General features: G+C 33.6%; 11 protein-coding genes across 17 annotated transcripts; 5 read left to right on the forward strand and 6 right to left on the reverse strand.

Annotated features, from left to right (window-relative positions):
• Window positions 1–574: 574 nt before the first annotated feature.
• LOC134230640 (cell division control protein 42 homolog) lies at window positions 575–1724 on the reverse strand. Its single transcript, XM_062712472.1, has 3 exons — window positions 1584–1724; window positions 1371–1429; window positions 575–1151 (listed from the first exon to the last, which is right to left on the reverse strand). Exons 1-3 carry the CDS (start codon window positions 1708–1710, stop codon window positions 759–761), a joined length of 579 nt encoding a protein of 192 aa, XP_062568456.1. The 5' UTR covers window positions 1711–1724; the 3' UTR covers window positions 575–758.
• Window positions 1725–4369: 2645 nt separating this feature from the next.
• On the forward strand, window positions 4370–18649 carry LOC134230664 (D(2)-like dopamine receptor). Of its 5 annotated transcripts, XR_009984396.1 has the most exons (4): window positions 4416–4504; window positions 9183–9286; window positions 10168–11863; window positions 11928–12219. XR_009984396.1 is itself a non-coding variant. In XM_062712500.1 (3 exons), the coding sequence occupies exon 3, from the start codon at window positions 15816–15818 to the stop codon at window positions 17286–17288; it is 1473 nt and encodes a 490-aa protein (XP_062568484.1). In that variant the 5' UTR covers window positions 4410–4504; window positions 5014–5137; window positions 15784–15815; the 3' UTR covers window positions 17289–18649. The 5 variants fall into 5 exon arrangements, 4 of the variants coding, with proteins under 4 accessions (XP_062568483.1, XP_062568484.1, XP_062568482.1 ...); XM_062712500.1 differs by lacking the exons at window positions 9183–9286; window positions 10168–11863; window positions 11928–12219 and adding exons at window positions 5014–5137; window positions 15784–18649 and having other exon boundaries at window positions 4410–4504; XM_062712498.1 differs by having other exon boundaries at window positions 9807–12219.
• Window positions 18650–22146: 3497 nt separating this feature from the next.
• Window positions 22147–24673, forward strand: LOC134230642 (D(2) dopamine receptor A-like). Its single transcript, XM_062712473.1, has one exon. It carries the CDS (start codon window positions 22235–22237, stop codon window positions 23738–23740), a length of 1506 nt encoding a protein of 501 aa, XP_062568457.1. The 5' UTR covers window positions 22147–22234; the 3' UTR covers window positions 23741–24673.
• Window positions 24674–29342: 4669 nt separating this feature from the next.
• LOC134230675 (D(2)-like dopamine receptor) lies at window positions 29343–30861 on the forward strand. Its single transcript, XM_062712512.1, has one exon. It carries the CDS (start codon window positions 29356–29358, stop codon window positions 30859–30861), a length of 1506 nt encoding a protein of 501 aa, XP_062568496.1. The 5' UTR covers window positions 29343–29355.
• A 3757-nt stretch (window positions 30862–34618) lies between these two features.
• On the reverse strand, window positions 34619–45869 carry LOC134230670 (uncharacterized). The gene is made up of 4 exons (XM_062712507.1): window positions 44989–45869; window positions 38276–38423; window positions 37632–37855; window positions 34619–35277 (listed from the first exon to the last, which is right to left on the reverse strand). The coding sequence occupies exons 1-4, from the start codon at window positions 45623–45625 to the stop codon at window positions 35051–35053; spliced, it is 1236 nt and encodes a 411-aa protein (XP_062568491.1). The 5' UTR covers window positions 45626–45869; the 3' UTR covers window positions 34619–35050.
• A 6502-nt stretch (window positions 45870–52371) lies between these two features.
• On the reverse strand, window positions 52372–66044 carry LOC134230665 (uncharacterized). Its single transcript, XM_062712501.1, has 5 exons — window positions 63105–66044; window positions 62353–62506; window positions 61550–61674; window positions 55205–55493; window positions 52372–53726 (listed from the first exon to the last, which is right to left on the reverse strand). The coding sequence occupies exons 1-5, from the start codon at window positions 65830–65832 to the stop codon at window positions 52655–52657; spliced, it is 4368 nt and encodes a 1455-aa protein (XP_062568485.1). The 5' UTR covers window positions 65833–66044; the 3' UTR covers window positions 52372–52654.
• A 147-nt stretch (window positions 66045–66191) lies between these two features.
• On the forward strand, window positions 66192–82173 carry LOC134230650 (synembryn-A-like). Its single transcript, XM_062712484.1, has 15 exons — window positions 66192–66342; window positions 66684–66731; window positions 69191–69410; window positions 69629–69698; window positions 72084–72159; window positions 72282–72334; window positions 73326–73383; window positions 75500–75594; window positions 77153–77327; window positions 77696–77794; window positions 78015–78079; window positions 78382–78461; window positions 78636–78786; window positions 79888–80007; window positions 80410–82173. The coding sequence occupies exons 1-15, from the start codon at window positions 66262–66264 to the stop codon at window positions 80519–80521; spliced, it is 1503 nt and encodes a 500-aa protein (XP_062568468.1). The 5' UTR covers window positions 66192–66261; the 3' UTR covers window positions 80522–82173.
• Window positions 82174–83612: 1439 nt separating this feature from the next.
• LOC134230667 (polyglutamylase complex subunit TTLL1-like) lies at window positions 83613–95032 on the reverse strand. Of its 2 annotated transcripts, XM_062712503.1 has the most exons (15): window positions 94966–95032; window positions 92867–93035; window positions 92581–92646; window positions 89685–89827; window positions 89344–89448; window positions 88979–89054; window positions 88652–88786; window positions 88425–88533; window positions 88123–88203; window positions 87753–87815; window positions 85327–85367; window positions 85167–85212; window positions 84417–84526; window positions 84138–84191; window positions 83613–84019 (listed from the first exon to the last, which is right to left on the reverse strand). In XM_062712503.1, the coding sequence occupies exons 2-15, from the start codon at window positions 92974–92976 to the stop codon at window positions 83902–83904; spliced, it is 1257 nt and encodes a 418-aa protein (XP_062568487.1). In that variant the 5' UTR covers window positions 92977–93035; window positions 94966–95032; the 3' UTR covers window positions 83613–83901. The 2 variants fall into 2 exon arrangements, with proteins under 2 accessions (XP_062568487.1, XP_062568488.1); XM_062712504.1 differs by lacking the exons at window positions 83613–84019; window positions 84138–84191; window positions 84417–84526 and adding an exon at window positions 84624–84683.
• Window positions 90977–108453, forward strand: LOC134230668 (transmembrane protein 41B-like). Of its 2 annotated transcripts, none has more exons than XM_062712505.1 (7): window positions 90977–91143; window positions 104570–104717; window positions 105247–105375; window positions 105793–105886; window positions 106000–106104; window positions 107295–107433; window positions 107774–108453. In XM_062712505.1, exons 1-7 carry the CDS (start codon window positions 91038–91040, stop codon window positions 107941–107943), a joined length of 891 nt encoding a protein of 296 aa, XP_062568489.1. In that variant the 5' UTR covers window positions 90977–91037; the 3' UTR covers window positions 107944–108453. The 2 variants fall into 2 exon arrangements, with proteins under 2 accessions (XP_062568489.1, XP_062568490.1); XM_062712506.1 differs by lacking the exon at window positions 90977–91143 and adding an exon at window positions 102883–103004 and having other exon boundaries at window positions 107774–108451.
• On the reverse strand, window positions 100070–102673 carry LOC134230666 (S-adenosyl-L-methionine-dependent tRNA 4-demethylwyosine synthase TYW1-like). The gene has a single exon (XM_062712502.1). The coding sequence runs from the start codon at window positions 102557–102559 to the stop codon at window positions 100517–100519; it is 2043 nt and encodes a 680-aa protein (XP_062568486.1). The 5' UTR covers window positions 102560–102673; the 3' UTR covers window positions 100070–100516.
• An 8040-nt stretch (window positions 108454–116493) lies between the features above and the next one.
• On the reverse strand, window positions 116494–119109 carry LOC134230652 (uncharacterized). The gene is made up of 4 exons (XM_062712485.1): window positions 118913–119109; window positions 117706–117868; window positions 117339–117664; window positions 116494–117248 (listed from the first exon to the last, which is right to left on the reverse strand). Exons 1-4 carry the CDS (start codon window positions 119031–119033, stop codon window positions 116515–116517), a joined length of 1344 nt encoding a protein of 447 aa, XP_062568469.1. The 5' UTR covers window positions 119034–119109; the 3' UTR covers window positions 116494–116514.
• Window positions 119110–144179: the final 25070 nt, after the last annotated feature.

Below are 144179 nucleotides of genomic sequence, written 5' to 3' on the forward strand. Positions count from 1 at the left end.
ATAAATGTTTTTTTTTTATCATATTCACATATATATATACAGCAATAAAAAAAAATTTTTCCAAGGAAAAACTAAAGAATGCAGCAAATACATTGAAGATTTCAATTTTACTCACAAGTTTAATTTTACCATTACCCATTACATTAAAGAAAAGAAGAGAGGAGTTTCTAAACAATACCAATCAACACATCCTAAAACTTGGCGTATTTCCCTGTGAAATAAGGGGGACCTATGTCCGAAAAGTCTTCGTGTGAAATTATTGGAAATTTGATATTTAATTTTTTAGTACTTACTTAATATGCTAATTCCAATGCCTCAGCACGTGCAAGAACAGACTGCTCTGGTACAAAATGCTAAAAACTAACGACCTTTAAAAAGCGTAATTTTAAAAATATGCATAAAATTGACTCGAAATGATAATTCAAATTTAAAAATCAACATTTTTTAGATATAGTAAACTTACAGCTTTAAAATGATGGCAGTTTTACAGTACTTTAGAAAGTACAACTTTTTGTTCTTGAGCACAACTTAACATTCATTTTTTTCTTGAGAATAAAGAAAAATGCGTGTTATTACTATATTTTGAAAAATATATCTTCTCTGTAAATATCCATGTCAAAATGTTTCAAGATTCAGAAACAATGGAATTTTTTACCATTAAATAATCTTACAAGGGAAAATTCAAATTCATGAAAAAAAGCGTACAACAGATTCATATTTAAAATAAATTAAGGTTCCTATATCTCCGAATGTCAAACTCAATGTCTACTTGAAAAATACTTCTTCAGAGTTCGGAAGCATCCTTTTCTATTAGAAAGGACGCCGCACATGGCGCATTCAAAAATTTTCCTCGCACAACAGTAGTCCACCGTGTTAACTTCAAAATAGCCCTCTGCTTTTATTTCTGCAGCGAGCCTTTCTCCTTCAGATGTGGATACAATACAAGTACACTTTTTAACGTTCGCATCGTATTTAAGGTCCTTATGAGTGGCCACTAGGAATATGGGAACCTTTTTCCCGACATTCCTTTCTAATTCTGGTATCCAAAGACTTCGAATTCGCTCGAATGACAGCCTATCTATAGCACTGAAACAGAGGATAAATACATCGCTCTTCTTGTAGGAAAACGCACGAAGTCTCGAGTATTCTTGCTATAAAGGCAAAAAAAATTATAGTAAAATAGTGTAACCTTTAATACACAATTATTTATGTAATCTGAATGAGAGAGAGAGAAACAGAGAGAGATTAAATGCCTCCAAGGACACCACCTAATCTTATATAAATTCAAAAAAAAGAAACTCAAAATATAAATTCCATTAAACTTCTTAAGTTGAACGATGAAAAAATGGAAGAATTTAAGAAGTACATACTTGCCCAGCAGTGTCCACGAACTTCACTTTTAATTGCTTTTCTCCCACTTTCATTATTCCTAAAAATGAATTCAAATGAATGCATAACATTTAAAGCATGAATAAAAACCTTAAACAAAGCAGAGGGAAAAAACGAAAAAAGGAACACTTCAGAGATATTGCAAGACAACATTCATAACTCTATTATCGTCCGTCAATTGATAAAGGGTTTACCTTTGAGTGTTGAAAACACGGTTGGGGCATACAAATCTATGATATTTTGACCAAGGAAAGAAGCCAACAGGCGAGATTTGCCCACCATTGCGTCGCCGACAAGACTGCAGGTGATGCGACTTCTCATCTTGCTTAACTAAACATCCAATTCAGTCTACTTCTTATTAAACATTACATTACTAGTATTTAATCCTTTTATATACACATGTTTGATATTTGATTTTATTTGCAAATTATTTGTTCTGTTATTGGCTACATGATATGTTGCATGTTACTTCCATTAACACGTTTTACATAATTATCATGATTAACTCCTGGTAAAAGTTTGTTTTGGACAATTTAATTGGATCTACTGTCTCCAACCACGTAATATACTTTAAACCAACTTTTATTCCCGACGATTTTATTTCGCGATTTACCGGGGGTAAACTAGTTCACGACGATTAATTTCCACGATCAAGTTCTTTTTTAAATCTGTTGTTCAAGGACAAAGCGACTACAAGGACCTGTTCGCAGTTATAAATATTCGCGATTACGCGACTCTCGCAAACTTTTCTCGCACGCGAATAAAAGTTGGTTTACAGTATTTTGTATATACGATTGGTTTTCACTAAAAATATTTTTTCAAATTGCCAACAAATACCTGAGGCATGTAGTCATTCATTTGGCAATTTGAAAATGAATAAGAAGAAGGATATGGAGATAACGAACAGTATTCAATATCAAAGTCCATAAAACAATACAAAATAGGAGCAGAGCAAACACGGACCTCCGATACATCAGAGGTGGGATCAGGTGCAATTGGGGAGTGCGTCCCCTGCTGACCGGTCACACCCGCCGTGTGCTCCTTGTCATGATCGGGAAATAACGGAAAAATCCGTCGTCAATTCAATATATAAATAATGGACTAACAATTAGTATGAAAAAAACGTCAGTCAGCATTTGACTCAATGATAAATTGTATTTGCTGACAAGGTCATTGTATCGACCATAGAACTTACGAAATGAAGACTTTACACCTGCTGATATTCTTGTTTCATCAAATTGCTTGTCAATAATTTACCTCGTTCTAGAAATTGTTCATACGTAGAGCATGCTCTTGCGTATCGAATCAACTGATATATATATATATATATATATATATATATATATATATATATATATATATATATATAGATATATATACTCCGTATGCAGGTGATGAAGGTATATTGCTGCATAAGTAAGGGAAGTTGACGATTGAAAAGTTAAAGTCATCACGTTTATCATGGAGCTTGGTTGTTAGATGACCATTAACGTCCTTTTCAAGTAAAATGTCCAAGTATGAAACAGATGTGTCAGACTCTTTGGTATCTTTTATCTCAAGCACACCAGAATATATCGTATCGACGTAGGAATGGAAATTACCATTGTTAATCGACAATACGTCGTCGATATATCTAAATGTCGAGTTGAAGGCCACAGCAAGTGTTTTCTTCTTTTCACGTATAAGATATAGCACAAATTCTGCTTCATATGAATATAAAAATAGGTCTGCTAATAACGGAGCTCAATTGGTACCCATGGGAATTCCAATAGATTGTTGGAATACCTGGTCTCCTAAAACCACATAGATATTGTCAGTCAGAAACTCAAGCATCTCTTTGATGTCAACTTCAGAGTACTTGTGTGTGCAATCAGTGTTTTAAACATGTGTAACAATTAATCCAACTGTGTTTCCGAGAATGCTGATGGTTCAGTATAAAGAGACTACAATCAAGTCTTAAAAAGTCTCCCATTCCTACATGTTATAGTTTTTCTCTCCGGATAGCTCCGTTTGCCTTAATAATACATAGAGTGACCAGTCGACAGAGAAATCTTACTTATCTTGTGTATTTGATCCCATGTCAAGTGTTTCAAGAGGTCTAGAAACTATCTGGAGTATAATAAATAATAAAAACAATGGTCTCGCAGCTGATATGAAACATGATAAGTAAAATACGTCCTAATGATCATCAAGCTGTATATGCAACAAAGCCATGTAAGCGACCAGAGAGTTTGAGAAATTGTTACTTTTAATTGTGTAAAGCACTGAAACACTACTTAACAATACTAATTTCTCAGTAGCCTGCCATGGTTAAAAAATTGCCCGTACTCAGAACATGCTCTCGCGTATAGAATCAACTTGGAAACATAAACACCATTCGATATTTCACATCACGCGATCTGTAGCGATGTGATCAAAGACTTTTATATAAAACCATAACGCTACAGTTCTGCAGCTAAGTCATGCCATGACATAGTCCCTCTTTATCATAGACATAATTCTAACATAAAATATTTTTAAAAGTTAATTGCACGATTGTGTGGAGGGTCTAATCCAGTAAAAGTGTCAGAGATGTTCCGAACCCCTCAGACAAAAGGCTGGAAATGGCAAATGAAATGATATAAAGGAAAATATGACAATTCCTGTCCTACAATAATATAGTAAAACGTAAGATAATAATTTTATAAACCCTCCCGGCTCCTCACACTAATTTTTTTCTCTAATGTGTTTGGCTATTTACTTGTGATCAACCCTTGCTTTGGAAGCTGGGCACTCCCTCCCCAAGAAAGAATCCAATGAAGAACAGCATGTATCCCCAACTTTAAGGGGAAACAAGAAAGAATAGCAGATAAAGTATAGTAAAGTTTGGGGAAGATACATCTATTTTGGCTAGTAGCAAACGAGAATGATAGGGTGTATACAGTCAAACCATAACAACGACAGCTCAAGTGAAATATTACTCCAAACAATTAAGTACTTAGAGCACTCAAAAAAAAACGTGATAATTTTCACTTCCTTATACTAGATATGTGTCCACTACAAGCACAGAATTATAAAAGATTTTCCGAAAGTTCCGAGCTTTTCCAGACCACAGTCTGTTCTTGAACAAATTTAGGTAGGTTAATCTTTTGATTATTACAAGTATTCATTAAAAATAATTGGATGTAACGTATTTAAATGAAATGATAAATAATCTAATTATATTTTGCAAACACACCTAAGGATTTCACTAAAAGCGTATGAAGGAACAATTTAGTGAAATGAACTGATTTGACTTGTTAGGAAAGTTACCATAAAAGGTGTTAAGTGTTTTATTTTTAGTTTTTGTAATCTTTTTTTTATTATACAAAGAAAGAAAATGAAGCAAGAGTCCTTCTTTTTGTATAACACATAATTTGGTCATTTTGAGCCTATCGCATATTTTGACCTTCTTCATCTTCCAATTTGTACACCATTATACTATGATTAATTGTAAATTTTATTTTTCGTTTGTTTATCACTCTTCAGTACAAGTGTATATAGAGTATTTAACATTTACAGTAATAAAAACATTAAAGAACCGTTAGGCGCTTTATTATGCATTTTAAGGTACATAAGCGATACTTCATGTTTCTGCATTTATAGTACATCAAGAAGAACGTAATGGAATAATTCTATGTGGAGAGGGTTAACCACACTCCAACGCGGAACTATATACGAAAGTCGTAATTAGTATGGATGACACAGGTTTAATAGAAACCACATATCGGTAGAAAACTATATAAACGTCGTTCTAAATATTTACCAAAGACATATGAAATTTCTTTTGTAATCGAAATATTGAAAGACATAATGTATTTTAGTAGGCAATCATTTCTAGGAAAAAGGCGGAATAAATGAAACTGTGTAAGTTCCTATCATATATTAAAGTTCGTTAAATGAAAAAAAAATATACAAACCTTGTTAGTCTGAGGTATATTTTTAATAAGAAGAGTCTAAATATTTACATGTATCCTTATATTTTACCACAATTCCGAATTATTTGCTACCAGGAAAGCCGTTAAGTATTTTATAATGTGCTATCAAAATATAAATACAGTATATAACCTTTCAAAATATGTTAATATCAGCCCTTTCTGCATTCATGAAAGTTCGAGAATTGATTACCATTTTAATAATTTGTCATTTTAAAGTATTTTTTTGCAAAACAAGCTTAAGACCGACGTAAAAAAATACTACTATATTTAAATTTTGACCACAGAATTCCTTGTTACTGGTAGTTGTTGGAAGGTAAAAGTTTGGATAAAGTTTTGACAGTTCACGTGTGTTCACGTGTATGAACTGGTCATCTACCGCGTAATGACGGTAAAGGACTGATTAGCCGTATCAAACATAAATCAACGACCATCAGTTCTTTTCAGTTTTGTTCCCTTTGTTTTATGGCACTAGGATTATGAATACCGGTACCTGACGTAAGTAAACTTTGACTAGTCCGTTAGTCCTGAGCATTATAAGGTTTGCAAATCACTTCCTTAGATTTTTCAGTCTCGGAATAGCATATCACAGTGACAAAAGAAATCAAGAAAACTTGGCTTCTTCGTTACAACAAAATATTCAGAAACAATACGATCAGAATAAGTAATGGACTGGAATTTTTTTTAGTGAAGACTTCATACAGTCATGGATTTCTCTGATTGTTGAGCTCTAATTTTATCTAAATGCGTTTATGTGCACTTTCACATTTTTAATGTTGGCCCGATATATATTACACTGTATCATTCAAATAAGTTTTTATGTTGACTAAAATTTTAAATGAATGCATTCATGTATCGCCAAACAATAAAAAAACAACTCTTAATCACAGTTTATTTTTCATGATTTTGATATTTACCCATAAAAAGACAAAAGTCAAGAGAAACATGTGTTAGAAGCTTTCGATATGATTTAATTTACCGAATTGTGACTATTACAGGATCTTGAACGAAAGGTAATCCAACTTGTTTTTAATTTCACTACAAAGATGTTGATAATTATTTTATCAATACATCTTACTCTTGTAGCGATAACTTGATGTTGTTTGTCTATGAATCATCAAATGAACTTCTTATTCGACTCCACATAAACATGAAGTAATTATGCTAATATTCCGAAATACAGTACAGTATATGAAATACAGTGTGTATGTAGATGGCGAACAGTACTCAAACTCAAAAGTCCATAAAACAATACAAAATTAGAGCAGAACAAACACGGACCTCCAAAATATCAAAGCTGGGATCAGGTGCAGTGGAGGAGTGAGGTACCCCTTGTCGTATAAAGATACCAAAGATGAGGTTCATTATAAAAGCTGATAGGATGTAAAACATGGACGGTCATAGCTGTGATATATTGAAATGTAGCCCCTAAGAATATAATAGAGCAACAAATAGGTTTCTAAGTTTTGTACATAATAAGAAAATAAAGATAAAAATATCTCGAAATTATAATCATCAAAGAATCTTCATCAAGAAAAAGAAAAACAGCTTCCTTAGAATCAAGTAGAATAACTATCAGTTTTAATTGTACTATACGTATTTCACTTGAGGCATGATATATCCGACTCAGACTAATCTTATGGACCTCTGGTTACTCTCTTCCTACTTTAGTTGATGTAGAGGATGTTTGTTTCCCCTCTGCATTGTATATTTTAGAATCTAGATCTAGAAAACGTATCTGAAAATACATCGCCGGATACTCACTCATACATCATACACGAGTGCTTTTGTCTTATATTCATCAACACGGGTGATCAGCAAAAGCGAGAACATCCATGGGTATCTGACGATGTTGGACTTAAATGATAATGATAACATGGTAACATGTTCACATATTGTTGTAACGAGGAAATTCTTATACTATACTACAGTTATATTCAACAGTACTAAGTAAAGAATACAACAATTACTAAGTGCTTACGGTCGACTTTCCTTTATTTTTTTTAAAGCCATGGTCGCATCAAGCAACAATTAAAGAAATGTTTTAGATTCAGAGTGATTAAATGAATGCATGCAGCCGTTTTATTACTAACTGAAGTGTTGTTTTAAATAATACTATACATTTCATTGCACAGAAATCATTTTTCTTCAACATTTTAAATACTTTCTTTAGTCTGAATCATCATAAAAGGTTTAAATTAATGCATCATTATCGTAACAGTACACTGTAACAGCATAATAAAATTCTCAAAAATGCAGCTCGTATTGTTCGATGTGTTTGCCTTTTTCATTCAGTTTGAAATTTCAAATGGTATAAATACCTTAATCTAGTTTATTCGAACAAATCCGAACAAATCCGAACAAACGCAGTTTCAATTAAAAAAAAATGCTTTCATCTAGTGTATTCACGGTTATATCTGATTCGCTCGAAGGAAACTAAAGAATGTTTTAGTCAATTTTTCATTTAGTTAAGAATTGGTCATTATTTCACCAGTAAAATATCCAATTATGAAACAGACGGAAAGAGTATATTTAAGAGGGTTAGGTTGTTGTGGTCATTTTAAGGCTAATGGTGTTCTTTAGAAGAAGAGATCCCTATAAGATATACAAAAATGATCAAATTTTAAAACTTAAAATGTTGAGACAAGTTTTTTTCAATTTTCAAAATTCACAGAAAAGTTACATTTTTCTAAAATCATGTTCTCAGTAATGTTATCTTCAAAACATTTTATCATTTTATCATACTGAAGGACTTATCATTCTATAATCTTTATTTCAAAGTTGACAGTTAAGCATATTTAGTGGAAAATGGGTTTACTAGAGCTATAAAAAATGACTTTTGAACATGAATGGGTCAAGTCTCCATTCTTCGTTAACGCTTAAATGACGGAGACGTAAATGTGAAATCTATTTCATATGTCCAAAAAATGGAATCTGAACCCATTCTATATGAAAATCGATAATTTTTGAAAAAAAATATGTACGCTACAACAAACCCGTTTGTTTAAATCACACTTACAGACGTCGAATATGCATATACTTCGTAGCATAGTGGTTACAGCGGTCGGTCTTGGACCAAACCCTGCGCTATGGAGAGAGTTCGAATCGTGAAGCTTTTTTCTTTTTTGTTTTCACATATCTTAAAAACATGAGTGAAAAATAAATTATTAATAAAATATCAAAACAATGAAATACAGAATTAATTAAAGTTATAGCCGATAGTTACGGTGACGTATTTTATTCTATTGAGTGGTTTTTGTTGTGCTGATATCACTATAGTTCCAACAAATAGAAACACTTGAATCGAACCTGCATGGTCCTCCCGATGATACAGCGAACGTTCCACCACCAGGCTACTTTGATTGGTTATATTATCTGAATAATAAGCACTGCCATATAATTTATTCCATTGCTGTGATTATACCAAGTCTCCTTAGGCATTCGCATAATCGTAAAAAACCTTCATGCAATGCGTAACACAATGCAAAATTAAATAAACATTTTTTCGTGTCAATGACAGGATTTTTACTAGAAATAAACAAATATTTATGTGGTGAGCGGATCATTCCATCGGTTTTAAGTCGTTATAGCCATAATAGTCATGAAAACATTTAATTTGCGAGCACTGATTTACATTCATGGAGAAATATGTAGGTCTACGTTTAATCTTTTCCAGTCTTAAAAAAGGAACTTAAATCATAGCCTTACACTCTAAGCTGTGTCAATCTTTGCCGGTTCTTAAAAATGTATTGAATTTAAAGAGTGTTCACTAAAAGGTTTAGAGATCATAATCGGCTGTACCTTCGTAATACTACCACTATTTCTAACCTTCCTACTCAGAAGAGTCCCGCTGGGTCCTCATTGTGGCTGGAGAGCTAGTGAAGAAAATGTAGTTAATGGTCGACATTTATTTTGTGAACGATTGTACATAAGAGACGGAAATGGTAAGTTTAATCTTTTTTATTTGCATCTTAAGCATGTTGAAAATAAATTATTAAATGAAATATTTACACGATTCTTTTTTAACCGTTTAGATCAAATTCCCTCAGCAAATATGCAAAATACACTTTTTAAAAAAGGAATTTAGGTTCGTGATTTTATTGGCATTTTCGTGGAGACCCTAACGTACCTGAATAAATTTTGAAAATGTTGCTTAAAAACTTCATATGATATATGATAACATTTATCAAAGAATTCAAACAAAAGTTTTAATTATGTATAGACACACTCAATACGAAAGAACATTTCATTCCTATACACACCTATAATCATGTATTTGTAGACAGACAAAGCCATGATGTGTCGATTTAAAACGCATCTACCCAGAATCTAATCCCTATCTTTGTTTGGTTTATATGTATTTTAAAAATCTTTTGTAGGGATTGTTATCTTAACAAACCATTTTTAGCATTTAATCTTCAAGGCATCATTCATATTAATATTATACATGTACATATTCTACAGTAAATTGGAGAAATGTTTACTTGTTTCGGACACATCCCCCCAAAAGAAGCAAAAAGTGAAAAGTTTATTGAACGATATTGCAATATCATATCTAAGTAATGAAACCCAATGAAATCAGGAAAGAGAAAGGTATATTTATTATAAAAGAGTTCAGAATTTTGCAAAACAATACGCACAATTTAAATATGCAAATAGATAAAAAAGTAAAAAAGCCACTCCTGTTTTCAACACATGATCATTCTTTATCAGTTTGGATAAATTTGAGGAAGTTTTCTTGATCATAAAAATCCATTTAAATTACATGTACATGTAAATTTCTAGAACTATCCAGTAGGTAATGCTTTAATAATTTTTTTTTCAGTGACAACAATAGTTAAAATCAAAAAAGGACAGGATGAATAATTTCAGCGAGGTGGTCAATCGACTGAACGATGAAGCGGTGGAGACCCTCATTCCTGCTGTGGTTTTCATCGTCATCCTTATGATCATCGGTATCATCGGAAATCCAGCCATAGTATACTTTTATGGTTACAAACTGAGACCTACTCCATCCTATATGTTTATTGTGGCGTTAGCAGTATTTGATTTCGTGGGATGTGCTGTTTCCATGCCTCTTGAACTCGTGGACATAATTCGGTTCTACACGTTTGAAAGCGCCATCACCTGTAAAATTCTGAGATTTGTGAACTATCTCATGGCAATTTCAAGTGGTTCGATTCTCATCGCCATTGCAGTGGATCGTTATAGAAAAATATGCAAGCCTTTTGATTCCCAGATAACCATCAAAATGGCAAAGATCATCATACCCTGTATTATGTTTGGGTCAGTTTGTGTTTCATGGCCAAGCTTCGTGTTTTATACTGTTGTGCAAGTGAATCTAACAGAAGTTGCCGGTGCAGTGGGTCAAGATTGTACAACAAGGCGAGACGAATCCTACAAACTCTACATTACTTTATACAATGGAATTTTATTTTTGATCTTCATCTTAGCCATTACATCGTTGATAGTTCTATATTGTCTCGTTGGTAAACAAATTTTCAACCTAAGGAGTTTTCGGTTTTATGCACAACGGAAAAGAACACGGTCTACAACGAGACCCCAGAGTGGCACCACGCAATTTACGGAAGAAACGGGAGGATTTGGATCTTTCAAGGATTCAGAATGCTCAGAAATTCCAAGGTTTGATGAAGTCACCTTGCCACCTAGTAGAGCAAGTAGTCGACCGACAACAGCTACAGCGATTGCATTCACGACGGGCAAAGTGGCGCCCTCACCAGAAGACTTTGAACGAGCTGAGTCGAGGCTTTCTAATGGATCAGGACAACCTTCTGTAGGAACCCTTCGTATTTCTAGAAGTCTTCATAACGCTTTAAAATCGGATAAAGTATCTGTTCCACCTCGATCCAATTCTGCTTTGTCAGAACGAACTGGCATACATTCTACTAATAATATCCGGAATGGATCTGCGCGAACTAGCAAATTGTTACGACAAATTCAGGTTCGGGAATCGTCGAGAGTTTCTTTTGTAGAAGACGGAGACAAAAGCATAGCCAGCTCAGTAGAAACTAGAGACGCAGATGGCACTGCAGATATAGACCAGAAGAAAACCAGTGCCCAAAACATTAACACAAAAAAGTACACCATTATCATGTTGTCAATAACTGTCGCCTTTATCATAAGCTTTCTACCATATTTGGCCCTCATGACATGGAGAACATTATCTAAAGAATATGAACCGAACCTGTTTTCCAAATCGGAACTAGTAGCATTTCAAATTTTTATTAGGTCATTTCTGATAAATAGTGCAGTTAATCCACTGATATACGGGTTTCTGAATACAGAGTTTAGGAATTTTGTCATTGCCTGTATTTGTTGTCGTAAATATATTGGTCCACCCCATTCAAGATCTGAAAACAGCGGCCATTCCAGATCATCATGAGCGGTCGCTCAAAGTAAACATAGGCGGAAACTCCCATATAAGCGGCCATTACAGGTTATTATGAGCGGTCACTTAAAGCCACCATATTTGGCGATTCCATTATAGGCGGCCATTCCAGGTCATCATGAGCGGTTACTCAAAGTAAATATAGGCTGCACCTCCACAACAGGCGGTCACTCCAGGTCATCATGAGCGGTTACTCAAAGTAAACATAGGCGGCACCTCCACAACAGGCGGCCATCCCAGATTATCAAGGGCGGAAACTCTAGTTAATCATGAGAAGCAACTCAAGATCCTCATGAGCGACCTTTACAGATCATTATAAGCAACCATTCCAAGTCATAATGTGTGGTCATTTCAGGGCCAGGTCAACAGGAGTGGCCATTAAAGATTATCATAACTTAACTACACACCATTTTCATATAAAATGGGCATCATTAAAATGTATATGTATTTATTAAAATAAATTTTCGACTTTTTCTCTCATTGTTATATCAAAATCATAAAGAAACTGAATAAAAAAACAATTTTAGTTGTGTTTTTACATACACCTTTAATGTGGAAGGGGAAGTAAAGGTGTCCAGATAAAATTTGCAACTTTTCTTACTCTAAAGCTTCAGAAGTACATTTTTTTAATGAATAGCCCTGACTTTGTAGTTTAAAAATCGTAACATGCTAGAAATTCGTCAAAGGGTATTCAATATATATATAAAAAAATTATTCATGTTCATCTGAGTCATATTTCAGAAGTGCGCTGACATCGATAATTATAACGAAAACTGATTAACAGGAGATTACAGTAAGGAAGCACCACGCGACGCGAATTTAATACGATGGGATCAAAATTTTCAATCCTTATTAACAATACTAAATCTCTAACAAAGTGGACAATAAGAGATTTCTGTTTTCATTTAAAAGGAATGGACAAATTGATGTGTTGTAGTATTATTAATGAAATAGATAAACAAGCCCACATCGTGGATCTTTCTTGCAAACGTTTTTGTGAATTAAACATTAAAATTTTAAGAAGGCTTTCAATGGTAGTTAGCTTTGTAATATCTGAATTTTTGCTCCCTTTAATGCAATAACAAATGGATACGACGCATTGTCAATTAATAACGGTTATTTCAATTCTTACGCCATATGATACATCCCCATGAGCTTGAAATAAAAAATATCACACGGTTCGACATATCTGTTTTAAATTAGGATATTTTACGTTAATGGTAATCTAACAATCAAGCTTTATGATGAACGTGATGACCTTAATTTTTCAATTGTAAACTTCCCTTACATATGCAGCAATAAAACTTGATCACCTGCATACGAGAGTTATATCTTTCAGTTGATTCGATAGGCAAGAGCATTCTCTACGTATGAAGCATTACTAAAAACGAGATAAGTTATAGACAAACAAGTGAATCAAGAATATCAACAGTCTCCTTCAAAGCCAACATTTCGAAAGAGTTATTGTCGATATATGACTTTGTCAGCAAATACAATCATTTTATCAAATGCTGGCTGACCTTTTAATACTGATTGTTAGATCATTATTTACACATTGAATTGTCGACGGTTTTTTTCGATCATAACAAGAAGCATGCAGCAGGTATGACCGGTTGGCAGGGGATGCTCACTCCTCTATGGCACCCGATCTTACCTATGAAATTTTAAAGATCAATGTTTGCTCCACTCCTATTTTGTATTGTTTGATGGACTCATGAGCTGGATTATTGTTCCTTATCCCCATATATTTCATCCAAATAAACTGCATATGATGTAGAATAAAGAGTATTGAAAATTTCATTATTTGAAAATATACCGATTTATATTTTTAATGAAGCTACTCAGCTATATCAAATGAATGTCGCCTTTTTAATCGAGATATCAAGATGACGTATAGTATAAAATATTTGGTCAACGTGGTTTTAGGGAGATAGCTAGAAGGGTAAAATTTGGGATTAAGATTATCATTTAATTAAAATGTGATTAAAATTAGCATTTTTAGTTGATCATCGCAAAACATTTTGAAAATATTTCCCATTTTGTTTCGGAAAACATTGCACCCTGTCATGCTTAACAATAAAAAGTCTTAAAAGATTAAAACTGACTGGCTATCCTACCTGCCAGACAATATCAACGCAAATGCTTTGTTTAATTTAAAAATCGACTATTGAAAATCATTGACGGCAATTAAGTTTAAAGATAATTCGAACATTGACAGCAACTAAGTTAAACGATAGTCTAAACGATAGTCTAATCGCCCGTATGGTGAAACTGTCATAGCGTCTGCTCCAAAGTGGCGAAGTACGGAGCTGATCCATAGGTTGCAGGTAAGAAATGGATAGCGGTTATTCAAATGAGACTGTACAAATGAATGAAAAAAATCGCGAGAGGAACATTAAACAATAGAAACAAACGAAGTTAATTTAATCACCAATGTTTTAAGCAGTTTGTTTCATACTTAAAAAAATCTTTTGAATGATTTCAGGAATCATAGATCAGATCATGACGAGAAGCACAAAGCAGGAGTGTCTGGTCGGCAAGCGATCCCACCCCGGGTGTTATAGGTTTGTTGTATTTGCTCTGCTCCTGATTTGTATTATTTGAATGGATGTTTGAGCTTAATCTGCTCGTTACCTCCATGTATTTCATACTTTGCACATTCCAGGAACAAGATTTCAGTAGTGCAACCTTTTAACAGAATAGTTTTCACAGAATTAACTGTTATTTTTATGCCCCTGTTATCGAAGATTCGGGGGTATTTACAAGTATTTTTTGCCTTGAACGTCCGTCTTTCCGTCTGTTTGTCTGCAAAAACTTTAACCTTGTCCATAGCCTTTGGCTGGATGGAGCTATGGCTGTCATATTTCACATGTTGACCTCTTGATTTTAGAGTATGTCCCACATTTCCAAAAAATACAAAACTTTAACCTTGGCCATACGTTTTGAACAGTTTATTCTAGGGCTTACATACTTCATGTGTGTAATCATTGTATAAATATTCTTTACCTTTTGCCCTTGACCTTAGAGTTTGACCCATTTTGTAAAAAAAAAAAAAAACCCAACACTTTAACCTTGTTCATAACTTGTGAACATTTAGTACCAGGACTATCATATTTCACAACGTGTTGAGTAGTTATAAATTTATATATAAAAAAAAGTTTGATCTTGTTAGTACTAGTATCAAACTACAGGTATTAAGATCTCTATGCGACAAGATTTACAAAAAGTATAAAAGTCAGGTAACGTCACTGCATGTAGCAGGAGACAAAATCCTCAACAAGACTAAATTCAACAAAGTACTGGTTATGAGTACGTTGCTCTTATTTATTTTTTTTTACCTGTATTTCAACATTCAAGATCATAAATCAAAGCTACAGTTAACTAAACGTAGAAAATCATGTTCCAAATCTTGTCTAGTCAATAAGTACTGTATGAGCTGTCGACTAAATTTATCCAATCCCTGATATTTTGTTAAAATCATATAAGACGTATTTTTGATATGTTCAGACCAACTAAGGTTAAAAAAAGATCTTTCTAGTTAATTTATTACTTTATACAAAGACAGGCTTTTCCCCTATAAATTACACAATTTAAAATCAATCACGTTTCAAAGATATAAATAATATATGCAACTGCATATCTAAATAACAGACACAGTTTAAAGTCAGTTTAACTATAGAAAAGTGAGGTTATTCAAGTTCAAAATATTTGAAAATTTTACTTTGAACGTGATTAAGTTATATCACATATATTTAGATTCAATCCCGTAATATTTTTTTTAGCTCGGATACAGCGTATATAGCTTTAACAATAATATTTTTGTGTTGGTCAAGGACTGGTCGCCAGGAATAGAATATATTCATTGCGGAGATTCAGAGGTTTAACTGAGGAAGAAGCCGGAAGACGTGCAATTTGTCGCACCTGCAAAATCTTGTTTCGGTCGACAGTGTTGCCTAATAAAAATCTTAAGCTAACTCGTTTTTTAAATGCAATTTACATATCTAAATAAGTAATGATGGGTTCATTTTGTAGGGACTTAACCTGGTCATTCTGACAAGAGGAGGATGGATGATTTTAGTGAGGATGTCAGAAGACTGAACGATCAAGCGGTGCAGACAGTAATTCCCGCTATTATCTTTGTCGCCGTCCTCATGGTCATTGGATTCATTGGAAATCCAGCTATTATCTACTTCTATGGTTACAAATTGAGACCAACTCCATCCTACATGTTTATTGTGGCATTAGCAGTATTTGATTTTATTGCTTGTGTTGTCTCAATGCCCATGGAAATTGTTGATCTTGTTCGATTCTACACTTTTGAAAATGCCACGGCCTGCAAGATTTTACGATTTGTAAATTATTTCATGGCTATATCCAGTGGGCTGATTCTTCTTGCCATTGCAGTGGATCGTTATCGAAAAATTTGCAAGCCTTTTGGATCCCAGTTAAGCTTCAAAATGGCAAAAATTATAATATCATGTGTTCTTTTTGCGTCTTTATGTATTTCTTGGCCCAGCCTTCTGTTTTATACCGTCGTGCCAGTGAATCTTACAGAAATTGAAGGAGCAGTGGGGCAAGATTGTACATCGAGGCGAGACAGCTCTTACAAACTTTACATAGCTATATACAATGGAGTTTTATTTCTGATCTTTATTATTTGCAACACCTCTTTAATCGCTCTGTATTGCAAGGTTGGGAGAAAGATTTTCAAGCTCCGAAGCTTTCACTGGAAAAGAACAAGGTCTACCGCACAACCCCAAAGTAGCAGCATGCAACATACGGAAGTAACAGATGGACTTGGATCTAACAAAAGTTCGAGTTTAGGAAAAAATCCTGATTTAGATGACGATACCTTGCCAAGCAGAAGTAATGGTACAACTTTAAAATTAATGACCAAAAAGGTGCTGTCATCACCAGAGGACACAAAAACCATTTCGTCAAACTCTTTAAATGGAGCAGGTAATTCGTCAAAAGACAACTTAAATGTTTCTGAAACCGTTGATTACCCTTCAAAATTGCAAATACTTTTGGTTCCATCTCGATTCGATCAAACCTCAACAAGTCGTAAAAATGCAGCTGATGAATTGATCCAAACGAACCAATTGTTGGGACAAAATCTACTTCAATCTTCACCAGAGGAGGATGAGTCTAAAATTAAATGTCAAATTAATGAAGCAAAATGCATCAAAATTACACAGCAGTCAAAAATGAATACTCACAGTAATAAGACAAAACAGTACACGATTATCATGCTGTCAATTACCGTTGCTTACGTCATAAGCTTCTTGCCATATTTATGCCTTGTGACGTGGAGAACAGTAGCAAAGGGTTATGAACCGAACCTACTCTCAAAGTCGGAATTAGTGGCATTTCAAATTTTTATGCGATCATTTCTGATAAATAATGCAGTTAATCCATTGATATACGGGTTTCTGAATACTGAATTTAGGAATTTTATATTTGGATGTTTTTGTTGCTGGGCTAGACGTAAAAATAGAGATCACGCAAGCCATCGTCGTAAAAATACTGGTAATTAAAGCTTTAGCTAACCCGAGCTAAATGCTCAAGTGGACTTGCTTGATCATATTTTGTTTGTAATCCGTCTAGCCGTCCGTCTGTAAACTTTTCACATTTTCGACTTCTCCAGAACCACTGGACCAATTTCAACCAAACTTGCCACAAGACATTCTTAAACTGGGTGAAGGGGATTCAAGTTTGATCAATTACAGGGCCACCCCCACAATTTTGGGAAGATAATTAAGAAATAGTGAACATTTGGTGGAATGTTAAAAAAATCTTCTTCTCAAGAACTACTGGGCCAAAAAAGTTAAAACTTATAAGAAATATTTTCTACCTAGTGTAGACTTAAGATCAAAATCATGATCGCCGGGATCACAATCAAATTTTTACATAGGAATATGTATGAAAAAATCTTTAAAAATCGTTTCAAGAACAAATAGGCCTAAGCCATGTCTAGTCGAATTGATAGATGAGATTCCTCTGGTAGTGTAAATTCAAGTGTGTTCAAATAATGTCCCTCTGGAGTAGAGTGTGGTCACAATGGGGAAATAAAATTTTACATAAGAATATATTAATTATTCATATATTTCCAAGTTTGTCCATCACTGATATCAAATTTAAGAGATTTTAAGCTTTGAAATGTCAATGGAAAAGTTATCGTTTTAGTTGTTTTCCTTTTTTAAGCTTTGAAATGTAAATGGAAAAGTGACCTTTTTGGATGTTTTCCTTTTTTAAAGTAGAAAACATTGAGTAAATTAAATCGAATTCTTCTCAATTTATTTGAATTTACAAAATTTTAAATAATTCAGATTAAAAGTTCACCCATATCTTTTGTTTAAATTTCTTAACTGCAATAATAATATAGACAGAAACTTTTAAAAAGAGTTAATATTACAGCCAAGAATCCGCGACGCCTTACACAATAATCACATCTATAAAGTCTTTGTTCCCTTCCTCAAAGACTATTTCAAAACATGAAAAATTTCTTTGTTTTCTGTACTGTTCGTTATCTTCATATGTTTCATTTCTATAAAATCTTGGATTCCTCGTCATAATTGATAGACACTCGACAGAAGATCCTGATAAAGGTGACAAGTGCTTGTTCAGAATGTAAATGTTTCATCTTTTTGCATGAAATACTATTAGTCCATTGAGTTGGTGAAATGTATTAACATGCACATTTATAAATGGAGTCTCCATGCATATGACTTGAATTTGTAATGTTGTAAATTAGTGAACTCTTATGTTATTCATCTTCACGATCAATGCGCTATGTCTCACTACATCTATTTATTGTACGTGATTGTCAGTAACGATGCCATGTAAAATTATGTGTTTTATCATAATGTGGACATTAAATGACACCTTAAAAAACTAGTTTACGAATTATTTGTTAGAAAAACGTGAGGCGTATGTAAATATTGTACAATATACGAAACATTAGAAGAAAGCTATCAATGTGACAGCAAACCGAAAATACATTTGTGTGAATAGTTTTGGCATTTTACTTATCATACTAACAAATGAAATAACGAAAATTATTTAAACTCAAAAGTCCATAAAACTTTACAAATTAGTAGCAGAGTAAGAAGAACCTCTTAAACATTAGAGGTGGGATCAGGTGACATGGTGGAGTGAGCATCTCCTAAAGACCGGTCACGCCTGCCGTGTTTCTATAGTCATGATTTCGAGGGTGACACAGTAAAACAACTCATTGAGAACCCTCATTCGTTCATAGGTCGACATATCCAAGTAAACTGAAGGACTTGATATAAAACTGTAACGGCACTCTGTTGCACTCAGTCTAGATAATGAGTTCGTAAGAACCTATTTGCCTAACTAAATAATAGTTTTCCTCATCATATATTCATTTATTTGAATGTCCCTACCGTGGGTTAAACCAAGAAGTGAATCAAAAACAAATGTAAGACCTTCAGTAAGTAAGTGCTGTGTTTTCTAAATAAACAGACTATTACCAGAGACTCTATTCGGTCGGCTCTATTCGGGCCACTTTCCCCAGATCTGAGCTATTTTCCCTGACTTAATGTCAGTGCTATTGCCAGTCGCCGTGGACGACCACTCAGGAAAATAATACGATAGGCAGACAGCCAAAGCAGCTTCGGCTCTATTCGGGCCACTGATCTGATTCCCTACTTGTCTTTCCTAACACTTAGAACCCTTTATTAACCCTTACTTAATATCAAGCTTCTTCAAACGATCTGCGAACTAGAAAGACACAGAATCGCAACACCCCTAGTTTCTATATACACAGGGTGTTCTAAATGTAAGGAGTGTCAAGTCATTCCATTTTACCAGGACAAATATGGTCAATAAAACCCTTTGATTCAATACGATAGAAACATTGCAAAACATAGAGTTTTCAACATATACAGCTGTAAATGAATGCTTGATTGATTAATTTTTTTTTTACGCCGAGTCGGCAATTATTCAGCCATATTTCAGTGGAAATGCTTCATTGGCTGCAAACGATAGGGGCCGACTTACATCTACATTTTACAATTTATATGTTGTAATATTCCGCTATAACCTGCAAATAAGGTTTATTTCTCCCTACTTAGGCGATACTCCTGAGCAATGCACCGAGTACGATTAAATCGTATACTGACACTGGCTAATTACAAATAAGTTGATGTTACAGGGCTTTAAAAAATTTGATAAAAGTAATCTCACATTCTATGGTATATATAATAATGACCTTCTAAGCAACGAGAACTTATCATAAGGTTTAGAAAGAACATATCGCCAAAAAGGCAATTTTTAAGAAAGTTTTTTAATTATACCAGAAATGAGGATTCTGCTTTTTTTCGATATTTATTTTCACCACAGGAAATGACAGAACACATTAGCATCTCGACGATTATCCATACGTTACAAGGGCATTTATCATAGCAATTGTAGCTTAAAGCAAACAATGGGCATTGGGGGCAGCCGCTTGGTTGCTAGACTGAACCTAAACAATATTGAAAATAATATTCATTTTTTTAAAAGCAGACTATACATGTATAATCCTTGTTAAAATAAACCGACACAAATTTAGAAAATTTTATCTATAAACAGATACTAAGTACACAAAGAAACGTAGGATAACATAAATAAAATTGTGTTTGATGTCCGACTTTTTAAAATTATTACGATAAAAGAGTAAAAGAGGCACTGTGCTATGTGTAAAATAAAATGCACCGTCTTTGGTAAAAAAGAATAAGGGATGAGAAGGAGACAATGAGATAGGGAAAGCCAAAGAAAGAATAAGGAATAATTGAAAGAGGGGAAAACAAGAAAGCGATGGAATCATTTCATTTTTTCATAAATAAATGAAATCATCTATTTGCAGATTTAGTTTAACTTTAATTCACACACCGCGGTCAATCGAATCCAGATTTACTTATATGCGCGTGCTACCGATCGAATACATGTAATCGATATCGCTCATAATCTGATCATGGCTTAAGAATTTTTAATTGGAAAACACATCATAATTTTGTTTTAGAAATTTATTCAACTGTAAATGCTATTTGACAGCGTCTATATCATTTATACAGATGTTCTGCTCTCTTTGGACATCGTTTTTCTCTCTGTCTCTTTAGATAAGTGTCGAAGGATTACAATAAACGACCCAAAATGCTCAGGACATTGTTTCGTGTGACTTTTAAGGATTTTCCGACTCTTATATTAATACCAAGTTAATTTTTATAATAAAAACAGCGCATTTGTCACAAATGGCAAATTCTCGGCAATAGTTTGATTAGAAAATGATCTTTTTCGGAATGAGCATGGTGACCATCAAAACCCAAGTCTTCTGTCTTTGGAGCGTCGTTTATTCAATGTGCATAAAGTCTGTGTGCCTTCTTTTTATTTTATCTAATATGTTTTAAATTTAAAGTAAATATATATATTTTATGGATTTAACAATTATGTTATTGTAAAAGATAACTATTTTTCTTACAGTAAGTTAGTGATCTTTCATATCAAATTATTTAACAAAGGACCGTGGCATATCTCTTCCCCAGCTCGCTTTCACTGGGCAACAGAAGAAACATCATTTTTAATCATCTCCCTTTCTTCACTAGATCAATCCAATTAATGATTAAACGTTGCTATATACTCCTGCAAAGGAATTTCCAACAGAGACATTTAACTTTACAGCCGTACGTTGCTCGAATACGACTGAGTAAACCATATTTTGTCACATGTGATCTACATATTGACGTCATCTTCACATTGTGACGTCACAAACATGGGAAAATATGGTATTTGTGTAATATGTGTATGACTCTTGTGTGCCAAATTTCATTCTGATCTGAATTGTGGTTTTGTAAATATAGAGTTTGCAAACTTTTTGATCACCCCAAGTATGTCTATTAACCTGCTGTGTTTAATTCAGATTTTAATCAATGTGAGTATAGTTAGAGCTTATAGTATTGTTAGAATTCCTAAAACTTAAATTTAGGACGCGAAGGACGAAGATATAACATATGCTCATCTCAACTTCCTTAAATTGACAAAAAGGAAACTAAATTATATATTATGCAGACATAAGTGTTGATACATTATGTAAGAACACAGATTTATAGATATGGGGGAAACTTTACCACTTCTTAAGAATTGTTTATTTTTAATTTATTTTTTTAAAGATGAAAACTCAAGGAAGTGTTCCTTGTAATTGATAAGCTTTGGAAGTTATTTATTTGAAGACACAAATCTCAGTCTGTTTTCAGTAAGATCAGCCGGTGGTTATTCGTTTCATAGTTATAAGATATATTACATAACCACACCTTAATTATTGTTTTACCTTTCATAGTAAACAAATATATATATAAAAATAATTGTTTCCTTGTAAATAGTCAGGATGGGAAATATTTATTTTAAAGACATAAAACTCAAATAGTGTTTTAAAAGAGAGTCTTTTTGACACAGACTGTATAATTGCACCGAATTTTGAGGGATGACTAATATCAGTGTCAGTGAGTATGTCAAAAAACTGAACGATGAAGCGGTGGAGGCACTTATTCCCGCCATTATTTACGTTGTCATCCTCTTGGTCATCGGTGTCGTCGGGAACCCTGTCATTGCATTCTTTTATGGCTTAAAATTGAAACCGACTCCATCTTACATGTTTATTGTAGCTTTAGCCATTTTTGATTTTGTCGTTTGCGTTATTTCCATGCCTCTAGAAATCGTTGATTTAATTCGATTCTACACATTTGAGAGTGCCATAGCCTGCAGACTTTTAAGATTTGTGAACTACTTTATGGCCATATCAAGTGGATCAATTCTCATTGCAATTGCAGTTGATCGCTACCGGAAAATTTGCAAGCCGTTTGATTCCCAAATATCAATGAAAATGGCCCGGATAATAATAGCATGTGTTCTTTTGGGGTCCTTATGTATTTCGTGGCCAAGCTTCGTGTTTTATACCGTTGTGCAAGTGAATCTAACAGAAGTTGCTGGTGCAGTGGGTCAAGATTGTACCACAAGGCGTGACGATTCCTACAAACTCTATATTACTTTATACAATGGTATTTTATTTCTTATGTTCATCATATCCATTACATCGCTGATCGTTCTTTATTGTCTTGTTGGGAAACAAATTTTTAACCTTCGAGACTTCCGGTTTTATGCACAGCGAAAAAGAAAAAATTCTGCACCACCACAAAGTAGCATTACTCAATGTACAGAAGAATCAGGTGGACTTGGTTCCGTTGCAGATTCGAATTCCGCAGAAATTTCCAAGTTTGAAGAAGTCGTCGTGACTCCTAGTGGGGAAAGCAGACGACCTACAACAATCACGGCGATGAAATTCATGTCGAGAAACAAATCAACTAAAATATGTGAAAGCGATGAATCTAATATTTCTGATGGAATAAAACATTTGCCTGATGACAATCGTCCTACTACTTCGTCAGAGAAAATGTCTGTTTCCCCACGATCTAAATTTGCCTTGTCGGAACTCACTAACAGGGATTCTGCAAAAAAGGAATCCATTAGAACTGAAAAATTTATTCAAGTTCGGGAACCTTCTGAAGATTTTTCCAAAGAGGTCGACAGAACAACAAACACACCAAACACATTGGAAACAGGAAACGCAAAGCCCTCTGCAAATTTACACAAGGAGAAAATGAGTGTTCACAGCATCAAAACAAAAAAATACACAATAATCATGTTATCAATTACAATCGCTTTCATCGTAAGCTTTTTACCATACTTGTCCCTTATGACATGGAGAACATTATCAAAAGAATACGAGCCAAACCTGTTCTCGAAATCGGAACTGGTGGCATTTCAAATTTTTATTCGCTCATTCCTGATAAACAGTGCTGTAAATCCTCTGATATATGGTTTTTTGAATACGGAGTTTAGGAGTTTCATCATAGCGTGTTTTTGTTGCAGGAAAAATGCTCTGTCTCGCCCGTCAAGATCCAATAACAGTAGCTATTCAAAAACAAAATAGGTTAAAGTAACTGGAGCCCCTGCAATTTATTTTAAATTATTCACGTTCCTATTAAAGTACATCACATTAGAAACCTATGTAGGTATTTACAGTGTGTATATAGTTTTAAAGAGCAAGGTGTGGTTTCAATACAAATCCTGCCCTGTGATTTTCTTAAAAACGAAATTTAAGTAAAAGATGAAAAGTCATGCTTTCTTAATCATTGAAATTCCATGCAGAAAAATCGTACAAATTATTTTCCTCACATGCATTTATAAATGCTTATTTTGACGTCATAAACATGTGCATTTTCCCGTATTTTCTTAAAAAGTTGCAGAAGACACCAATTTTCAATAGAATTTTCTTTCAGATAAAATTGTCCACAGGCATCGCCCACAAAGATTTTCAGATATGTGATTTTTCATTGATTTTTGCACAACATATCTTAAAATTAAAGTAGACGACGGCTGTGGACACTATTATTTGAAAGAAAATTACCCTTGAAATGAGTCATTTTCAGACCTTTTCTGCTTAAAGTAGAGAAATGCATTAAATTAATTACGTCATATTTCCAGAATGGTACTCCTTTATGTCATATTCTTTTCTGATCTATCACAGTCATAAACTCGATAAATATTTAAGCCAATTTCAAAAACTTTTTGAAAGCATTGAATTTTTAGGGCACGATAAAGCTAAAACCATACCGTCTTCTTTGAACACCTTCACTGGTATATGGTTATACGACGTATCGATATGGGTGAAAAGTCTTGAATTATATACTAGTATACACATATCAATACATTTTAATATACCTTGAATTTTTTATTCTGTTAATCTAAATACATGTGAAATTTCTTCTCATGCATGTTAATTTTTAAATCGTGTTTCGGTGCTGATTTTATATGCTTATGATATTTTTGATAAAACGTACATGTATTGTCAATAAATATTATCCTCGGATACATTTATTTAATTTAAAATTGCCGATACTCTTACAATTATATCCCCCCATACACATACATATCTGATATACGTACTCACTATCTACAAACTATTGTAGCATTTGATACTCACTGCTACTCATCAGCAATAACTAAGTAGCATTATTTCTTCTAAATGTCATTTTTTTCTCTCTGACGGACTTAATATAATCACTATTGATTAAATATCAAAATTTTAGCCTTGGTGGGGGAAGAGTAAGTGGAAGGTAAGAAGAGGGTGGGTTAGGGAGGACAGGGGACGATAAGAAAAAGGTGCGGAAAATAGGGAGGAGGAAGGAGCAAAATAAAGCAAAGGAATGGCAGAAGAGGAGGGTCGGGGTGGGGATAAAAGGAATAATAGGAATGTGAGGGATCCCTCCACTCTTCCATTTGATCCCCTCATGTTGATTCTTTTTACATCATTTTCTTGTGTTTTCTTTAAAAAATTCTTTTGAAGTTTTAAATCCCGCCTTATAAGAAGACTTCAACTATTGTTATTATATTAATTAGATAATAATAATAGTATATTTTAACATAAAGGTGGGAAATAATCGTAATATTTATTGTAATGTTTAGTATTTAGAGTACAATGAATAGCCGTAAAAAGAAAAAACAGCTGTGAATCAGACATGTCATACATAGTCGTGTTTATAATTCTTTTATTATGGGGTATATCGAAAGTGTGTCTGAATGTCAATCGATAAAATTTCATCAGGATATCTAAATGTAGAATAAGAAGCAACAGCAAGATAATTCTTTTCATTTTCATTTCAAATAATTTTGTTAAATGGCTAATAACGGTTTGCTAATAATAAGGCATAGTCAAGATCCATAAGAATTTTAAAAGATAGTAATAAGACCCGGTTTCCAAAGACTACATAAATACTGCCGACGAGGAACACATGTACCTTCTTCTATAATCTAACTCATTACTTATGTGTAGAATCATCATCGCTCTCAGAAAGTAAGTTTGAAGATTAATTTGCCAAGATATAAAGTTTCACTTTTCTCGAAAAGCAGCTGTCTTTCATGACAAAAATATTCAATTCTAAAACATCAGCGGTGGGATCAGATGCCATAGACGAGTGAGCATCCCCTGCCGACCGGTCACATCCGCCGTGTGCTCCTTGTCATGATCGGGAAAATACGGAAAAATCCGTCGTCAATTCAGTGTATAAATAATGGACCGACAATTAGTATAAGAAACGTAGTCAGCATTTGACTCAATGATAAATTGTATTTGCTGACAAGGTCATTGTATCGACCATAGAACTTACCAAATGATTACTTTAAACGAGACTGCTGATATTTTTGTTTCATAAACTTGTTTGTCTTTTATAGTTGACGAATTACTCTCACACTATGACAGTGTACGGCAGCTCTTTTACGATATAAATATTTAGCTTAACATTTAATTCAACTAAAATAACAAAGCACAAATAAGTTGTCCTGGAAGAAAACGACAACCATCGTACCCTCAAATCCAGGCCTTTACATATAAGTGCCCCTAACACCATTACTATGACTACTAGAAAGGTTTTCTTATCCATCAATTCTGCACCCCCTGTAGATGAACAGGTTTAAATGTCCTAGTAAATAAGTCAGCATTTGACTCAATGATAAATTGTATTTGCTGACAAGGTCATTGTATCGACCATAGAACTTACCAAATGATTACTTTAAACGAGACTGCTGTTAGTCTTGTTTCATCAACTTGTTTGTCTTTTATAGTTGACGAATTACTCTCACACTAGGACAGTGTACGGCAGCTCTTTTACGATATAAATATTTAGCTTAACATTTAATTCAACTAAAATAACAAAGCACAAATAAGTTGTCCTGGAAGAAAACGACAACCATCGTACCCTCAAATCCAGGCCTTTACATATAAGTGCCCCTAACACCATTACTATGACTACTAGAAAGGTTTTCTTATCCATTGTCAATTCTGCACCCCCGTAGATGATACAGGTTTAAATGTCCTAGTAAATATTCAACTGTAAAAGTCAGTGCTTCTCGTAAAAGTCCTTTAGAAATTGTTCATACGTAGAGCATGCGCTTGCGTATCTATGTAAACTCCGTATGCAGGTGTACATAAATTGAACTGAATCAGTTCAATTTATGTACACCTGAAGACGGATTATGAGATCCAGAAAGCGCATATATATATATATATATATATATATATATATATATATATATATATATATATATATATATATATATATATATATATAAATATATAGTCTTGTTTAAATAAATAACAAAGCAAATTCCAGGTGGGGGGGGGGGGGGTCCAATCTCCCTAGCCACTCCCTGTCCCTGAAATAACAATCTATTGTGTGATTCCAATTAATTAGTTGATTTTTTCCCTTTTGACTAATTATACATATTTTGTTTCTTGTGTTTATATTACTGTAAATCACTTTTTATTCGCGAAAACTTTATTTTGGCGTAATTACGAGAGACGGTATGCTCGCCAAAATTTCATTCTCGCGTACAACAAAATTCCATAAGATTATATAGAGCAATGACCACAATTCGTGAAAATTTTGTCTCCCTTAAAAAGAGTCAATGACTATCTCGCGAAAATAAGATGTCGCGAAAATTAAGTGATCTACAGTATGTCTGTCTAGTGTCTATTTGGCTGTAGAAACTTTAACCTTGCCCATAAGTTTTAAGTGGGATGGGCTATACACATGGCTTCCACATTTCATAGGTTTATTTCTTGTGACAAGACCTTTTATTTTGACCTCTTGATCACTTGACCTAGGATTTTTACACATTTTTACAAGAAAAATTCCAAACTTTAAATTTGGCCTAAATTTTGATCAGTAGGTGCTAGAGCTTTCATGCTTAACATGTATATTCATTATGAACTGTCAACAGGTATAAATATGTTTGACCTTGACCCTAGAGTTTGAACCACTTAAAAAAACATTTTAACCTTGGCAATTAACTTTTGAACAGGGAGTACTAGGGATTATTTATTTCACATGTGTATTCCTTGTGATAAGACTTTCTTCTGATACCAACAATTTGAACCATTTGACCTTGACCTTTGAGTTTGACATATATTTGAGAAACTTCAACCTTCGCCATAGGCTTCCATACAGGGGCATCAGTGTTTCACAAACACATCTTGTCTTCATTATTATTTGGTGGTGTCTCCATATGAGGGAAAAGTTCCCGAGAGAGATGTATTCACAACAAACAAACAAATTACTAAAAAAATATAAAACATGAATATGTTGGTAATGCATATCTCTGCAAGAAAAAACAGCTTTTCATATACTGTAACCATATTGTAACCCTTTCAAAACACTCATTTGAGTTTTTCTGGTTTCCTTATCATATAACGTCTGTTGTGACGCGTCGTCCATCTGTTTGTCTGAAAACTTTTTACATTTTTAACTTCTCTAGAACCACTGGGCCAATTTTACCCAATTCATATATGTACATTTGTATGTCAGACTGTCCATCTGTCTCAATAAATTTAACCTTGGTCATCACGGTCATATCTACTGAATGAGAAGAGACAAGGCATTCATATTAAACTTATGTACTAGTATTTACCTGTGAGAATGGCATGATTTTTTTTGTGACCTAGAAGTTTGACCTACTAGCAAAAAAGATAAATTGTTATAAATTCATCATTTTGAAAGAGAAAAGTTAGGGCATTCATATCATAATGCATGTACATTATTATTATTACCTGTGATAAGACCTTTCCAAATAAATCATGACTTTTAACTCTGTGACCTTGACCTTGAAGCCTAACCTACTTTTCAAAAATGTTGCATTTGCTTATAACTTTTGATTGAGAAGAGATATGACTCTCACATTTGACATGTACATTAATTACTCATAAGAATTCAAGATGATTCCCAGCATGCGATGCTTTTTTACCCCTTGACGTTGATGCTTTACCTAATTTTCAAAATATTTAACTCTCCTAAAAGATGATTAGGCTTCTGAGTAACATTAAGGAGGAATTCAGAGAATACAGGGCTTTTTGCATAAAGAACGTAATTTTTCCACCCCCATTTTACCCCCCGGGGCAAAATCAAAATTCCGAAAACTTACTGAACATCTACATATCACCACCAACCATCTCCCAAAAGAAGATTAGGCCACTGAGTAAAATGTAAGAGGAGTTCAAGGAAGACGGGGCTTTTTGCATAAAAAACGTCATTTTTTGACCCCCATTTGACCCCCTGGGGCAAAATCAAAATTCCGAAACCTTACTGCACATCTACATGACACCACCAACCGTCTCCCAAAAGATGATTAAGCTACTGTGTAAAATGTAGGAGGAGTTCAGGGAAGAAAAGTGTGACAGACGGACGGACGGACGAACATGAGTAACAACAATATACCCAAACTTTCTTTATAAAGTGCGGGTATAATAATACTCTTTACCAACAGAATCAGTAGAAGGTCTTCCGTTGGAAACGGAAGACCTTAATAATCTTAATCACAAGCTTAAGAATCAGCAGAAGGTCTTCCGTTGGAAACGGAAGAACCTAAATATAATAATCGTTTCCTTGTAAATAGTCAGGATGGGAAATATTAATATTAAAGACATAAAACTCTGATAGTGTTTTAAAACAGTCTTTTTTTCATAGACTGTATAATTGCACCGAATTTTGCAGGATGACTAATATCAGTGCTAGTGAGTATGTCAAAGAACTGAACGATGAGGCGGTGGAGGCGCTTATTCCCGCCATTATTTACGTTGTGATCCTCATGGTCATCGGTGTCGTCGGGAACCCTGTCATTGCATTCTTTTATGGCTTAAAATTGAAACCGACTCCATCTTACATGTTTATTGTGGCTTTAGCCATTTTTGATTTTGTCGTTTGCGTTATTTCCATGCCTCTAGAAATCGTTGATTTAATTCGATTTTACACATTTGAAAGTGCCATAGCTTGCAGACTTTTAAGATTTGTGAACTACTTTATGTCCATATCAAGTGGATCAATTCTCATTGCCATTGCAGTTGATCGCTACCGGAAAATTTGCAAGCCGTTTGATTCCCAAATATCAATGAAAATGGCCCGAATAATAATAGCATGTGTTCTTTTGGGGTCCTTATGTATTTCGTGGCCAAGCTTCGTGTTTTATACTGTTGTGCAATTGAATCTAACAGAAATTGCTGGTGCAGTGGGTCAAGATTGTACCACAAGGCGTGACGATTCCTACAAATTCTATATTACTTTATACAATGGAATTTTATTTCTTATGTTCATCATAGCCATTACATCCCTGATCGTTCTTTATTGTCTCGTTGGGAAACAAATTTTTAACCTTCGAGACTTCCGGTTTTATGCACAGCGAAAAAGAAAAAATTCTGCACCACCGAAAAGTAGCATTACTCAATGTACAGAAGAATCAGTTGGACTTGGTTCCGTTGCAGATTCGAATTCCTCAGAAATTTCCAAGTTTGAAGAAGTCGTCGTGACTCCTAGTGGAGAAAGCAGACGACCTACAACAATCACAGCGATGAAATTCATGTCGAGAAACAAGTCAACTAAAATATGTGAATGCGATGAATCTAATATTTCTGATGGAATAAAACATTTGCCTGAAGACAATCGTCCTACTACTTCGTCAGAGAAAATGCCTATTTCCCCACGATCTAATTTTGCCTTGTCGGAACTCACTAACAGGGATTCTACAAGAAAGGAATCCATTAGAACTGAAAAATTTATTCAAGTTCGGGAACCTTCTGAAGATTTTTCCAAAAAGGTCAACAGGACAACAAACACGCCAAGCACATCGGAAACCGGAAACGCAAAGCCCTCTGCAAATTTACACAAGGAGAAAATGAGTGTTCACAGCATTAAAACAAAGAAGTACACAATAATCATGTTATCAATTACAATCGCTTTCATCGTTAGCTTTTTACCATATTTGTCCCTTATGACATGGAGAACATTATCAAAAGAATTCGAGCCAAACCTGTTCTCGAAATCGGAACTGGTAGCATTTCAAATTTTTATTCGCTCATTCCTGATAAACAGTGCTGTAAATCCTCTGATATATGGTTTTTTGAATACGGAGTTTAGGAGTTTCATCATAGCGTGTTTTTGTTGCAGGAAAAATGCTCTGTCTCGCCCCTCAAGGTCCATTAACAGTAGCTATTCAAGAACAAAATAGATAAAGTAACTGAAGCCTATGCAATTTATTTTAAATTATTCACGTTTCTATTAAAGTATTTCACTTTAAGAACCTATGTAGGCATTGACAGTGTGTATATAGTTTTAAAGAGCAAGGTATAGTTTCAATACGAATCTTGCCCTGTGATTTTCTTGGCAAACGAAATTTGAGTAAAAGATGAAAAGTCATGCTTTCTGAATCATTGAAATTCCATGCAGAAAAATTGTACAAATTATTTTCCTCACATTTATAAATGCTAATTGTGACGTCATAAATATGTGTATTATCCGTATTTTCTTAAAACTTTGCAGAAGACACCAATTTTCAATAGAATTTTCTTTCAGATAAAATTGTCCACAGGCATCGCCCACAAAGTTTTTCAGATATGTGATTTTTCATTGATTTTTGCACAACATATCAAAAAATTAAAGTGGACAATAGCTGTGGACACTATTATTTGAAAGAAAATTACCCTTGAAATGAGTTATTCTCAGGCCTTTTCTGCTTAAAGCAGAGAAATGCATTAAATTAATTACGTCATATTTCCAGAATGGTACTCCTTTATGTCATATTCTTTTCTGATCTATCACAGTCATAAACTCGACAAATATTTGATTCAATTTCAAAAACTTTTTAAAAACATTGAATTTTTAGGGAACGATAAAGCTAAAACCATACCGTCTTCTTTGAACGCCTTCACTGGTATACGGTTATACGACGTATCGATATGGGTGAAAAGTCTTGAATTATATATACACATATCAATACATTTTAATATATCATGAAGTTTTTATTTTGTTAATCTAAGTACGTGTGAAATTTCTTCGCATGCATGTTAATTTTTCAATCGTGTTTCGGTGCTGATTTTATATGCTTATGATATTTTCGATAAAACGTACATGTATTGTCAATAAATATTATCCTCGGATACATTTATTTCATTGAAAATTGCCGATATGCTTACAATCATACCCCCTACACATACATATCTGATATACGTACTCAGTATCTACAAACTATTGTAGCATTTGATACTCACTGATACTCATCAGCAATAACTAGGTAGCATTTTTCTTCTAAATGTCATTTTTCTCTCTGACAGACTTGATATAATACTATTGATTAAATATCAAAATTTTAGCCTTGGTGGGGGAAAGAGTAAGTGGAAGGTAAGCAGAGGGTGGGTTAGGGAGGACAGGGGACGATAGAAAAAGTCCATAAAATAGGGAGGAGGAAGGAGCAAAATAAAGCAAAGGAATGGCAGAAGAGGAGGGTCGTGGTGGGGATAAAAGGGGTAAACAGGAATGTGAGGGATCCCTCCACTCTCCCATTTGATCCCCTTATGTTGATTCTTTTTACATCGTTTTCTTGTGTTTTCTTAAAAAAAAATTCTTTTGAAGTTTTAATCCCGCTTTATAAGAAGACTTCAACTACTGTTATTATATTGATTAGATAATACCGGTATTAATAGTATATTTTAACATAAAGGTGGGAAATAATCGTAATATTTATTGTAAATGTTTAGTATTTAGAGTACAATGACTATCCGTAAAAAAGAGCTGTGAATCAGACATGTCATACACAGTCGTGTTTATTATTCTTTTATTACGGGGTATATCGAAAGTGTGTGTGAATGTTAATAGATAAAATTTCATCAGGATATCTAAAAGTAGAATAAGAATTTTAAAATAATTTTGTTAAATGGCTAAAAGCGGTTTGCTAATAGTAAGGCATAGTCAAGATCCACAGAATTTTAAAAGATAGTAATAAGATCCGGTTTCCAAAGACTACATAAATACTGCCGAAGAGGAACACATGTACCTTCTCCTACAATCTAACTCTTATTACTTATGTGTAGAATCATCATCGCTCTCAGAAAGTAAGTGTGAAGATTAATTTGCCAAGATATAAAGTTTCGCTTTTCTTTGAAAAGCAGCTGTCTTTCATGACAAATATATACAATTCTTTATTTATTTCGGGAAATGTCTGTTTAAAAATTATAAGAAGTCGTGCACGAAGGATTTGGAGATAACGAACAGTATTCAATATCAAAGCCCATAAAACAATACAAAATAGAAGCAGAGCAAACGCGTACCTCTAAAACATCAGATGTGGGATCAGGTGCCATGGAGGAGTGAGCATCCCCTGTCGACCGGTCACACCCGCCCTGTGCTCCTTGTTATGATCGGGAAAATACGGAAAAACCCGTTGTCAATTCAGTGTATAAATAATGGACTAACAATTAGTATGAAAAACGTCAGTCGGCATTTGGCTAAATGATAAATTGTATTTGCTGAAAAGGTCATTGTATCGACCATAGATCTTAGGAAATGATGACTTTAAACGAGACTGCTGAAAGTCTTGTTTCATCAACCTGTTTGTCAATAATTTACCTCGATTTAGGAATTGCTCATACGTAGAGTCATCAATTTTATCATAGTGCTTGGTTGATAGATTATCATTAGTGTCTTTTTCAAGTAAAATATCCAAGTATGAAACAGATGTATCAGACTCTGTGGTATCTTTCATCTCAAGCTGACCAGGATATATCGTATCGACATAGGAATGGAAATGTTCATTGGTAATTGACAATACGTCGTCGATACATCTAAATGTCGAGTTGAAGGCCATAGCAAGTGTTTTCATCTTTTCATGCATAAGATTTTGCACAAATTCTGCTTCGTATGAATACAAAAATAGGTCTGCTAATAGCGGAGAGCAATTGGTACCCATGGGAATTCCAGTAGATTGTTGGAGGACCTGGTCTCAAAAGCCACATAGATATTGTCAATCAGACACTCAAGCATCATTTTGATGTAAACTTCAGAGTACGTGTGTGTGCAATCAGAATGTGTTTTAACAAAATAATTTTGCAAATGACCAATGACGAGGTAAGTACTTAGTATGTTAGGCTACCGATTTTGGCAAAAATTAATCATTTAATATACTCCACTATTTTCAAAATTTTAAAAAATACAATGTATCTTCAAAGTAAAGATAATTTTAGAATACAAAGCACGTGGAGAAAAATATGTATATTAGAAAATCTAAAAGCAGATTTTCCTGAATAAGAAAATACACCTGTTATATATATATATGAATAAATAAATATCTTGATCTAAAAATTACGGGGGAAAGCCTCTTCATTAATAAACATAAACAACACTGGCTAAACATTAAATTATGTATATAAAGGAAATGTCTGGGAGGAATGTCCCAGAAAAAAAGCAACAGATTCTGTTTTGTTTTCCAGATTTTAGAAGTTCTATAAAATTCAACAACATTATCAATATAAATGTACATGTCCGTATTTGTAATCATATTCTTGTCTTCATAGAATTAGCAAAACTAACATTTCATTATACTAATAATCACCTATAGAACCAGAGATATTCGATCACTATTTTCTCTTCAAGTAAGACCATTTTAGCAAAAAAAAAAAAAAAAAAAAAATGCAGACAGTTTAGCTGGTAAGCCTTGATATAGATGCAAAAAATTAAAGTTAAGAAGGATTTGTGAATATGTCGTCTTTTCTTTCTTGGTTTCATATGAGAACTACATGTATAAAAATAATAATAAATTAAATTAAGATGAAAAAAACCTCCAGCAATAAATTACTTTATAACAATTAAAAAGTTAAGGACACACAAATAAAGTATAAATAAAATACCCCATGCTTTATAGCAAGGTTAACGAAAGACTGAGTAATTTACTTAATAAACATTTAAAGCACAATTAGACTCAATCATTGTACATGTTTTACGTTGAATTCATACATCCAATGTCTTTACGTCGCAGCAGTGACTTTTTGATAATCTACTACAAAACATAATTTAATACGAGACAATTTTAAACTGTACTTCATAATGGTAACTTGAAGAAGAGTTGTAATAGTGTAATATTTGATTTCAGTCAGATCGAGGCAGGATACTAGTACTTGTAGTATTAACAACACAATACAGTCATATTCAGATCCCCTGCCCTGGTTGAATTGTAAAGGTTATGTTTAGATGTAGATCAGACGACTTGGTATAAACCTCCTATATTGTTTTCAGAATCTCAGCATACTCTTTTTCACTGATGATCTAGGATATCAAACACAGGAAAAACGAGCAATTTTTCCTCAGAGACGCGTATCTATTACAGAAAAAAACCCATTTACAAGTAAACTTTATGAACATATCCACAGTTATCTTTGATCTTCATCTGGTGTCTTGTTAAAGTGGCCAGAAATGTGCAGTTTGTCATTCAAATCGCACAACTGTTGCAGAAAGCCTTCATTTGGTGCTATTTCTCGCTTAGTTCTGATCATGCGTACTGCTTCTTGTACGGTCATGTGACGCTTTATCATCAAAAACGCTATCACTATTGTTGCAGATCGACTTGCTCCAACTTTGCAATGCACCATAACTTTTCCTTTGCCATAAAATGATTAAAACGTATTATTTAAACATTCTCTATAATCGATAAAATTTACTTTAATTTACAATATTAAAATCTTTCAACAATTAATACAAAAAAAAAATTCATTCTTTAATTCATCTTTGGCAAATGTTTAGTAATATTATCATATATTGATCATCAATTTGAATTTAAAAATTATAAAATGACAAATTGATAATCATTTTAAGCTTTAGATTGAATATTATTATTTACTTTAAGATATTAATATATTCAAAAATATATTCGCTTTAAGTGCAACATATATTTAATGCTAAAATGACAAGAGGCCCATGGGCCTTATAGGTCACCTGAGTAACATGTAACAACTTTCCAACACCTGAATTTGGTTTGACTATTTTAAACCAAAAGCCTTGAAATTCACAATTTTGAAAGAGGCACCATTGTTACAGTTTATTATAACTATACACTTAGCATGCTTATTTTGGTTACTTAATACCCAAAGGCAGATCAGAGTAACATAGAGAAAATGCATTTTCACTTTACAACCACCAGTTGTGCACACCAACTCAGAGGAACCACTGACCCTGGGGCAATATACATGTATTTCAGAATTTTGGAAATTTTATAAATTTCATTTTATCAAAAATGGGTGATTAATATCAAAGAGCAGATTTCAAAGTACATGTATTAGTTTAAATTTTCAGACTGTGTAACAACAACACCCAGGAGAACATTTTTAAAGAATTGATGTATTTTCACCATATAAACAATTAAGGAGTCCCGCCCTAACACCAGAACCCCTCACCCATGGGCTATGAAATTCACAATTTTAGAAGAGGCATTCTCAGTCATCATAACTATGTACTTAGTTTGTTTGTTTAATACCCAGGAGCAGAGAAGAAGATTTTCAAAGAATTAATGCATTTTCACTATATAACCAATAGAGCCCCACCCTAACACCAGAACCCTGACCCTGGGGCCATGAAATTCACAAATTGGGAAGAAACATCCTTCCTTATCATAACTATGGACATAATTCTTTGGTCAAATATCCAAGCACAGAGGAGAAGATTTTTAAAGAATTTATGCATTTTCACTATATTTTCAATAGAGCCCCACCCTAAAACCAGAACCCCTGACCCTGGAGCCATGAAATTCACAATTTTGGAAGAGGCAATCTTATTCAACATAACTTTGTACTTGGTTAGCTTATTTAATGCCCAGGAGCAGAGAAGAAGATTTTCAAAGTAATAATGCATTTTCAATATACAGTCTATTTAGCTCCGCCCTAGCACTAGCACCCCTGACCCTGGGGCCATGAATTTCACAATTTTGGTAGAGGACTCAATGCTGATTACAATCATGCCAACAGTTTCACTGCTTGATGTCCAGGAGCACAGAAGAAGATTTTTAAAGATTGCACTAATTTTAGTGGTTTTGGCCCCATCCCTCAGGTCCTTGGGGGGCAGGGATCATGAAATTTATAACTTTTGTTCCCCTTCACCCATAGATGCTGTAGACTAAATTTGGTTGAAATTGGTTCAGTGGTTGCAGAGAAAAAGCTGAAAATGTTCAAATTTTAATGCACGGCGCACTTAAAAATGTATAATATGAATTATAACTATGTAGAAATAAACGGACAATTTTAGTCTGATTTCAATTTAACTTGGCACACGACGCACAACGACGGACAACAACGGATAGCAATAGGTCACCTGAGTTTACTCAGGTGACTTAAAAATGTATAATATGAATTATAACTATGTAGAAATAAATGTGTGTACATGTACTAACTACTGACTGCACATTGATCTTTTTTTATTATACAGTGTGCATATGTGAAAGCACAAATAAAATCTATGAATTAAAGAATTGTTGCAAATTTCAAGACATATGGAACAATTTTACAATATAAGAATCTTTATTCTCTTTTATTCTCTAGTTTGATTTTTTGGCACACAAGTAGACTACTTAAAGATACATAAAATAGTGCAATGGTTTTTGATAAGTACATACCCACTTTTTGGCTGTATTGGATTTAATAAATTTACTTCTTAAGAACATTGCATCAGCTTGTTGTAGTTGGCGGCTTGTGTTGGGTTCTAGCTTCGTGTTAGGAGGGATTTTGAGTCTTGTTCCCGTCAAATCTAGCAAGTGACTGCTAGTTAAAAGTGAAAGTAACATTCTTTTTGGCGAGAATTTAAAAAATGGTATTGTCTTTTATAAGAGAAATTTTCTCACAAGGGACTTAAAACATTAAAAATCAATTAACATTATCATTAAATTGAAAGTTAAAATAATAAACTCTTACGTTATATATATAAAACTATAAAAATAACAATGCTGAATGCACTTGTATCACCTACCACCTTCCTTTAATCCTTGATCAATGAAGTCTGCAGATTTCTGAAAAAATGGTGTAAGTTGAACGTGCAACATGTCCATGGCTTCAAATCCATAGAACTGTATTCCGACTTTCTGGAACATCACGTGGTTTGTGTTGACAAAATATTGGCCCTTTCCCATTGCTGTGTTAACTACATGGGTTATCCCCATGTCCCGTAAGCCGACTCGACTTTTTCCAATTGACCTAAAAAGTTTTATAAAATTGTTCAAAAAGAAAGAAAATAAAGGAAAACCCAACTAACTGATGAGTAAATATTAATCTTAATCAGGACTAGCTAAGGTCTTTTAACTATAGGAAAGCTCATTAAAAAAAATTATAAATATACATCTTCTTTTCAATGTGTGGCACCGTAGCTCTCCGGTCTGTCAAAATATTTTTTTCGAAGAGCTACTGACAGTTCTACAGCTACCAATTTAAGAAAAGCCTTATCAGAAGTAATATACATGTGTAATATGAAAGCCATAGCTTCAGACAATCAAACTGTGAACGTTAAAAGTAATATTATTTTTTCCGGACAGAAAGACAAGGCGGAGGGAAAGGGTATACAAATTACCGGTATATGACCCCGATTTCCGATTACAGGGGCATAAAAACCAAACTTACTCTTCTCCTATAAAAAGTCCAGGGTATACTTCATCACAGGCATTGCTAGGTAACATAGTGATTCCGCCAGAGGGCGCTGTTATGATGTCATCTATTTCCTTTGTTGTGCATGTTGTGCGATTTGGTTTTCCTAACTTTTCCATGTCATCTGCAAAACTTAAATGAAAGAATTTGTTGATGTTTGATCGGCCAAATCCGCTTTCCTCTTTAATTCAAATAGGAAAAGGAAAAGAACTCAATTAGAAGTTCCGGGAAATAAGTTCAACAATATGTCCATGGGCCTTATAGGTCACCTGAGTATCATGTAACAACTTTCCAACAATTGAATTCGGTTCATGTTTCAAACCAGAAACTATGACCCAGGGGCCCTGAAATTCACATATTTGGAAGAGGCACTCTTGCTCACTATAACTATGTACATAGTTCATTGGCTTAATAACCAGGAGCAGAGAAGAAGATTTTTTCAAGAATTCATGCATTTTCACTATATAATCAATAGAGCCCCGCCCTAACACCAGAACCCCTGACCCTAGAGCCATGAAATTCACAATTTTGGAAGAGGCAGCCTTATTCACCATATTTTTGTACTTGGTTAGTTTATTTAATGCTCAGGAGCAGAGAAGAAAATGTTTACAGAAATAATGCAGTATTCACTATATATTCCATTTAGCCCCGCCCTAGCACCGGAACCCCTGATCCTGGTGCCATGATTTTCACAATTTTGGTAGAAGACTCAATGCTGATAACAATCATACCAACAGTTTCACTGCTTGATGTCCAGGAGTAAAAAAGAAGAAGAAAATTTTAAAGATTGCATTAATTTTAGTGGTTTTTGCCCCACCCCTCAGCCCCAGGGGGCAGGGACCATGAAATTCAAAATTTTTGTTTCCCTTCACCCATAGATGCTTTTTGCCAAACTTGATTGAAATTGGTTAAGCGGTTGCAGAGAAGAAGCTGAAAATGTTAACACAGGACGGACGACGCACGACTTCGGACGAAAACAGATAGTTTACTCAGGTGACCTAAAAATGGAATTCACACAAAATACATTAAATTAACAAAGTATAACAAGAGGCCCACAGGCCTTATAGGTCACCCGAGTATCATGTAACAACTTTCCAACAATTAAATTTGGTTTGTTTGAAACAAGGGGCCATGGAATTCACAATTTTGAAAAAAGGCACCATTGCTTATCATAATTTTTACACTTAGCATGCTTACACTGGTTACTTAATACCCAGAGGTAAATCAGAGTAACAAAGAGAAAATGCATTTCCACTTTATAGCCAGTTGTGCACCTCAACCCACAGTAACCACTGACCCTGGGGCAACATATTTCAAAATGTTGGAAATTTTATCGTAAATTTTATTTCAACATAAATTAGACCATTACCCCTGACCCAACAAATCAAATCCATGGAAATCAAAACTTTGGAAGAGGCACTCTTGCTCATTATAGCTATTTACTAATTTAGTTTATTTCATACCCAGAAGTAGAGGAGAAGATGTTTGAAGAATTACTGCATTTTCACTATATAATCAATAGAGCCCCATCCTTACACCAGAACCCCTGACCCAGGGGTCATGAATTTCAAAATTTTGGAAAAAGCACTCTTGGTCATCATAAATACCGGGGGATATTCACTTAGTTTGTTTGTTTAATACCCAGGAGCAGAGCAGAAAATTTTCAAAGAAATAATGCACTTCCACTATATAATCTAGCCCCGCCCTAACATCAGAACCCCTGACTCAGGGGCCATGAATTTCACAATTTTGGTAGAGGGCTCACTGCTTTTACAATCATGCCAACAATGAAGAAGAAGATTTTTAAAGATTGCATTAATTTTGGTGGTTTTAGCCCCACCCCTCAGGCCCCAGGGGGGCAGGAACCATGAGATTAAATAATTTTGTTCTACTTCACACACAGATGTTTTGTACCAAATTTGGTTGAAATTGGTTGAGCGGTTGCAGAGAAGAAGCTAAAACTGTTCAAAAGTTTATGACTGACGTACAACGGACGACGTACGACGACGGACGAAAACAGATAGCAATAGGTCACCTGAGTTAAATTCTTAAATTTGTTCAGAATTAAACTCAAGAATGTTCTTTTAATTGAAGGAGGAGAATATCACATTACGATAAAGTCTTCAGATATTGTAGAGATTACATAATTTGAATATCTTAAAAGTAATTGATTCTCTCTGCGGGGTATACAAGAAAAAAACTGTGTTCTTTCCCATGAAAAATGGAGTCAACGAACAATAATTAGTCTTAAAAGTCGAATGACACAAGCAGTGTTAAAACATCACAGGTAAATTTAGGTGCCCTGGAAGGGTAAGCATCAACTGTATAATGGTCTCACACGCCGTGCGCTCCTTGTCATGTTCGGGTAAACGGAAAAACCCGTAAACAGTAATGAACATAGCTAGAGTGTACTTGCTAACAAGGTCATTGTATCGATCCTAGAAATTGCAAAATGTTGAATGAAAACAAAACGTTGATATTCTTGTTTCATCAACTTGTATATCGATAATATGCTTTAGACGTGCATACGTACAGTACTTAACGAATCAACTGGGATACATAAATTGCATGCTTATGCACTTGATAAGTATGGTAGCATATTTCTGCCGTCACAATAAAAGATTAATTATATCAATATGCAAGAAAAGTATGTCAACATGCAAGCTAATTATGTTGACATACACGTTGGATTATTATTTTGGCATACAAGTTACAAAATTTAATGTAGACATAACAATCTTTCATAAAGATGTACCATTCTTGCACGTTGACAAAGTTTAGTTTGCCACCTTAAAAAATGGTAAGTTGAAGTTAATTAACTATTATTTGTGATGTAAACGTATTTGTGGTATCTATTAATGAGTATTTCAAGTTTAGAGAAATACATCGAATCAATTCAATGTAGGAATGATTATGAATATTGTTTATTGATAAAACGTCGTGGAAAGCTTTATTTGTTGAATGGAACATCACAGGAGAGTTCTTTTCATGTAGAAGTTTTTAAATCCTTTTGACGTGCTTCTATGGCAAGCCCTTTTGCTATTTATTTGGAAAATAAAATCTTTCTTAAAATTACAATGATATCTCTCATTTAAGAGAGATATCTCTTGAAAAATAGAGATATCTCCCAACTGAAAGAGATATCTCTCATTTTTAAGAGATATCTCTTTGAGAAAAAGATATCTCTTGAACTAAGAGAGATATCTCTTATATTTAGAGAGATATCTCTTATATTTAGAGAGATATCTCTTTTTATTAGAGAGATATCTCTTCCACTTGAAAAGATATCTCTTTCTCTTTGAGAGATATCTATTTCGTGAAAAGAGATATCTCTAAACGTTAAAGAGATATCTCTTTCACCTGAAGAGATATCTTTTTTGCTTTTGGAGATATCTTTCCAAGTTTATATCTCTTAAAGTAAAAGAGATATCTCTCTTAGTTTATCTTAAGAGATATCTCTTAAAGTGAAAGAGATATCTTTCAAAAGTGCCCAAAAGAGATATCTCTTAAGCAAAAAGAGATATCTTTTATTGCAAAGGGATCGATATATCTCTTCATTATTTTTATTTCAATTCCATTTAAAATGACTTCCCCCTTTACCGGAAGTAAGCTTTTTATTGACGGAAGTACATTAAAGTATTTTTAAAGTCGACATATTCATGATATTTTACATTATAGCTTTATTAAACATCAAAATAATTCAGTTTTGTCTAGATTTCAAATTAGAAACAGTTGCATGATTATTTCATAAGCTGAGAAAATTCGGTCCATTGCATTCGAAATTATAAATATGCTTACTTTCGTTTTCCTGAATTCTAAACTTTTAGATTTTTATCAACAAAGTTGCCATTATTATTTGTTGTTTCAAGTAAGGGATTTATACATTTTTGTCTACACAGTACATATATTATTCTGGGTAATTGCTTGCTCAATCTCTTTTCTTATAACATCGAATTTATTCCAGAGACTTTACTTCCTGTTTCACTTTCGTTTTAAAGGGAAGAATTAATTATTCTATTTTAAGGATCACTGAAAAAGAGATATCTCTTTCATTAAAAGAGATATCTCTTAAGCTTATAAAGATATCTCTTTTTGAAAATCTAAATAGATATCTCTCTAACTAAGAAAGATATCTCTTTAATCTTGTAAAAGAGATATCTCTCTAACTTTAAGAGATATCTCTCTCGCTTAAAGAGATATCTCTCTAGCTTATAAAGATATCTCTCTAACTAAAAGAGATATCTCTCTTACGAAAAGAGATATCTCTTTTGTTTAAAGAGATATCTCTCTAAGGTATAAAGACATCTCTTTTAGTCAAAGAGATATCTCTATAAGCTATTGAGATATCTCTCTATGCTAGAGAGATATCTCTCTTATTAAATTTTTTTTTTATTTCACGAATAAATAGTAAAAGGGCTTGCCATATGCTTGAATTTTTTAAAATCAATATTTCCTGTATGTTAAGTATAGTACATGCAGTTCTGTAACAATTAGATCTTATATATTTTACAGATTAAAATTCTGAAAAAAAACTCTTACAAGTTGCCAATTAACTTCATATCTAAACCATGATCCTTAATGAAGATAATACTAAGTCTTACGTCTAAATCCATAGATAATACAACGGGAGAAAAAAAAACAACTTATGTAACTTTCCAAACTTGGAATTGTATTGTGACATGTTTCAGATCGCTAGAAAATTCTCTAGCGACGAATTTTAAGTTCCTTATATACTGTAAGCTTAATGATAAAGTTTATATCATGCACTTAAACATAAAATATTTAAAATCAAAAATTACACACTATAAATATTTATATTGATTTCAACATCTAGCTTTGTGACTTGGTATTCTGATATTTTTTTTTAAAATATACTTTCAACTCAACCGTAGAATGCAGTATAAAAAGATCTATGCTAAATAAAGATAAATAGATGCTAACATTGCACTACACATAATGGAAATAACAATTTCTATAATGCTTATGTTTTATAAATTAAGGTACATGACCTTACTTTATAATCAATATAAATCAATATATTTTGGTAAAACTGTGATAAAAGATGAATTTCGTGATAATTTTTCATTATATATTTAATTCAATTCTTTTGCTAAATTGTCAAAACAAGAGGGGGATGAATTTTTGAGTATTTGTCTTATTTTTCATAATATTTTCATATAAAAAAGAGAACTATGGGCCACAAAGCATAGCTGAGTACTAGTACATGTGTAACTACCTAGTAGATTCCTTATGCCTATATATTTTATGCAAAACCTCATTCACTTACATGTATTATGGCCCATCCCTCTAGAGGTACATGACTTGAAAAAAGATTAAACTTTGTATTAAATTTGGTTGAAATTGATTGTTTTTGTTTCAGGGGTCCTGGAGAAAATGTGAAAAGTTTTCAGATGACAAACAACAGACAACCCTGTAAATTTTCGATGAAGATAGCTCACTTAAGCCTTCTTCTAAAAGTATGATATAGCAATGTGTAAACATACAGTGTCAGAGTTAATTAAGATATATTAAATTAACATGGAAAGTGTCCTTATGATTGACCTAGAGAAAAAATTATTATCAGATCAGTAGTCATAATTTTATACATAAAAATCTGAGTGGATTTGGTAAAATGTACATATAAATACCCTCTCCATATAAAATTCAAAACATGCAAAACAAAGATCTTATCTAAACAATATTTCTACGACGTATTTAACATTTATTCATTCCTCGGTTTGTTTAAGCTCCTGTATCATTTTTTTCAGTCTGTCATATCAAACTATTTACATGAATTTAAAATATTTTAAAATATATTTATTTTAATTATATTTTTAGGAACAGGAATTGAAGTGAGCAGAGAGAATAATTTAAAATATATCTATTTTAATTAATTTTTAGGAACAGGAAGAGAAGTGAGCAGAGAATAATGTAAAGTTAACAAGGAAGTCGTGTATATTGCGCGAATTCACAGTTTAATATGACGGTCATGAAGTTTAGTGCACGTGATGTTTTGGTACAAAACTCCAGTAGACTGAATGAAAAAAAATCTTATTATACACACATACTGTCAATATTTTCTTTGAGTCTCAAATATAATCAAACAATTTAAATATAAGTACAAAATATTAACAAAACAGCTGCTTTATATGATTATAATACACATGTATATCCTCAGGATAAAATAAAACAAACTCAGGAGTTTTGAGTTTACTCGTGGCCGTAAGAAGGGGTTTCACGACCACTGGTCGACCCAAGACCACCAGTATCGTGAGGATAGATCAGCAGAATTTGGTCGTCGCAGTTTTAACCTTTCATCACTTGTTAGGTAAGATTTCATCGTCATTATATAAAATCACTGGTGCTGTTCAGAGAAATTCATTCTGCCAGTCCCCTCTCGTCCCATAAAAGGCGGTGTTATATTTCTTTCGTACAATAACAAAGGCACGAAGAATATCATCAATCTTTTTTGAAGGCTTCTAGTCTTACTAACCAGTTACTGTTATATTGCTTTACGTCATATGATTGTACAATGAATTTGTTCACAAATTTTTATGGCTAATTACTGGTACAGTTCAAAAAATCAAAACTCGTGATGTTGAAAGAGGGAATTTGGGGCTCTACAAGTGCCCGGAGCTGGCTTATGGCATTTCTTATATCATTTTGATCATTAGAATTTGACAGCCCACAAAAAGTTTTACCACTATAGTTCGCTTGTATACAAATGTTCAGGGCGTCCTCTCCTTTCGTTTTCAGATCACTACAAGTCGCAGTAATCCTAATAACTGAATCAATTAAATATTGTTGAAGACATCTCCTGAATCCGTCTAGCCAAATATTGGTTTCACAGTCCAGGTATCCGAAGAAATTATTTAAGACTGGGCACAGGTTGTTGTAAAACATGGGCGTTTCCATTCCTACACCACCAGCTTCAGGTGGTGGACAAAGGGAGCCATATTTGCTGAAAGTACACTTCTGATTAAAATCGCAGTGGCCTGTAGCCTCGTAACACCAGGAGGGCAAGTCTCTAAAATACGGCTTACAAGAACAGTTTTCTGAAACACTTCCATTCCTTTCTCCAAACTTTTCGAACATACACAGATGCCAGCATGCATTGGTACATTTGTCCTCGCACTGGAATCCCTGCGGCTCCAGATCTTCATTTGAGGAGCATCTTGCTAGTTGATAGTCATCAAACCCCTTGGCCAGTAAACAAGTTTCTCCAGAACTGTTACTATCACAGGGTATAACCTGACTTAAAACGTAAGTCAGAGAAACGAACGCCAATATAAAGTTTAAAACAATGGCTGGTTCCATTCCTGACATCTGCTGTGTCTGAATTACAATGTATGTTAAAATACAGTAAAGCTTGGCGAGATCAAATATCAGTACCGGGTATTACGAAATTCGTTCAGAAACACACCCCGTTTACATAATGTAATATTCTGTTTTTAAACAGTTTAAAACTCTTTATGACTCCTCGTATGATAGTTTCGAATTACGGAACACATATTTGTTGTTGTTGTAATTTTAAAATCTCATTGTAAAGCCTTACATGTTTAACCATTGAGAAGATATGGTATGAGCAGACAAGAGGTTAGAATGGTAACCCACAAAACCCAAATAAACATACGATGTGTCTGCATATAACAATCGCACCAAAGTTTCAAACTCCATATTAGGTATGTCTATTAAAAAAATCGAACTACGAATTGATAGAATTTTTTAATAACTGATATTCAGAAGTTAGTTTGGCCAGGTGTCGTAGTATAGAATGATGACATCGATTCTGGTGGCGTACTCAATAAATATTTTGTTGTAGGGCATTGTGAATTTTCTATTTTATTCCGTCAGCTTAATGACCAGCTACCAGAAATTCTGTATGAATAAAAAAAAAGATCTTGAACTATTTGGATATATACACGTAGTTTTTTTCTCTTTCCACAACAAAGTTACAGCTTCAGTAGTAGTAAGGTTCGATAATATATCAATATTATAAATAGACTTAGTTGTCGTAATTTTGATGAAAAAAGATTCTGATTCTATAAATTTAGTTTTAATTGGAGATGTTTGGAGATGTTAATTCATTTAAAAAAAAAATCTGGAATTTCTAATGACTGTGGAGTTCTTCGAAACTAGGTATTACACCATTCTACATGTGTATTTGAATTTGTTTCCATGAGTACCACCTGTCCCTTTCTAAGCCGATCTTTTGTTTTGTTTTGCACTTCAACAATAATAGAAACTTTTGTCATCTCATTAAAATCGATATTTTGTTTTATTTTTCATATACTAAGTATTGCTAAGCAGGAGTAGGATTTTGTTGACAAATACAACTTGTTACAACTAAATTAAAAGATACCTTGTTTAATTTCGTTAAATCATCTTTAAACGCATATCAGTATATTACAGAATTTTCATATGAAAATGTACAAATTCATAAATTGCTGAAAAAAGTTTGTATGAATTTTGTTAATGAAAAAAATAGGTTGCAAACAGGTCAACAAAATCAGTGGAGTCTTTGAGTTAGCATGGGGGCATTATGAACTCTTGAATATGTGGAAGGTGGCCCATCATGCTTACATGGAAACATTATGTATTCTTTATAATTCCATTATACATGTACGTATTTATCATTATTATTATTATTATCATTTTTATTATTGTAAAATTTAAATTGGTTATATTTAGTCTCAACTTATATGTATTCTTTTTTCTTAAGTCTATGTAAAAAATAATTATCAAATCTCATTGCCAAAAGTTAATCCATTTACAATATTCTTTTCATTGTTACCATGATCCGTGGTTCTTGTAGATTTTTTTTCTATTTTCTACTTCAATTATTTCGCTCTTTATTTGATGCAACAATTTGCAATCCTCACCTTCATTCTGAGGTTATATATCTCACGTCATTCGATACGCAAAATCATACCCTACATATGAACAATTTTTAAAAGGAAGTAATTTATTTACAAACAAGTTAATGAAACAAGGATATCAGCAGTCTCGATTAAAGTCTTCAGTTCGTAAGTTCTATAGTCGATACAATAGCCTTCTCAGCAAAATACTATCGATCATTATTAGTCAAATGCTGACTAACGTTTTTCATGTACATTGAATGTTATTGTCGATGGAATTTTTCCATTATTCCTGATCCTGGCCAGGAGCTCACGGCGGGTGTGACCGGCCGGTGGGGGATGTTCACTCCTCCATGTCACCTTATCCCACCTCTGTTTTAGAGATCAGTATTTGCTCTGCTCCAAAGTATTGTTCAATGAACTTTGAGCTTCAATACTGTCCATTTGTTCATTATTTCAATATATTACATCTTTATATACAGTCAGTTTCTTCTAGATGACCCGGTATGCAAAAACGTTGTAAACGGATCTGCTCAACAACGAAATCCTCAAATATTGGTGCTCAACAAATATAAATGAAACCACAGTATTTAGTCCACCCTTTGACTTTGAAAAATGCACTTCAGTATTGAGAGCCTTGATTAGAAAACAATGACTCTACCTGAAAATTCAAAGAAACTTAAACTTTCATTTCGTTTTGGACACTAAGAGCTATTAAACACAATAATAATTTGTAATCATGTAGACTTACATGTAAACCCTGCATGATCACAAATTTCAGGTCCATTGCAGTGGGTTTTATATAACTAATATTGCCTGTCCAGTGTCCAGAGGCAGGCAACTGAGAAGGTGCTGTTTCAGGGTATCAACAACTTAATTTCAAATCACACACCTGAAAAGTCTGTTCTCAGTGTAAGGAATATAAGATCTTACAGATACTTAATATGCTTAAACTGAATAAAAACACAGGAAAGAAATTATTCTGTTAAACAAATTTATTTAGAATTGACATACAATGAACAAAACACAAAGAACTTTATAACATGTGTACACATTACATTAGCTGTAAGCTCATGAATATGTTCTCATTAAACATCTTAAGTTGCAGTTTTTCTCAGTCAAAATCATTACATCCACTGTAATGTAAAATATGTAAATTAAATCTGACGAATTGCAAGTTCACAATTAATATGATGTGTGACACCAAGCTGATATATTTCTGCTTTAATTTTAATAGAAACAAAATTAATGGCTTTTTTGGAAAAGTGTAACATAAACAGAATAAACATCTTTTAAAATCCATGTAAAAACTTCAGTCATTTGCATTTGAATGATTAATTGTGTAAACTTCAAATGAAATATTGGGAAGAGAATTAAAATGTTGTACATAGACTTTGAAAGTAAAAAAAAAATAATAAGATTCAACATCAAGAATTAACAAATTATAACACTGTGCAATAGACTTTAAAAAATAATAAAAACTCCATTGTACATGCAGTGTTTACTGAATTAAGAAAAAAATTATTAGGGTCAAACAAATAACAAAAAAAATGAAATCAAGCAGGGTTCCCTAAAATTTGACCCAATGTTTCAAAAACATATATAGTGTTCATAAATGATCTCTCCATAGGAACACTTTTTATGGCACCAGTGAATACAGACTTAATCAAAACATTATTGCACAAACGTTATGTTTAAATGACACAACGAAACTCATGGAACATGCATTTTACAAAGGTCTGTCCAAGTTAACCAGGGAATCAGGAATCCTAAGATTCCAATGCATATTTTCAAACAATTATCATGATTAAAACATTTTCAAATTATGCAACAAAAACAATGGGGCACAAACCCATTAAAATGATAAACAAGAGATTTATTATCATAAATATACTAGTATAAATAGTGTTCTAAATGATTTCTATCAAGCATTATGATACTGTCGTTTCATTAATTTTCATTGGCATCAATTTTTGTGGATTTTGTAAAACAGATGTTTTCGAGGATATGTAATTTTGTGGACAAAAGCATTGTCTATACAATTGAATAACATATTTCTTAATTCTATGAACATTAAAATTTGTGGATCTGCTCAAAAATGAAATCCTCAAATATTGGTGCTCAACGAATATTAATGAAACTACAGTATTTAGTCCACCCTTTGACTTTCAAAAATGCAAGTCAGTATTGAAAGTCTTGATTAGATAACAATGACTATACCTGAAAATTCAAAGAAACTTAAACATTCATTTTTTTTTTCCTTTTTGGACTTTATTAGAGCTATTAAACTCACTATAATGAATAATAATTTGTAATCATGCAAACTTAAACCCTGCATGATCACAAATTTCAGGTCCATTGCTGTGGGTTTTATATAACTAATATTGTCTGTCTGGTGTCCAAAAGGAAAAGCAAAAGAATTTGAAAGTTTCAATGAATCTTCTTGGCCATTGTTAACATATTGAGATTTTCAATACCTAAATGCATGTTTCAGTATATAATCAACTTGGCTGGCCCCAACTTAAGGCCTGAACTCTGGATAAATAAATAAAACAAGAGGCCCATGGGCCTTATAGATCACCTGAGTAACATGTAACAACTTTCCAACAACTGAATTTGGTTTGACTATTTTAAAACAAAAGCCTTGAAATTCACAATTTTGAAAGAGGCACCATTGCTTATCATAACTATACACTTAGCATGCTTATTTTGGTTACTTAATACCCAAAAGCAGATCAGAGTAACAGAGAGAAATGCATTTCCACTTTATAACCACCAGTTGTGCACATCAACCCAGAGGAACCACTGACCCTCAGGCCACATATCTTAAAATTTTATAAATTTCATTTCATCAGAAATGGGTGATTAATATCAAAGAGCAGATTTCAGAGCCCCACCTAACACCAGAACCCTTGATCCAGGGGTCATGAAATTCACAAACTGGGAAGAAGCATCCTTCCTCATTATAACTATGTACATAATTCATTGGTTTTATACCCAGGAGCATAGTAGTAGATTTTTAAAGAATTTATGCATTTTCACCATAAAATCAACAGAGCCCCGCCCTAACACCAGAACCCCTGACCCTGGGGCCACGAAATTCATGAATTTGGAAGAGGCAATCTTATTCAACATAACTATGTACTTGGTTAGTTTATTTAATGCCCTGGAGCAAAGAAGAAGATTTTCAAAGAAATAATGCATTTTCCCTATACAGTCTATTGAGCCCCGCCCTAGCACTAGCACCCCTGACCCTGGGGCCATGACATGAATTTCACAATTTTGGTAGAGGACTCAATGCTGATTACAATCATGCCAACAGTATGACTGCTTGATGTCCAGGAGCATAGAAGAAGATTTTTTTTCTTTAACTTTTCATTATAGGATCAATATAGTATCATGATGGGGCGTGAATATAAACCAAGGTCTGGGAACCAAAAAATTCGACAAGCTCAATTACGATTCTTTCCTCACTTTTATACTGAACAAATTGATAGTGGAATAAAAAGTATGTTCGTCTTAGTTTTATGATCCCAAGGCCTTGGGCCCTGAGATTGTGAATTTTATAACATTGTCTCATATAATCACACAAGAAAAGTCGAACTTCCTCATCTTAGAACTAAGAAAAACTGGGAGATATCAAAAAATTTAATTACATGTATTGAGTTTTCATAAGAAAAGGAAAGTTTGAACTTTTAAATCACTTTAGTGCATCAGGAACAGGGTAAGTAAGATACTGAAGCTCAAGATACTAACTGCTTCAGGTCCATGGAAACAGAAAAAAAATTATGACATGATGACATTATTTTTAAAAATATTCCCCTGGGCATTAATGTATACAGCTTGATGATTCTAGGTCTCATTGTTGTAAATTATAAGAGCTGGGCCCCAAAAACCTTAACAGATAGACATGATTGCCAAACATTCCATCATATACAAGCACAGAGAAAGAATTTTATAAGCAGGACAAAGCTCACCATAAATCATTTAAAGATTTGAAAAAAAAAACTCTTTGAAACAAAGATCAATTATTATAGAGATAGCGAGATATTACAGGTACATGGACACAGTTTCAGCCAAAATTTTTCAAATTTATTTTTCCATTTTTTAATATTTACAAATACTTAACTAAGGTATTTTTAATAATTATTAAAAATTTGAATTTCAATTATCGAGATACAAGACAGATTTAGAGCTCCAAACCGTTATTATATAAACACGGCCTGGTGCCATGTTTTTTTTTTTTATACCCCCGCTTGAAAAGCGGGAGGGTATATAGTAATCGTTAATTCCGTCCGTCCATCTGTTACGCTTTGCAGTACCCATCTCTTATCCGCAACTCCTCTCATACCACTGAATGAAATTTAATGAAACTTTCACAGAATCTTTATTACATATGCCATTGTGCACCTCCTATTTTACTTTTTGATCCGACACATATTTTGGGTTTTCCGGCCACAGCAAACATGGACTTCGCCATTATAACTATATGGAGGCGGGGGGTATCATTTAGTGAGCTCATCGCTCACAGTACCTCTAGTTTTGTTTTGTTTTTGTTTTTTTTTTTTACATATGGTAAATGTGTAAACACTGTATGTTCAATCAAAGAAGATTTTTTCAGCAGAGAAGTTAATTCTAAATATGATTAGACAGTTTTTAGTGATTTGCTGAATCTCGTTTTGTTATAAATATGATATTTTCTATTTGTAAACAAAAACAAGGCACAAGCCTTGATTACGTTATGAAAAATTTTAAGTTCTGTATCTCCTTTATAAATCAACAAATGATGTTCAAATTTTTGCTGATCATTTGAATATCCTTCATAAAGAATTATAAACGTAGAATTTCAAATTTTTGCTGATCATTTGAATTACCTTAATAAAGAATTATAAACTTAGAATGGGTTAAAAAAAAGAAGTTCAAACTGTGTCCATGACCTTTTAAAGAAAAATGTTTCATTAACCACAATCAAAATGATTTCATCAAAGTCCACTTCAACATGGCATATCAATACTGTATACAGGATTATTTTCGCCCCGTGTTATTTTCGCCCTTTTGCACTTGCATACAATTTTGCCCCGTTTTAAATTCGCCCATTCATAATTCTGCTTAAGAAATTATGCTGTGTAATTGAATTCGTCCCTTTTTAAATTCGCCCAATCAAGAAGAGGGCGAAAGGGGCGAAAATAAAACGAGGGCGAAAATTTCCCTGTATACAGTAGTTTAATTTGATTGGGAATCTACAACAATGGAGACTTGAGTGACCATGCCTTTGTACATACTTTTCAACCTTATCCTTAAACAGATAGGTTAAGACTAAAATAAGTTTATATGATCAGGGCATTTCTATTTGTTAGTCAAAACTAGACAAGAATTACTGTAAAGAAAACTACCCCTCTCTACTTTTTCCCTTGGCAGAAAAAAATGACAATAACAGTATAACACAACATTCAGTTTCTAATTCATCTCTACTTTAACTGTTATTCAGGGAGTAGACTTAGTTTTCTTTCGCCCCTGGTCTATTTTGACTGTCAAACAGAAAGTTGGCTGCCTTGATCATATTATCCTCCTTCTTCATTAACTCTGACAACTGGTCATTCTCCAGTTGATCGTTACAGAGAACCATAAACTTGCTGTTAGCTTTCCGCGCCCGGCCCCTCATCTGGACCAGGGCCGTGACTGTCGAGGGCAGGTTCATGGTTATCACTAGTTCACACTCCGGGATATCTATCCCCTCCTCTGCTACAGACGTGGCTATAACGATCTGGTACTTATGTCTTTTGATGTCATGGAGGATTTTTCTTTGTTGCTGCACAGCCATCCCCTCCCCGTCCCCCGAGCCCCCACCATGACCTACCAGGTGGGTGACTTTGAGGCCCTTATCATTTATTTCCCTCTGCGTCTGTAAGATTCCACTGATCTTCTTTGCTGTGCTCCTCTCTCTGACTAGGACTAGCGCCATAGGGTGTTCTTGGGACCAGTCAATGTACTGTGGGCTATCACTTAACAACGTCTGAATCAGTGCAACGATTCTGGAGGAATGTTGGCTGGCATCAACTAATGGTCCATGAGAACTTGGCTGCTCTAGTTCCTGAATGGTGGTAATCTCAGACAAAAGGTTGTCAGGTTTCAGACCTATATCTCTAGTAAAGTTAAAATTAAGATTTGGATCCAGAGCCATGAGTTCATCTAGCTCCTCTACAGCTGTTTTCACACCTGCTTCAAACAAAGTATTCAGAGCAATACAAATATTCCTGGTATGGGTGATCAAGTTCCGGACCATAATCCTATTAGCAGCAGAGGGATCATTGGGAACTGCATTATTGAGAGTGACTTCCAAGCAATTCAGGATATCTCCATGTAAGTTTTTGGCCACTATGCTTTTCTTCTCCTCCGAGATATTACAGTGACCTGGTAGAACCTCTAAATCACACTGCTCTAGGATGTTGGTTTCTGCAGAGAGCCTTATGTAACACTGTAGAAGATAGAGTTGTAATTCCTTCTGGAATTTCTGCTCTTTGATGCTCATTGGTTTGTAGTTCACTATGAGTTCTGCACTTGACTGGAATCTAAAATTAAAGAAATACTGCACATAGAAGCCATAATTTTTTTTTATCTAAATTAATTGTTAATTTTAATTTGAAAGCAGGTTTTGCTCTTCAAAGCTGTTTAAAATTGACCAAGCAGTTTTGGTAAACATGTCAATTACTCTTTGATAAGAAAATATTCCTCAAGCTTTAGCTCAGGTGGGCTTAAAACACTAATTCAGGAAAAGTGAGGTCAAGGTCAAGGTCAAAATGTTGATGCAGTTGTATATCTCTCATCAATATGTATCAACATATGAATTTGATAAAATTATCTTGAATGATTTCTTTAAAACTGACTTAAACACAATTTGATAAAAGTGAAGTCAAGGTCAAATGAAAGGTCAAGGTCCAAAAAGTTGAAGCAGTTTATCTGCTTATATCAGTAAGTATCAGCATATGAAATTTGATCCTGATTTAGGAAAAGCGATGTTAAAGGTCAAAGGAGAGGTTATGGTCAAAAATGTTGATGCAGTTGAATATCTCTCATTAGTACGCATCAACATATGAAGTTTGATTAAAAAAATATCTTGAATGAAAAACTGACTTAAACAGAATTTGATAAAAGTAAGGTCAAGGTCAAATGGAAGGTCAAGGTAAAAAATGTTGAAGCAGTTGAATTGCTTACATCAGTATGTATCAATATATGATGTTTGACACTGATATAGGAAAAGTGAGGTCAAAGGTAAAAGGAAAGGTCAAGGGCAAAAATGTGAGGCAGTTGAATAGCTCTCATTAGTATGTATCAACATATGAAGTTTGATAACATTATCTTGAATGGTATCTTTAAAACCAAGGTAAACACTAATTTAAGAAAGGTGAGGTCATTGTCAAAGGAAAGGTTAAGGTCAAAATTGTTAATGCAGTTAATAGCTCTCATCAGTAAGTATCAACATGTGAAGTTTGATAACGCTATATTGAATGCTTTGTTTATAACTGAGCTAAACACTAATTAAGAAAGTGAGGTCAAGGTCAAAGGAAAAGTCAAGGTCAAAAAATGTTGATGCAGTTGCATAGCTCTCATCAATACCTATCAGCATATGAAGTTTGATGAAAATATCTTGGATAGTTTGTTTGAAACTGAGCTTTGAAATGAGCTAAACACAAAGTGTGACGGAGGGACAGAAGGACAGTTAGACAGAAGGACTGAAGACAGACATGACAAACACTATATGCCCTGGCCATATTCATGGTGGGGCATAAAAAACCAAACAAATAACTTAAAAGGTTTTTGAGAACTAGAAGACCATTTTTCATCATATTGAAGAAAGTCATGCAAAATAAAAGTAGCCATCTTATCTTGACAAAAGATGAAAAATCATTTGAATATCAAAAAAAATCCAAAGAAAAAATGTTCTTATTTTTCTTAATTATTCCCTTTTTCATTGAATAATTTGCAAGTTTGTTTATTTTTGCTTTCATTCAATGAAAATATGATTGTATGGTGTCTAAGAATTACCCACTTTTCTAGTTCCGCTTTGCACTCTTTGGTGACAGCTATTTTGGCCCCACCCATACTTTCCATCAGTTCATTCAGTAAGTTGACGGTCATTGGAAATGTCTTCTTTCCAGCAGGTGATGCTGTCAGCCCCAGGATTTTGGGTCTTTCAGCTACAGACATTGTTAAATGGTTATTCTCCAGCTGTTTTTTGAAGGGGTGACTCTTTACACAGTGGTGGGCCTCATCTAACACAACAATACACAAGTCCTCCCATCTCAGAACATTCCTCATAATTAGCTGTTCACAATAAGCTGAAAAAAGATGGAAAACAAAGTTACACCTTACAGAACATTCCTCATAATCAGCTGTTGACAATGAGATTTAACAAGATATAGAAACAAAAAAGTTTAAAAACAAATAATTGAAAGTTTAGGTGTCCAAATTTAACAAAGGCTTTATTCATGCTTATTAACCTCATTAATCCAGACACCTATAACTTGGGTGCTTCACCAGGTTTACCATTCAGTCAAAATATTTTGGCAACAATAATGATTATATATGTGGCGGTCAGCCGGGTTTGATTGCCAGTGCCCAGATAGCTCAATTGGAAGAGTACCTGACGGGAGATTCAGAGGGCCCGGGTCGAAATCCCGGTCTGGTCCACTGCATTTTTCTCCTCTCCTGTTACATTTGGTGCCTAGCCATGAACTGGAACAGACAGGTGAGGTCTGCCAGGGATAAGCTTGGGTTGGGATCTTTGGAAAACCAAAGATCGTTAAGGAGGGAGGAATGTGGCTGTCAGCCAGGTTTGAGTGCGGGTGGCCATATAGCTCAGTCATTACTGACTAGGTAAAGATATAGGGGGCTTGGGATTGAATCCGGGTCTGGTCCACTGCATTTTCCTCCTCTCCCTTTACATATACATGTATTATTAGTTACATAATCTTTTAGTGACAGGGTACGGAATGAAACCTGGTTAGTAAATTTCATACCTGGCGAGGCGAAGCCGAGTCAGGTTTGAAATTTACTAACCAGGTATCATCCCATACCCTGTAACTAAAACACTTTGTAATGATTTTACCCCACCGATGATACATTTACGTATTATCTGTGGTTTATTAATGTTTTTATCTGCTACATGCTTCATCACACTTATACTGTGCCTATAATGTCACGTTGTGTTAGTTATTGACCAGGTATAGATTTACTACTGACCGGGTATAAGTAAGCCACCTCCTTCACGTGACAGACTTCAACCAATCGTAAGCCAGGATTTCATGGAAAAAGAGGTGGGGTAAATGTAAATACTTATTGTAGCCTTGTTGTTCAGAAATTTTTACATTTACCTTATATAACTGTGAAATTTGAAAATTGGGTTCCTTATCTATTTATTGTGGCAACACCAAAGCCCAAATAATTCCCATGATTCATTCCACATGTCTTCAGCTTATGGAGCTTTATGCATATCAATTTGATATTGAAGTTCTTAGTTTTTAGCTCACCTGAGCCGAAGGCTCAAGTGAGTTTTTCTGATCACATTTTGTCCATCATCCGTCCGTCTGTCTGTCCAGCTGTCCGTCCGTCTGTCCGTCCGTCCGTCCGTCTGTAAACTTTTCACATTTTCGACTTCTTCTCAAGAACCAATGGGCCAATTTTAACCAAACTTAGTACAAAGCATCCTTGGGTGAAGGGGAGTTTAAATTGTTAAAATGAAGGGCCAAGTCCCCTTACAAGGGGAGATAATCAAGAAAAGACAAAAATAGGGTGGGGTCACTAAAAAATCTTCTTCTCAAGAACCACTGGGCCAGGAAAGCTGAAACTTATGTGGAAGCATCCTTGGGTAGTGTAGATATTAAATTGTTAAAATCATGACCCCTGAGGGAAGGGCGGGGCCACAATAGGGAATCCAAGTTTTACATAGAAATATATAGAACAAATCTGTAAAAATCTTCTTCTCAAGAACCACTGGGCCAGGAAAGCTGAAACTTATGTGGGAGCATCCTTGGGTAGTGTAGATATTAAATTATTAAAATCATGACCCCCGGGGGTAGGACGGGGCCACAATAGGGAATCCAAGTTTTACATAGAAATATATAGAACAAATCTTTAAAAATCTTCTTCTCAAGAACCACTGGGCCAGGAAAGCTGAAACTTATGTGGAAGCATCCTTGGGTAGTGTAGATATTAAATTGTTAAAATCATGACCCCCGGGGATAGGGCGGGGCCACAATAGGGAATCCAAGTTTTACATAGAAATACATAGAACAAATCTTTAAAAATCTTCTCCTCAAGAACCACTGGGCCAGGAAAGCTGAAACTTATGTGGAAGCATCCTGGGGTAGTGCAAATATTAAATTGTTAAAATCATGACCCCTGGGGGTAGGGCGGGCCACAATAGGGAATCCAAGTTTTACATAGAAATATATAGAACAAATCTTTAAAAATCTTCTTCTCAAGAACCACTGGGCCAGGAAAGCTGAAGTTTATATGGAAACATCCTTTGGTAGTGTAGATATTAAATTGTTAAAATCATGACCCCCGGGGGTGGGCGGGGCCACAATAGGGAATCCAAGTTTTACATAGAAATACTGTAAAACGAGAAAATTTGGCGCATACATATTTTAGCGCAAACGCAAGTGGGAATGCATTGGCGCAAATAAATTTTAGCGCTTGCACCTGTCAGTAAAATACTAAGTATATAAATGTGATATTTTGTTGTGTTAATCCACACCCATATTTGACTTTTTGGTTAGTCAAGCACGGAAACACATTAGTACTCCCGTATATCAGCAAACATTCGTTAACTTTACCGCGGTACGTGTTGCTATCACATGGACGTGGCACAATGTTAAAATCTATTTTATTTCTATTTTCAATAAAAAGAAATGGAGTATTTACTCATTTAAATCCTATTAAAACAATGCATGCATCGACAGAAAATTACTTAGATAAAACAGTAATCCTAATCAGGTATTGTCTGCAAGCTCAATCGCCATGCTTGATTGCATTGTTTACCTCGAAGCGATTGATGATTGACACGCCGAGAAGCCCAACTTTGAAGGTGCTAATGATAATAATCGGGTAACAACTTCTGGGGTAACAATGGTTTAATTAAATTATAATTTGGCAGAACTTTCTGTCTTCTGAACATATTTTATATATACACTAGCACTGCGCTAGTGTGTATATAAAATCCAATGACCTTCGACATTACGTAATCGCGCGTTCCGGTTTACATGTATTTATGTAAAAGCTTTGAACACACACAAAAAATGATATTTAGGAATCCTTTAGCGTACAATAAATTTTAGCGCTCAGGGACTCTTGCGCCAAAGGCGCTAAAATTAGTAGTGCGCCAAATATTCTCGTTTTACAGTATATAGAACAAATCTTTAAAAATCTTCTTCTTAGAAACCACTGGGCCATGGAAGCTGAAACTTATGTGGAAGCATCCTTGGGTAGTGTAGATATTAAATTGTTAAAATCATGACCCCCGGGGATAGGGCGGGGCCACAATAGGGAATTCCAAGTTTTACATAGAACAAGAGGCCCATGGGCCACATCGCTCACCTGAGCACCAAGGGTAGGACTAGTATAAAATGGCTTTTTATTGTAAAGTTTAAATCCAAAAGTAGTCCCATGACCAATCATGGATTTGCTACTTTTTAGAAAATGATTGAGAAGAAGATTTTTAAAGAATTTTCCTATATATTTCTATGTAAAACTTTGGTCGGCCATTTTGGCCCCACCCTACCCCCAGGGGGTCATGATTTGAACAAAATTGAATCTACACTACCTGAACATGCTTCCATATAAATATGATGAATAATGGCTTTGTCATTCTTGAGAAGAAGATTTTTAAAGAATTTTCCTATATATTTCTATGTAAAACTTTGGTCGGCCATTTTGGCCCCGCCCTACCCCCGGGGGTCATGATTTGAACAAACTTGAATCTACACTACCTGAGCATGCTTCCATATGTATATCATGAATAATGGCTTTGTCTTTTTGAGAAGAAGATTTTTAAAGAATTTTCCTATATATTTCTATGTAAAACCTTGGTCGGCCATTTTGGCCCCGCCCTACCCCCGGGGGTCATGATTTGAACAAACTTGAATCTACACTACCTGAGCATGCTTCCATATATATATGATGAATTATGGCTTTGTCATTCTTGAGAATAAGATTTTTAAAGAATTTTCCTATATATTTCTATGTAAAAATTTGGTCGGCCATTTTGGCCCCGCCCTACCCCCGGGGGTCATGATTTGAACAAACTTGAATCTACACTACCTGAGCATGCTTCCATATATATATGATGAATTATGGCTTTGTCATTCTTGAGAAGAAGATTTTTAAAGAATTTTCCTACATATTTCTATGTAAAACTTTGGTCGCCCTACCCCCGGGGGTCATGATTTGAACAAAATTGAATCTACACTACCTGAACATGCTTCCATATACAGTCAAACCTGTTTTAAGAGGCCACCCATGGGAGAATGACAAATTGGCCACATAAGACAGGTGGCCACTTATTCCAGGTTTCAAACCAATGAATAAAAAATTGCAACCACAGTTGTATATCTATTTTCACACGTATCCAATTCCAATTTCAACACATTAAAAAAACTTATGAAGTTTTAAGTCACATGAAATCCCTTTTCTTACATTTCATTTTAGATGAATTTTTGAAAGAAATCTGTTATTGTTTTTTTGTGTGTGACTGTGTTTGTTGGCAATTTAATTATACGGCCATAGAATGTACATCACAGGAAATCATTTCCCTGATGCTGTGTAAAGCTTTCTTTATTTTTCTAGATACATATTTATTTATATAACATAAAAGGTTAAAACGGGAGACTGACCGCTTGACTTGATAACCTCAGGCAAAATTGTAATTAATATGTAGCCTATTGAAATTATTTCATGAAAATATTCAACAACTTACTTTCGTATATTAAGAACACCAAAAATCATTTGTTAACGAATAAATCATTTAATCATATTAATTAAATCATTAAATCCTGACAGAATTCAAATTACACCTGCAATTATTGGTCATTAACTCATTATCAGCTGCTCATGTTTGGCCTCGTATGAGGATACGAGGTCACGTGTCAGACGGAAGTCATGTGACAAAACAGACAAAATGGCCGCTGAAAACAGGCATGTTGAGCGCACGGGACCTAAAAACACTGGCCACTGGCCGCGTTAGACAGGTGGCCGCTTAATTGAGTTAAAATATAGTGAAAAAATGATCGGGCGGGATTGAAACTGGCCGCTCATGGGGAGTGGCCGCTGATTAAGGGTGGCCGTAACAGCAGGTGCGACTGTAAATATGATGAATAATGGCTTTGTCATTCTTGAGAAGAAGATTTTTAAAGAATTTTCCTATATATTTCTATGTAAAACTTTGGTCGGCTATTTTGGCCCCGCCCTACCCCTGGGGGTCATGATTTGAACAAACTTGAATCTACACTACCTGAGCATGCTTCCATATATATATGATGAATTATGGCTTTGTCATTCTTGAGAAGAAGATTTTTAAAGAATTTTCCTATATATTTCTATGTAAAACTTTGGCCACCCTACCCCCGGGGGTCATGATTTGAACAAAATTGAATCTACACTACCTGAACATGCTTCCATATAAATATGATGAATAATGGCTTTGTCATTCTTGAGAAGAAGATTTTTAAAGAATTTTCCTATATATTTCTATGTAAAACTTTGGTCGGCCATTTTGGCCCCGCCCTACCCCTGGGGGTCATGATTTGAACAAACTTGAATCTACACTACCTGAGAATGTTTCCCCATAAGTTTCATCTTTCCTGGCACAGTGGTTCTTGAGAAGAAGATCTTTAAAATATACCACTAAATTTTCATTAATTCCCAATTATCTCCCCTTGAATAAGGGCGTGGCCCTTCATTTGAACAAACTTGAATCCCCTTCACCCAAGGATACTTTGTGGCAAGTTTGGTTGAAATTGGCCCAGCGGTTCTTGAGAAGAAGTCGAAAATGTGAAAAGTTTACAGACAGACAGACGGACAGACGGACGGACAGACGGACGCCGGACAAAATGTGATCAGAAAAGCTCACTTGAGCCTTCGGCTCAGGTGAGCTAAAAATATAGAACAAATCTTTTAAAATCTTCTTCTCAAGAACCACTGGGCCAGGAAAGCTGAAACTTATGTGGAACCATCCTTGAGTAATGTTGATTCTAAAGTTTTAAAATAAAAAAGGGAAGGGGGTAGTTGGGCATGATAGGTATAGCAAGAGGGGGAATCTGGTAAAGATCTGCATCACCCAAGTTACTCAGATGAGCAATGTGGCCCATGGGCCTCTTGTTTTTTATGTTTTACTTACCTGCAGTTACTACAATTAGGTCATGTTGCCAAATTGGGACACCATCTGTGGACTGCTGCCCGCCACACAAAGCAGCTATTTTTAACTTCCGTTCCATGAGTTTTGAAGGATTCTCTGGGTCAAACCTGTAAATAACAAATGATACCTCAACATGATACCTGTAGTTTTATGTAAAACCTAGTAAAAAAGCAGAGAACACTAAATGTTTCATTACAATTTATCTGTATATTATACGTTGATGTATTCAATATACATTATGTCCTTCAAAATAATACAGTCACTGTCAATCTGATTGTTCTAAAGCATGTCATGATTCTAGTACGAATAATTTTATATTATGTGCTGAATGAATTAACAGTGATGTTGAGTGGTCTGTTGACCATATTTTGAAAGCAATGGGAACTGAAATACGAGGTTTGCCTGGAATTATATATTTTTTTTAAAATTTTGATTCTTTAGCTATTACGGTCTGGTTAGAAGTAGGGTGGCATCACTGATATGTCTGTCTTCAATCAGTCAATTATTATATAGTGTACACTCCACTGTAGAGCATTTGTCTCAAAAACGATTTTACTGATTCTGAAGCTTTGGTTCAGGTAAAAAGATTCGTTAAGGAATCCAAGATTTATTGGCGTGATATATAATTATGTTTACTGACTTGATATATATGTTTACTGATTTAAGATGCATGTTTACTGACTTGATATTTATGTTAACTGACTTGACATATATGTCTAGACACTTCCAATCTGCTTGATACACCCTCTACAGATCTGCTTGATCATGCTGACAGACTTACTGACCTGGTATATAGACGGTCACCAAGCTGTGAAATCAGGTTACGGGACTGTTGGATGACCAGCAGAACCTTGTCCACCAGAAACAAGGCTTGTCTCGTAGGATTCAGCTCTAACATCGCACTGATGGCCATACAGGCTATCAACGTCTTCCCAGTCCCTGTCAAACACATGTAAAGAATGCATAAGCATGACTCTGAAGGCAATAGTTATGCTCCTTAATTTTTATCTCATTTTTCTTTTATTTTCATGCTAGTCTTTCAGAGCTTTGATTTCATTTCTGATTCAATTTAGAAAATAAATTGTAAAATTATAATAAGACTCTTTTTCTAGAATTTACAATTAAACAATAATATTCACATTTGCAAATGTTTTCCTTTATAACACTACTGAAAGCAATGCCTATCTATAACTGTATAAATAACGGTACCGGGTCAAGAGGTCATAGATGTGCGTATGGATAAACGTTCGACGTAATTTCTCTGTGACGTCATAAAGGGTCGACACGCGTTCAGTGGATTACATACACGCCGTTGGGTTTGAAAAATAACGCATTTCACACGTTAAAAGTCACAATCAGGCAAATATAAAGTATGCATAAGTCACAAATGTAAATATAAGTAATAAGGTATCATTTTTAAACATCTATCGGGCTATATATATGGGTTGGTACGAGATTAAATTCCTCATAAAGCCCTTCGGGCTTCATGTCACCATATTTATATCCCGCTCTACCTTATTTCTTAAATAAAGTTTACCTGTAGGAAGAAAGACAACTCTGTCACCCTCCATCGCTCTCCCATACAGTTCCCTCTGATATGACCTGGGAGTCAATGCCGTCAGATTACAGTCAGTTTTCCCTTGGTCTAAAACTTCCTTCACAATGGGTCTATGACTTCTCTGCACTGCAGCCAGGACTGCGACTTTCTGCATGTGTCCCCGGCCCTCCATGTGGTCCTTCAATGCTTTTTTGGAATTCATTGGGCGCTGGCAGGTATGACAGTAATACTTGTGTGTGGCTCTGTACGGGTTTACAACCTTGTTGTTCATAGCTACAGGTGTGTAATTAGCTGGGGTATTTGATGAATCACTGACACCCAGCTCTTGTAACTTTTTATTGACATCCGAGCTAGTGCAGGGAAAAAATTTCCCATCTTCCTCTTCCTCGGTGTCGGACTCATCTGAGGAATCCGATGAACCATACAGAGGCACAGCAGTCCCCTCACTCCGTGCTCTCCCTCCTGACCTTGTGGTAGGTACACGGGTCACCAGAGCTGATCCACTGGATCTAGAATTCTGAGCTTTTGGAGTGGTGTTACTTTGTATTCCACATTCCCTGCTCATCCCAGAATTGACCTTTAAATCTCTTTCAGCACTATTCCCTGGCGAACCTTCTGTGCTGGATGAGTCTCTAGATGTACTCAGTTGGTGCCCTGTTTCTTTTTTACAGAGATTTGAAATTCCACTATTTGTGACATTCTGTTGAGATGAGATTTGATTTAAGTTTCCAATGGATGAGTATGATTTTTCATCCGATGGCAATTTGGATTCACCTTTGTAATATGATGGTTGTTTACTTTCATATGGATATGAACCTGGGGCTCTTGGTTTATCAGCCATCTGCCTTTGAAGATTTTTTAAGTCTTTATCATTTTTCATAGCTGTGTCTCTGTTAGATTTCATTCCTGTTCTTACATCACTTTTTTCAAGAGCTGGCATTTCCAAACTTGACAGAGAAGAAGAGGAAGTGTTTATCTTTTCATTGATCAATTCCTTTTCCAACTCCTTTTCTACATATTTTTCTTTGAAATTTTTTTCTTCATCAATGTCTGCTGGAATGTCTGGCTTTTCAAATTTTACTTCTTTAGGCAGAGTTTCATCAATGTTATCTTCCTTCAAATTTGAAGGTTGTCCTGTATCATTTAACATGGAAGAAGGATTGAGAGATGGTAGAGTGGCAAGTTTTAAGTCCTCCACCTCCTCTACCCTTTGCTCTTGTGCAAACATCCCTGGCTGATTGGACAAAAATGACTGTGGTCCAAAAGAACTAGCTAAAGGTATCTCAACGTTTCCCTTGGTCTGATCGGCAAAGTTTACTCTTGGATTCACTGGACAGAAACCAGTGTCTTGAACTTGCACCCTGGGGCTAATGGCATGCATTTTGAATTCTGGAGTTTTCGTGACTTCTACTTTGTTTCCCATTCTGGCTTGTTTCTCTTCCTCAGCTTTATGCTTGGGACTGTTTTTATGGATGTTAAGTTGCTCAAGGGAATTTAATCGAACATTGCACACCTCACAAAGCTCCCAATGTGTTCTGTCATTAGAAGGAGCTACAATGCCTGGTATTGTCTGGTTCAGTATAGGAGAATTAGGCTTCTGAGACTGACTCAGAGCCTCTCTCTGGCGATGTTTTACACTACTGAAATGCTGGGAAGCACACTCTGGTCCAGAGAACGTTTTCACACAGATCTCACAAGTTAATGGTAATGAGCTTGGAATGCCAATGTTGCCTTTCATTTTAGCCTTTTCATGACTTTTACCAGACAAATGCTGTTCTGCATGGGCTTTGGAAGTCAGTTCAATTTTACAAAGGTGACAATATCCTCTTCCTCCTGAGAAGTCATACTCATGATTCTGGCCAACAGTTCTATTAGAAGTTGGTGAGAGCTTACCGATATCTGGATTTATTTGGTTGATGCCCAGGTTTTGAGCAGCTTTTGCTTTGGCATGAGGCTTTCCATTTATATGTTGTTGTGCATGTTGCATGGAAGTGAGCTCAATTTTGCACACATGACAGTAACCTTGGTTTCCATCAAATGAATACTCTTCAGGTGGACCTCTGCTAGACTGACAGTCTGGTTTGTTTTGTTGACCAGGGCTGCTTGGAGTGGCGTTTAAACAGGAGAGGGTTTTCTCTCCTTGAATATTGTTATTCCAGATTTGTTTTGCCTTAAGATGTTTCTGCCCACTAAGGTGCTGATTTGCATGCTGACGTGATGTAAGGTCAATGTTGCATACATTACAGAAACCTCTGCAATCATTCTCATCAAATACATATTCAGTCCGTCTTTGATATTTCACGGGGTTTTGTGAAAATGCAGTTTGTTCCCTGGTTTTTGGCTGAATGTTGACCAAATTTTCACTAGGATACAGTGACAGTTCTAGTGAAGGTGAATCAAGTTCCATGTCAGATGTTGCAGAGTTAGAACTGTTATAATTCTGTGCCGTAGATTTTTGCAGAAGTGCTTCTTTCTTTTTATGGTTTTCACTTGCAAAATGTTGTTCAGCACTCAGTTCATTGTTGAACTTCTTTCCACAAGCGTTACATGCGGAAACATAGGTCTGTGTCTGCTGAATGGGAGGCGTTTGTTGACTTTTCTTGGATATGTGAGCCTGACTCCTAAAATGCTGCTGTGCTGGAATGACACCGGCAAAAGGCCCCTTCTTGCAGATTTCACAGAATGTTGGATATTCAGCACAAGCCATGATTTAAAAATATATTATTCACGAAAACTGCACAATGAATCGGGCAATGACATTTATGTTTCAATGTTTCCAACGAAAAAATAAAACGACTGTACAAACTACACAGCCAACTTTCTCTTTCGATTCGACGAAATCTTCCTTAGAAGTTATTTTTAGAAATTGTTCATCATTTTATTGGCCTATATGGAGAATAACTTCGGCATAGATAGTTAATTTAATGTATTTTTTCAATCATGACAATAAATAATAATAATAAAAAAAACAACTTACCATAAATCCGGCAATTTTATAGATTCTTTTTTTTTGGAACGAGTTATCTAAAATCCACTCTGCAAGCGTTTGATTGATGAAGCGTTTTGATGATGCCATCACTTTCCGTGCTTTCGAGATGATGATTCCAGAAAAATAAATACATATTTTGAGGATAAAATGCAGGAGGCACACGTTTCTGTGTTGCAAAACGGCAGTGAGCAGGAGGCATGCAACGTTTTAAATGATTTTACAACCAGGGTATTCCTTTTAGATTTAAATTTTAATGTTTATAGTTTTTAGGCAGTGTGCATAAATTAATTTTCTAGATTCATTGTGAGTAAGTTGCTGAAAAAATAAATTTTCATATACTTTTGTTTGTCATAGAAAGGGGATTCCATGATATTGAACAAGAACTACATTTACAACTTACCAATTAATATTATCTGAATTTTCTGTCAATATCCGAGAAAGAAAATTCTTTTACTATGGTAAATATGCACTTTACCACAATCAGTCATTGTAAGTATTTAATGATCCTCTAATGGTGAGCATAAAGTTTACTTATGTATGTTAAAGAAAAACTGTTTTCTTTGTTTCAGAATGCCCAGGTCTTCAGTTTTCCTGATCTTTCCCCAGACTTGAAAACGGTAATACTCAGTAATATCATCTACAGTCAGTGTTACAGTGTATAACAAGTCGTGTTGTTACTGAACATATAGTTTTCTAAGTTTACACCCTTTTCATGGGCAAGGAAATCTGCTTACATATGTCACCAATATTATATTTACATAAGAAACTACATCAAAGATTGGTGGGTACTACTAAACAGAGTACGATAGAGTACTTCAGAGTACGCTAAAAAAATTGTGTATTTTAATATAATTAGACTGTTTATTTATGTATATACAACTTGATTAAATAGTATTATAAAATAATTTTGCGGCATTTGTCCCAAATATTTGTATATTTAGCGATATTTTGACAAGAGTGCAACATTCATGATTCAATGCATTAAAGGTTATTAACACGCCGATCTCGATTACTGTTTTGTTTCAGACTTATTAATTTCAGCTAAATTTTATTTATCAAAAATTAAATAAACTGCATTACGTAAAATTTAATATTTTTCACATTAACAATAAAACATTTGAAGTTAAATTACATCGGGATGGGGATCAAACGATAGACCGTAACCTGAAATCAAAATTTAAACACCTCTAAAATAAGGAACACATTAGGGCTGTGTATTGAGCAAAAAAATTCGATACGATACGATACAATATTTTTTAAAACGATATGCAATATATTGGATTCTAAAGCAAGTCCATCAAAAAAGGCCTAATTAATCATTAAATGCATGGATTTCATAAAAAAAATTAGTGTTTTATTACCCATTTCAAAGTTCTTATCCCATAGTCAGTAAATAAAACACATCAAATGGAAACTTCTAATGACTGTAAAATTAACATGTTAAAATAATATTGTTATGTATTTTATTATAACTATATATAAAAACTGTGTTATTTCTTTTATAAATCTATAATCATTGATCGTAAGACCCTATTGATTAAAAAAGGTGAAATATAATCTTTGCTGATTATAATTTCCACCTTTTTAGCAGAATTAGAAGAAAAACTGCTTGTCCTATACGTATTGGAAGTAATTTTTCGATACGATATTTTTCTTGAATATCGATACATATCGATATATCGATATATTGATACAGCCCTAGAACACATACACATTTTATTTAAGATATATGTTTATTCTGTTAAACTAATGTAGAAAAACATATAAAAAGCAGTCAAATTGCATTAAATTATAAAATTTTACTAGCGTACTCTAAAGTACTCTATCGTATTAGCGTACTCTGTTTAGTAGGACGGAAGATTGGTTAAGCAAGATTGAATTTAATATTTCCGGTAGTTTGATCATATGTGAAAAAGTGTCATGCGTGTATTTGTAACAGCCAAATCAAATGAAATATTTGGTTGATAAGTAGATATTTTTAATCATTTTCAAAATTTTGTTACAATATACTGTTCATTCATCATTTCTTTTTGAACAGTTTTCTTGAGTATGATCGAGCCAGCCCCTGAAATAGATTGGTTGATCTACATGTACATGATCAGCGATCTACAAATATTTGCATGTAATGATAGAGTAGCCTAGGACACATACTGCAGCTGTTCATTAGTTTTCTTATCAATAATCTTGACCAAAACCACAAAAGATATGAAATCATAATGTGAGAGGTATTCTCATATTGATTAATAGCAAGATTTCTATTGATCCGTTGATCTTGTATGGGGTATTTTCATTGTGTATGAAATTCAATGCCCATTCTGGAGAATGTACATATGTAAAGTAGCTGATGTGGAATGATATTGTTTTAAGATGTTATGTACAATGTTCCTAATATTTACCTAAGTAACAAGATTGTACCATGAAGATGAACCTTGATGATTTTTATGCCCCCATTCAAAGAAGGGAGGGCGTATTGCTTTGCTGCTGTCTGTCGTTCTGTCGGTCCATTTAGTTTCCGTTCATTTTCTTCACAACCGTTGCACATACTGAAATAAAATTTGGTATACAGGTATATCAGATGAATATCTAGGTCAAGTTCTGTTTTGGGTACGATCGCACCATAATTGACAGAGTTATGCCCCTTGGACTTAGAAACATTCTAATTATTTGCAGTTTCCGTTCATTTTCTTTGGAGTGTTTGCACATATTAAAATGGAATTTAGTATACAGATTAGTCAGATAAATATCTAGGTCAAGTTCTGTTTGGGTACGATAGCACCATAATTGACAGAGTTATGCCCCTTGGACTTAGAAAAATTACAATTATTTGCAGTTTCCGTTCATTTTCTTTAGAGAGGTTGCACATATTGAAATGGAATTTAGTATACAGATTAGTCAGATGAATATCTAGGTCAAGTTCTGTTTTGGTTATGATCGCACCATTTTTGACAGAGTTATGCCCTTTTGGACTTAGAAAAATTCCATTTTGTGGGGGAGAAGGGCATAAGTGTTTTACAAACATCTCTTGTATGTATAAAGCCTTTTCCATTGAAAGCAATGTTTCTCTTTAATTTTGAAGAAAATTGTTGAAGCCCTGATCCACCGACTGAATGCTCCAGGCTCCTCCAAATGCCATGTTCTGTGTCTGAAGACCCTACGAATGTTCAGCCGGGAGAAAGACAAACTGGTCAACATGGTGTCCGAGCCCACTATCGCCACCATCATGAGAATGACTGGATTAAATCATTACGCCTCCAAGGAGGGAGACCTTGTAGAAATACAGAACGGGGATCCAGAGGGTAAATCACTGACACTAAGGGAGGGAAATATTGTTATCAAAACAGTACATTCTGTAGGTCTAGAAATGCATAGAAGTGAAGAGCAGTAACAAAAAGTTAATTTTCCTAATATTGTAAAAAATTTCAATAATTTGATTAATGATGGACATATTTACTATTGTACACAGTTATATTGTATGTATATGTGATGATCTGATAATTTCTTTTGTTTTGTTTAGTGATGTTGGAGGCTTTAAAGTGTCTATGCAATCTGGTCTTCAATAGCCAGCTAGCACAGAGAATCTGCAGGTTTGTACACTGTACACATATTACAAGTAAGCAGATTAAATTAAGCTGTGCTTCTTTGTGAATTGAGAAGTGACATGACTTTGAAACAAAAAAAGGATAAATAAATGTATGTTAGGAAGAAGATTTTACTTTGCAAATTGGCAAAATTTATTTTTTATAATTGTTAAATTGTAAGTATCAACAAAACATGGAACACAATTAAATGGCAATATAATAGATTTTTTTAATTCTTTTAAATATTTAAAGAAAATTCTTATTTAAAGTATATTGTTAATTTAACAAATTATCAAGTACACATATACGGCACACGCAAAACAAAATGAGGTTGGGTCTGATACCAATAAATTTTGTATGCAGACTTTCACATCCCACCCTTAGTTTAATCTACAAATACAACTGTTTTCATAACAGATTTCCACCTTCCTCAAATTGAATTTTGTAAAGTTAAAATAAAAGAGGTCATATTTACAAAATCTATAAAATTTTATACATAAGATATCCTAACAAAAAAACCTAGGCCATGACCTTTTAAATTTAACATTTTCTTAGCCTAAACATTCTCTGTTGACTCTCTTTTATTTTTTTTTTTCAAATCAAAATCACACACAGTTGGAGATTGTTAACACTTGAACAAGTGTCATTTTCCATGTCTATTTTTATTCTTAGTCTAAAAAAATCTTAAAAACCTTGCTCATGCCAGTGATGGTACTAGATCATCTATTATTTTTTTCTCTGCCTTCTCTATACTGACAAGTAATCTTTTCCTTACATATATTTAAACTGCTTTTATTGACATTTTTTCAAATTTACATGGCTCCTTTGCTATAAATTTAAGACTTTTAATACAGATATATATTAAACTTCACCCAAAAGAATAAAAATACATGAAAATGCAAATCTAAACCCAAAATTAAAATAAAAAATTAGAGAATGCGGGCATGATGTATTTTAATTTTACCTTTTGCCTTATGAAGAAGATTTTACTTTGTAAATTGGCAAAATTGTCATGATTTATACAGCTAAAGATAAGGAACCAAAAATTAAACAGATAATTCCCTCTTGTTCTTATTTCAAAGTATATGTGTACTTGATACATGAATCAATATTGTGTCTCCACTCATAGTTCACATCCCACTTCGGTTAATCAGAAATACAACCATAACAGTTGACCTTTGACTTTGAAGTTTATAAAGTTAAAATGAAAAGAATTATTATCCACATCAAATTTTATACATCTGTATCTTAACAAATGAAGTTGACCATGACCTTTGAAATTGACCTATACCTTAACCTCTGTTGACTCTTTCTTCTTCCTTTATACTACACAACTAACTCAGAATTAGCATACCACCACTGAAGTTTGCCTTGATATTAGAAGTCATTGTTGACCAATACACATCATCTCTGTTGTGTATAACCCCCAAAAACTTCATTCTAAGGACAACTTCCTTTTACTGACATTTTCAAATTTAATTGATGTATAATTTAAGATACAATATATATTAATTCAGAGGATGAAATCTTAAAATGACATCTAAACCTTAGTATTAGAGAATGCCATGATGTATTTTATATCTGATCTTGACCGAACATGAATATATGTTAAAGAAATATAATTACGTTTAAATCAAAAAAAAAGAAAAATAAGATGACAAACAATGGTTTCATATTTTAACAAATTTTTATTGATTTCTATCAAGGCCAAAGGTGCGTTATGAGCTTCATGGTTTTACCTATCTGATGGAGGTGGTGGATTTATAATAGAAGGATTGAAGTTGTGCACATCGGTTTTTGTTTTTCGATTTCTCTATTCAAAATGGCGCTATATAGGGGTCAAAAATTAGAACGAGGTGGACCAAAAATTATTCATATTTTGCTTCTTATCTTCTAAACTAAAAATATTTTGTTAAAATATATAGAACATAATTTGTGCAGAATTAGAAGTAACATGGATGAAGTGAAAAAAGGGCTGTTTGTTAAATTAAGGGAAGGTTGAGGGGCCAAATAAATATCGTGGACAAAGAGAATTTGTTATACATCAAAAAGAAGCAAAGTTGTTGAAAAAATTTTCTAATGGAGTAAATGTTTATTCATCATTCCTGCCAAACCAAATGTTTTTGATAATATATATTCAAAAACAAAGTTTTTGGGCAATTATGTGAATGAGCTTAAAAATTAATTTTTCGTGCGTCGTCGTCACTTCCGGCGCACGGTAAAAAAATAGCTTATTTTTATAATTAGCATAGAAGAGGATTCAAAGCATTTTTGGGCGTTCTTTTAATTTTTGTTAATAAAAGTTTTCAATCAAACATAAGATTAGTTGCTTTGCAAAATTATCCTAATTCCTTTTGCTTCATAAATAATATTCACGAATATTTTTTTTAGTAAAAATGGTTGTGTTGAGGGGATAATTCAAAGACTGAAAACATACAAAGATCCAGCACTACCACATGAAATTAAGGTTGGTACCATGTTTGCTCAAAAATATCTTAGTCATGCAAAGAAAAAGTAACTTTTTTTAATCTAATCTAAGTTTTGTGTTAACTGATGCAGTATTAATTGATTTCCCCCTTTTACTTTCAGTTCTTTGATATGAGACTACTTTCACTATTGACAGCCTTATGTGAAGAGACAAGGTAAATAAATATATAATGATATTTATAATTTATATGACATGGGACTGAAGAAAATAGAAAAATATCACTCTCTGAAAGATTTTTAGTATATAAATGAATTGTTTAATGTTTTCTTAGGGCTGTATCAATATATCGATATATATTGATATTCAAGAAATATCGATACATAAACTTAAATATGGACAGACTGTCATTTGTAATAGCAAAGGACACTGTCACTGTCGACCGTCGATGTGAGATTCTCTTTTAGTTGAATGATGGTGAGAATACTGTCTGTAACTTGCTAATAAATATTCAGAAGATCGCATGAGTGTGCCACATTGGTTTCTTAACTGGTTATAGATACTCACATATGTAAATCAATAAAATTTCTAAATTTAAGTTGGGCTTATCCAACTTTAAGTTTAGCAAAGATGAAATGTGACGCTGTTTTAGACACTTTGATTGTTATCATCCGTGCGCCGTAGGGCGATACAAAGTACATATATATAAAATATCACGATTTGTTTACCTATGCATATATCTATTTGAAATTTGCTATGTATATTCATAATTTATCTGCTAAAAAGTGGTGAAAATTTCAGAACGCAGTGATGATTATTTTTCAAACTAGACAACTTGTCCACGATTTTACGGGACAACCCTCATAAATGATTTCTTTTGTAAAAAAAAGGCAACACTTTGGAAAATCCTTGCAGTGCATATTTAATTAAAATTGAAAATAGTTTTTTCTTTAATTGATATACATTTATCGGATTAATACCGGTAAATTTTAGCAATTAGCACTCATTGTTGCCAACTCACCCGATTTCGTCGGGTCACACCCGATTTTTCAACCCATAACCCGATTATTTTTTATGACCCGGCGGGTCATGCTTATGTGGAAGCATTCTTATAGTGTAGATTCTAAATTGTTCAAAATCCCCCAGGGGAAGGGCGGGGCCACAATTTCAAAGTTTTACATAGAATTATATGCACTTTTAACTTCCAGTTACAACCCAAGCTTAGATCTACATAAACAGGGTGTGTTCCCGTTTTGCACACATTTGGTAATTAGTATAGAACAACAGGTTGAAGTGTGTTTTGATAGCAATTATAGTCTGATTTCTGGTTTGGATTTACCTGTGAATACCTGATTTAGCTTAATGTATTCTTAAGAGGTTTAATACAATTTTATAAGCATTTTGTTAAAATTCTATATATATTTATGGGAAAATATTTGATTTAATTGAATAAATTATTAATATTTGTTTCATATTATTTATTATTAAGTCCAATTTCTTAACAACAAGAATATGTACTTTTCAATCTTGCTATAATTCTAAAAAGATGAATCACCAAAGATTATAACATTTAATAAAGAAAATAGTCAATAAAAATTAATTTGAAAAGATAACAAAGTTTTATAATTATCACAATATAATCAAATACATTTACTTTGTAATTCTCTTGATTTTTTTCATTAAAAGTTTAATTTGAAATATTTGTAATGCTAAGTATACAATAACTATAAAATTAATTAAACACTTAATTGTTATGAAATTCCCATTTTTCACACATTTTTTAATAGGGGTGAAACAATATATCGCATATCACTTTAAAAAATATTGTATCGTATCGTATCGAAATTTTTGGCTCAATACACATCCCTACTGTGAGTATGTGTTTCGGTACGATACATTTTGATAGAGGAAAACAAATTACATTAAACAAAAAAAAAAGAAAAATGTTATTTTATTTTAACAAATTTTTATTGAATTTAGTCAAATAATTTATGTGCAAATTGGACAGAAGAAATCAATTTTATTAATTTGACTGTTAAAAATTATTTTTCAAACTTTAAGTCCTCAAAAATTTACGTTTTTGAACTAATTATATGGAGGAGCATGTTTATACCTTGTGTCAAACTCGATGGAATGACGATCCCGACCGAAAAACGAACCGAACCGAAAATAGAGATTTTATACCGTGTGTCGAACCGAGAAAAAATACCGCGGTGAACCGATACCGCGGTGAACCGTTTCACTCCTATTTTTTAATTACCTGTAATTAAATGTATGCAAAACGGGAACAAACCGTAAACAATGCCAGTGGATTAATTATCAGTGCAGGTGTAAACAATTAACTGGGTGTTGTTTTGACAAATCAATGATTGAAGTCAATTAAAATGGCTTCCGATAGAACTAGATCGTTATCAGGGCCAGCAGAAACAAATTGAACCAAACACATGTCTCTGATTGAACCAAAAAAAAGAGAAACAATATTTATGTACATATCAAGGAATCTTGGAAAAAAAAACTTTCATTCTAGATAAAATAAAGTGATCAAAGACAGTGTAGGCCTAACTTCACATTTAATATATACATATTGCAGTAGTTAATTAATTAAGAGAGAGGAAAAATAACTTCAAAACTAAAATTGGTATACTTTCAAATTTAGCAGAAAATGAAAAGGCTTTTTAAAAAAATGCACACTTACTTCAGGTCAATACTGAAATATAAAACCTTCAATTCTCTTTTTTAACATGTAAATTTAATCAAATTATGTATGATTTTTTTTGTCATTGTAAATTAAAGCCTTTTTCAATAAAAGAATTCTCAATACACAAATACTTTGTTTATATATAATTATGTATAAAATTTAATCATGGTAAATATGTCGTGAATGTCGTTACGCGTTATGACCAGATTTTTTACTTTCCAAATCTGGTCATGACCAGATTTTTACATGCTGGAGGTTGGCAAGTATGTTATCACTGTGTTTCAAGATGTGTACATGTATATGTAGGTTATGCCCTGGCCATTGGTGCCAGGGTTGGCATTCCAGTTAAAGTTTAGGGGGCAAGTCCATTTTCAAGTAATTAATATACAAATGCAAGTCTCCCACCTGAACCAAACTTGCTCAGATGATGCATCCAAGTATTCACAACATTAGACAGAGATGAATGGACTCTTTCAAGTAATAATAAACAGGAACCAAACTTGCATGAAGGATGCAGCTTGAGATGCACACAACCATGCAGATTAGCTTTGTATGCTGCATCTGACCTAAATTTCTAGATCATGGTTGAATTTGTGAAAATGGTTGGAGTAGGTCCATTTCCAGGCTCTGCCTTATTATTATACAACATGTATTTGCTATCAGCTGGAGAGTTTTATCTTCTAGGAGGAGGAGGCCCATTTTATGAGGTTGGTGTGCGTCCTGAAGGAGCTGCTGCTTTGTAAAACAAAATCCAAAGACCTGAAGGAGGAACTCCAGAGGTGATTGTTAGGGATTGTATATTATACTTTACAGTAAAGTTCTCTAATTATCTCATTTTTAGCTCACCTCAACAAAGTTGGGGGGAGCTTATGTGATACCCTCGGCGTTGGTGTCGGCGTCGGCGTCGGTGTCGGCGTCCCAGGTTAAGGTTAAGTTTTTTGGATCAGTTTTCTTTTTAGGTAGTTCTATGTCCTATATTGATTAGACATGCATGGAAGATGTTTTTAATGTGTTTCATTGTACCCGTCAAAGTTTCAGATGCTGCAATTTCAGCAAAGGAATGACCAGGTTAATGTTTTTGGTGCAGGTTAACATTTTTGGTGCAGTTTTTGGTGTATCATTTCCAAGTAACTATAAGCCCTATGTTGACCAAACTTACATGGATGGAGATGCATACTACCAGATTTGCTGAATCTGACCTACATTTTCCGGTTGAGTGAACAGGTTAAAGTTTTTGGTGCAGGTTTCATTTCCAAGTTTCTGTGAGACATATAATGACCAAACTTGCATGGATGGTACATCTTAGGATGCATTCTACTAGACTTGCTTCAGATGCTGAATCTGAACTACATTTTCCGGTTGAGTGAACAGGTTAAAGTTTTTGGTGCAGGTTTCATTTCCAAGTTACTATGAGACATATAATGACCAAACTTGCATGGATGGTACATCTTAGGATGCATATTAAGAATCTGACCTACATTTTCCGGTTGAGTGAACAGGTTAAAATTTTTGGTGCAGGTTTCATTTTACTTGAATTATACTAAACTGGATGGTACATTAGGATGCATATACCAGAGCTTGGAGAATCTGACCTACATTTTTTTATCAGGTTTTTATGGTGCAGGAGGAGCCCTATAATGACCAAACCATGGTAGGGTTTGAAGTGTATTTCCGGATTAGTGAAAAGGTTAGTTTTTTATACAGGTTTCATTTGTAACTTTGAGCTCTATGTTGAACAAACTTGCATGGATGATACATCTTGGATGCACACTAATGGACTTGCTTCAGATGCTGAATTCTGACATTTTCCAGATAATAGACCTCGTAAAAGTTATGGGTGCAGGTCTATCACCAAGAAACTATAAGGCTTATATAAACCAAAGTTGCACAAATGATGCATCAAGGGATGAAAACTTGCAATCTTGCTTCAGATGCTGGATTTTAATTACATTTTCATGATGAAGAACTAGTTTTAAGTTTTTATAGAGGTCTATTCCGAAGTATCAAAATTGCATAAATTTTGCATTTTTGGATGTACACTTTTTGTTGGTTTAATAATTGTGTGACTTGATTTGCCTTACTTAAAGACAACATTCGTTGAGGTGAGCTCTGTAATCTCTGATTACCTATGTTATTAGCGATGTACCCGGTAGTTTGAAGTATTATGCATGTAAGTATTATCTGTAACTTGGAATGAGAGACCTTTGGTACATGTACATGTAAGTTTCTATTTGGGGAAATTTTTATTCAATAACATTGTGATGTTAGAATTTATTTTATTATTTATGGTGAAGTCCTCTGTTTTGTGTTTATTAAAAACTGAGATTATTTACCCAGTATGACGGTTAATTTGCTGACTAATGTCCCACTGGACTGCTATGAGGAATTATTGACCCCGTTAAATGAGGACGATGATGATATCGGCCTGGAAAACAAAGAGGCCGAGTATGATGGGAAAAATATGGAGGCCATACTGGTACTTCTGGATTTCCTGTATCACAGACTAGATAAGGTAGGCTTAGTTGTTGTCCGATGTTCCCATGTGACTGATATTATTGTGTAAAGCAAGTTAAGGAAATGCTGTAAAATCAACAATCTAAATAAAATAAGAATTTTTAGATCCCTATTTTTGTAAACTTAGCAAGATTTTTGATAAAATTGTAAAAATTAATTTATTTACAAAAAAATGTAATTGGCATGATATGTACACATTATATCGTGTTGTCAGGATAAAACTTAGATTATATTTAAAGTAAATGGACAAGACAAGGATGCAGTGTATTAAACAATTGATACAATTTTTTACATCAAAGATTAACATGTTTGAATAAAGATGATGAAATGTAATGGCCTCTGAAGCTCTATTAATATTTTATATAGCCCTCTAAGATGACAAAGGACAGTTTGGCCCCGATATTGTGCAGTCTCTGTCAGATGTGTAAAGCCAATCGCACGATACGAAAGTTCTGTCGGCTAAAGGTAACAAAACTTAATGGTGTACAGAAAATGTTATAAAATGAAATACTGCTAAAATATGAATCTTACTTGAATAAGGAAATGTATCAAAAATTGATTCCTTTATTCATGTACGAACTTCTGTCTTTTAATGCAAGCAGTTTAAAGTGGATTGCATGTCTTTTGACTATACATGCATGTTTAATGCACTAGGTAGTTATACAGTATGTGGATTTTTTGGCAGGTACTACCCCCTTTAAAAGAAGATGTGAAAAGATTGCCTGAAGAGGGAAAGACATTAAGAAACAAGTAAGTTTTACAAATATGGGGATTATTCACTGTGTAAGAAAATTCTGACAATAAAATTATGTTTTATACCAAGGGACAGTTTTTTGTGTAGAGAACACTATAATACATGTATTAAAAGTTTGTTACAAGTACAGTAACTTCAATTTCACGATAAAGTATACATGTACTTATCAAATAAATTTTATACTCTTAATCATCTGCACTGAAGATCTATCATTTTAGTAGCTGTCTTATTCTTATTTTGGAGCTGTTGAACCAAGGCACAGATACTTTTTACAAACAAGTCAATGTTTATATTTCAGATTGTGTAAAATTCTGACATCTGCCTCAGAAATAAAAGATATGGTGGCAGAATTCTTATTTATACTATGTAAAGAGAGTGGTAAGATTCAGTTTATAAATTTCATTTATTCTTGAGACCTTCATTTAAAAGTTTAATTGTGGTAGGGGGGGCTTGATGGAAGTAGATTTCTGTTACAATTCTGAATCATCTTACCAACTGATACACAGTATGTGATGTTTAATTTGTTTATTGAACTCTTTTGGCTGATTTCAGTGGCGAGAATGGTGAAGTACACGGGTTATGGTAATGCCGCTGGTTTGCTGGCGAACCGTGGTATGCTGATGGGTGGTAGGAAATGTGACGGAGATTACAGTAGTGGTTCAGAGGAATCGGACACGGAGGAGTACGCCAGATTACGAGATCAGTACGTCATTGTTTATACTCGTATTTATATGTAGGAGTACACCAGATTACGAGATCAGTACGTCATTGTGTATACTGGTATTTATATGTAGGAGTACGCCAGACTATGAGATCAGTATGTCATTGTGTATACTCGTATTTATATGTAGTCATATGTACACCAGATTACGAGATCAGTACGTCATTGTGTGTATTTACATGTATATGTATACTGGTATTTATATGTCATTGTGTATAGTACGCCAGACTATGAGATCAGTATGTCATTGTGTATACTCGTATTTATATGAAGAAGTACGTCAGATTACGAGATCAGTACGTCATTGTGTATACTGGTATTTATTTGTAGAAGTACGCCAGATTACGAGATCAGTATGTCATTGTGTATACTCGTATATATATATGTTGGAGTACGCCAGATTACGAGATCAGTACATCATTGTGTATACTCGTATTTATTTGTAGAAGTACGCCAGATTACGAGATCAGTATGTCATTGTGTATACTCGTATATATATATATGTAGGAGTATGCCAGATTACGAGATCAGTACGTCATTGTGTATACTCGTATTTATATGTAGGAGTACACCGCATTACGAGAACAGTACGTCATTGTGTATACTCGTATTTATATGTAGGAGTACACCGGATTACGAGATCAGTACGTCATTGTGTATACTCGTATTTATATGTAGGAGTACACCGGATTACGAGATCAGTACGTCATTGTGTATACTCGTATTCATTGGGGGGAGTGGATAAATTCCTGTAACTTAACATGAACTGCCATGATTATGGTCAGGTCATGTAGTTTTTATTAAAACTTGTACAGTGATACATGTTGATGGGACTTTTTAACTAATCTCATTTTCTGACCTTTAGGTTCCTTTATATTATAATCTTAATCCTGCTACTCCGTAAATTAGATTCTGCTTGATCTACTGGTATAATAATGAATTGTATATTGTAATTTTTTTAGCAGAGTAAATCTAATATTAAATGTCATTTAAATATCTCAGCAAAATCACCCCAAAAGAATAACAAAATGAAAAAAAAATTCAATGTATACTGTAGTTTTGAGTTGAGAATTTTTTTTTCAGGGTAAATCCAATAACTGGTAGATGGGAAGAAGACAAGGTGAACCCCATGGAAGAAATGTCTGAAGAACAAAAGGAGTATGAGGCCATGAGACTTGTTAATGATTTAGACAAACTACAAAGGTAAACAGCAGAGTTACATATGCTCCATACAAAGCAGTGATTGAAATAAACATGCGCTGACCTCAATAGACACACAAATTTTGTCACGGGCGAACAGATTTGCATGTATTGACGCCTGGCTTGAAGTGTAAAAATTTTTCTATAAATTAAAATTAAGGATGCTTGATAAAACTCTCTCAAATCAACTAATATTACTGGTTGCAAAGTGTAACAAGCAAACAGGTAGAATTCATCATGCAGCCTGTAGGTCCTGGATCGAATATATAGTGAACAGGCCCAATTCACATTATTGCTATAACAAACTTATCAAAGACAATTATTTTTTTGGGCTAGTGTATAAAATTGCAAAATCATATTAACTTTGCTCTACTTGTATGTATTTTTTTTTTGCTCCATGGTTAGGCAAGGAATCATTCAACCGTGTCGGGTAGGGGATGATGGGAAACCAGAGCCTGTAGAACACATACTACAGCTGACAGAAAACATAAAACTGAAAAAGGAGGACAAAAACTGATTCAGAAGGGGTGGATCTGACATTGTCAACAGTGTATATGTGTTTGTGATCCAAGTGTTGTGTCTCATTCTTAGGTGGATCTAAGCATTGTGATGATATTGGAATGTTTGATTGCAAAAGAAAGACTATATGCATAGTGAATATTAATATGTGTAACCATACTTCATAATAATATAGTTTATAGAAGAGTCATGTATAATATCAAAGAGTGCTATATCTAAATGTTTCTTTTAGGTACATACGAGATACATGTACAAGTAATGCTAGTTTCTTGGAAGCATGCTTTAAGCCAGTGTAGATGTTTGTTGGTGTAGCAGTGAATCTTTCAGTATCTTTATTTCCCGTTTTGTAGTTCTGTGAATATTTCTTCAAATAAAAATACATGTTATGTTCATGATCTGTTATCAACCAAGAAACCAAGAAGTCTAAAAGAGCTTTAAAACTAAAAAGTTGGGGATGATACTTAATACAAGGTTAGCCTCTTTGTAATTGTGGTGCCACATCAAAACGATGTTAAGGGAAAAATATAACTTTAGTTATTTTGTTAGGATTGGGGATCATTATTAGGCAAATGTTTGACTGGTATTCAGTTTTTGTTGATCACACAAATAAAAAAAATACATTTGTATGATAGAAAAATTGTTTTTGTTTGAAACAAATGCTTTTTGATTTGCTCATTGTAAGCTTATAGTAATCCATTTAAAACAAAATTTGGTGATTACTGTTAACACATTTTGTTTTTGGTTTGGACCTTAAAAAGAATTAAGAAGATGGGGGATAAGGCGGGCAGAATGCCTATAGCGTCGGATATTAAGAAATCACATCTGATGTGTAAATTGAGTATTTGAATTTACCTCTCATTGAAATTTATGAAATTATGAGAAAAAAAAATTCTGAGAGAAAATAAGTCTCTTAAAAAAATTTCATTTATAAAAATATTAGATGGTATATGTGGGATTCAAACCCCAGCAATAAAATACCTTAGTATCATACTGAGACTAATGCGCTAACCACTATGCTACGTAGCTTATGATGATTAGGGGCATTTAAATCAAGTTTGTGATATGATCCTTGACTTAATGGCCTTGAAGTATTTCTCGGAAAGATGTGTATGTTTTGTCATAAAAGTGTACTTTTAAGGTATAGTGGGTCCTCGCTCCATTTTTTTGTAAACCAAAAAATATTTATCGCAAACTTTTAAGATGATCTTTCAAAAAAATGGAGTGAAGACCCACTCATATTCAAAAATTTTGACAAAGTATGAAAAAAATGATCATTTTTGTTCTTTTAAGTCTTTGTATACTTTTTCATAGGCAAATATTTTCAGTCTTTGTGAGATTTTTGTAAATTATAGAGATTTTACATTAAGTATACTTTAATATTAGATGAAAGATGAAATATGAAATAAAATTAGGATATTATTGTAGAAATTTATCTGAATATTATTGAGTAGTTGTGCATCCTTTTCTTTTTGAAAAACTGTACACGTAAGCAGTCTCTGCTATGGTAATTATTTAGTAAAACTCTTTGCAGTCCCATTTACTGGTATAGACTTATTCCCCTGTTTTTTGAAATATTTGAATTGGTGGGTTATTTTTTAACTATGAAAATTTATAGGATATAGTAAGAAAATACTACAAACCTCACTTAAACTAGTTGTCATGATTTCCTTATTTTGTGTCTACAAGATCAAAGATCTTGGCATGCTGTGTTTTGCTTTCATCCTTGCAAAAGCTATCTCACCTCAGCATATCTTTTTTTATAGATAGCACTCAACATATTTTGTTTATAACCAGATCTGGATGAATTTTTAAAATCTCAGCATTTCTTTCAGTTATGCAGGTTTATTTCTAGGTAGTGCTTTTATTCTAGATTGTAGCGGCATCTATATTTATCATCATAACATACAGCTGTGCTGATATTTAGGTTGTGCAATATGATCTGCACATGTATATAGGAATGTTATAGTGTATTGCATCATGATGCTAAGAATTATAATTTATTTATTATATTTTGACACTAAATTTGGTCGGTGTGTGTCTATTTCATTGTATTTTCGTTTGAATGTTCAGAAACTTGCCATGAAGCATTATGATTATTGAGAATATCCTATCAATATTTGAAATACTGTATACGCTAAGACAGCAATGAAAATGTTGTATTAACAGTAGTCTTGAAAGATTTTCACCTCTTAAATACATGTAACTGCAGGATCAGAGTCAGAACTGTTCAAACTTTTTTAGGAAAGGTAAAATTAAACTTAATTCAGATAAAATAATTGATTTTTCTTTTTTTGTCAATGAGTGCTTATTAAGATTCAGAGTGGATAGTCAAATTAATATTGAGATAGAAACTTTGTGCATTTATTTTTGTGGCAATACCTACAATGTAGTAGGTAAAACAAAAGCAGACCACCCATTCATCATAATCAAATAATGAATAAACAATCTAGGGTTACATGTACATGTACCACCCTTTCCTGTAGTTACTAATCATCATTGTACTCCATTTTTTCTGTATATTGCTCTGTAAATGACAGATGAAAACTAAATATAATTATTTCTCCTTTAGCTTGTTGTGTTCCAGTTATTTATTTGTCATGAACTGTTATGTGTTATAACGTAAAGAAATCATGTTTAACCTTTGACCCCACACGGGTACTGTGGGTATCAAACATATCCCATTCTTCCTGTGCAATATTATGTATAAATGCATTTTATTTTTGTTAATGTATCTATGAGGGTAATGTATGCATCATCATTTTCATGAATAAAATACTTTAAGTCTACAATATTAATTGTACTTCATTAATTAGGGAACAGATACATAGATACATGTAAGATGCATACTCTGATAACTCTTCCATCATCTTGACAATGTTCTGTGTATTGGCTTGATTAGCACCCAGTCAATATAGAATTATCCCAAAATTCCCAGTCATAGGAATAATTAAAGTTTTGACTTATGGCATGTAGAGAGTGCAAACTTTATCTTTTTGTATGCTTTAAGATGAAGAATGATGGTTGATATGACATAAAATCTGTGCTATAACTTCAACCCCAAACAAAGGGCAGTAAATAGAAACATTCAATCACCATGATTATTTTATTGTTAACACAAAGCTATTTCTAATGTTTTAAAGCATATATTGCATGAGTTTTAATAAATATGGGTGGAATGTACAAATTGGATGATTTTAAGTCAGTTGTTAAAAATTATATCACAGTTTTTCAAGGGTAAACACCTTTAAATACTTCCCCATTTCACAAACAAATCATCACTTGTCATAAATACTCAAAATGAAAGACTCGGAACCTTTTTGAAGGTTAAATTAAAGTGATGTTTTCCTTCTCTCTCTCTCTAAGATCACATTCTGGGGTTCATTTCCATGTGGCAGGTGAGGGCCGACTCCCATCTCTCTTTCCTCTGAAGGTACCGGGCCCTAATTTCCTTGGATCCCCTCCCATTAGATCCTGCTGTGCCAGCTCCTCATCATACCTGTAACATTCCAAAGTAAACGCTGTTGTTGTTAAATTCTGAAGTTTAACAATGTACTACAGGGTGACATTTTCAAAGTTCTCCTTCTTTCAAAATAATAACCATGTATTATACGTACAGAACATCAAAATTTCCAAGGTGTTCTTTTGCTGGTATTTTATTCCATCTAACGCTGAAAAAAAGTAAATAAAAGATGAAATAATTCCATCTAATTCTGTTTTGTTTTTTACATTTACGAGTAGATAATTATATTTAAATATAGCTGGCAAACAAACCCATCTGATCACCACATACTTAAAGTCAATATCTCAGATCCTTATGAATCTAACAGTTATTCTGGGCACCATCAAGAAATAACAAAGTTTGTATGTTATTGTAAAAAAAAGTGTAATCATACTCTGGAACTTGTCCCGGAGGAATGACGATATTGATGACATCATTGATGAGTTTATACTTCATTATTCTGTCACTAGAGGTGGTGCTTGTCAGAGAGGGTGAGGCATTCACCTGTCAATCAAATACAACTGCATGTTAACGACATAGAGGGTGTGGCATTCACCTGTCAATCAAATACAGCTACATGTTAACAACAGAGAGGGCTAAGGCATTCAGCTGTCAATCAATTACAACTACATGTAAATGAAAGAGAGGGCGAGGCATTCACCTGTCAATCAAATACAACTAAATGTTAACAACAGAGAGGGTGTGGCATTGACCTGTCAATCTAATACAGCTACATGTTAACGACCAAGAGGGCTAAGGCATTCAGCTGTCAATCAAATACAACTACATGTAAATGAAAGAGAGGACAAGGCATTCACCTGTTAATCAAATACAACTAAATGTTAATGACAGAGAGGACGGGGCATTCACATGTCAATCAAATACAACTACATGTTAACGACATAGAGGGTGTGGCATTCACCTGTCAATCAAATACAGCTACATGTTAACAACAGAGAGGGCTAAGGCATTCAGCTGTCAATCAAATACAACTACATGTAAATGAAAGAGAGGACAAGGCATTCACCTGTATTTCTCATAAAAGACAAAGACTATATGAATGTGAATTATGCTGTTAACAAATCATGACAAAGCAATATACATGTACAGTAAAAATATATACAGATAGTTACTTTATACATACCTCTATCAACCAAGGCTTTAAATTGTCATCTATAATTATATCATATCTAAAATACAACAAAAAATATATTTATTTTACCTTAGCTACAAAAGTCTCATTCATTAAGTGGAAAAAATTAAAAATTATTCTAAAAATAGATTGATTTATTGTGAAGGCATACCCGTAACACTCAAAGCAATGCCTGTCATTGGATATACATCCCTGAAATTAAATAAAAAGGAAAGTCACTTTTAATCAACATAATATTTTAAAGGATCTCAGACTTTGGTATAAGCTTAGATGTATAAAATAAAAGGTTACTGCTCGAAAAATTAGTGAAATCTAAGGAAGGGTAAGAAAACATGATAGAGGGTGAGGCTTGCTAAGCCCCATCTTTTTTTAGTCCAAATCTCACTTATATTGTAAGACAGTTAATTATCATGTACTTTGTTTAATTTGCTTTTAAGTTTTACATATGATCCAAAATGAGCTATTTTCAATAAATTTATGCCCATTTCTGCACCTGAAACTTCAACTTCATGGTACGCAACATGTGATATCACAATGATTTTAAAGACGTTGGGCTACACAAGGCTGTATTTCAGCATTAAACAGGTAACCTCTTCTAAGTCACCAGCGTGAGGCAGTGTTTAGAACATCTGCTCTATAGAGTCACGAAGTAAGGAATTATGTCGCAAGTTCGAATCCCACTGTGGGAAGTGGCGACTGGTCCTTCAGATGAGACTGTATAAACCGAGGTCCTGTGTCGCAGTAGGTGCTGACATGAAAAAGATCCCTTCCTGCTCAATGGCCAGAAGTGCAGAGTATAGGACAAAATTTGCAGCACTCCACCACAAGTGGTGGTGTCTCCATATGAGTAAAAAATTCTCGAGAGGGACATTTAAAGCAATATGAGCTGCATTTTTGGGAATTTTATTTTGCTGATAAAATGTGTTATTATGTTTTGTCTGTATGTAATCTAAACCCTTATGATCAATAAGACCAAAATAAAGTTTAACAAGAGGCCCAGGGGCCACAGCGCTCACCTGAGCACATCAGGCTTGAATTTACTCCACCCCCCCCCCAAAACTCAAAGTGCTGAAAATCCCAGAAAAAAATGAAAAAATCTGAGAATTTCCATATAAATTTGCACATCTACACATTGTGTCCTAAATATCTGCAAAGTTTGATGAAATTCTGTGCAGCGGTTTATGAGGAGTTGCGCTGACAAACTGTTCATCTCTATATTCAAGGTATGGCCAAATGCCTAAGTTAAAAAGTGCGGAAATTCCCAGAAAAATAAAGGATTTGGAATTTCTTGGTAAAATGCACATCTATACATTGTGTCCTAAATATCTGCCAAGTCTGGAGAAGAAGATTTTTAAAGATTTTTCCTATATATTTATGTGCAGCGGTTTATAAGGGGTCGCACTGACAAAATGTTCATCAGTATATTCAAGGTTTGACCAAAACTCTAATTTGAAAAGTTCCAAAATTCCCAGAAAAATAAAGGATTTGGAATTTCCTGGTAATATACACATCTACACACTGTGTCCTAAATATTTCCAAAGTTTGACGAAATTCTGTGCAGCGGTTTATGAGGAGTTGCGCTGACAAACTGTTCATCTCTATATTCAAGGTATGGCCAAACATCTAAGATGAAAAGTGTGGAAATTCTAAGAAAAAAAAGGAATCAGAATTTCCTGGTAATATGCACTTCTACACATTGTGTCCTAAATATCTGCAAAGTTTGACGAAATTCTGGTCAGTGGTTTATGAGGAGTTGCGCTGACAAACTGTTCATCTCTATATAAAAGGTATGGCCAAATGCCTAAGTTAAAAAGTGCGAAAATTCCCGGAAAAAATAATGGAATCAGAATTTCCTGGTAATATGCACATCTACACATTGTTTCCTAAATACCTGCAAAGTTTGACGAAATTCTGTGCAGCGGTTTATGAGGAGTTGCGCTGACAAACTGTTCATCTCTATATAAAAGGTATGGCCAAATGCCTAAGTTAAAAATTTTTTAAAAATGCCATTAATTTTTAACAAATGGAATCGGAATTTCCTGGTAATATGCACATCTACACATTGTGTCCTAAATACCTGCAAAGTTTGACGAAATTCTGTGCCGCGGTTTATGAGGAGTTGCGCTGACAAAAAAAAAGGACTGACTGACTGACTGACTGACACTCTGACGGACGGGTCAAAAACATTATACCTCACGCAACTAGTTGCGTGGGGTATAAAAATGTTTCAGAAGAAATATTTCTGTACAACCGAAGATACAGTATTATATAAGAAATCATTATTGTACAGGACGACAATAATTCAATTTTGCTTCAATCAAAGCTTATAAAAAGTTCTTCCATAGCAAATATGAACAACAGAAGTTTATAAATGTTCTATTTTTCTGTCATTGAAATAGATAATTATAAATTTGCAACATTTTCTTCCGATGTCAAACATGCAGCTCATATTGCTTTAAACAACATGCATACAATCAATCTACCGGGTCAATGCAAGTGGTGATTGCAGGACAAAACATTATGACCGTCACATAACATTACTGATTAGTACAGTATAGATATTGTGTGTATACTTACAGCCACAGCTTTTAAAGAGTGCACAATCTGCCACTGCATCTCATCAAACAGTCTGTCTGTAACCTACAGGTATCAGTTTAAAAAATCACAATTTATCAGAACTTTTACAGAAAATTGGTACATTTATTTAAAAATTTTAAAGTTTATTCTTCAGAAAGAAAACTAATATGTTTTACCAATTTTGCTGCAGAACTGCAGTGTTATGGTTTTAAATTTGAATTTTTGATTAAAAGGACATGTTAAAAAATCAATATACAACATGTTACACAAGTAAATTATTTCATGTTAGAAGGACTATTTGTCAATGTGATCTTCCAGGAAATAATTGATGTAGGGAGAAATTTGATCTCATTCACAAGAATATATGTACCTCTTTCCCTCTTGTTCCCTCCAGAAATAGTCGCAGATTTTGAACGGTCCATTTCCCTCCATGCACTGCATTATAATCATCCTGTCGTAATGAAATATCACAGTTCAGATGATAATTATAAAATAGACTCGTTTTTTGAGCATTTCTCAATATGAACTAGATGAACATGTACAGTGGACATCATTAAACTGAAAATGTAGATGGTTATTTCTTTAATATTTTACTGGAAAAATATTTTTTTTAACCAACTTTTAATAAATATTTAATAAAAAAGGTGTAAATAAAAGAAAATTGAGTTATACCCCTTGTTTTTGGATGGAGACATTGGTGAGATGTACAAACATGTTGTCTAGCTCATTAATGCTGGCATTGTATTTAACGGTACAGAACCTGGCAAAGCCTAAACGGAACCTGAAAGTCAATATGCACAAATGTAACAGAGCATTTCAAACTCAAATGTCCTATAAACTCGACTAATGTTTCTCCAATGCTCTTACAAAAAAATATATTGCAAATTGAAGAAACTTACAAATAACACTTCAGGGGTCTGAAGGACGTCACGAGGACATAAAGTCGAAGGTCAAACTTCTTTCCTCCAATCAGAAGTGGGTTGTCAATGTATTTAGAAATGACATAAGTATCCTTTGATGTTGGGGGAGTAAAACTGTAAAATTAAAAATAAAAATATCAAAAATTAACTATCTTTTGGTTCATTCCACTTCTTTCTTTTATTAGTTTCCATTTGGCAAGTTAGTTGTATGTATACTTTATCCCAAAATACAATATTTATTTTGTGCAAAGCTTTTTAAATATGCGTAGAATATATAATGTATTACCCTACAGATATTGTCCTTACTTGCTTGTTTTGCTATCCCTGGACCACTTTTTTAACTGAGATAATTTGTTTACCAGAAATATTCCCACTCCTCTAGCTGGAAACAGAAAAGAACAAAATGTCTATATATTTACAGGAGCATGACATACTGCAAACCAATGATTTTCAAAAATTCAAAACAAAAGATGTACTACTTGTAGATATTGACAGAAATTAAAGCCTATACATGTATAGTACAATGTGAGATCAAATAGATATTAGAGTTATCTCCCTTGTAAAAGCATTATTTTCCTCCAAATATTGTCAGACTTATGTACAACTGCACATTTTAAAACCAATCACTTTCTGGTTCTTCTACTTTTATGATAAATGATAACAAGACGTACCTTTTCCACATGGTTTCATAATCCACGTAGTGTTTGGATTTTTCCTGAATTCCTCCACAAACAAATTGTAATCAGCTGGTAACATGAAGGTTTGAGGAATAAAATCTGAAAAAAGAGAGTCACTGTTGTCTTACTGTGTTATGTTCACAAAGAATTAAATAAATACAGGTATACATTATTATAACAGTAACTTTATCTGAAGGGTCATATTACATCAAGTTGAAGGCACAGATCATCCGCGGACAAAACTTGACATTTTGCATCTCATGGTATAACATTATAGCTGTAGAGTACATGTCTCTCTAATAGTAATAAGAAATCAGCCCCTGACTGGTTAGTACCTAGGTGGATGTATCGTCCCATCTCATCCTTCTCGGCCAGAGGACTGCCCTCCTTGTCCAGGTCTTTCCTGTATCTCTTGATGTTTTTGACCATCAGATCTTTTCTGGTCAGTTCAACATGATTTGGAAAGTGACTGATCACTCTGAAAAAATGAAAGAGTTAATTTACCTAGGCAATCTATATAATTGTACCCTTTTACAACACATGTTAATTCGTTAAATTTTGGTTGCACAATGCATTAAAAACTGCTCAATGATGCCTACCAGCTAAATGATTCATGATAAAGTTTAAAGTAAATAAAAAGTTGAAACTGATACTAATATCAACCATAAGAAATTAAGTTTATAAAAAAAACTATAAAAGAATAAAAAATATTTTACAAGCTTAAGAAATATAACAATTGCAGATTTTCTTGAGCAATTTTGTAGATCATTCCATTTAAGAAAAGTCTGAACCATCATGGTAGCTCAGTTGGTAGAGCACTAATGTTCCATGACTTGAATGTTGTGGGAACAATCTCCAAACTGCCATAGGCTTCATAAAATAGGTAGCAACTGTTTCTTCGCCACGGGCTCTTTACTTAGAAGTGAAAGTTGTAGGTTCTCCTTATGAGACTTTAAAAACCAAAGCCCTGTGTCATGGTAGGAATTGGCACAATAAAGAACCCTCACTGCTCAATGGCCCTGAGTACATAGTAAAAGTCTTATTTGAAGCCCTTCACCGGTATATGGTGACATCTCTATAATATGAGTGAAAAAAAATCATTGAATGGGAGGTAAAATAATTAACATACAATCAATCATTAAGAAAAATCTGCAAATCACTGGGACAATCTAATAGTCATTTAGAGTGAGTTGAAGTGTTTAAGTATCTTCTCATCAAATATGATTTTTACAAATGTGTTCTAAACAAAATATATGTATTGTTATACATGTAAATGTATTATATTATGCATTAATATTATATGATTTTAATGCTACATATAACAGAATTGCAATGGTACTTGCAAATAATATTAATTCCATGATATAAATAAATGTTTAAAAAAAACTACTATCTGGATATCTCTTAAGGGAAAATTTAAAGTGTTAAAAATAAAGTCATGTATAACACATTACTGGATTCATGTGTGAATGTTTACTAGATTTCCTTGTTCTTATAATAGAACAAGTACATGAGTTGACTTATTTTCTGTTAGTTTCCTGGCCACAGACTTCCTGTGAATAATTCTACTTAGAGATACTTAAAGATTACACCACAATACCGGGGTATCCTAATCAACCCTTCTTAAACCTTTACCATTACACATATAGTTCTGTTCCAAAATGTAAAAAAAAAAAATACCATCATACATGTGTACCATGTTTTATGGTAAAATGCTGCCTGCCCATGTAATGGATACTGATTTAGAAGATGAGGTGTTTTGGGAGGGTGACACAGATATACTAAATAACACCCGTAAGTAGGTACTACATTATGCCTAGGTCACATTTAAGCCGATGGTCGGGCGACTATATTTTTTTGGTCTTGTCGGCTGAAAGAACAGGATCGGCCGACACAGTATCGGGCGACACGGAGCAGTCACATTATTTCCTAGGGACACCGATGACTTGGATAAATAACACAAAAAATCTTTTTTCTTTAGAAATCAGCAATATTTTTTAATAGATCTATATTCAGATAGATGATGTGAGTAATGTTTGCAAGGCAAAGTGGCAGAATCTTATAAAATTGTGACTCAGTGTTGAAAATGTGTGTAAAATTTGTATGGAATTGCATAAAAACGACAAATGGTGCATATCTAAGCAGCAAAGAATACTTAAGATTTCTTTATATCTTACAGATTAATTTTTTATTTTATCTCTGTTCAAAAAATTTATAGCAATCCATGCATCAAAATTTTGTTTGTGTTATGTATCCTTAATAGGTTAAATATTCACAAGTCGGCCAATCGTCGAGCTCTGAGCTACAGTTTGATTTTAACCGTCGGCCGAAATTTTCAACACCTTTATTGTCCAACGACAGACGACCGACTTAATAAACTGACAGCCGATGGTCGAACGATGATCGAAGGTTGGTCGACGGATAACTGCACTTGAAGAAATCGGCCACCGACGCATGAAAAATTATAACTTGGATCGATGGACACAAAATTGGTCGGCCAACAAAAAAATAGGTCAAAATCGGCCAAGACAATGGCCGATGAACTGACGACTGTCACCCGAAGAATCCCATTTTTGCTTCAAAACCTGTACGCCGTTGGTCGTTTTTGGAAATGTGACTGGGGTTTAACAAGTGACTGAGAATTTTTGTGTCTTCTACCTAACTCCTCAACCATTTTACTAGCCTTATATGAGTTTACTTGTGTAAAGGATAAGTCACTGTATAGGCATATATAAGGTATATAAGCTCTATTGGTATAAATAGATTACAAGTACATGTAGAGCTTCTTCTTTTGGTATCGTTGAATGTTCTTAATCAATCAATATGTACACAAGAAATGGTACATAATGTAGTTAAGGATTACAGGTTTGCAGTAAATTAATGGCTATACAAAGCATTGGTCAGTCTCAATCAATGTCTTTGGAAAATTTTACCTATAAAGAGCTTTTATATTAATTTAGTTGATAAACCTTCATAATCTTATTATCTAATTACTGTAAAGGCAGAAAAATATGAATTTAATAGTGATATATAAATTAAGTTTATTTCAATGTTAAGAATTCTCAATTTTTATATGCCTTTATTTTGAATGTGATAATTAACTTGTTAGTTGTAAACAAAGAAATCCCCCCTCCCTCCCTTAGAAGCATTTCAAATCATAAATCAACAAAATTTTGTCACAACAAAATATTCTGTTTCTACAGTAATGTACACTGTATTATAAACACTTACTGGTCATCACCAAGTCTGAAACCACAGTCAATGCTGAAAACATTTCTAATACTCTGTACATTGGCCCTGTCAAAATAAATGAGAAAAATGAGGTCATCTCTAATCAGACGTTAATCATCCTGCAAACAATTTTAAGTCTACAGAAGGAATTTGTGAGGCTTAATTATTTCACTTCATCTTTATAAACTTGTAAACTACAGCATGATGAAGAAATGAAAATTCTAGTATGTACTTTTATTAGTTCACACTAGCATGATCAGAAAAATGTTTTAATCATTGTTAGTACCAGTAGAAATTCCAGTCGTCGTCCGGGGAAACAGGTACCCATCCTCTGGCCTCAAAGTTATTCAGCAGGACAGACTTGTCCATGTCACTCGCGTACTTCAGTCTGGCCATGATGACTTCCTGCCGTATGTCAAGGGTATGCCGATAGTCTCTTATCTCAAGTCATTTCACTAGAAAAGGAATTTAAGGATACATACCACACACAAAAATTTGATGCATGAATTTATATATTTTTTGACTGATTTAAAATGGAAATGACAGAAATAATCAATCCCTAAAACATAAAGAAATAGCAAGTTTTCTTAGGTGCTTATATATGTGACTTTGTCTCATTTTCTACACAATTCTATTTCTATAACGTACGTTAAACCCCGTTTAACCCCCCTCTCCTGGGCTATGGCATGTTTGAAAATATAATGATATAGAAATATTAAAGTTACCAAAAAATGGGTATCAACATACTGTTTACTGGGAAATTTTCACCCCTGTTTTATTTCCGTCCTATCCTCATTTAGGCAAATTTGAAATGGGGCAAATTCAAGGAATACAATATAATTTCTTAAACAAAGATTTGACTGGGCGAATTTGAAATGGGGCAAAATTGTTTACAAGTGTGAAAGGGCGAAAATAACAAGGAGCGAAAATAATCCTGTATATAGTATGCATTTTTAAACTCTGATACGGTTAAAGAAATACATCCAAATGTCTGACAGTGCATGGCAAGTAAAATTGATATCTCAGTTTGGGCGAAACTCCCATTTTCCTTGTTCGAGTGAGTATCTTTGATATACTGTAAACGTATTACATTTAGCGGTGTATTCTAATTAGCGATTTTGGCGGAAAGCAGAGTCAGCTAATTCAAGTACAACGCTAAATGTCTTGTATATTAACTTTTATAACAAGCAAATTCAGACAGCGCTAAATCAAATCTACGTTAACTTGTTGATAATTGAATTTCCGCCAAATATCGTACACGCCAAATATAATACATTTACAGTATATTGTTGTTTTACTTTATTCTGAGTCCTAGCTACTTTCTAGACAAGTAAAAATCAATCATTATTTTCTGCCAGTAATGAGGGGGTTTGCCACGAGAGATTAGGGTTAGTCCTCACACACTATTTGACTGATTAGGGTTCTAGATTTAGTGTGTACCTGCCCGGGATATTTCGTCTAAATGTCTTAGTGCTTGCATACCATGTGAAAGATTAGGGTTAGTGACTTGTTCTTTTAGATAAGAAATTATGTTACTTTAAATTTGTAATTTTTGCAAGATCATAATTCAGCTTCAATAGCATTTCATTGGTTTATTTAATATATGGACGAATGGCTGTCCGAAAGAAATGACACTAAGCATGCGCTGCATGTGCTTCATTGACAATTACTTTTTGTCATTTTTTTTTAATGAATTAACAAATTTATTACTTTTTTCAGAGAACAAGGTTAAAAAGTTTTTAAACTAAACTTTTAACCACAGAATTCGATTTTTGGGTCAAAAAGGCAAAAAAGCCCCCCTTTTTTTATCACTCACGTGATTTCAGATATACTGAAGTTGCCTTTAGCGATACTACATTTTTTTTTTACATTTTTCTGGGGACTGATAAAGTCGTTCCCATTATGTTATGGTCAAACCCACTGGGGGAAATCCACTCTGAGCTCAAACAAGTAATTGGGACAAAACCACTCGGAGCAAACAAGGAATTGGGACGAAACCACCCGATTCTTTATGCCAAGTTAGACTCCTCTAGTTTAATGAATCATCATGCATATACGTCCAAGCCTAACAATTTCTCTTTTGTGAAATTCTAAACCGTGATATACTGGTAGTTTACTTAATTACTTTCATAATAAATTAGACAAAATAAACTGAAAATACTACTAATTGGTATCTTCATAAAGATCTTCTAGTTGGGAAAGAACAGTGTTAGGGACTTTTTTATTTTCATATCATTATTAATCACTATCATGTCTGAATCAGAATAATGCATACATTCGTTGTTTTGTTTTTTTAAAACAAATACCCAAAGAAGAGAAGATTCCTTGGGAAATATTCTGTTTCTTATTTCAAATGACTTAATGGTTATCAATAATTATAAATACCTGGCTGATTATCAAAAAATTAAAAAATAGTTAAATGCTTGCGTCCTTCCCAACCATCTACTACAAAAGCAGAGGAAACGCGAAAACAGGAAGTGGCGAAACTAAATTTAAAATTCCACTATGATCTTGACAATTACGGAAAGTGTAAAAAGGGATTAACTTTGACCCCCCCCCCCCCAAACTCCATACAGTGTCAATTCTCCGGGACAACTTTTTCCCCTACGAATAATGAGATGGAGTTGTAGCATAACGTAAGACTCAGCTGTCTGGAGCTTGCCCCCCCCCCCCCTCATTAAAAAAAAGGTCCGTTGGCCACAATGCTCCACATCATGTGGCCCTTTTTATGCCAACGATTCGGGGGCAATTAATTAATTTTTGCCTTGTCTGTTTGTCTCTTTGTTTCACATATAAGAGGTCTGAACACAGGAGTTTTATCAATAAACTAGAATTAAACTTATAAACCTAGCCCTGAGCTTCTATCACGAAGTGAGCGAAAAAACTCACTTCGTGAGCGAAACTCAAGGCTAGGTTTTTACTGATTTTGACTTTATTTCTTGTTTATAAAACTGCAGCGCCGACTCATGATGATGAATGTGGTCTGAATCAGAGAGTATGACTTTTTATGAAAGGTTAGTTATAGCTTCAATATTGGATTGCTTAGTTGTAATACTTTGTGAATGTGTCATAGAAAAATATTTAATTTTAAAAAGCCAAAGAATCCTTTGGGTACGAACACGGAAGTGTGTGTGTGTGTGGGGGGGGGGGGGTCCCAAGCATCTTTTCAATATTCATCATAATAATCATACATACATATACATATTTGCTGTTCTAAAAAAACACTTTATAATATGATTGCGCCCATGACAAAAGGGTCCTTATGGCATTTTTGCTAAAACAGAGAAATTACGTCATAAAGATGTGACGTTGCAGACTGACGGTGAACTTCTTTTGAATATTTTTATTTAACCACGTGTTTTGACGTTTGACGTATCCAGAGTTTTTATCGCTGTTTCCAACATGTGGAATTGAATTTCATTTATAAATTAATTTAATCAATATCTGAATCTCCTAATCCACTGATTTTAATAGATACATGTGTATAAATATTAAATAAAAACATTTAGAACTGGTTTCTTAACAAACATTATTAAATACGTCTCTATAATACCAATAGTTTTCCTATACATGCGTAATTAAATGTATAGAAGCAGTAGACAAGGTGTTTTCTGATAGCATATTGAACCTTTATACTCTAGATAAATTTTATTTACATATTTTTACCATTTTTAGAATACATCTTAGACAGGGTATATCGTAAAAAATATTGCAAAGGAAAATTGTCTTCCTACTTCTTTGAGATCCGCTCCACCACTCTCAAATATACATCGCGATCGCGTCGATCACTTGTAAACATTGATTCATCGGTGCAAACTGCTTAAACTGTTGTTAAATAGTTTGTACAAATGTTGAAACTAAACATACATCTTCCACGTTTTTTACAAATCTAGCAAGAATGTGTAAGAACGATAGTTATGAGGCGCCGTTTTAATATTTTTAATGTATATTCTGATATCAAAAAATCATTTTGTGATATCAGAAATTCGAATTTTTGATATCAAAAAATCATTTTCTGATATCAGAAAATATATTTTTTGATATCAGAAAATAATCAAGATTTTGTGATATCAAAAATTAGAATATTTGATATCACAAAATCATTTTTTGATATCAAGAATTCGAATTTCTGATATCAATTAATCATTTTTTGATATCAAAAAATCTTAAAAAAAGGGGATTTTACTCTGTGATATCAAAAAATTTTTTCTGATATCAAAAATTCGAATTCTTGATATCAAAAAATATAAGTCATGGACCGTTTACCAACTTTTGAGTAAAAAACTTGATCATAACCAAATTTTACTGTACAAACACCTCTTGTTTTAGTTGCTTTTACATTTTGAGGCTTAGAGTTCTCTCAGGCATGGCTCTGAAATATTATTCTCGGTTGATATTTCAGCGTTTTAAGGGAGGAGATATCTATTTGGTAAATTTTCCACGTAAAAATAATGCAAAAAATTACTTCTCCAGAAACAAAGACCACTCTTAAATATGAAAGTTTGGGCATGTTATTTTTCCTTTTGCTTGTCAACATATTTTTGTGTCGACGTTTGTCTCTAAGTTGTTGTGATAACCCGGCCCGCATCCCCCCACCCTCGCCATCATAACAATTTGTTCTGCGCCTGCTTTTTATAAACAATATAGTGAATGTACTATTTCTGACAAGGGAGCATCCAAATTCCCAGTCCAGCAAGACTTCAATTATATTTTTGCAAGAATTAAAAAAGAGCATGAATTCAGCTTTTCATAAGATTGTTATAGAAAGAATGCATATATTTTCATTTACATGATTTAAGAAATATAATCCAGATTCGATTTTCTGCTTTTGGATCTTCTTTGTGCCTATATTTGTGTATTCCTTATAACAAAACATTTCTTCGGATATCCCCAAATCTGACTTTGGCCCACTTTTATAAAAAATACCATACTTTAAAGTTGTTTGGTCCGAATACCTCGACATTTAATTGTTCAGATCAAACAACTTTAACATTGGCCATAACCAGACCTGGGGTCAATTACTTTGAAATGTAATGCATTAAATTACAATTACTTTGGAAATTTTATCATTACAATTACCATTACTCTCATTCAGAAAAGTAATTAATTAAATTACAATTACTTTGTTAAAGTAATGAATTACATTACATATTACATTTTTAAGAAAAATCACAAAACGTATGACCACACAATTTATACCTATTAGTTAACTTTCAAACTTTTTGCTCGATTAATATGCTTTCCCTCAGATCTATAAATCAGAGTGGTATTTGGATTTTGGATTCATGTAACATGTTCATGTGGTTTACCAATCCAATCTACAGTTGACACAAAGAAAGTGGATCGGAACAGTTTCAATGTTGTAGTTTTATTTTGTTCAATATCTGATGTTAGTTTCTCTTATTTTTTTTTTTAAATATGTGATTTATTAAACATTTCCTACTATATGTTTATGTATTTAACTAATATTTAATTAACAGATAATGCTATAAATGGTAACAAGTATTAAAATACTTAACGAATTAATTAGCACTTCTAATTAGCTGAACAGGTATAATCAATGAACAATGAACTATATTAAATTAAACACAACCAAGGGTGATAATTACAAGTACCTAAATATAGTATTTGAATTTTGAGGCCTTACGCTACCAAAAATGAATGATGGTAAATATATCAGTCTATATCTATATTTGGCCTTATAAGTTTTCTTTGTGTCTACAATAAATCATACTGATCTTGTATCATGTTTACCAAGTCCATTTTACCAGAATGAAAAGGGAAAAATAAGTAGAAAAATATAATTTGTATCGTAATTTAACTAATCCATTAGGGATGAATATCGCCAAAAATTTCATATCGCGATATATCACGATTTTTTCCCACAATATCACGATAATATCATGATATTTTTAAGAGCAGTTTTTACAATGATTTTATATGAAAAGTCATTATTTTTCTAAAGAATATGCTAGAAAAATTTTTTACTTTCTTGAAATTTATATGTATATAAAATCAATTATGTTTGAACGGTAAGATGCCGTTCTTTTCACATCATTTTTTTTTACACTTTCTGTAATTGTAATTTGAAAGATTGAACAAATAAATGAATAATTTCTAGACTTTATAATATGTACCAAAAGACCGATATTTAGGTCTCTGTATCACGATACGTATCACGCAACAAAAAATCGCGATATACCGGTATACCGATAAAATCGCACATCCCTACTATACATGTATTTATGTCTTTTTTTGTATCTTTCTTTAAAACCTGATGATTTCTTTTAATATTTTTCTCTGGTTCTCTTCAATTGATTTTACAATTGCCGTGTGAAGAAGTTTTCTATTTTAAAAACAATAATTTAATATGTCTATCAATTCCCATTTAATAATTAAAAAAATTGTAGGATACAGGATTTTAATTTTAAGATTCTAACATTATTAATAAAAAAAAAAAAACCTCAGTGATATTTATTTGTTTGAGATTAAAAAATAAGAGACTAATATACAAAATGTAATTGAAATGTAATTGGTCATTACTGACATTTTTTTAAAGTAATGCATTACATTACAATTACTTGTAATTGAAAGATGGATCCATTACACATTACATCCCATTACCTTGAAAAAAAATGTACTGATTACAATGCATTACCATTACACATTACCATTACCCCAGGTCTGGCCATAACTTTGAACAATTGTTGCTTAGGGCTTTTATACTTTAAAGGTGCATGGACACTGATTTGAAGTTAATATTTTCTGTATAATATCACGACTTATACATTTTAATAGCTTTTCACACAAAAATATATTAAAAATTTTGTTTCATCTTAAAGTTATTGAAACTTCAATTTTTTGGATGGGTTTGATTGACACATCCTTGCACTCTCACAAATTTTACTTTTATTCTTTAAAATACTTAGGAAAAGTGGCAATATTTTTCATTTATACACAAGATTGCCACTTTTCTTAAGTATTAAGAATAAAATTAAAATTGGTGAAAGTGCAAGGATGTGTCAATCAAACCCATCTAAAAATTTGAATTTTTAATAACTTTTAGATGAAATAAGATTTATTTTTGTGTGAAATGCTATTAAAATATAAAAGTTGTAATATTATACAGAAAATATTCACTTCAAATCTGTGTCCATGCACCTTTTACATCAATTGTGTATTCATTTTGACAAGACCTTTAAATGGGTATATTTTTGACCCTAACCTTAGAGTCTGACCCACATTTAAATATTCTATGTAACAAGACCTTCCTTCATATACCAACAGTTTTGCCCTCTGGAGTTTGACTTGGATCTGAGAAACTTCAAAAATCAACATTAGCTATCATATGGAGCCCGAGGCACCAGTGTTTCACAAACACTCTGCTATTGCTATTTCTCTTTACTGACTTTCTGAATTCTGGAACTGAGAGAATATACTGCTGGCAGATTATCCTCAAGAATTCCTTACATAGATTGAATACACAAGACTGCTATATAATGTTTACTATTTCTTCTAGCAATGAAAACAATCTGATGTTACATTTTCAATTTTAACTTGTTTGACAAAAAGTAGTGAATAACTGCATGAATATGTTGACATTTTATTTCGGCAAATTGACATTAAACAGTTAAATTAAAGTGCATGTACAGGATTAAAAAAACCTCTAGGGGTCAAATTACACATCAATGTTTTTTTTATTTATATACATTATCAAGTGATTATAGGGTAACTAAAGACCAATTTATCATGAAATTAATATTCATTGACAGAAAAATTTTCAATCTGCTAGTATTTGTTTCATTAATAAAATATTAAAAAAATAAACATCATAAAAAAACATCATAAATGTATGTTTACATTTTCCCCTTTTATTTATCATGTGTAAAATGACATGCTGTTCAACAGTTTTAGAGAGTATGAAGAATTAAATACATCAGCATCCAGAAATATCTTTCTGTCTTTTTCTAAAATGTCGGACTTCTTTAGGATCGAATCCCCTTTCTTCAGCTCCAAATACAGCCCAATCTGGTGTCAGCGCCATGTAATCCTCGGCAGAAAATTTGTGATTCCCTCCACTCTCTCTGTAAAGCTTGATCAGGGAGTGAAATTTGGGGTAGTCAATCCATGTCCACCACTTCCCCTCGACAAAAAACTTTTTGTGTGCCACTAGAACACAGTTTGAATGTTCATGTTCTGATGCAATCTCATAATCCCCGTCTAACCTGTCCACCAGCTCCTGCACAAAGTTGACAACCTCCGTGTGCCATGGAACATTCTCCATTGTTAAGTTAGAGGCTTTTGACTCACCACAATAGGTGACACCCTTCACTTCAATAAAATCGGGTTTCCCTCTGGACACCAACTTTGCATAGCTATCCAATTCATCTGTATTCAAAGCTTTGACTAAAGTTAATCTGTAAACTGTTCTTTGACATTTTTCTGATAATGCGTCAAGACTATCCAGAAATCTGTCCCAGAAATCACGGAACAAAGGACGATCAATTTTCTGAAGACTCTCTTTAGTACTAGCATCCACGCTTACATACAACTGAGTGACTGGCGACAGTTCTCTTATTGCATCAGGGAACTGGGCATTAGTTACCAAAAATGTAGAGATCCCCTCATCATGCAAAAGATCAATAAACTTGCTAATCTTTGGATACATTATGGGCTCTCCAACGAGTGAAAGGGCACAATGCTTTGGTGTCATAGCCTCAGAAAATCTTTCTGACTGAACACCAGGTACACCTTTAAATTGTTTAATAAGGCCCTTATGATTCTGTAATGCTCCTTTTAAGACAAATTCAGCATCATCCATTTTCCATCGCCATTCTGTGCCAACAGGATTGGTATGATGTCTCCAACAGAATACACATTTGTTGGCACACGCTAGGCTTGGTGTTGTTTCCATGCATCTGTGACTCTCAATGCCATAAAAGGTGTGCTTGTAGCATCCTCCTCTTCCACGCATCATTGACTTTGTCCATCTGCACAGTTTTACTCCTGAGTGTGATCCTATTAGTTTGTATCCTTGCTTTTCCAATGAAGTTTTTATCAGTGGAGTAATCATATCGGTGGGTTCACTCTTTGATGAATCCTTTTTAGGTGATTTTCCCATAACCTTGCCCAAATCTTCAACATCCACAATATCATTGTCTGACGTCTCTTCTTTTGATTCATCTTCACTGCCAGAATCTTCAGAGTTAGCAATATCCTTTTCTTGACAGCTGCACTGACTATCACTTTTGCAGCTTTGACTATTAAATGTATCATTAGAGGGGCCAACAGCCTTCTCCTGTTTCAGTTTTTTCCAAAATTCCTTTTTCCAGGCAAAATAATCCTTTTCAAGACCACCATTCTCATCACCTAGACCTACTGCCAAAATTCTCTGTCCCGACAGTTTATGCAGACAACTGTCAACTTTTTTAGCAACAGTGTTAAAATCATTTCCATACACAGAATTACCAAGACCAAACACGGCATACTGTAAATCGTGCAGCATGCTTTTTTGTACTCTGAAATCTGAAGCACTTTCCTCTAGCCATTTCATGAACCATTCTGCTCCATCAGGTGGTGATCCTTCTGTGTAAGTAGATATAAAAACCACAAGGTAATTCCTACTTTCACTTTCATATGCCAATTGTTCATCTGGATCATAATCTTTTAGGTTCATCACTTCACATGTGTATCCTTTATAAACAGCATCTTTACCAAACATATCTGCAAAATGTTTGGATTTTCCTGTTTGAGTTCCATACAAAATTTTGATCTTCCTTTTGCTTTCTCTTTGTGTTTTTTCGTCTAATTTTTCTTCTTTTCGTGCCAAATTGTCGGTATATGTTGTCTTAAAACCGTTATGCTTGTCACTCTCTGCCTGTTCTGTCTTTTTCTTTCCATGCAGAACCCATACCAAACACACTGCTCCTAGCACAGCCGTGAAAATAGTCCAATATGAAGTAAGCAACTCCTCAAACATCTTTTGTGTAATCTTCTTTCACTGATATGTCTATGAAGTAAGAAAGAAAAACTCAGAAAAAGTAGGGGAAACGGGCATGGTGACTAGAAATCTTCATCAACGAAAGGTTTGAAATTTCTTGACTAAGAGTCTTTCATTAAAACGTTCAAATGATTGAAACGTGTGCAAAATTATTATGTTAAATCGTACATGTACTTTTTCCATGAGTACACTTCATTTTTTTTAGTTTTAGTTGAAAATAAAAACTTATGCTAGTCCATTATAATGTGTCATGTCATATATTTGGAATTGTATATATTTAATTTTTTTGTTATTTGTTTAAGGGATTGATTAATTATAGAGTTTATACGAATCATTTTATGAATGACGAGGAGCTAAGAATTTTTAAACATGGCCGACAGAGATGAAACGTCTTCTCTGAAACACCGAAAAATAGAAAAAGAAGGTATATTTTTGACCAAATATTACACAAAAAGAAAAGTTTTATATTGTTTATTTGAATCAATGACTTTGGGAATGCAATAGTGTGAGTGATTCAATGGTATTGCCACCTAAAATCGAAATGTTATTTTTGCTATTTGATTTTAATTTTCTCGACAGCTGGTTGGATTTTTTAGAGGAGTCTAACAAAGTACAAATATATTTGCTAGCCTTTGATTTCATTGGCTTTGATTTTTATGTCTCCCAGAGTTCTTGAAATCTTTTTTTCGCTGTCAGTCATTTGGACTGACTGCCATGTGAACATGGTGAAGTTGGTGAAGTTTGTCAGTCCTGCAAAAAAAAAAAAAATCAATAAAAGGATGAAAACTGTATTTGACTTTTATTATCAGTATACGTTGTGCACCCAGCATCAATAAACAATGCTCACTTCATGCCAATTTGATCGCCGTATAACAACTTTCTTTGAAACTTTGTGGGGGTCCATTTGCTTCATAAGTTTTTTTTTAATGTTTTATTTTGAATCTTTTTTCCATTCACATAAATACAAACCTATAGAATGTATACAATTTTTTCGTAAGTTTTTAATCTAGTTAGATTTTCTCACCTGGCTTACCTTAGCGCCATCAAAAATTAGTTTACCCATTATAGTTTGTCAACCAATCATAGTTTGGCACTTTTGTTCATCGAAGAAGCCATTACAAGATACAGAAAGCATTTGAAAGATAACTATCGGTCATTTTTAGGAAATCCGTATGATATTAGGTCGGATTGTCGCAAGTTCCTCTGTCAACACTTACTGGTCATTTGGACTGACACAGAACGCAAAGTAATTGGTCCTTGGTTGTTTTTGTCGGTTTGCCGTCAGGACCGAAAGATTTCAAGAAATCTGCTACTGTTGCATAAACTTTTTATACCTTTTTTATACCTTTTCCTATTTGATTTTTATCGGAATTTTAAATTTAATTGGACATTTTATTTGCTTAAAAAAGCAGGAAACTATGTGATGTCCTTGCTTTTCAGACCTGGAGCTGAATTACCACTAAAAAATATGAAATCACACTATTTTTTTAAATAATATATTGATGTTATAACCATTAGGGTGGGTGCAGATTCTTTATTTAGTTAAATTTATATTTGGCTCGTCAAACCGCACATGTCATTTGCTACATATAGACTCTCGACTGATGTCACATGATGTCTTTTTTTTTTTCATTACCAAATCAAACCCTGAACACCGCAAAATTTAATCAATAATTAAAGTAAAATCTACTGATTATTTGCTATACATCCATTAAAATCAAGGCAAGTATTTTTTCTGGGAACCAATTGTTACTCCGAGAATGATGTATGCGGGGCTGAAAAAAGTACCACATATATATGGAATATATATGGAATATTTTGGCTCTACTGGCCTTTTATTTTGCACCTTGAAATTGAAATTTCAGCAAAATACAGAATGCATGACTTATTCATTGACGACGTGAAGCCAAGTCTTAGAGAAGTTAGATTCAACATTCTGAATTGTGACACTTCTTTGATATATTTTTGATAATGTCCATTCTCTTTTAGCTGATGAAGGGACTCAATACACAGAGATTCGACCGAGACTGACGAATCAGAGCAGCAACACAAAGCCATTACTTATACTGGGCCTAGTGTTCTTGTCCTCCATAGTCTGTCTGGGACTTGTTTACCTCAGCTTTCCTAATCTAGAACAGTATGTATGGTACTTTGTAAAGGAAATCTGTATCAATGATAGTATTTTGAAAAGATATCCACTTGAATTTTTTTAGTTGATAGTACATTGTAATATATAAATTCAGGTCTCCTGACTCTCCTCTCTAGCCATTTTTTAAATAGATTTTTTTAATTAAATTTCACCAAGCTTATAATAATTTTTTGCTTAAGTTAATCATCACAGGCAGAAATTGAATACTTTGTTATCACCATGATCATGTGTGCATCTCTCTTCAATGTTGATATTCTGTGAACTTCAAGTTTTGGACATTCAGTGTCTCATTACATGGATAGCTGTACTGACTGTGAATTTAAAATTTTGGTTTTGATTTAGCACTTATTAAGCATTCCAATATGTTACCTAAAAGAAAAAAAATACGTCAATTGTATTGTGAATGCTGAAGTTTTAACCATCTTTATAAGGAAAATACAAATAAGATTTTTACAATATAATTAACTTTACTGTTTACAGTGGCATTTATTTAGAGAACCTTTTTGTTGTATTTCAGAGAAGAAAAGGAACACATAAAGCTTCCCAGGAATATAGAAGATGCAAAGAATTTAGGAAAAGTTTTATCACGATATAAGGACTCCCATTATAACCAAGTTTTAGGGGGCTACTTCATAACATATATATTGTATCCTTACTATAGTTAATTATATGGTCAACACATCTCATATGGGTTCTACATAAATAAACTTTCATTTGTTCTGGATTTGTGAACATTTTGAAATCTTTAAATATCTTTTTGTCAAGAACCACTAATCTAGAAAAAGCGTAAAACTGATTGTTGGGTTCATACTGTGAAATCACTAATTTTCTTGGGGGGTTAATTTTCATCATTTTTGAGTTATGAAATGACCCATGGATTCATGACCACCACAAAATGGAAAATTTTATATGCAATACTACTAAACATTCTCGGACATTCTGACAATCAAATCAAATCCCCACAAACCAATACTTTTTCTTTAAACCCTCAAATTTTTACCCCACAAAAATACATTATTTTACTATACGTGTGTTATTTGTAAAAACCTTGACTTTATAACAGCTTGCAATCTTTTGCCATACCTGGGTCAATATTCCTCAGTATTCTCTCTGGATTTCTATTTCCATTCCAATTAGCTCTGTTTCTTGTTTGCTTGGTGAGTACTTTTTCTTTTCTCAATCAACTGATATCATAAAAGCCTTAAAATTGTCTCCGAGCATGCCAGAATGTTGACTTCGGATCTTTGATGTATATTTGGATTGCTTTCAGTGCTCAGGGATTGGTGCTTCTTTCTGTTATCTGATGTCTTATCTAGTTGGGAGAAGACTGGTGGCTAAATACATCCCGGACAGAATAGCAGAGTGGCAAGCTCATGTAAGCAATACATAACTTCTCACAGATAATGTAAACCAACTATTATTCGCGTCATCTTTTATTCACAATTTGTTAGTTTAAAATCAATCCACGGCAATAAATTTCTACAAATAAGGAAACATTTTCTACAAAAACAAAGCAAAATAAAAGGTTCACGGCAATTAACATTTGCGACTGAAAGAAGGTTGTAAAAGTCGCAAATATTTCTCACACACGAATAAAAGTTGGTTTACAGTATCTTCTGTATGTAGCTAGTGTCAATCTAATTAAAATCAGACTTCTTAGATCCACACTGTATGCACTCTGCATAGCGAGAATTAATATACAAGTCTCAGATATCTTCTGTATGTACATTGTAGCTAGAGTTAATATGCATCTTTATTCAGGTGTCCTCTAGTCTACAGATATCATGTAGCTAGCAATAAACATTAATATACATTCTTCTCTGAGTTTTCTCTGACATGCTGATCACATTGATATGTAGCAAAATTTCTGCATTTTGCCAGATTGCAATAAATTAATTGTACCATCCTTTTACAAAATCTCTTAGTTTCATCAAATTTGAATCACTTTTAATTTGGCTAAGATGCAAAATCTGTCTAGATGCCAACATTTCTATTAAGTGTATTTTTAAAGAAAATCACAAAACTATGAACATTATCATTTTAAAGCATGTGTAGCATATTGTTGTTGTTTTTTTGTTAATGAAGAGTTTTGCAGTGAACATAAAGATATTAATAAAATATAATCCTCAAACAGGTCTGGAACTAATTGCACATATGAGCATACTCTTTTATCATTTGCATCTTTATTGGAATAAACTTTCTGTAATGGACCTGAGGTTATCTCATTAAAAGGATTTTTTCTCCAATATCCATTGAAAGAACTGTAGAAAAGATTAAAAAATGCAAATGAAATCTTTGTTTCAATATTGTACATATATTGTATTGATGACAGAAAAAGGTTGCACCTTGAACATGGTAGTTTCTCATAAAAAAAATTTAACCCAGAATAGAGTTGATTGAATGTTGCAAATAAAGGTGTAAAACATTAGTATTTTTAAACATTTAATGTCATTTCTTTTTAACGTAAAAATTTAATAAAATCACTCATTTTTATTCACATGCTCCACATTTGTATTCATTAAAATTTATGAATGAATGAAACCTTTTTTTAATTGTTTCTTACAGGTGGATAAACACCGAGACCACCTGCTGAACTACATTATATTTCTGAGGATCACACCATTCCTTCCTAACTGGTTTATCAACATAGCCTCACCAGTGATTAATGTACCAATTCTACCATTCTTTGTGGGGACTTTTCTGGGTAAGACATGAGATAAGAAACCTACGTTCTACCTATACTTTATTACATTGTATTTCTGCAGATGTTCTTGTCTGCAGAGAGCAAAACAGTGTTTTATTTGATGTGACGGTGTTTTATTTGATGTGACAGTGTTTTATTTGATGTGACAGTGTTTTATTTGATGTGACGGTGTTTTATTTGATGTGACAGTGTTTTATTTGATGTGACAGTGTTTTATTTGATGTGACGGTGTTTTATTTGATGTGACAGTGATTTTTTGATGTGACAGTGTTTTATTTGATGTGACGGTGTTTTATGTGACAGTGTTTTATTTGATGTGATGGTTTTTATTTGATGACAGGTGTGGCTCCCCCCTCGTTTGTGGCCATTCAGGCGGGGACCACTCTCCACCAGCTGACCTCCTCTGGGGACGCCGTGTCCTGGACCTCTGTCTGTGTACTGGGGCTGTTCGCTCTCCTATCATTGGTGCCCGTTCTTCTGAAGAAAAAACTCCAGGAAAAATTTGATTGATGAAAGTAGAACCTTAGATCTCTCATCGCTTATCTCAGTGTAAACATTGACTTTGTTTATTTTATTTTTATTTATTTGAGTAAATACATGTATATATTCTGGGGATGTCAACTTCACTCGAAGATAAGTCTAGTCAAATATTTGGGGGCTTTATTTGAATGATGGTCAAGTATTCACTAAATTAATTTTCTTCTGTCAGTTTGACATTTTTTTTTTTTTAGACTGCTTGTTTTGTTGTTCACTCCGTACATGTAATTTAAACCAAGCTACTGTCACTTACAATGTATTTCTCAATACAGGTATGAAACATTATTTACATATTCTGCAGTTAGCTTACTAGAAATACTTGTACTATACACATACCGGTATTTAGATTCAATTCATTTTTACTGCATATTTTATCCCAATATACTTCATTTAAAAAATATGACTTCTCAATTTTTTTTAATGCTTATGCATGTTTATCAAACATCTTGAGCCATTAACTGTTAGCTAATTCCAGCTAAGGACAAGGAATGGTATGTGGCAACGCACTTTGGAAAAATTACGCACTTTGAAAAAATTTTTCAAAGTGCGTTAAAATTGGGACAAAATCAACGCACTTTGAAAAAATTTTTCAAAGTGCGTTAAATTTGGGACCAACTCAACGCACTTTGAAAAAATTTTTCAAAGTGCGTTAAGAGTCTACATCAATATATTTTACCATGGAGACACTTAATGCACTTTGAAAAAAAAATCATGTTTTAGTCATGGAAAGATTTTATTTATTATGTATCTTTCAAAAAACTAAGCCTAATTCTAACCTCAAAAATGATTTGATTTACACCCGTCGAAAAGAGGATAAAACGGGTATAAGATCCCTTAGTCCAAATCTTTATCTTTCCAATACATAGGTGTCGGTAGCAAACGGGGGAGCGGAGCAATAAACCTAAAAAGGGTACACTGCATTTTTAATGCTTATACGATGTATATATCTTTCCAAAATAAGTGGGGGGCTTAGCCCCACCCCCATTCCCTCCCCTGGCCCTTTGCCCAGTCTCGATGTCTATGCTATACTCAAAGCATTCATATAATTATGTATTTACCTAACTGGTATGATGTTGAAAATTTCAATAATAAACGAGTTAATTAAAACAGATGAAAACTAGAAGTTTTTAAGTGCAGTAAAACGTATGAGAGAGAAAGAATTTTCATAGTTTTGAACAATCAAATTGGCCCTTTTTATTATGATAAATGCTAAGTTGCTTGAAGCTTTCCTCTGTTAATGCCCCCTATACACCTTTACATCTACTTATCAAAGACTAAAATTGAAAAAAAAGGAAACAAATTAATGAACTTAAACAGTCATCACTCTTTTTTTCAAGACCCTTTTATTTTATCAAAACCTTGAATATTTAAAACGTCAATTTCCCAGGTCCTACAGCAACTTTATATCATAAAAGAGTTATCAAACCAGGAACTGTTATTTATCATACCGATTATTTGAAGGAATATTGATCAATCTTTACATTTTTTTTTCAAAGTGCGTTAATATGGTCGATTTTAACGCACTTTGAAAAAAAATTTATTTTTTTCAAAGTGGGTTAGCTTGGTCCCAAATTTTAATGCACTTTGAAAAATTTTTCAAAGTGCGTTGTAACAATGGTAACCGCTGAATATGGCCCCTAATTTGATTTAAAAATCAGAATTCGACACAGTTAAAACTGTGATACTTTGTAGTTAAGAACTTAAATTGATGCTTGTTTTAAAACCACCACTAATTTTGACTCAAAGCTTTACAGAGGCCACAAAAGGGTACAGAGTTAGGACGTTTTCACGAATCCTCTTAAGTTATGGAAATGATAAGAATGACTGATGAAAACATTAAAAACTTGTGCTAAAGCGTAATTATGCAATTTCTTGCAAACAACAAACACATTTAAGAAATTTATTTAATTTCAAGATCATAACAAATATCAAATATTCAAAAAATAAAAAAATAGATCTCCCCAATATAATGATAATAACTTAATCTACATTGTACAATGTCAGAGCACAGACTGACCTTTGACATCAATAGACCAGTCAAAATAAAAGAATTAACTTAAATCCTTCTGATTGACTTGTTTTTCAAAAGTACATCTTTAACAAGCAATTGAGAACTGAAATACTTGTTGACATCCCTAGTACATGTACACGTATATTCCTTTATCATATTTTTTTATTGGATTTCGGGTCATACATCTTTGTGTTCAACTATATGTTTTATTACATGTATATGAATTCTACTAATATAAGTTGTAGCTCGTTTGTAAATATGAACTGCCTCATTAGGCATTAGGTATGGAATTTTATTCAAAATATTCAAAATATAACTGTTTTAAGTGGAATGTTAGTAAGATTCAAATTTAGCAGCTTATTTAAAAGAAATTGGCATTACCCGGTAAATTTATAGCTGTAAGTAATCTTAATTTAATAATTTCTAGAAAAATAGCTAAAACCACTGTTACAAAATAAAATGTTAGCAATATTCATTTTTAGCAATATCAAACTATTCACTATTAAAAATGTCAAATTTAAACTTTTGCTAAAAATTCTGCTTTTATGATATTTTAGCAGTTTTATTATACCCCCCTCAAACGAAGTTTGGGGGGTATATAGGAATCACCTTGTCCGTCTGTCTGTCCGTCTGTCAGTCTGTCTGTGCAATCGTGTCCGGTCCATATCTTTCTTACAGAGGGACATTAGAATCTACTACTCCACACAAAGATTGCCCATGACCCGAGGGTGTATCATGACCTTGACCCAAGGTCATTTGGGGAAGTTCAAGGTCACTGAAAGAAAAATTTCATAATTCGTGTCCGGTCCATATCTTTCTTATGAATAAACTTGGTAGGTTGTCATTTCACACAAAGATTGCCCATGACCCAAGGGTGTGTCATGACCTTGACCCAAGGTCATTTGGGGAAGTTCAAGGTCACTGAAAGAAAAATTTCATAATCCGTGTCCGGTCCATATCTTTCTTATGGATAAACTTGGTAGGTTCTCATTTCACACAAAGAAAGCCCATGACCAAAGGGTGTGTCATGACTTTAACCCAAGGTCATTTGGGGAAGTTCAAGGTCACTGAAAGAAAAATTTCACAAATTGTGTCCGGTCCATATCTTTCTTATGGATAAACTTGGTAGGTTCTCATTTCACACAAAGATAGCCCATGACCCAAGGGTGTGTCTTGACCTTGACCCAAGGTCATTTGGGAAGTTCAAGGTCACTGGAAGAAAAATTTCATAATTCGTGTCCGGTCCATATCTTTCTTATGGATAAACTTAGTAGGTTCTCATTTCACACAAAGATAGCCCATGACCCAAGGGTGTGTCATGACTTTGACCCAAGGTCATTTGGGGAAGTTCAAGGTCACTGAAAGAAAAATTTCACAAATTGTGTCCGGTCCATATCTTTTTTATGGATAAACTTGGTAGGTTCTCATTTCACACAAAGATAGGCCATGACCCAAGGGTGTGTCATGACTTTGACCCAAGGTCATTTGGGGAAGTTCAAGGTCACTGAAAGAAAAATTTCATAAATTGTGTCCGGTCCATATCTTTCTTATGGATAAACTTGGTAGGTTGTCATTTCACACAAAGATAGCCCATGACCCGAGGGTGTGTCATGACCTTGACCCAAGGTCATTTGGAGAAGTTCAAGGTCACTGGAAGAAAAAATTCATAATTCATGTCCGGTCCATATCTTTCTTATGGATAAACTTGGTAGGTTGTGATTTCACACAAAGATTGCCCATGACCCAAGGGTGTGTCATGACCTTGACCCAAGGTCATTTGGGGAAGTTCAAGGTCACTGGAAGAAAAATGTCATACTTCATGTTTGATACATATCTTTATTATGGAAAAACTTACTTCTGAAAAACCCAGCGGGGGGTATTTTGTCCCGTTTGGACATTTCTAGTTTTAAAATTGTCTTTGAAAATGCTGTTTGTTCTTTCTTTTCTTTTCTTTTAACAAAATACATGGTTAAGTGTAATTGATGGATGTTTTTACGAACAGTTAATTGTAAAACTTGGTGTTATAAACCTTAATAGGAAAGCAGAAATGCATCCATAATAACCATATCTTTATTTAAAGATTGTTAAAAAAATATGACTTGGCTGAAAGCAAATACGCAGTGCAACTTGCATCAGTGAAATGATATAAAATTTGATACAACATTACTCATTTTATTTTTAACTTATTTGTAAATGTATGTATATCTTGTTTTTCTGGTCATGTTATATATTTAGATGTTTCAGTGGAATGTTGTTTTTGGCATTAAAATTATTTAATAAAAGACTTCACGATGCATTAAACAGACACATACTATATAAGAAAATTATTTCCTAAGATGCTATTTTTATCACAGCCAAAAAAAAAAAAAGAAGAGAATTTCAAATAGTCAAACTAATATTGCAATGAAGCTTGAAATATATGTATAATATCTGCAAATTTTACAACGTAAATGCAGGTAGAAATTGAATACAAATTTGATGATAATGTTGAAACTACATGGAGATAAGTCTTTGCATATCAAAGTTGATATATCTTTGTATCACATTTTGTTATGTTAATTACATGTATGTAAAATATGTACATATTCTAGAGTCAATTTATGCCTATTTAATATCAAGTGTATATTGTACTGTTTCTGTTTTTTTTTTTTTTTTTGTATGTTTTATTTATACATTCATTACTAAGTAAGAATATCTGATGCATGTAATCAGAAGTTGACCAAGGCACATGTAAGTTTTTTGTTCAAAAATTCTAAAATATTTGTCTGTCTCTAACCATGTCTTCTTTAAACTTATTTTTACCTCCAAAATGCTAGCAATTCAAAAGAAGAATCTACTTTGTACATTTCTAAAGCATTTTTTTTCCCAAAGACTGATAATTGCTCAAAAAGAGTGAACATTGGGTTTTCATTTACAATTTAACCTTAACTAAAAATTCAAACCTTATGCAATTTTTTTTAATCTTGGCTTTTAGACAGTGTTGGATGCATAATAAAGACAATTTTAGAAAGGAAAGAGAGAGAGAGAGAGAGAGAGGAACAAATACTAGTATGTGTAAAATGCATTTTGGGTTAGCATTCTTGCCCATTGGACTTTGTAAGAAATGAATTTGGTGATTTTTCTTGAAAATGTGAGTGTTTTAAATATAAAATTGTTATTGAAACACAAATAAATTTTGTGACATGATTATCCAATTGTACAACTTGTCTTCTTAGCTCCTCTGAACCAAAGATGGCCTCTTTTAATAGAACCTAGAATATCAAGATTATCAGCAAATTTTTTCTGAGCAACTTCTGCTTACCAAACTTATGCATTAGGATGGATGTATATTGTAGATTAAACATTGTTGAGGGAATCATCACAGTGCTGAATGCATGTTTCCAAGATCACAGTGACTTCAAATTAGATTTAAGTTTTTTGTTATACAACTTCTCTGAAGGTGTTTTACCCTTGTGTGTCTGTCCATCTGTCTAGCTGTGTGTCTGTTAAATTTTTGGTCCTAGTTTTCTAGGCAACTATTCATTGCATATGATTGAAATTTAAGCACATTTATTTCCAGCTTCATTGCAAAACTAGGCTGAAGCAATCCATATAGTGGGATTTATTTTTGTTCTAATCTGATGACAACTTCCTGTTTATCCATGTGTCTGTCTGCAGTACTCGGCACCCTACAAAACAATTAAATTATGCGGTTTCATAAATTGCACCTGTCCGTACCATAAATAACAATATTTAGTAGCATTTTTGTCAGCAACTACTCATTGGAGATGCTTGAAATTTTAGAACATACTTTGTTGAGGCATGCCATAAGGTAGGATTTATTTTTGTATGAATCAGATGTCAACTTCTTATTTATCTGTGCATCTGCCCGCAATTGAGCTTGTGTATAATAACATGAAAGTATATATTTACATCAGAGCCGGTAATAGTGAGTGTTGGCTCACGAACTTCTTTTTTTTTTTAATACAGTATTTTGTTCATTTTGATCACTATGTCAAATCATTTTAATTGATAGCCCATTGTGAGGTAAAAGTAGCCCACAGTGATGTTCTTTTTTCTTTCGCAACTATGTGTAACTATTCATTTTCAATTTTTCAAATTAATCGTTAGGTCACCTGAGTAAACTCAGGTGACCTATTGCTATCTGTTTTCGTCTGTCGTCGTGCGGTGTGCGTCGTGCGTATATAAATTAGTGAAAATTCATGAATTCTTTGAAAATCTTCTTCTCTGCTCCTGGGTATTATAAAAACTAACTAAGTGCATAGTTATGATGAGCAAGAGTGCCTCAACCAAAATTGTGAATTTTATGGCCCCAGGGTCAGGGTTCTGGTGTTAGGGCGGGGCTCTATAGATTATATAGTTAAAATTCATGAATTCTTTGAAAATCTTCTTCTCTGCTCCTGGGTATTAAATAAACTAACTAAGTGCATACTTATGATGAGCAAGAGTGCCTTCACCAAAATTGTGAATTTTATGGCCCTAGGGTGATGGGTTCTGGTGTGAGGGCGGGGCTCTATTGATTATTAGTGAAAATACATGAATTTTATGAAAATCTTCTTCTCTGCTCCTGGGTATTAAATAAACTAACTAAGTGCATAGTTATGATGAGCAAGAATACCTCTACCAAAATTGTGAATTTTATGGCCCCAGGGTCAGGATGTTCTTGTTTTATGGATTATATAGTGAAAACATGAATTCTTTGAAAATCTTCTTCTCTGCTCCTGGGTATTAAATAAACTAACTAAGTGCATAATTATGATGAGCAAGAGTGCCTCTACGAAAATTGTGAATTTTATGGCCCATGGTGTTAGTGCAGGGCTCTATTGATTATATAGTCAAATTACATGAATTCTTTGAAAATCTTCTTCTCTGCTCCTGGGTATTAAATAAACTAACTAAGTGCATAGTTATGATGTGCAAGAGTGCCTCTACCAAAATTATGAATTTTATGGCCCCAGGGTCAAACGGGTTTGTCTTTGATTATATAATGAAAATAGATTACATGAATTCTTTGAAAAAGTGATGAGCAAGAATACCTCTTCCAAAATTTTGATTTTATGGCCCTAGGGTCAGGGGTTCTAGTGATAAGGCGGGGCTCTATTGATTATATAGTGAAAATACATTAAATCTTTGAAAATTTTCTTCTCTGCTCTTGGGTATTAAGCAGATGAACTACCTATGTAGTTATGATTATGCAAGGAAATCTTCCAGAATTGTAAATTTTGTACCAGTACTTATATACTTAAACTGGATGAATTGTTTAAGATTTGCTAAATATTTGTATTAATCAAATATTTTAGAAAAGCAAGGGTGCCATTTTAAAAATTGTGCAATGTGTGGATCTAGGCCTAAGGGTCAGGGGTTCATGTGTGATAGGGGCATTACTGATTATTGCTGAATATTACTGATTACTTGAAATGCATTTTTTGTTCCCCCACCCTGCCTATGGGTTATAAGTAAACAAACTAAGCAACTGCTAAGTGTTTATGATGATCAATGGTGCCTCTTTCAAAATTGTGAATGCCATAGTATCTGGCTTAAAACATGAATCAAATTAAATCACTGGAAAGTTGTTGCATAATGCTCAGGTGACCTATAAGGCCCATGGGCCTCTTGTTTTGTATACCGTGGAACCTAGGAACATCAAACTTTGTCATTTGATATATCATGTGTCTCAAAGTGTGTAAATTGAAAAGTAGGTCACAATGACCTACTTCTGAAATTTGAGCTATTTAGATACAAAAAAAAAATAATTCGAGTACTACATGTACTAAGAGGCTTAGAACTATCAAACCTTATTAGTTGATACACCCTGTATATCTTTAGGATGTGTCTTTTAAAAATTAGTTGAGGTTATCTTAGTTAGCTTACTGAGGCCCTGGGATTAGTGACTCCTATGTATAGGGGATTGAATGCATGATTTTCATGTTTATGTATTTCTTCGCTTCTGGTTTGATTTATTCGCGGAACTCCCTTTCTTTGCATTACTATTACATTATAGTTTTGATAATTCAATATCACAGTAACATATTTTCTGAATGCTGTAACTTATCACAACCTTGTGAGCAGATACACCTTGGTGCCTCAGAGATTGTGTCAAATAAAACAATGGTCACAGGACTCACTGAATTTTATAGCATACCAAAGCTTAAAAATTGCCTATTTCGTGCACTGTATGCTAAAAGTCGCCAAACCCAAATTATTGGATAAAGTTGGTAAACTTGATAAAACTTGGATACTAAAAGGCCTACAATCATCGAACCGTGTCAGTTAATGTGCCCTTGGACCGAAGGACTCTAAAAAAGAACACATAGACAATCATGTGCTATTGAACAGAAGCGCGATTCTGCATGGACATATATAGCTCTTGTTGTTGAATACATTTTTGGAAATCAATTTGTATTCATTTGCAGAGTTGAACTTTTAATTTCAATGATATCCTTGTAAGGTAAAATATGTATGTGAATATATGCAACTTCAATAATCTCAACCGTTCTGAATACTTTATTCCAACAAATCATAAATACAGTTTGCTATGGTATAAGAGGTCCTACATGGGTAGGTCCTACCAGTCTAGTTCTAATCTGGTCCACTAAGTACACCAAGGCAATAAACACAACGGCAGCTAGAAGTCCAGAGACGAGAGAGAAGGTCACTGAGGCTATAGACGCTGCTATGTAAGGATCGTGGATCAACTGGGTAAAGGTTGGGTCATTACTTGGAGGATCCACATCAGTAAGACATGTTTCCAGATTAGTTTGACATGAGTGGACCTGCCAAGCCGCAGGGTGTGGATACAGCCGTGTGTTCGATCCACAGTACATATAACCCGAGAATACAGCACGACTTTCATGGATTTTTTGCAACCTCTTGACCACTGAATGGTTTTCGGAATTGTTGAAATGAAGTGTTATACTTGTGTACTGCTCTTCCTCGATGCTAATTATTTGATGTGTTAATTTTGTTGAGTTGGAAATTTCTTCGGAAGAATTAAAAGAAAAGTTTCGAAGGCAAAATTGACGGACATCTTCAAATAAATTTGTTTGAAAGTAAAAAGAAACAGGAGTGACATATTTTGTTCTGAAAGAAGTGCCCCGATGATGCTTAATGAGAACGAATTGCAGGAGCAGCACTGGTTTGGAGAATTCTAGAATGAACGGAAAGCCTTCGTTTTGAAGTTGGGAGAGGCATGCCGGAAAATATGCAAAGTCAAAGGTGTTTGTCTTGTTGCTTGCGCTTCTTGCTACGAGTGTTGTGTTGGTATTACCTACAATGGAAAAGAAATGAGGGTTTAAAATACACAGTTGTAAGTAAACTATTGAAATGAAAGGCACTTATAGCGAAAACAGCGCCTTACCAAAGATTTTGTAAGAGCTAATCTCATCATCAATGAAAAATCTTTTCCCCCAGCCTTCCTTAGATGGTGGAATGGTAACATCCATATAATTCTCTTTGTATATCGTGCCCATAGCGACAAAAACAGGTTTGCTACCATTTATCGTTATCGTTGAAACATCACAGTCACATCGAACGTAAAGAGAATCACCCTTGTTCAAAAGAAAATGGTATGTGTCGGCCTTAAGGAACCATGTTATTACCCGCTCTGCACCATCCAAATTTAAATACACAGTTGTAAAGTCCCGTGGTGCCAATGAATAAAAAATTGCAACCACAGTTGTATATCTATTTTCACACGAATTCCAATTTCAACACATTAAAAAAACTTATGAAGTTTTTCCAGTTTTCCTTTCTGATGAGTCTGTAATTCACTCCATAACGTCTGTACGACATAGGCAGTCCCCAAACTCTGGAGAGATGGAACAATGAAAGTGCTCTCCCTTGACTCGACGTAGAGAACACTGGGTAATGAAGTCTCTACATTTATACCTGTAAATGAAAATGACGGAATGCAAGTAGAGCTTTGTCAAACAGTTTACCGTCTTTAGCAACAACCTAAAAGAGTAATCTGACCTACAAAGATGGCATTCTTGGAAATTTTCATTAGCTCTCTAAAGTGACAGTACAAAATTAAAGGTTAATCAGACACTCGGCTGTCACTGTTAACTTCGACTCTGATGCCGTGATTATTCGGAAAGCCTTGATCAGATCACCTTCATCAAGATGAGGCACGAATCAGTTTGTACTGATTCCTGCTGGTCGAAGTTTACGGAAACAGCTGAGTGTCTGGTCACGGCTGGGATGTGACAATTTCGATTTCAGGAAGTAGATCTCATCTTGGGGACCAGAGGAATTACTTCCCCAGGTGATTAACTTTCAGAAGGATACAGATCGAAAAATGAATCACATCCTTTGGTCATCTTTTGACTTAAAGAATTCAAAGAACGGTGAACAATTAACGTTATAACTTCGCGTGGCGCAGTAGTAATCAAAACCCATTTGCAGGTGATAAGGGTATATTGCTACATAAGGAAGTGAAGTTGATTGAAAAGCTAGTCAACATGTTTTTCATAAAGATTGGTTCTTAGATGATCATTAGGGTCTTTTTCTAGTAAAATACTAGTAACCAAATATGAAAATGTTTATGAGACTCTGTGGTATCGTTTATTTTAACCTCTCTTTATATATCGAGTCGAGGTGTGAATCAAAGTAACTATATATATAATGTTCAGTATTTGAAGATAAATAATCGATGCATCGAAATGTCGAGTTTAACGCCTCAGAGAATGTTTTCTTTTTCTCATGTAGAAGCTTTTGAACATTCTGATTTATGCGGATATAGAATAGGTTTGCTAATATTGGGGTGAAATTGGTACCCATGGGAATTCAAACAGATTGTTGGAATACATACATAGATAAAGTCTATCAAACTCGAGCATCTTTTTCATAACAACTACAGATTCCTTAATTGTGTGTTAAAACAGAATGCTTTTAAATAGAATTTTACAAATGACCAATGACAAAGTATAATACCCGAGGACCCTATGGTTGTGTTCCACGAACATCTCTGGTGCCTGACAGACAAACGGCTTCCTATTTTACCATCTATGAGATACTCTCTGATTGTAGAACGGGTAGTGACTAGTACGACCATTTTCTTCACTGTTGGTTCCAATGGTATCAGTAATAATGAAACGGAATCCTCATCACAGAATGGGACAGTAAAGTAAAACAAGCTTTTTCTTGTTTCTGAAAAAAAATGCAAAGAATTAGCTGGATAAATCTTACTTTTACCATTTAAAAAAAATCAATTTTATGGAATAAATCAGATAACCATAAATAAGGATCTGAATGAAAGACGAATACATGTATATCAAAAACTGGATGCCTGGATTTGTACATATTTTTGAACATATTTTAGTTGTAAATGATGCGAATAACAAATTTTTGAAATACTAAAAATTGTAAACTTTCTATGAATTGTCATAATTTTTCTGCAATCATCTTTTTTAATCTATACAACTTTTTGTCACACTTAATCCCATTATTGTGAAACTTTGAATGAAATAAATGTAAGCGGTAAAAGTTAAAACATGACTTAAATTGTTATTTTCATGATTTTTGACAAGAGTTTGATTGTATCATCTGTCCTTAATGAAAGCATAGCAATTCCAAGACATATTTATTGCTAATTAACGCCATGAGGAAACAAAATTTACATTTAAATCTGTAATTCAGTCATGGCTGGTGTGGAATGCACATTGCAAGAGAACAAAACGTCTTTCAAGTGGATACAATAAGAGATATTTAACAAGGAACACCTGGATAAAAAGTTGATACCAACATTCCCAAAAGTACTTATAAGTATAACGTGGTATAAGGAATACCCAATTGTAAAAGCAATTTGTATCATGGTATACAAGGGGCGGTTGAGTACATGTAATATACATTTAGAGTTGTGTGATTTGTTATTTAAGTCCCCTCTCTTTTGTTAAATTAGGAACTGTCCGATTCATATTTTGATTTTATGTCCACTTAAAGTTTTTATTTGCAAACTGAATTTGATCGAGAAGTCAAAATTGACAAAAAGTTAAAATGGTTTGACAAAAGGGGGTCTATATCACCAGTTTTGAAGGGTTTTGAAGTAAAAAAAAAATGCTTTTAAAAATAAAATATTTCTTGTAAAATGTGCAAAAGGTTTTGAAATTTTCATATTCACCTTGGAACTAACTGGGATTTGTAAAATGATGTATTTGTATAAGAAACAGACTACCAGAGTAATGTTTATTTCTGTGCAATAGAGAACATACTAGTTGTTCTGTAGTTGTGCAATATTAATTTTTAAAAGCTTTTTCACATACTTTTTATGACCAAATTGGAGTCAAAACAGTATCTTTCAGCAAAAAGCAAAATTATTTCCTACAGAGCAATCCGCATATTTTAAAAGCAGTCAAATTAAATTTAAGAATTTGAATCTTAATGTCCTGTACATGTGCAATAAGGTTTTAAAAGATTTAATAAAAATATTTTTCATCCAGGAGGTCATTTCAAACGAAAACTTTTCAAAAACAGTCATTTATAATAGTTTATATTAGCATAATTTATTATTGTTTTATTTTCGAGCATATTATACAATTTTCTATATAAAATATAATGCTTCACAAAGGAGTGAATAGAATAGGAAGAGGCTGTTTCTTCAAAATCACTGCATAATATTCTTTTAACCTTAAAGTTCACGAATCTTGACATTATGGTATTCTATCGTACTACCTCTGGTTTTATGCGAGTGTTTTGTATTTTTAAAAAAATTATATGATTTAATTCGGGTCATGTTCGAACTCACCTATGGCACCCACGATTCCAAACATGGAAATCATTAAGAAACTGCGTACCAAATCTACAACGAGAAATAGTAAAATGCGTATCTTTAATTCTTTGTTATATCAAAAAAAGTATTGTAATTTTGAAAAAAAAGAAACATTATATGTAAACTTTGATTGTTTTTTTGGTAATTTGATATGTTTAAAGTTACCAAATGTGATTGTACACGTAATATTATATGCCTCTTATCCATTTGAACTTTGATATTGCTCACAGTGTAAAAAAGTGTAAAAAATATCATTTATATATGTATGGGAACTCTTATTGATATTTGATACAGACTTTAACCGTTTAGAATAATACCCTCTTTGAGAAAGAAATTAAACTGCTTTTAAGAATAACGATATGATCACAAAAATAAAATCTGAATTTTTTTGTTTACATTAAAAGATATTCTGCAGTGAATATCTTTTGGTAACACGTTATATACTGATATAGTAAAAATTAATCAACTTTTATCAAAAATCAAAAATATTAATCAAAAATATCTTTTTTTTTACCAACTCTTTATGAAAAAAAAAGAAATTTAGATAAAAGATGCTATAACAAAGAAATTTGATCCTGGATGCAAAATAAATAAATATGTTTCAAATAAATTGCAATTCAATTATTATTTGCCCCAGATTCCAAAATCGTAATTTTATGACCATGTCAACAAAATATAACTTGATATTAGGTCGTATTTCACTGTCTAGTTTCATACCAGTTGTTAGCCCTTTGTTTAACATGTATACTGAATCTGAGTGTACGGAATGTTTCATATTCCTGATTAATACATAAGGCTCATGCAAGATTATACAGGATATACATACTCCTCCTAAACACCCGATCCCATGTTTTTGTAGACCAGGTTTTACAACAGTTTATTGGAATTCCTATTGATACCAATTGCGCCCCGTTATTAGCAGACCTATTTTTGTATTCATGTTAAGCAGAATTTGTCCAAAACCTTATGCGTGAAATAAGAAAACACTTATGCTTGCTATGGCCTTCAACTCGACATTAAGATGTGTCGATGACGTTTTGTTAATAAAAAATGGTTATTTCCATTCTTATGTCGATATGATATATTCTGGTGAGCTTGAGATAATAGATACCACAGAGTCTGACACATCTGTTTCGTATTTGGATATTTTACTTGAAAAGACGTTAATGGTAATTTAACAACCAAGCTCTGTGATAAACTGGATGACTCTAACATTTCAATATTCAATTGCAACTTCCCTTACTTTTGCAACAATATACATTCATCACCTGCATACGGATTTATATTTCTAAGTTGAATCGATACGCAAGAACATGCTCTACGTATGAATAATTTAATTTGATCACTTGAAACTGAAATGAAATATACTCTTGTCATAAAAATGCTTATTAAGAGAATCCGTAGGAAACACTGAAAGTATCCACAGGGATAACAAAATCACTTGTTTAGAGAAGTCAAAATTGACCCCTTTGTCCAAAAAAAAAGAATCCCAAATTAATGAATTCGAAGGTCAGGGTGGACTCAAATCACACAGAAAGGCAAACAGAAAGGCAAACATCACATACCAGTTCGCAGTCCTGCACGTGCAATTGTATGATCAGTATGAAAATTCTCAGATATGAGATTTATAAACACTACAACTGGGAGTAGGTATATACTTACATTTCTTTCCTGCCATTAGTTTCCTCAGCTTTTAACTCAGATCAACAAACTTTACATACGAATGTACATTTTGTGTTACTTTCAGGAATATGCTCTTAATGGAATTAATTCAATATATAACTCTTGCACCAAAAGAGGATATTCCCAAAGCATTACATGTTTTCAGTTAATTAAAGAAGAAGACAAGGGAAGTATACATGGAAGATCCAATTAATGGGATTGATTAAAAGATAGGAAAAAATTCTTGTTTGCCGTAAAGATAAAGTAAATCTTTGCATTGCCAAATTTATTGTTTATTTTCTGTTTTCTTTAACTAAACCCCACGAAATCCAACATGCAACCGATCCTCAGAACTCTGTTAATATTTGCCAGAATCACAGGACCTATTCAATGAAAAATTGCACAAAGAATATTTTAAATTTATATATAAAAAAAATCTAAGAGGAAAATGAAAAATTTGTGAAATGAAATATATGGAGATAACGAACAGCATTCAAACTTGGAGCAGAGCAAACCTCCAAAAAATCAGAGATGGGATCAGGTGTTATGTAGGAGTGGGCATCCTCTGCCATTGGGTCACAGCCGCCGTGTGCTCCTTCTTCTGATCGGGAAATAACGAAAAAAATTCGTCGATGATTCAGTGTGTATAATGACTCAACAAGCAGTTTGAAAAAAGTCAGTCAGCATTTGAAATAATGATAATTAAATTATGTTCGCTGACAAATTTATTATATCGACTATATAACTCACGAAATGATGACTTTAAACGATACTGTTGACATTCTTGTTTCATCAACTTGTTTGTCAATGGTGAACATCGTTTAAGAAATTGTTCATACGTAGAATATGTCCTCGCATACCGAATCAACAGAGAGACATAAATTCCGTATGCAGGTAACGAAGGCATATTGCTGACAACTGTAAAGTTTGTCATCACGTTTATCATGAAGCTTGGTTGCTTGATTACCATTAACGTCTTTTTCAAGTTGGATTGATTGATGATTGTATGTAGTTTAACGTCCCTCTCAAGAATTTTTCACTCATATGGAGACGTCACCGTATGCCGTTGAAGGGATTCAAATTAAGACCTATGCTCGGCACTCAGGGCAGTGAGGGTTCTTTAACGTTCCAACACCTACCGCGACACGGGGCCTACGTTTTTTTAAGGTCATATCCTAAAGACCTGTGACTTTCACTTCTAATGCCGAGTGTTTAGTGAAGGAACAGTCACTACCTATGTTTACGTCTTAGGTTTGACGCGGCACCGCGAACGAGAATCGAACCCGGGCCTTCCGATCACGAAGCGAACGCTCTACCACTAGGCTACCTTGACCAGTCCATAAGAATGAAAATAACCATTTTTAATTGACATCGTCGATATACTGTGGAATCATTAATTTTCGCGGTTTTCTAGGTATGACGAGACCCATGAATTCATTTCCACCATGAAGAGACCCATGAATTTATTTCCACCATGAAATATAATTTTGCAAATAAATTACCACTCTACAGTTCTTCTTCCACGAAGTTAAATCCCCACTAACGCATGTTTTTTCTGAAGCAAGAAGGATCTGCTAATAACGGGGTGCAATTGGTGCCCATGTGAATTCGAATAGATACATTGTAGTTGGAAGACCTGTTCTCTTAAAACCACCAGAAACTCAAGCATCTTTTTAATATCAACTTCAGAGTACTTGAGTGTATTTGTTTGCACAATCAGAATGTATTTAATGACAAGGTCAGTTAATTCACGAGTTCCATTTTTATTGAAAAAGCAGCTTTCAATGATATCAAAAAGCCTGGACATTAATTTATCACGAGGAATGGTTGCATTTAAAGTTGAAAAGTTGTAAGTTTTCATGCTGTTGATTCTGGTAAAATTTCAAATATTAAATTTCAAATTTTACAAAAGTTCCTCGGAATTTTTAAGTATTCACATCTGATTTAAACCATTTCTTGAATATATTCATGCGCAGTACTCTTGAAACGTCTCATTCACTACTGAACATTATTTTAGTGAGGATTAATGAAAGACTCATGGAATATTTACTGGCACTCGCTATGTATCTTTGTAATGATTTTTGTAAAGTTTTGGAATCCATTATAGATATGGTAATTCAAATTCATTCTGGTTGTTGGGAATATTAGAAATATTTAAAACTGGCATGATTTTGAAGAATTTCCTCCTTAGAAACAAAGCTATGGGTATAAATTGGATTACCTCGTGTCCGGTAGAATTTAATCACATTTTCCCTAAAATACAATTTAGAAACAAAGCAAACAACATTATGTTGTTACCTGAGTTGTCAGCAGGGACCAGTACATAATGACCGTGTAATCTATCTAGTTCTTTTTTCTCTTCTGAATTGCTGAACGCAGAAGGATAGTGATTTTGCCCCTGACAATCGCTTAATGCGAGATTTTAACATACATCTGATTTAATCCATTCTGACAACTAGTCAATGTCTTAGTGGACATTAGAATTCTTAGAATAGATCGAAAATTGGAGCACTGATAACTGTCGTGCATGATCAGGTAGGTCAATATTTATCTATACACCTGTACATGTACATTCAAGATAACGTTTTTGTTCATGAATTCAGTTTTCTCCTGCAAGCATTTGTTAATTTACAGACCCACACATCATTTTGATGGATGTGGTAAAATTATAATTGCACAAAAACTGAATGGGTTCCATAGTCAAGTTATATTCATTGATTAAATACGTATATTATGAGTTTTGATTTCTATACTAACTTTTAAGAATTGGAAAGGGTAATAAAGATTCATTTCAATAATTTACTGTGGTAATTCACGACTATTCGGTGATTGTTCTCTCTCTTATAGCTTCAAGACATGAAGAGTTCTTACTCTCAATTAACATCCAAGGGACATTAACCTTTCCTCTTTTTTAAAATATTTTCTGGCCAAAGAATGCAATGTGTGAAAGGAAACGAAGAAAAAATGATATTATTTCCCATTGCCATCAATTATTCTAAAACTTCTTTTGATCTTATGGAGACTTTGCTCTAACTTCGATAGATCATGCTTTGGAAGATACAGTCTGATTACAACAAGTCATACAATGTAATTTGAAGTAAACTTTTACAGATTTTTGTCTTCCTCGTTTACGAAAGGTGAGTCGGATGTGTCCGCGTCGGCTAGCAGCACCAGATAGTGGAGGGGAAAAAAAATCTTATACATGTCATGCTTATGTAGATTCCTTATTTTTCGCGAGTACTTACTCTTCAACGTCATTCGCGAGTGGACGGTTGGCCAAGAGATTTCACATAGATTTCAGCACCATAAAAATAAAGGCGAGTAATTTTATTTCGCTTTTGGTGCTTATCGCGAAAATTAATTCCTCGCGTATATTTAGGAATCTACAGTACATGGCATGTATAATGTTTTTTCCTCCACTATCTGGTGCTGCTAGCCGACAAATATTTAGCAGGCGCCCTACTATCCGTTAGTTCAAAAGAAATATATGATATACTACATTTGTATATTTCGAAAACAACTAATAATCATCCAACATCAATCATGACTTCTAACACTGTATCTCAAAATGCACATCTCTTATTTTTTGCATTATATTATTATTGCTAAAATATTTTTGTCAGCGAATTTGTAAAAAAATGTTTCTATGTTACTAGTCGTATTTTCACAACGAGTCCTTTTTCGTTTGTCTATTCATATTTACATCCACTGAATATTTTTTTCTCCTTTATTTCTTAAGAAAACCCATTGCGTTAATCGCTGCATGAACTACAGTAGGCATGTCGCCTGTACAGATTTCTTGATCAGTGGCTGTTCCATCAATGAAACGTATAAAGACTTTCGCATCATTAATACAATAATTAATCTTTTTAATCCTACTCTAAATTATTATTTAAACAGATATAAATATAAACAATAAAATGTCTTTCTTTGTTTGTTCTTACTGGAATTAACGGTCGCAGCTATTGCAGAAAACACACACACACACACACGCACACGCGCACGCACACGCACACACATATATATGATGTACCATCAATGATTATTCGTAATTAGAAATAGAATTTTAATTTTACCAATTTGGAGACTTCTTCATTCAATCTGATTAAAATCAGCTCCTTGATCCGCTCCTTTTTTTAATTGTCGATAAGGAGCGGATCAAGGATTTGGTTTTAATCAGATTGCTTCTTCATTTTGTGAGCTGCTTGACACGTATTATTTTAGTTATTTCTTTATTTTTTTTGAAGCCCTTAATTTCATCGGGGGAAATCACAAACACCTAAGAAAAGTACTTTCTTTGCATAATTTTAACTTAATTCCAAATAATCAACTCATTCTGCCGTTGTCCACCCCGACGAGAGAGAAGTGCAGAAAAGTCACCACACTATAAATCAGTCTCGAACGGGCTTAGGTAGAAGTCTGCGTATTTCAATTGAATTTGCGAGTGATGACTTAAGCAATCTGGCTTAAAGTATTACACTTTTAATTCTTTCTGAATATAGAATCAAATGGTGTAATTAGAAGTATAGGATATTAAATATGTTAAACATGTTATATCCCTTGTAATAATAAGCTTCATTTGGTCAATTAAAAAGAAGCCGGTCTAAAATGCTTTAAACTTTTTAAGTATTCATTTCTCCTCTTCAAAGTATTTTGTATACACTGTAAGTATAATTAATTTCTCTTCTTTTTTTCTAAATTAGAAAGTTCCAAAAACATTCTCACAACACCCCTTAGGTGTCTAAATATAAAGAATCTAGGAATCCTGTTGTTAAATAAATCTCAGGTTTGTATTTACTTTTGACTTAACTAAATATATTACTGGATACTCAGTAAAATGTAATGTAATATTACCAAGTAAACAGGAAGTATGATTAGGTTATCAGTCACTTCCTTGATATAATGTCTTAATAGTGTGAAAAGTTCGCATAAGGTTTTTTATAGATTAAAATATGACTCAAGGCTGCAATATTGATTTTTTCCATTCATTTCTCTGAAAGAAATGACACACAGAAGTATTACTGAGTATTATTCCAATTTGTTAGGCTACAATTGAATTATTAAGAAAAATGCAGATTTTGCGCTTTAATTCAGTTTGTTTGCACACGTCGATGCATTTATTTTCTATCAGAAAACATCTTTAAAAAATAAGAATGATTCAGTTCTACATAATATCCTTGAACTTATTCCTACGTAAATTTCATTCACCTATCCTTCCCTTTGTTGGTTTCCTATAAGATGATAAACACGACTACGAATTGAGTTTTATGCAAGTTCAAACCAAACCTCCTGTCTATCTGCAAGCTTCACCACAGCCTAACAAATCGTCCTTGATAAATCAAGTGCAATATGAAAGAAAGGAAAAACAAATATTCCTTTGAAAGGTGGAACATGTACTCAAATATCTTCTCCAAAGCCTACATGTAATAATGTATGAAATTGTGAAAAAAGAGACACTGGCCTTTGAACAATAATCCTTCCTTTTTAATACTTTGGTAATGTTACTCAAAACATTAAAGAGTCGTTCACAAGATGGAGGAGTGATTAGAGCAAGAGTCTTCTTTCGTTGCTTCCAAACTTTTTAATTATAAGAAATCTTTACAGGGCCTTGATATCGAATATCTGAAACATATCCTTCATTGCGTTAATGTTCTTCTTCACCCTACACCTATAGTCCTGCTGGACACGTTATTACAGGTGACGTAAATATAGCAAAAAATGAGGACCTTAGATCAATATTTTTCAAAGCAAATCCCGATTCTTCAAGTGGCATCAGAATTTCATAGATATTATGGATTCTGTAGAAGATTACGCCAGGCGATGGGCCGGATATTAGAAAAGCAATTTGAAAACTGTCTATCCTTCTGTATTCAACAAACCAGAAGTGACAAAATTAGATGGATTAGTGGACTTTTACGAGAAACATTGACTTTTACACTTGACTGTTTACTCGGACATCTACGTAGAACAGAATTGATAATAAATAAGAAACCTTTCTAGTGGTCATAGGTATGGTGTTAGGGGCACGAACATGTGAAAGTCGAGAGTTGAGTGTAGGATGGTTGTCGTTTTCTTTAATGACATCTTATGTGTGAAATAATCAGTTATTTTTATTGAGTTAAATGTTGAACTAAATATCTATATCGTAAAAGAGTTTCCGTACACTGTCCTTGTGTAAAAGTAAGCCGTCAACTGTAAGAGTCAGCGCTCCTCGTACATGTAAAAGTCCAATGATTAGTACGCATTGGTCCCAGCTGACAAAGCTGGTAACAGAATTGCCTTCGATTTTAAGGCTTATTATATAAATGGCATTTTAGAAAATCTTGGGTTTAATTCTACAAGTGGTATTCCAACTAATACTCGTAGTTCCCTTTGTAAGGAAGAAATTCTTTAAAATCATATGTCGGTTTTAAACATTTATAAGATCCTAAAGAACCAAAATGAATTTGAACTCCCATATCTACATTGAATTTCGTAACGTCATAAAAATCATCACAAATAAAGATACATAGCGGGTTCCAGTAAATGCTCAGCCAAGTTTTTTCTTTACTTCTCACGAAGATATAAACAGTAGTGAAGGAGAAACGTCAAGAGTACTGTGCAACAATATATTCAAGAAGGAATGTAAATCAGATGTGGTTACTTAAAAATTCCAAGAAACTTTTGGAAAAATCACAAGATTTTCCCAAAATCAACAGCTTAAAAACTTACGACTTTTCAACTTATACACAACCGTTCCCCACGATAAATTAGAGTCCAGGCTTTTTGATATCATTGACAGCTGCTTTTTCAATAAAAATGGAACTCGTAAATTTACTTGAGAAAGACGTTAATGGTAATCTAACAACCAAGATCTATGATAAACGTGTTGACTTTAACTTTTCTATCGTCGACTTCCCTTACTTATGCAGCAATATACCTTCATCATTTGCATATGGGGTTTATATATCTCGGTTGATTAGATACGCAAGAGTATGCTCTACGTATGAACAATTTCTAAATCGAGGTAAACCATTGACAAATAAGCTGATGAAACAAGAATATCAGCAGTCTCCTTTAAAGTCATCATTTTGTAAGTTCTATGGTCGATACAATGATCATGTCAGCAAATACAATTTATCATTGAGTCAAATGCTGACTGACTGACGTTTCTTTATCCTTATCATGTCCATTTCTCATACAACTGGATTGACGACGGATTTTTCCGTTATTTTCTGATCATGACAAGGAGCACACGGCGAATGTGACCAGTCGACAAGGGATTATCCTCCATGGTACCCGAATCCCACCTATGATGTTTTTGAGATCCGAGTTTGCTCTGCGCCAATTTTGTATTGCTTTATGGACTTTGATCTTGAATAATGTTCGTAATCTCTAGGTGTCATTCTAAAGTCGAAAATGAAAGAGTTGATCCTATATACGCCGTCGATATCAATTCGGGGGTGGATCTTCGGGATGACACCGTATAAAAAGAAACCATCCGTCTCAAAAGATGCTAGAATGAAAATGTATCTCATTTTTCAAAGACCGTAAATGTCAAGCATAAGTTTAAATTTTGCAATTATGGACATTCCATGAGTGAAGTGTTTCAGAAGGGATGTGAAGCAAGCATCCAAACAAAGAGACAAGGAATCAAAATGACGAGCTTCCCAAAAAGAGAGCAATTTCTTCTTAAAAGATACACAATACAGTTGAAAACAATTCTTTGAAACGTCTTTGCCAGAGGTTAGATATTTTTCTTTCTTAAACAGAATGCTCAACTAGCCACTGGGTTTGGGACGAAACATTTCATAAGAGAAGGTGTACATACAAATAAAAATTTTTTCCATTAAACGGGGGCACTAAATTTCAATAAATGGAAACAACAGCACCAGTTCAAGTAAGCATTTGTTGCAAGATCATCATTTTCGATTTAGTCCGTGCATTAGGGGCAGACGTGGAGATTGGTCAAGATACAATCTTTAGGTAACGCTGTATAATCACTTCACCACGATTAACCAAGTTTGTAGCATTTCTATACCCATCCTTGAAATATAATCAGACCTTTTTTACGGACTAGTTTTTCTTATAAAAACTTGTGGTCCCGACCCTTCAATCTAATTGACCAAATATCAAACGTGCACGACAGTGAATACATGTTCATAAAATGAAGAAAAGAAAGCAAAAAGATTATCCTCAAAATTTCTTAAAGTAACCGAATGAAAAAAAAATAAAGTAGGGTCTGAGTCATGTAGGATGCCTGGAGTAGAATTCTAAGAAGGAGTGAACTCTTGGTGAGGAAATGGGTCATCCGACCGAAATACATTATAATGAGACTTGAATGTTCGAAGTGCTTGCCGCAAATGGTCTTTAAAAATTCTAATGAGCAATTCCCTATCAGGACTTCTTAATGATTTTTAATTTTGAAAAAGTCCTTTTTAGTATAAATGTAATAATTGTGATGAAGAGAATTTCTTCTCAGTGTTAAAAAGGAATATAATTATATAAAAATTGGGATAACAAACAGAAAACAAGCTCAAAAGGCCATTAAACAAAACAAATCGTTATTAGAACAAAAACGGACTATAGGTCGGATCAGGTGCCATGAAGGGGAAAGCATTCCCTGTCGTCCGGTCAAATTGCCGTGTACTCTTTGTCATGATGAAATCCGTAGATAATTCAGCGTGTGAATAATTGCTTGACAATTTTTATGTCAGTTAGCATTCGATTTAATAAAAGATTGCACTGATATCGTAAAAAATCATTTATACACATCTATGAGGTTGACTGTGTTCCTTTATGGCCTATATTAAAGGGACATGGACACAGTTTCAACTAAAATTTCAAAATTTATTTTTCCATTTTTACAAATATTAACAAGGGTCTTTCTAATGATTATAAAAAATTTGAACGTCATTCGAGATACAAAACAGATTTAGAGCTACAAACCTTTGTTATGTAAACAAGGTCCGTGTCACGTTTTTGTTTACATAGGTTAATATACTAATATATGTTCGTTCAGAGTAGATCATTTCAATAAAGAAGTTAATTTTAAATACGATTTGACAGTTTCAATTGCTTTGCTGAATTCAATTTTGTTTATTTTATTTTCTATATGTAAACAAAAACAAGGCACGAGCCTTTTTACATTATGAAGAACTTTAAGTTCTGTATCTCGTTTGTTAATCAACAAATGATGTAGAAATTTCTGCAATTCATTAGATGATGCCTAAGTAAGGAATTGTAAACATTAAAATCGGTTTTAAAAAATTCAGTTGAAACTGTGTCCATGCCCCTTGTATAATGTATATTTATCGCCTGTATCGCAGAAAAGACAGGAGTATCAAAGTGATATTCATTACACTGTTTTTGGTCTATCTTTGATGTTTTGGTGAATTGTATTTCACAAAAAGGGAAGGAAAAATGAACCGTTAAGCGTGTCTTGGCTTTTGAAATCCTTAAAAATTTACTATTTAAATTCTATAACTGCATACACCAAATTTCACAAATATTGAAAATATATATGATTATATAGACGATATCAATCGATGTTCAAATTAAATGCTCACTAAATTATTTCCCCCAATAATGAATATTGATAATATTAAAAATCAAAAAATCAGTCAAGAATGATTCACATTGATAAACTTTATAATCTTTAAAAAGTTTTCACATATAGACTTTATAGGTATATAGCGATTTTTGATACAACGTAGCAGCGTTTTTGTAGAAAACTTCTTTTATTTATGATACTTCATAATATTTTTATTAGTACTAATATTCGAAGTTTTCCATTCTAAGTAAATAGATCAAAGGCAACTTAACAACAATTCCTTAGAAATAATTTATGATACTTCATAATATTTTTATTAGTACTAGTATTCGAAGTTTTCCATTTTAAGTAAATAGATCAAAGGCAACTTAACAACAATTCCTTAGAAATAGTGTACGTGATTAAACAGTTAATTATACTCCTATTTGCTTATTTTTTGAAGACACCTTAATCAGGTTTCACAGCTGCGCAGGTTGTGAACATCTGTACTAATTAGAAGGTGGACGTGATACCCACAGGAAAGTTTAAGTTTGACCATGCAAGTCCGGATGTCCTAATTTGACTAGGGCAGGTGCGCAATGAGCCGCACCTTGTCTACAAATCAACAAATCCAGACAATGCAGAAGGCAGATAAAGAAACAGGTGTAACACCTTTGTGCTAGATAAAAAAAGAAAGAAGGAAAGACGACAAATAAGTTTGATTTCAAGGTAACTTAACAAAAAAGTAGACCCAATTTTTAAAACCGAGGTTTCTGAGATATACGTAGGATACAATGCAAAAAAAAAATGATGGCAATGATTAAGCCTCGCCCCCACAAGCATACATCGTCGTCTAAAGAAAAAATGAAGGGGGCATAGAATAATATTTTAATGGAAAAAAGGTTGACGTAAGAGTCCTGGAAATAAAATCAAAATGACCGCTTTTTGAACTCTTTGACGCACTGGGACGGGACTATCTTTTGTAATGAAAAAAAAACATCAAGCGAGAAGAAAGCAGTAAAAAAGCTATTAAAGAAAAATGACGGAAATTGTTTTTTTATACTCAAGACACATTCACATGGATACTATATATATCTATGGTTATAAAAATTTTAACAATAAACCATTTCAAACGCAAGTGTACTTTGTTTTCTAAAGTTATAATGATTCTTGAAAAGTTGCAAAATATAATATCATTGTTTAGTAAGGAAGGACGAGACAAAAGTAATCAGTCATAATCAGTCATAAACAACAAGCACTAAACTCCTGAAACTTGATAGAAATATTCCTTAAAGAACCGAGAGTACTCGGATAGAATTATTATCAGCAATTCTTTATTGACAATTAATAAAGAAGCTACAACATTAAATATCCTTAATAAATGATTGAAATAGCGCCTTTTAAGGCCGGTATTCACGATGAGATTTGTAGTATAATACAAGTATTATAATACTTTTGTATTATAATACTGCCTTGTACACACGCTTATACATATCTTATAAGATTGTAAATAAACTACGTATTCCAACGTGTTTTTCCCCGCCATATTTCTCTCTCTGTCAAAGTAAGAAAAATGAAGGATTAAGATCTGAAAGCGGTGTCTATCATCGTGCTATGCACTGCTTTATATATTCCACAAGTCCTTCTACCCATCCCATTAAGCCACGAGTTTTTCGATGTCTTTACTTGTAAAGTCTATCATTATTATTTACCATGTGGTTTTTTTGTAGTGATGAAAATAGGATGACCCCTAGTGTCATTACATTTCATTGGTTGAAAGTGATAGGTAAGCTAAGACTTGTATTAGAAAATAGAGCATTGCTCTATTCTTAATACAGTTTTATAAGATTCGAAAAATCTTATGATACACTGTATTAAGAGTGTATACACAGTAAGATTTTGTAGTATAATACAAATCTTATAATACAAATCTTACCGTGTATACCGGCCTTTAAACCCACTTGAAAGAGAAAATATTTATGTTTTAAAAACTTTACACGTCATTCGGTGGGATATTTTGGTTCAAGCACCCCACTTATCAATACATGGGCATTATAGATTTTTTTTAGACAGAATAAGGAACAAAATCAGGAAACACATTTTAGCCACAGACTGGTGCAGTAAGGGTACAGTCACGTGATGCTCGGACTTGGGGTTTTGTTGCAATCATCTACTAGTATTTAAATACATGTACGCTATATGTACCCACTAAAACAACACAAGAAAAGTAATATGGTGGGGGTAATTACTTGTCTTTTTCGGAGGGATAGGACATCAGGACATCTTAGGCACATGAACTCGCCCGTGGTTATTGCCCTTTGAGGAAAGCATTATCATTGCTATTTATCAGAAGCTTGCATCATTTAGACAAAAAAATATCACAAAATATCAAAAATATACTTTTCAACCATTAATTAACTTCTGTTTACAAACTTCAAATTTTGATCTTTTACTACAGTGTACGTTCTACATTTTGTATTTTATTTATCAGAAAGATGTGTCTCCAACTCTGATCTGAAAGTATTCTTTAAAGTGAGATGGTTGAATTCATTGAAAATGAGTAATGCAAGCACATTGTTGTGTCGAAATCAGAAAATAAGTACAGACGGGAAGGGGAATATTACAATATACTATTTTCATTGTGTAGATCTGATAGCTTGTCCTCAAAATATTAATTAAAGGCTGTCAATAATTATTTTTTTACGGTCAATATTCTGGCGTTAACAGTAGTTTAAATATCAATGTGAGATTTATTTACGGATCACGGTTGTTGTGGCCGGTCAACAGGGGGTACTTTCTCCTTCTAGGCACTGGATCCCACTTGTGGCATTTCCAGGGGTCCATGTTTTATGCCCTCTGCATATATTTTGTATTGTTTATGGAATTTTCGAGATCAATCACTGTTCGTTTTCTTTAACTTTTACACGATTTAGACTGGATTTCAAATTGTGACATGAAAAACATTGAAAATTCTTGGAGTTTTTTTTTAGCTATATGACACGTTCTTTCCTTAAACTCATCATCTTTGATCAGGTTCTTTTATGGACTAGAAAATATTTTAGCAAGAAAATTACATGCCCTTTTATGATCGTTGTATGGAATGAAATTGACAAGAAGTTCTGCCTTGAAAATCCTAATAATATATATTGAGATCTGCCTGTAGGCAAGTATTTCTTTATTGAGGAAATAACAGAAATTGAGATGTCATGAGAAGAGAAAGACGACTGATAAATGTGCAGAATTTGTACCTTTACAAACCGCTTCTAAATCCATACACAGAAGGTCAATGTTAGATATGACATTGATGCTTCGATTTTGGATATGTCCTTTTTGCGATTTATTCAAGCACAAAGTACAAGTAAGACTCCACTTCTTGTACTTTTTGTAGCAGTGAAATAATATTTTAAACCCTTCAAGAGTAATATTTTGCATTAGGAAACAAAGCTATTTGTCGAGTGATTGTAAGGTCAAACTTCTTGACAATAGCGTATCCCAAACCATTTTAGAAAGATTTAAACTAAAAAAAAAATGTAACTATAAATTATATTTTTCTGACAATCATATTTAAATAGAATTAAAATTTCCAACAAATTTTGGGATTTGTAAATTGACATTTATTCAAGAATTTTAGAAATAGTCGTCGGTATACTTGAATGTCGAATTGAGTGCCGAAGCACGTGGTTTCTTCTTCGCGTATATGTTTTTGATTAAATTCTGCTTCATATGAATAATTTTTATTTCCTCTACATTATCTGTCCCCATCTTCGATGTTCTGAGAAATCGACCCGCGTTTGCTCTGCTTCCAGTTTGTATTGTTTCGATAGACCTCTGAGCCTGATTCATGTTCGTAAACTTCATATTCAATTTAAATAGAAACTCAACGTTTGTGTTGTTTTATTGGACCATTTCTAAATTTGTGATCAACTCTTTCTTTACTTTCTTCCAAATTAAAATTATTGTGGAGGGGACAAAATAGTTCATGCCGTATCGATCCATCAATGTTTTTTGTCAGTTTCATACTCGATATGAAATCTCCAGTTTTTGGTTTGGTCACTTTTCTTTCCTAATGATCGATATTTAATCCGGTTAGGCATTATCTAGAAAAATGTAGCAATAGATGAAACCAATTTCATCTTAACAAATGTATTTCCTCTTACAAAAGACAAATCGAACTGTCATGAAGAGTTTACCTTTTATGCTTTATTGACGTATATACATGTAGAACAATATAGACTGGAGAATATCATCATTGGAGGAAATTTCAATTTCACATAAATCCACTATAGTATAGAAAAGGTGGAATTACGGAGTGAAAAATAAAATTATTGAGGTTACATTCATCAGCTTCAGATTATCTGATTTAACTTATGTGTGGGGAGAACAAAATTCAGATAATGTTAAATGTACATTAAAGTTTTTCCACCCTCACAATTTTAATGGTTCAAAGTTCAAAATCTTCATTTATTTTCATTTATTATAGTTTAAATTAGTAACTATCACAAAAAATTCATAGATCGCCATATTATTTAAGACGGGGGACATAAATAAATAGAAGTGTATGTCAACATGAAAAAATCGTAGATTATTTTAAAATAGTATTGTTGATATTATGTAAAAACTGGTTCAAATGCACAATTCTGATACCAAGAGTTCCAAAGTACTTGCTACTTATTAGATGATTTTGAAATGTGAATATCAGGGAATCTATTTTACATTAAAAGTACAATAAAGAAATGTCTGAATGAAGATATCTGAGGAGTTATTGCCCTTGTAACAATTTTTCTAAGATTGAATGATTGATTAAATAAGGAAAATATACATTTTTTAAGTTCTATTACTTAACAATATTCATCATTACACCTATTGAAAAGCATTCTTTCAAAAAAAAATTTTTCTATTGGGTATGAATTTAAATTTACAACAATTTTTTGAAAAACCTATAACATCATGGGAGGATGGAAATACCTTAAAAGCATCTTGTTAAAAATTTTAATTCCAAATTGAATGAATATCAACACTTAACCACTGGAAAAAGAAGTTTTAATCTGAGAAAGAATTGTAATGAGATAACATTTCCAAAACTTATTAATTACGGAACTGCATTACCTATTTCAAATGATAGGAGAAGAAAATAAATTGATAAGATTTATTTTTTTCATTACCATTTTTGTTATTTTCCCCACTATAAAGTCCAGGTTTTTTGACATTGTTCACAGCCGCTTTTTCAATAAAAATGGAAATCGTATATTTTCTTACCTTATCATACATGTAGATCATTTGAAAATTATTTTAATCGTTAAAAACGTTTGCAAAACTATTTTTCAAAAAACATCTGATTGTACACACAAGTACTCTGAAGTTGATTTAAAAAGATGTTTGAGTTTCTGATTGAAAATATCTGTGTGGTTTTTGGAGACCAGGTCTTGCAACAATCCATTGAAAATCCCGTGGGTACCAGTTGCGCCCATTTTTAGCTGACCTTTTTATCATATGAAGCAGAATTTGTTCAAAATCTTATCGGTGAAAAGAGAAAACACTTGCTATCACCTTCAATTCGACATTTAGATACTAGTATAATGACGACGTATTGCCAATAAATAGTGGTTATCTCCCTTCTCATGTTGATACGATAAACCCCGGTAAGCTTTAAATAAAAGATACCACAGATTCTGGCACATGTTTCATATTCGGATTCTAGTATTTACTAAAAGGCGTTTATTGTAATTTTACAAAGCTTTATGATAAACGTAACGGCTTTCATTTTCAATCGCCAGCTCCCCTTTCTTTTCAGCAATATACCCTTATATATTTATTACCTGCTTACAGGGTTAATATCTCTCAGTTGATTTGAAAAGGAAAGGCATGCATGCTCTACGTATGACCAATTTCTTAATCAAGGTATGTTATTGACAAACAAGTTGCTAAAACAAGAATATCAACAGCCTCGTTTTTAAGTCACAATTTTTAAGTTCTATGGTCGATGCAAGGACATTGTCAGCAAATGCAATCTATTATTAAGTCAAATGCTAACTGAGGGTTTTCAAACTAATTGTTAGGCCATTATTTACACACTGAATTGTGGACAGATATTTACCGTTTATTCCCTATCATGACAAGAAGCATAAGACGGGTTTGGCCGGTCTGCAGGGGATGATCACTCCTCGATGGTACATAATCCCACCTCTGATGTTTTGGGGTCCTTGTTTGCTCTGCTTCTGGTTTGTATTGTTTAAATGACCTTTGAACTTGAATATTATTTGTTAATTCCATAAATTTCAGGCAATCAAAATGTCTTGAAAATAATTTTAACGTGCCAATTTAATTATAATGTGTTGACATATTTTGGTTGCTTCGTCACCGTATTTTTTTTTCAAATAAAGGACCATTCAAATTCCAACTATGAGATTTCAAATTCATTTGTATCAAACAGAGCACGTTCATATAACGTATCCATAAAATATGAAATAGTTGTGAAGGAGGAATATCGCCTCATCCCTACGTTGTTTTCTTATTTATCTTCTTTGGGTCCAATTTCTCAATCTAATTAATGTAAGGCTTATAATTCCCCTCCACTACGATACACCAGTAGCTTAATTAAATTACATTCTCCAATCTCGAGATTTCTGTCCACCGTTACACTTATTAACTGTTAAGCCCCAGTCACACTGTCACAATTTTAGATCACGGTAAGCTACGATCTAGGGATCCCTGAAAATTCTTAGACATCCGCAGTCAGTCCGTTATTATTACCGTGGTGAGCCCCGTTAACTCGGATTAATCCTGAACGATCCGTAAATTGCTACGACTGTTTTGAACTATTCAAACAGTCGTGGAAAACCGCGATGCAACTTCATTTCTTGTACATGTATATCGTAGTTACCTCGTACTGTATGCCTACCATCACCGTGTGACCACCGTGTAGACTTTCGTGATGTTTCGGGGTCATCCGTGACATGTAGGTCTACGCTTACTCAAGGATTTCGACGACTGCAGTAGGGAAAATATAAGAATATACAAGATAATCCGTACCTAAGCGTAAACCTCGCACATTTTGTCTCGGTTGTAGTAGGAAAACGACAAGGAAACAATACAGAGACTCACGAATAATGGCGTCGAACTGTTTTTTATCGGCCGCAGCAGCGGCCGATCTATTTGTGGTTGTGTTAGAAAGTGCACATGGTGAAATGAGATGTTATTATTGTATTAGTTCCGTCAAATAATTTTCAAATGATAACATGTATAAAATCATGAGTAAAATATTTTAAAAACTTGCTTTAAATTAAGTTTTAATTGTTGTTATTTTGTTTCAATTTCATTATCATTTGGCATCAGATAATTGATAATTTATGGTTAAATAAAAAGAGTTTACAATAGGTACTCCCCATCCAGGGAGTGTGTAAGGTATGAAAGGAAATCGTTATATGATTTTCCGGATAATAATAATGACTTGCACATGGTAAAAGTGCATGGTGAATAAAAAATTGAAAAGTTGCTCCACTAGTAAAAACTTGTTTGAAAATGTTACAGCTGCGAATGACACAAAGATTATTTTTATACATTTTGCACCGCACCCTGCAGCATAGCCTACACTGCAGAAACCATTTAAGGCATTACGTGACAAATAACCAGGGTATCAGCACGTGGTATATCTTGAAAGGCATACATCTTCATTTTGATGACAACAATTTCTCATATCATAGGCGTCGGAACCGGGGGGGGGGGGTTAGCTCCCCCCACTTTTTTGCAAATATATACATTATATAGGCATTGAAAACAGGCTTTACCATTTTTTGTTGGTTAAGCCTCCCACCCCCACTTTCAATTAGCCCACCCCCACCCCCCGACCCACTTTCGATTTGCATCCGACGCCCATGCATATTCATCATAGACTTTCTTACATCGATAAATTCATTGGATGAGCAAATGCACTAAAATTTCTAGTTTAAAATATATTTTATTCATTGAATTGGATTGAACAGCAGGCATGATACTAAAATTTCTATCAGATTTTTAAAAATATTTATCTATTAATTTTGCTTTGAAGACGGCCTGAAATAAAAAATGATCACTATTTCAGCTTTGAATATCCTGTTCTTTTCTTGCATGTGAAAGTTCTTTTTTGACAAGTTAAATATGTTAGCGGCCGATTTGATGCTTTGCATCAATTAACTTGTTCTTACGTTGTAATTAATTACGGCAGCAGTAAGAGTTTTGACGTCTAATCACGTGTTTTAAAAGCAATTTTACGGTTGGATACGATAGCTTACGATTTTTCAGTTATTTATTATACATTTTTGTCACAATGTTTGTTGTCATTGTTATCTGTTGTTCATGGCTGTACACATGACCATGAGCACAGGATTCGGCTTCTACATCTGCACCTGTAGTTGAACAGACAGAAAGCACAGAACTACATTGTTGTGGCACATGTTTTTTATACTAGGGAAGACGAAGGAAAGAAAAAAGAAAACAGTTTGGGTATGATGAGTTAAAAGTGGTATAACCTTACTACTTGCATCAGGGGACAATTACAACTCATTTAAGTATAATTTCAGAGTTTTCCTGACACTTTCTCTCAGGTAACCGTGAGATTTGTAAAGTCATCACCAAAAAATAAACCGAAAGAGAACGTGTCTACCCATCACCCCCAATGAATGGAAAACTATTGCCGATGGACCTTCGTCGCGATGGCTGTCAAACCATATGCATTGGATCGATGCACTTTAATTGATGACATACATGAAGCAGTTACTATGGAAGTATCAGGAAGGATTCCCAGCAACACATTCAATCCCAGCTAATGAAAACAAAAAGGTCTCACTTTGTACTTTTAGATGACCCTATTGCCTTGAAGATCTGGCTCATGAAACGACTTTCCAAAAATCAAATTTTTAAGAGGAAGAAAAAATTGACAACTACCACTGTCTGGAATTCTGGTTGACAGATAACTGTGACCTGACTACAATGGGACCGTTCAATATTCTACTGTGCTTACTTGTGTCTGCTTAGACATTCAGAAGAACCTTGAGTATCCGAAAGCACAGTGCTTGTCCTTAATCATATCAAAGATCATACCCTTATTACTTACAAACAAGTTGATAAAAAAAGAATTATATCAACAGTCTTGTTTAACGTCATAATTTCGTAAGTTCTCTAGTCAAAACAATGACCTTGTCAGAAAATTCAATCCATCATTAAGTCAAAAGCTGACTGACATTTTTATACTAACTGTAAGTCCATTATTTACACATTCAATTGTCGACGGATTTTCCGTTATTTCCCGATCAAATCAAGGAGCACACGGCGGTTGTGACCGGTAGATGGGGGCTGCTCACTCAACCTTGGCACCTGATCCCACCTCTGATATTTCAGAGGTCCGTGTTTGCTTTGCTCATGGTTTGTATGTTTGAATGGACTTTTGAGATTGAAAACTGTTTATTATCTCCATATCTTTCATCCGTTACTTACCTCATTTCTAGATTCTTGAGAGATAACCAAATTTTGGTTTAGTCAAATGATACTTCGTAGTGGAAACCGCATTCCGCTGGCCAGTTAAATCTAAACCAAGTATATATCAGGAGCTAGCTACTACACGCAATTAAAGGAAGAGTGACTTGGCAACGTAATAATCTGAATAAATCACAAAAATATTGAATGAAAACACATTGTAAATGATTTTTATTGTAAAAGTGAATAAACTAAAATGTTAATATAAAATAGATCTAGAGCTATTGAATAAATTTCCATAGCTTTTAACACATCTGCATGTATTTCTCATATATAACAGTTATGTGATAATAAGTCAACTTTTATTTGTAGCCAGTTGTATTTTAAAGTAAGAAATGAAATCGTAACATTTGATTTCTCAATGAATCCTCTGTATTTTTGAAAAACGTTATTGCTGGCGTTCATGTACAGAGAACCTTAATTACTTTTACATTTTCCCCAATGTCTTTCACTTGCTTAGACGTAAGAAGTCTTAATTAAAAATTCTTCATCATTCGTGGCATTCTTGTGCAAGAGCCGTGGGGCGTTGTAGCATTAACTTGATTGGCCGTAACCATAGCTTAGCAATCACTAGTGAGACCGTCGCATTATAAGGTATCACTACTGGATACCACGTTGTCCGTAACAGTGTACGGGCGTGAATGGCATGGTCCTTAATGAAACCGTGTCCAAACCTTGTTGAACCGTTCAATAATCTTGAAACAACCGTTTCGTTTGTTTTTCGCACCAAAAAAATCGCATTAGCATTACAATTTCATACGGTATATAAAATCGGGGTGAACCGTTGTAATCCGTGTCTATTACCGTGACAGTGTGACCTAGGCTTTACACATTGAGTATGTTGTACGTAAGGCAATGAGAAACAGGCAATACCTTTCATTAAGTAGAAAATGGCTTTGATATGCATGTTATTCACGAAGAATTAACGAAAAACTTTTAGGTTAAATCTGCGATTGCTGCATAAAAATAATTTCTTCAAAAATAAAAAAAAGGAACTTGTACATGTATGTAATATTTTATCAGACAATCAATCATCTTGTCAATATTTCCAGTATATACATCAGGAGCTCTAAGTGGGTGGACAGAGATCATATTTGACCCTCTCTAGATCTGCTGTTTGTGGATAAACTGTAATAGAAGTTATTGTTTAAATGAGTTAGGATGACTGTTAAAAAAGCAAATTTTACGTTGAATGATTTAAAAGTAACTTCAATACATGCTGCCCCTGATCGATTTACCCTTTATAAGATTGTTTCACTCTATTGGATTGTTTCCTTTAGTTTGATTCGAATTTGAATACTAGTACAATTTCATCTGATTCAAGGTTTTTTTTAAAGTCTTAGAATTTTTATGGAATGAATACTGTTCGTTATCTCCATGTAAAACTTTTCTCGCCTGCCCGATCAGGATTTCAACAGGTTTTCAGCTTATATAATATGATCTCGTTTTAAGTCATCATTTCGCATGTTTTATGGTCGATACAATGATCTTGGCAGCAAATACAACCAATTATTAAGGCAAAAGCCTATTAATTATCAGGCTATTATCGTCAACGGCTTCCCCCTCCCGTTTTTTCCAATCATGACACGGCGGGTACGAACGGTCTGCAGGGGATGCTCACTTCTCCATGACACCTAATCTATCTCACCTCTGATGTTTTGGAGATCTTTGTGTGTTCTGCTCCCGATCTTTATTGAATTTTCACCATATTTCATAAGCTTTAATGAAATGACCTTTGTGTGTTCGCGTTACATAAACTTGTGACATTTTTATACGTTTTCTCTACTTATTTTCAGAACTCGATTCCGAGAAACGGCTTTTCTTAAGAAAGAAAATTTATAACCAGTTTTATTATCTAAAGGCCATTTTAAACGCAGTTTTATACAACGCATTTATATTGTCTGATCGGCTTGAAAATAATAGAATTTTTTTTGTTCTATCTAGTACATTTGCAGATGATTTCGTTTAATATTCTTGCAAATTCAGATCCAATGTTCATAAAAGCGATAAAGTATCTTATCTACTTAATTACCAAGTACCTTCTGTTAATCAAGATTGTCCAATATTTACGTAATCTTATTCCTTAGAGACACATGTAATCAATTCTTAACACTTATTACGAAAGCCGCATTTATCCCGAACTCACAAACTTTACAATTTGCCTCATATAAAAATTCAATCATTTTCCTTGTCCTTTGTCCAATTAGATAAACTTTTGTCATTTCTGTCGCTTGCTTGTTCATTATTTTTGACGAAGACAAAAAATAGATTAGGTTTGTTTTCTGATTTATCAAACCAATAAAGCTCTTTAAAATACACGGATGTATATAGGTGGCCCAAATGGCGCAGTGGTTATAGCATCTGCTCTAGAATTGCGAATTAAGGAGCTGTTCCGTACGTCTGGTGGTTCGAATCCCACTGTGGGACGTGGAGAACGGTCCTATGGATGAGACTGATAAACCGGGGTCCCAAGCCGCAGTAGGTGCTGGCACGAAAAAGATCCCTCACTGCAAAATCAGTGAGGAAATAAGGATTAAATACCATGTCGGGGCTTTGTTTTCTTTCTTAACCTTTAGCAGTTTTTTATGTAAGTGTTTCTTAATCATTTTAATGAAGGCAATCGGGGCAATGTATACGGATCATTATAGAGACTGCTGATGTTTTTTTTTTCTGCACATGTTATGAAAACGTTTATGGTGTCCAATTAATTGGGTGCACTGTCAATGAAAACATAATACAAATTTACAAAAGAG

The sequence above is a fragment of the Saccostrea cucullata genome, unplaced genomic scaffold, assembly GCF_032062105.1.
Source record: "Saccostrea cucullata isolate Sc308-1 unplaced genomic scaffold, CSIRO_AGI_Scuc_v1 ctg144, whole genome shotgun sequence".
In the NCBI taxonomy this organism is placed as follows: Eukaryota; Metazoa; Mollusca; class Bivalvia; order Ostreida; family Ostreidae; genus Saccostrea; species Saccostrea cuccullata.

Bases quoted from the DNA above. Each gene is read 5' to 3' on its own strand.
- LOC134230642 (XM_062712473.1), top strand. From the start codon at position 22,235: ATGACTAATATCAGTGTCAGTGAGTATGTCAAAAAACTGAACGATGAA.
- LOC134230668 (XM_062712505.1), top strand. From the start codon at position 91,038: ATGTGTACCATGTTTTATGGTAAAATGCTGCCTGCCCATGTAATGGAT. The intron at 91,144-104,569 runs GTAAGTAGGTAC...ATTCTCTTTTAG, and splicing joins AGATATACTAAATAACACCC to CTGATGAAGGGACTCAATAC. The intron at 106,105-107,294 runs GTAAGCAATACA...TGTTTCTTACAG, and splicing joins TAGCAGAGTGGCAAGCTCAT to GTGGATAAACACCGAGACCA.
- LOC134230640 (XM_062712472.1), bottom strand. From the start codon at position 1,710: ATGAGAAGTCGCATCACCTGCAGTCTTGTCGGCGACGCAATGGTGGGC. The intron at 1,430-1,583 runs GTAAACCCTTTA...ATTCATTTTTAG, and splicing joins CGTGTTTTCAACACTCAAAG to GAATAATGAAAGTGGGAGAA. The intron at 1,152-1,370 runs GTATGTACTTCT...TTGCCTTTATAG, and splicing joins TCGTGGACACTGCTGGGCAA to CAAGAATACTCGAGACTTCG.
- LOC134230666 (XM_062712502.1), bottom strand. From the start codon at position 102,559: ATGTTTGAGGAGTTGCTTACTTCATATTGGACTATTTTCACGGCTGTG.
- LOC134230667 (XM_062712503.1), bottom strand. From the start codon at position 92,976: ATGGCCAGACTGAAGTACGCGAGTGACATGGACAAGTCTGTCCTGCTG. The intron at 88,534-88,651 runs GTAAGTTTCTTC...ATTGACTTTCAG, and splicing joins AGACCCCTGAAGTGTTATTT to GTTCCGTTTAGGCTTTGCCA. The intron at 88,204-88,424 runs GTATAACTCAAT...TCATTACGACAG, and splicing joins TCTCCATCCAAAAACAAGGG to GATGATTATAATGCAGTGCA.
- LOC134230675 (XM_062712512.1), top strand. From the start codon at position 29,356: ATGACTAATATCAGTGCTAGTGAGTATGTCAAAGAACTGAACGATGAG.
- LOC134230664 (XM_062712498.1), top strand. From the start codon at position 10,201: ATGAATAATTTCAGCGAGGTGGTCAATCGACTGAACGATGAAGCGGTG.
- LOC134230652 (XM_062712485.1), bottom strand. From the start codon at position 119,033: ATGGTCGTACTAGTCACTACCCGTTCTACAATCAGAGAGTATCTCATA. The intron at 117,869-118,912 runs GTATTATACTTT...TTTCATTTACAG, and splicing joins CACAACCATAGGGTCCTCGG to GTATAAATGTAGAGACTTCA. The intron at 117,249-117,338 runs GTAAGGCGCTGT...TTTCCATTGTAG, and splicing joins TAGCTCTTACAAAATCTTTG to GTAATACCAACACAACACTC.
- LOC134230665 (XM_062712501.1), bottom strand. From the start codon at position 65,832: ATGGCTTGTGCTGAATATCCAACATTCTGTGAAATCTGCAAGAAGGGG. The intron at 62,507-63,104 runs GTAAACTTTATT...TGTGTTTGACAG, and splicing joins AGTTGTCTTTCTTCCTACAG to GGACTGGGAAGACGTTGATA. The intron at 55,494-61,549 runs GTAAGTAAAACA...ATCTTTTTTCAG, and splicing joins CCTAATTGTAGTAACTGCAG to CTTATTGTGAACAGCTAATT.
- LOC134230650 (XM_062712484.1), top strand. From the start codon at position 66,262: ATGCAGGAGGCACACGTTTCTGTGTTGCAAAACGGCAGTGAGCAGGAG. The intron at 66,343-66,683 runs GTATTCCTTTTA...TCTTTGTTTCAG, and splicing joins TAAATGATTTTACAACCAGG to AATGCCCAGGTCTTCAGTTT. The intron at 80,008-80,409 runs GTAAACAGCAGA...CTCCATGGTTAG, and splicing joins GATTTAGACAAACTACAAAG to GCAAGGAATCATTCAACCGT.
- LOC134230670 (XM_062712507.1), bottom strand. From the start codon at position 45,625: ATGTCAGGAATGGAACCAGCCATTGTTTTAAACTTTATATTGGCGTTC. The intron at 38,424-44,988 runs GTGGGCTGTCAA...TAAGTTTTGCAG, and splicing joins CTATAGTGGTAAAACTTTTT to ATGACATGGAAAAGTTAGGA. The intron at 37,856-38,275 runs GTAAGTTTGGTT...AAAACTTTTTAG, and splicing joins GGACTTTTTATAGGAGAAGA to GTCAATTGGAAAAAGTCGAG.